This window comes from Podarcis vaucheri, assembly GCF_965113315.1.
Source record: "Podarcis vaucheri genome assembly, chromosome: 14".
In the NCBI taxonomy this organism is placed as follows: domain Eukaryota; kingdom Metazoa; phylum Chordata; class Lepidosauria; order Squamata; family Lacertidae; genus Podarcis; species Podarcis vaucheri.
In genome coordinates this window covers 30,302,215-30,407,095 of record NC_138752.1, presented here as the reverse complement: position 1 = coordinate 30,407,095, position 104,881 = coordinate 30,302,215, and the positions used below count along the sequence as shown (strand labels likewise).

At 48.5% G+C, this 104,881-nt stretch overlaps 2 protein-coding genes across 2 annotated transcripts; one reads left to right on the top strand and one right to left on the bottom strand.

The window, feature by feature from the left end:
- Nucleotides 1-12,236: 12,236 nt before the first annotated feature.
- SCNN1G (sodium channel epithelial 1 subunit gamma) lies at nucleotides 12,237-30,973 on the bottom strand. Its single transcript, XM_082199356.1, has 13 exons — nucleotides 30,869-30,973; nucleotides 25,749-26,079; nucleotides 24,292-24,595; nucleotides 23,015-23,208; nucleotides 21,527-21,630; nucleotides 19,814-19,977; nucleotides 18,595-18,696; nucleotides 18,183-18,300; nucleotides 16,647-16,725; nucleotides 16,367-16,424; nucleotides 14,122-14,183; nucleotides 13,909-13,984; nucleotides 12,237-13,234 (listed from the first exon to the last, which is right to left on the bottom strand). Exons 1-13 carry the CDS (start codon nucleotides 30,909-30,911, stop codon nucleotides 12,821-12,823), a joined length of 2,049 nt encoding a protein of 682 aa, XP_082055482.1. The 5' UTR covers nucleotides 30,912-30,973; the 3' UTR covers nucleotides 12,237-12,820.
- Nucleotides 30,974-37,148: 6,175 nt separating this feature from the next.
- USP31 (ubiquitin specific peptidase 31) lies at nucleotides 37,149-75,348 on the top strand. Its single transcript, XM_082199327.1, has 16 exons — nucleotides 37,149-38,065; nucleotides 57,261-57,395; nucleotides 57,836-57,924; nucleotides 58,599-58,691; nucleotides 59,425-59,560; nucleotides 59,966-60,110; nucleotides 60,443-60,623; nucleotides 62,938-63,049; nucleotides 63,506-63,600; nucleotides 64,206-64,283; nucleotides 64,907-65,036; nucleotides 65,702-65,821; nucleotides 66,163-66,388; nucleotides 66,783-66,941; nucleotides 67,411-67,563; nucleotides 68,680-75,348. Exons 1-16 carry the CDS (start codon nucleotides 37,262-37,264, stop codon nucleotides 70,245-70,247), a joined length of 4,224 nt encoding a protein of 1,407 aa, XP_082055453.1. The 5' UTR covers nucleotides 37,149-37,261; the 3' UTR covers nucleotides 70,248-75,348.
- Nucleotides 75,349-104,881: the final 29,533 nt, after the last annotated feature.

Genomic DNA, 104,881 nt, shown 5'->3' with positions numbered 1-104,881 from the left:
TTTAAGGCCATTCAAGTTGGTGGCCCTCACTGCCTCCTGGGGAAGTGAGTTCCACAGTTTAACTCTGCACTGTTTTGAGGAAGTCCTTTAATTTGTCCCAAACCCTCCAACGTTCAACTACATTGGATGTCCATGAGTTCTGGTATTAGGAAAGAGGGAGGAAAAAACGTTATTCGCTTTCTCCACACCTTAATTTTATACCCCTCTATCACATCATCTCTTACTTGCCTTTCTTTCTAAGCTAAAAAGTCCCAAATGTTGAAAACAACCTTTCTTCAGAGGCGTGTTGCTGCATCATCCCCTTGATGACCCAGGTTGTCCCTTTTCTGGCCCTTTTGCAATCCTGCCCCATGGAAGGACAGCAAAGCAGAGAGAGGAGGACAGTTCCACTCTTAGGAAACGATGAGGGAGGCTGACGTCAGGGAGAGTCATGTGCTTCCCTGACTGAGACATTCTAGGGAAATGACTAGAGGGAACATAGACTGAGTCCATCACTCAAGCTCAGTATTGTCGGCACTGACTGGCAGCAATGGCTCTCCGGGGTTTTTCAGAGAGGAGACCTTCCCCTGGAGATGCTGCTGAGGATTGAACCTTGCGAGCTTCTACGTACAAAGCAGATTCTCTGTTGTGAAGGTGCATGGCCCTTTCTTTTGGGGTTTTGTTTCCTTCAGATGAGAGAGCCCCCCTCCCCCCCGCTGTTTCTCATATAACAAGCAGAGCCCAAGCAGAAGCAAAGAGGAAAACATAGAAAATACTCCAGGGAACAATTTTTGGGCAGCCTCTCCAGCTCACCCCCTCCCAGTTTCTCTCTGCCATTCCAACTTGAACCATTCCTTCTCTCTCTTGCCTGTATTATCTTTGCAAATTTGAGAGCAGCTTTCAACTGAAGGGTATACAAAAGCTCTCCATAAAGCATAAAATCTAAATACCGGTATTCACCCACCAGGCTTTTGCCTCATGCCCATGAAAGTAAACTACCTGCCCAGAGCTATGAAAAAATTTGAGTCTTTGGTGACTTCCAAACCATTTAACATGCATTTAAAGCATATGGCTTTTTACTAAAGAACCTTGGGAACTGCAGTTTGTCAAGGGTGCTGGGAATTGTAGCTTTTGGATAGATACAGTTTCCAGGACTGGAGGAAAGCATGGTTTTTAAAGTGGTATAAACACGCTTTAAATGTATGGTGTGGATGTGACTTTCATTTATCATCTCTCATACTCCAGTCACACTTCACATGAGGAAAGCATCAGAGAGAAGGCTCCTCACGCTTGGACCCCCAGCCTTGGGGTGAGCCCAGATTCTTCCCAACTGAGGAGGCAATGTGGTGTAGTGGTTAGAGTAGGACCAGGGAGACCAGGTTCAAACTCAGCCCTGAAGTTTGCTGAGTGACTTCAGTCTCTCTGTCTCTCTCAGTCTTGCCAAACACACAGTGATTTTGTGAAGATAGAAGGGAGGCGGAGAGGACCACACACATCACCCCGAGCTCCTTGGATGAAGGTTTGCAATAACAAATGAGCAAATTGAAATGACAGGCATACAAAGCAGTGATGTGAAGACACTGTCAATCCTGCCACCATGATTCAGGCACGTTGTCTGTCTTAAAGAAAAACCAGGTATATGAACAATCAAGTGTTTATTGTTTCATTCTTCGCTTCTGAAATACGGTTCATCCTTGAGGAGGGAAAAGATGGAACATTTCCTAGTGCCACAGCCAGTGTCTGTCTTCCTGCATTTCAGGGGTTTGGAGTAGATGATCCTTGGGATCCCTTCCAACCTGACAATCCTATGATTCCCCCTTGGTCTGTTATCCCAGGAGTGACCTGCTGGGTTTGTTCCAGCTGCAGAAAATCACAGAAATGGAGCAAAGTCAGAAGCTGAAGTTTGGCTACAAAACTGGCCCTCTGAAAGATTACTTGCAGAAGCACTGTAAAATTAAGGAATGTTGAATTGACGTTTGAATGAAAATAAGTGGTACTGGTAAAGAGATGCTTAAGAAAATGTAAATAGGGACTGACAATTGAAAATGGATATTTATAATAATAGGTTAACATATGGAGTAAGGATGAAAGTTAGAGGGTAAGGATTTGCTGAATTAAATATCTGAACTGGAATACAAAATGGGAGGTGTGAGGAGGTCTCAAGAAAATATGAGATTTGAAAATATTAATCTATTTTTCAGTTTTGATTTTTGGCTTTTCTCTTTGTTCTCATTCTTTATTTTTTCTTTTTTTTCTTTTCTATCAACTGTTTTTCTACTGGGTATCTTTGTTTTGTTTTGCTTTTTGTAGTTTGAATGTTGGAATTTGTTGGAATTTGTTTCTATTGTTTTGTTTATGAAATAATGATAAATATCATTTAAAAAACAAAAAAACAAAACTGGCCCTCTGTTTCAGAGAAGAAGCCAGCAAATCCTGGTTGGTGAGCCTCACATCCTCAGAGTGTCTTACAGAGGGGTGGGGGTTCCCTGTGGCCCCTGCGTTCCAGGCACTGGTGGGGTGCAGCTCCACGTCCCTGTCAAGCTGGGTGCTCCCAGGTCTGAACGGATGAGCAACTTCAGGGAGCGACTCTCCTGAGTCACCTGTTTGTCCTCTTCCAGCCTGCATTCCCAGTTCCTCCGAGCTGCTCCGTTTCTGCAGCAGCCACCTCAGCAGCCCTGGATGCATCATGGCAAAACTGCATCCCTTCTGCAGGTGTCTCCACCTGGGCCTTCCCTGAAATGCAACTCCTCCCTTTCTGAGATCTCCTGGTGCCTCAGGATCAGCAAGTTTTGACCTGCAGAGGGAAAGGCTGCCCAAGATGGTGCTTTTGCTTTTCAAGCAATTATTGCTGTTGCGGCGTCTCTTCCTAAACCGCATGGTTCTTCTTCCTTTGTTCCGGGTGTCAGCTCCAAACACCCTTCCTTGGGCCATGCTTCCTGCCCCATTACCCACCCCCGACCAGACTGGTGTTTTATCGTGGGTGAATTCTGCAACATGTTACTGACACAATATCAAGGCATGAGTGGTGGATTTGTCCTGCTTTATTATGGAATCATAGAATTGGAAGGGACCCTCAAGGGTCATCTAGTCCAACCCCCCTACAGAACAGGAAGCACAACTAAAGAATCCCTGGCAGGTGACCACCCAACCTCTCTTTAAAAGTTTCCGATGAAGGAAAGTCCACCACTTTTGGAGGAAGTCTCAGTGATGCTTTATGGCTGTCCAGAGGGGCCATAGTGCAACCAATTGGGGGTTCTGAACACTTGTGGTATGAACAGGTATGGGATTTCATCAAGTCGTTTTGGGATATGGACAAGGAAGGGAAGATCTCCCAGGGTGGGAGATCTTCGAGAAGAAAGGAAAGCTCCCAGGTGAGAGCTGGGAGGGTCCACTGCAGTGCGGGAGTTACGTATAAGCTAAGCTAGCTATAGCTTAAGGCCTCACTCTCTTGGCTCCCCCAAAAACAATTAAAGGAAAAAAACCCTGGATGTACATTTCCAAAATATAAGATAAAAAATAATAAAACAAAACCTACATACAGCAACAGTGTTTTGTGTTATGTGCAAATGGCTTTAGATACCTATTGTTGTTGTTGTTCAGTCGTTTAGTCGTGTCCGACTCTTCGTGACCCCATGGACCAGAGCACGCCAGGCACTTCTGTCTTCCACTGTCAGATACCTATTAGGTCCATAAAATACCATATAGTATATATTCAACACAAAAAACAGCAACAATTTGTTGGTGACAAAGGACAGCTGGACATATAAAGCGCCCCATTACCTTCAGTAGCTTAGGGCCTCCTCAAACCTAAATCTGACCCCTTTCTGTGTGAGACAAGGATTAAGATCTCCCTTTGACAGAGGACTCTGCATTTTCTTTTCTCTTTCTTTTTCTGTTTTCGTTGTTATCTAGATGAGTTTCTTTTATCTTATTGTAATACGAAAAAGCTTTAATAAAATCTTATGCGGGGTGGGGAGGAAGTTATGGGCTCTGTAGCAACTGCAAATGAAGCAGTATGACCACCTCAAAACTTTTGTAGCTGCAAGTAATATTGAAAGTGTCTGACCACCCTGAGTACAAATCACAGCAAATATGCAATGAAGAGGATGCCTTTTCTTTCTGCCCAGACCCACAGATTATTTGCTTGCATCAACATTGCACTGCTATTGGGGGTTCCAGTGTGAGACAATAGTAGCCCCAGTTTGTTTGTTTGAATTTTAAAAAAACCTGTTGTGATAATGAAGGATCAGCTAATTTTTCTCAGTTTTGTTCTAAACCTGTAACTCCCACGAAAAGCACCAAATTCAGTTATTTCCCTGTCACTTTTAACAGTCATAGCTTCCTTTTCCCAAGGAATCCTGGGGGGTGAGGTGGAAGTGCTGAGAGGCTTGCTGGTCCTGCCCCACAGACTGCAGCTCTTTGAAATGAACACCATGCATTTCAGCCTTTTGCCCCAGGATGGGAGAGTGATCTCCTTATCAGCAAACCAATTCACTGAATTCTTCAATGCCTGTGAAACCAAAGTAAAATGGGTATAAGTTCGTGCTATAAAGGTACTTGCTGGCTCTCAGTAAAGCATTTTCTGGCTCCAGGGTCTTTGTGTTTTTCCATTGCTGCATTGACCAAGAGCCCACAGATAGAGCAGGACTTTCAAGGGATGCAACTGGGAAGTAGGGAGGAGGAAGAAATTCAATTTCATTTGCATTTAAAGGCAAACTTGCAAAATGTGCATCTCCTAAAGCAATATGCGAATCAAAACACAGTTATCCGCTGGAGAAAAACTCAGCTGGTGAAAGGCCTTTTAAAAACCGCTATCAGTCAATTTGATAAACAAATGCTTTCTTGAAGACAAAGAACGATAAGGGGATGTTTCCATAACACAAGTTTAAGGGCTTCAATGAACACAATTGTTTGGGGACAAACAACCCGCTCCACAGCTGTGTTTGCAGTCCAAGCAGGGCATCATAGAATTATAGAATTGCAGAGTTGCAAGGGATTCCTGAGGCTCATCTAGTCTAACCCGTGGGCGTAGCCAGGGTTTTTGTTGCGGGGAAGAGAGGCTTTTGTTAGAGGGGGCAGAACCTCAAATTTGTATTGATTTTTAATTATTTATATTGATTGGAGGGGTATCACATCTTCCCCCCTGCCCTCCCTTGGCTACGCCCATGGTCCAACCCCTTACAGAGCAAGAATAAGAGCTGAAGCATCCCTGACAGATGACTGTCAGAATTTACTTGTCTCAAGAGACAATGGAGTACACCTCCAGGGGTGAAGTCAAAGTACTGTGTTGGCAGCACTGAAATGACCTCCCTGGGGTGCAAGCCTGGGCAGCGTGTAGGGAGGGCTGCCCAGAGGACAAGACACACACACACACACACACACACACACACACACACACCCCAGCCTCACTGATGTGGTCCAAAGGAAGCAGAGCAATACGCTTGGCACCAGCTTGGCTGCAGGAGTTGCTAGAGGGAAGTGTACAGTAGACCATCCTTCATCCTTTGAAAGTGGAGAGTCTTCTATGCTGGGTGAGAAGGAATTTCCTGCACAGGGTGGTGAAGAAGAAGAAGAAGGGAGAGAGAGAGAGAGAGTTTGTGTGTAGATGTGGCATCCCTCCAGCAAGGGATGAGGGCTCCTCAGCACGTGTGATGCCCTCTCCTGCCTCAGGTGAGAGGACGCCACCTGTGTCCCTGGAGGATTGATAGGGCTTCTTGCTTCTGACAGGAGAAGAACTGCTCGGTCCTGGCTCCAGGCATGTTTTGTCTTTCCCTGCGTGGAGATCAGAAGCAGGTCAGGCTCAGGTATTTTGTACTATTCCGCCCTCTGCAATTACTAAAGGAACAGAACACTGAACAAGCCCAGAACATCGGCTGGGGGCGTGTCTCCCCCCCACCCTCCAGTTCACAACCTTCCAGCAGGATCATTGACACACACACACACACACACACACACACCACCCCAGCAAAGGAAGGTCAAGATGGTCTCCTGCAGTAGAGGAAGGAGGCAGCAACTGTCCTGGCTTCTGGGATCCCCTTCTGCTCTTCAGCCAGTGTGGTGTCATGGCTAGTGTGTTGAGCTATAATCTGGGAGACCAAGGTTCGAATCTCCACCCAGTCATGAAGCTCCCGGGTTAACTTGAGCTGCTCCCTGGTGGGTTGGTGTGATAAAGGGGGAGGAGAACCATCTACACTGCCTTGAGCTCCTTGGAGGAAAAGGTGGGAGATGAATGCAGTGAATGAAAGAAGTTCTGGTTTTCTGAAGCAGGATTTGCTGGCTTCAGTCTTGTGTGGTGATTAGTCTTAAAATGGCTATTGGACCCCATCTGATGGACCACTGATGAGTTTTATATTTACAAAGCAAGAGCACCCAGACAAAAAGTGCCCCTTTGCTATGCCACATTTCCCACTGGTGAAGTGGCACTGCCATCTGCGTCAATTTGGGGGCAAGATTGTGCCTCTTTGGGGTGAGATCTCACCCAAAATAGACATGATCCTGTCCCAAATTGGCGCTGATGGTGGCAGCAGTTCTCTGCCAATGGCAGAAGTGGTGGGGAAGGTGTGGCACCTGCCAACGTGCCGCCTGAGGGACTTCTGACACCTGACGCAGCGTCCTTACTTTGCCTAATGGCCAGACTGGCTCTGCTGAACCCCTTACATCTGATGGGACAAATGTCTTGTCCCATCTCTCACCCAGGACGCTTACTAGCTGACTATTACTCCCTTGTGAACAGAGTTTCTTCTGTTATAAAACAATTATTTAATCAGATTGCACAACCTTCTTGAGGGTGTGGAAGAGTTTCTGTCCTCGCGTGACCCTTTGCAGTCTCATACAGAAGCTGCACGCCCCTCATCCTTTCTACATCCCAGCAAAATTAGTGGTGTTTGTAGGGGTTGATTGACTGCGGATCCTGAACTGTTATTACAGACCCCAGAAGGAGGTGGGTGCATTCAGGAGAACTAAGTCACCCTGTGAGGTTCTGCTCTGAGATCAGCCCTGCCTTTCACAAGTGTCATAGGATCATAGAGCTGGAAGGAAACTCAGAGGTCATCAGGTGCACCCCCCCCCTGCTGACGCAGGAAATCCATGGCTACAACATTCCCATTAGGCGGGCCACCCAGCCTCTGTATCAAAACTTCCAAGGAAGGGAGATTCCACCACCTCCCGAAGAAGACTCAAGCAACTCACGCTGTCAGGAAGTCCTTCCTAATGTTTATGCAATACCTCTTCTTGTACATTGAACCCATTGGTTTGGACCCTTCTGTCTGGTGCAAGAGAGAATAAATTTGGCCTGTCATCTGTGTGACAAGAACAATGGCAAGAGAAATTGATGAACTATGCAGAAATGGCTAAACTGACATACGAACTGAGAGATAAGGACAACTGTGACTTTAAGGAAGAATGAGAACTTTTCACACATTACTTAAAAAGACAACAAAATGGACTCCTTGGCAGGTTTTGAATAAACACACACAAATCTATTGATTGTTAATGTAGTAGGTAGATAATATAAGGATTCATACAATTTTACAGTATGCAGAGAACAATATGAGTTGTTATCTCACATCTTAATCACCTCTTCTCCAGACTAAACGTACCTAATGCCTTCAGTCTTCCTTTGTAGGGCTTGTGGCTCATCCAGAAGACCTCACTTATCCAGCATTCCACCTGACCTTTATCCCAGTCCTTATCTGTGTATTGGATATGAAACCGTAGCGTGGATTTTTGGTGATTGCACTGGAAAGAGGGGGTTCACCCTTCAATCACCAGCTGAAATGTTCCCCCCAATGCTGTCCCCCTCAGTGCAGCGATTAGTTGGGGGCACCCAAGCCCTGCTGCAGGATGATAATGAAGAAAGGAAAGGATGATTCTGAGAGCCTTGAGTTCCAAGAATTTTTGAAATACAGACTTCTATTACAAGGTGCTAGTACAGCTCAGAGAGGACTGTCATCATTTTCATGGAGTCATTGCATGCATCTGTTATGAACACCTGTTTGCCCATAACCTTATCCCCAATTAATAAGCTCACATAAGAACATAAGAGCCTGCTGGATCAGGCCAGTGACCCATCTAGTCCAGCATCCTGTTCTCACAGTGGTCAACCAGACGGGAAACCCACAAGCAGGATCTGAGGACAAGTCTCCCTTCCTGTGGCTTCCAGCAACTGGTATTTAGAAACACTGCTTCATCTGACTGTGGAGGCAGAGCATAGCTATGTTGGCTACTAGCCCCCATTAGCCCTCTCCTCCATGAATCTGTCCAATCCTCTTTCAAAGCCATCTAAGTTGGTGGCCATCGCTGCCTCCTGCAGCAGGGAGTTTCATAGTTTAATGCCGTGCTGTGTGAAGAAGGACTTCCTTGCCTCTGTCCTGAATCGTCCAGCTTTCTGCTTCCTTGGTTGCCCCCAGTTCTAGTGTTAGGAGAGAGAGAGGAAAACTCTTCTCTAGCCACTTTCTCACACACCAAAGGAATGAAGAAAGGTTGGTTTAGTACATGAAATGAAAAGAGACAGGGTGTATAGAGGCTTCTTCACGTAGCAAGGTTACACACACATGAAGGCAAGAAATCATACAGTACATCAGCTCTATACAGTGGTACCTCGGGTTACAGACGCTTCAGGTTACAGACGCTTCAGGTTACAGATGCTTCAGGTTACACTCTGCTAACCCAGAAATAGTACCTCGGGTTAAGAACTTTGCTTCAGGATGAGAACAGAAATAGTGCTCTGGCGGCGCGACAGCAGCAGGAGGCCCCATTAGCTAAAGTGGTGCTTCAGGTTAAGAACGGACCTCCAGAACAAATTAAGTTCTTAACCCAAGGTACCACTGTAATTCTATGAATCTCTTATTTCTGGTCTTATTACAGCTCCTTCCTTGGCTTCACTGAAAGCATGCCCCCTTTTCTCTATCGGTTTTTTTGACTCACCCAGCATCACTTCCCTTTTCCCAGTTGCTTTTGATGGCTCCTGGTCAAACAGGGCAGGTGTACTTAGAGCCCTACCTTGCATCAAACTGGGGGAAGTCCCACATCCCATTTCAATTACACACACACACAGAGAGAGAGAGAGAGAGAGAGAGAGAAAGAGAGAGAGAGAGAGAGAGAGAGAGAGAGAGAAACTTGTGACTTCTGCCCCCAGTTGATGCCTCCAAGATGGCCCAACTTCAAAGATGAACCACTTGACATCATCTCCCTGGCCCTCAGTGTCATCAGGAAGGTGATGACGCAGTGAGGATGATGATCCCTGTCAGCCCTGGGAAGACACACCCATCACCATCAGCAGGAGGCCAAGTGGCGGTGGTGGTTTGACCCAGTTAATGCAATTGGCAGGGCGGAGGAGAGCACCAAGTTATCAGGAAATCATCCTTGACAGCAGCAGCTGGTAGAACTTGCTCAGCACCTTCTCTAGCCTCCCTCACCAGGAAGAAAACAGAGTGGCTTCCTCTGGGTCTGGCTCTGACGGCCACTAGAAACCTCTGTATCGAATGTGCTATCAGGGCAGGGCTTTGGGTCAGAGGTCCAGGGGCCCCACTTAGCAGTGCAGCAGCAGGGCTGGCTTATTCCTGTGAAGAATCACAGGACTGTAGACTTGGGTACCCCAACATACATCTAGTCCAACCCTCTGTAAGGCAGGTATCACAGCTAAAGAATCCTCGAGAGACGACCACCTAACCTCTATTAAAAACATTCAATGAAGGAGAGCCCACCACTTTCCAGGTTTGTCCACTCCACTGTCCAATGGCTCTTACCTCCAGATGTTTAGTCAAAATCTCCTTTCTTGTCATTTGAATTCATTGGTTTGGGTCCTACCCTCTAGAGCAGCAAAAATAAGCTTGCTCCATCTTCTATATGACAGCCCTTAAGATATTTGAAGATGACTCTCATATCACCTCTCAGTCTTCCCTTCTCCAGGCTAAACATTCCCAGCTCCCTCAACCCTTCTACTAAAGAGAAGTCCGGAGTCTAGAAGACTCAGCCCTCTCCTCCAGCACTCAGGATGGGTGGGAGAGCGAGGCCCAGCTCTTTGAGAAGCTGAGCACGCTGGACCTCTGTGGGTCTGGAAGATGCCAATATAGAGGCTCATCCAGAGGGGTAAAGGGGTGGGGTGGGTATTAGGAGAGACTCTTATCTGTTTGTATCTGTGTATCTAGAAAAGTGGTATATAAATGCAATTAATAACAAGCAAACTCTAGTTGACGTTAAACAAAATTCAAATTTTTCATTGTATAATATGTGAATCCCACATATTATTACAGGAGCAACAACAACTTGCATTTTAAGAGTTTATGAATATTGTGACTACTAGTAAAAAATAAGATTGCCCTGCAAATTAAATATGTTATTTGATTGTTTAGTTTATCCAAATAGTCATGGCACCAATGTTCAGGAAGTTTTAGTGTAGTTGCCTCTGCTTTAGGGCCTGATTGACCATAGACCCGGAAATGGCTGGTGTTTGGAAGCTCACAGAAGCTGAGCTGGATGAGCACACTTTGCCTTGGATGTTGTTACACTGAGGTTCTGAGTTTTGGAAAAGAAGAGGGGTATAGTTATTGGGGGATATACTGTACATATGTGATAGGAAAGATCCTAGCTGTAACTAAGAGGAAATGCAATGAGTCCTGCTTGGTCTTTCAGTTGAGCAGGAGAGATGCAAAAGCTCTCTCCTCCCCCAGGGTAAAGACAAAGAAGGAAGAAGAAACGATGAGCTGAACAACCCTGCAAGCTTCAGCCCAGCACTGAAGGAAGACCAAGCAGTCAGTGGAAAAAGGACATTCTAGGAAAGTTGGAGATTTCTCCTGATGTTGTCAGCCTGTGTTGCAAGCTGAGTTCCATCCCAACACCTTCTGGCAGAGATGTCCCTACTGAAGCGAGTCAAAGAGTTCCAGGATGGACTTTGGACTAGTGACGGGACCTGTGGGAGGCTCCTGGGGCAGCCCTGCCTTTCAAGTCAGGAGAACAGGTACCAGTTCAGAAGAAAGGCATTTCTATGGCTTCTGACAGAGCCCCAGTTGTGCAAAATGCCCAGGGAGGGACCAGGTTGGGGCTAAGACCTTTTCTTACATCCATGACCCTGTATGAACTCCCTGAAACAAACTCCCAGAAGCAGCAGCTGTCCAGGGTGCCATGTCTCTGCCACGTCACCTTTCCCTGTAGTGCATCAGTATAGCCCCTGGCAGTTAAATGGGCAGATATTTTTTGGAGGGAGGGCAGAGAAAGTGCCTTGAGGAACAAAACAAGGCGACCCTGTTTGCCCCCTGCTTTCCAACAGCCATGGCGGGGGCGGGGGGAAGAGATGGGACTCTTTCTTTACCCCACCCTTGAGTGACACTAATATTCGTAATACCCTCAGCTGCAACTGGGCATGCCACCCTCCACCATGGCTGATGTGATGTGTACACAGGTAAGACCACCCCCTCCTCCATCGCTGCCTCTTTGGAAATGGTAAGTCTCCCTGCCCTTGATTTATGATGCTGCCTGCCAAGGCAATAGCATCCAGAGGTGCCCCCCCAAGTTTGGGATGGTGCCAGGGGGCAAACAATAGCTCCTGCCTGAGCTGAGAATCCCACACCCACCAGCCCTGCTGCCTCGTTTGCCATCAATCAACCTCACCATGTGTTTGAAAGCAGGAATGAGCCAAGGCCGAGCGTCAGAGAGTGGCTCATGACTGGGGCAAAGCAGAAAGTAGGGTGTCCGGGACCTTTGTGGAGGCAGATGCTTGCACCCCTTCATTGGCTCTGGCTGGTGGAAGGACCCTGGCAGGAGTCCCTTTCAGCTTCCAGGGAGGCCCCAAGATCCTTAGCTCCAACCCTACCCAATTTCCCGGGGAAAAGGTCACACATGCACAGACACAGGCTGTTCCTAACAAATATTTATTAAAGGCATTTCTCCCCTTCCACAGTTCCCAGGGGTTTGTCTCGGTTGTTAAATTATTAAGCTTAAAAACACCATCACCATATATTGCACATGAACCAAGTCTTTTTTTCCCACTCCTTCCTGCTTGCCACCTCTGCCATGGCCCCTGCATCCAAAGGGCCCTGGATCAGGTGAAAGGGGGCCTGTCAGGAGTCCAGCCCCCTTTTCTCACAGCAGCCAGGCAGATGCCTCTATGGGGAGCCCGCAAGCAGGACCTGAACACAACAATAGCAGCAGCCTTCTCCCCACATGTGATTCCCAGCTGCTTGCACTGAGAGGTGTCCTGCCCCCCAGTATTACCAGCTTCTCCAGTGGATGGACCTTGCAAGGGAGGAGGTGGCAGCATGGGGATGCAGGTCTTTTCAGAAGCAGGATTAAAAGGCACCCCTTGAGAGCCAAGGCTGCTCCTTCTGCGAGGTGTGCTCTCAGAACCAACCTTTACAGCTTTGGGACAAAGGCAAAATCTTGAAGGCAGCACTTAGCTCCCTTCCAGGCCAGCTGAAACCAGGGAGCTGCTTTCAGCTACAGCAAAAGGGAACCTGGATCTTACTGAACCTACAACCATCTTCCGTGCCTGAGGGTCAAGGTGCAGCTGGATTTGTCCTTTCCCTAAGAAGTCACAGCTCTCTGCCACAGAGTGAGCAGCTGTTGTCTGGGGGGTCCAGGGTCATGGACTAAGCTCCCACCTCCAGACAGGAACTGCCCTCGGACACCCGAGCATCGCGACAGCAGCTGCCCCGGCAAAAAGCCTGGCTCACCCCCAGCGAGGGGCAGAGGGGGAATTAATACAGAAACGGCATCAAGTGTCTGGCTAGCAGAATGGCAGAGCACAGAGCAGGTGCAGTTCTGTTTCGGGCAAGCGGCTTCTGTCCCCCATCCCGCCAGAGGGTAAGTCCAGCCGCCGAGTCCTTTCCTGCTGGGGTCAAGGGCATCACTGGGTTGTTCGGACCTCCAGGGTGTCATCCAGCTGTTCTGGAAAGGTGCTGGCCAGCCTCAGGGTGCTGTAGTTGGGCGGGGGGGTCCTGGGGGGTGGGTGCTCCAGTGAGAGGGGCAGGCGCATGGCTGTGTTGAAGGTGGGCAGGTCGTCGTCGTCTGCAGTGCAGGCTGGGTTGTCGTGGCCCTGCAGGCCATTTTGGGGGGTTGTTTCTGCCTCTGCCTCTTCCTCCTCCTCCTCTTGCTCCCTGTTCTTACCCCGCCACCACTTCTTGGCCTTCTGCCAGTGGCGGCGCAGGATGATGCAAATGGTGTCGAGGAAGAAGACCTCCACAATCTCGATGACACAGACCATGGAGCAGCTCATCCAGAGGCCCAGCTGGCCCCCAATGTTGGAGACAAGAATGACGGGCTGGAAAGGGACAGAGGGAGCACTTTGTCACCAGTTTTCCCCTGGGAGGTTTCCTGGCAGGGTTTAATTTCTACACGGAGAAGGGTTTCCCTGTATGGAAACCCCAGCCTCTGATAATCCCAGGATGCTCCATGGACCACTGAAGGCTCCCCACTCCCCTGGCCACTGAAAGGACACCCTCTCTATTCCACTGTCTCCTTGCCCCATCCAACCCTACCAGAAAACACTTGGGACTGAACATGGGACCTTCTTTGTGCAAAGCAAATGGCCCCTGAATGATGGCCATTGTTGGATGCTGCCTTCTACTAAGCCAGATAAGTGGCTTGTCTAGCTCAGCACTGACTGGCAGTGGCTCTCCAGGGCTTCAGGGTGTGTCTTCCTACCTGGAAACACTGCGAGGGATTGAACCTGGAGCCTTCTGCTTCCAAAGCAGATGCTCTACGACCATGGAGCTGTGGCTCTTCTCTCCACCACACTAGGGCAAAATCTGCAGGTGTGGTGGAAATGGATCCCTCTTCCTGCCTCCCTCCACCAACACAGCCAGGCTGGAGCCCATGGGGAGATGATTCCCCTTAACAGTGCCAGGATTAGCTCCTTCTTGAGCCTGGGTGGAGGAGCCCGCAAGTGTCCTCCTAGAAGGGGCTACTCAGAAGTTGGCCAAAGGCAACACTCACATCATTTGCTGGATTCTCCTTGATTTCCCTCTCGTTCAAGTCTTTGTAGAACACCACGAGGTTTGCCAGGTCTTCCCTGAGAAAATAAATTGTGGGGAGGGGGGAGAGAAGGAGAAGTGGAGCTGGATGAGGCAGGGCTGGTTGGGAAGCAACAGTGTCCCATCTAGGACAGGCAGCCCTGGCTTCTTATGGGATGTGTGTGGGGGGACTTACTTTTTAAAGGTCTCACCGCGGTTGTTCCATTTATCCCATGACAGAAGTTTCAGCATCCATTCCTTTAAAAGAAGAGAGTCAGAATTAATTGAACACGCTCAAACATCAGAAAAGCCGTGCCGTTGGGTCACAAAATCATCGAGTTAGAAGGTACTCAAAGGTCCATCTAGTTCAACCCTCTGCAGTGTAGGAATCACAGCTGAAGAATCTCTGGCAGATAATCCATCCACAGATAACCCTCTCCAATGAAAGAGAGTCCACCATCTTCCAAGGGAATCAGTTCCACGGTCAAACAGCTCTGACCCTCAGAAACTTCTTCCTGAAGTTCAGTCCAGCTTCCTGTTCTCTCAGTGGCTTGCTCGATGCCCCAAAGGGAAGAAACACACAAGCAGGACAATTGTGTGGTCTCCTCTGTGAGCTTGTCCTTCCCATTTGCCACCCCCCTCTCCTCAGGGCTTTGGGGGCCCTTCGAAATTGTGCTGACAAGGACCAGCCCCTGTGCCTAGGGTAGGGCCCAGACTTGCATGTGGAAGCCACCACCGCTGCCCCTTTGATGGAAGTAACCATCCCCTGGACTCCTATTCAAAAGTGCCAGGTACTAAAAATCATGGGCGGGTGGGGCGGGGAAGGGGCAGGGAGGGGACCTTCGAAGCCCCACAGGCTGGGGCTCAGCTTAGCTGACAGCTGGCCCTGGGTCTGACTCTTGCCCTCCACTGCTTCACTCACAGCTCTTTCCTTTCCTGTCCCCATTTTTTTTCTTGTCAGCCTTTCAAACCAACTCCCTGCCTCCGTCCCTTAGCCTGGATCTCCCATGGAGTTTAGGAGCTCCCTGGGTAGGGCAGGATTTACACATAAGAGAGGGCTTTGCATCTGATCTTGTGCCTGTGCAGGTGAACATATGGAAGGGGCACATTATTTTTTAAAAAATTAAATGAAACAATCTTTAGAATACTGCGAAGAGGTGGAACAAGTCTTAATACCAGGGGACCATCTAATAGTTAATTGGGTCTTGGGGTGTTCACATTCCAGAAAAAGGAGACTGATTCGTCACAGTTTATATAAATATTATTATTATTATTATTATTATTATTATTATTATTATTATTATTTTATTTAACACCCACCCATCAGAGGTCATGGAAATAAACAACTATTTGACTTTTAGAAGACATCTGAAAGCAACTTTATATAGGGAAGTTTTTAATCTTAGAATTTTTTAATATTATATTGGGAGGGATCCAAATTAGCTTGGGCCACCCGGTCTGATAGGATAATAATAATAATTAGTAATAATAATAATTTAGAGACAAGACACCACCCCAAAATAATTTATAGTCTTAATTCCCTCCAGAAGTAGAACTTCTGGATCTTTTTTTAAAAAAGTATTTTTTATTGAATAGAACTTCACAAGACAAACACATGTGTAAAAACCAAACCAAACCCAGGAGGCCATGGGATGCTACATTCACATGAAGAAATTATAAAGCTCATTATCTGAATACTTGCAATGAGATGCAGAAAGGTAAGTGAAAAGTCCTGTCATAAGAAACGAGAGAACAAGGGGTGGGGCACACCTGACTTGCAAGATATACAGAAACACAAACCTATGACTGAAACCTATGTCTGAAACAAGGAGTACCTAGGATAAAAGGCTGTGTATTGCATCAAGAATTTTTTAAAAAAACGAATTAGATGTTACTTATTCCAGTTTTCTTTACATACTTGTGGAAGGGCAACTCTTTGTATCTTGAAGCATGATGGCAACGTCATCAGCAATTAAGCTGACGAGGTGTTACCTACTGCAAACCCCTGGATCTATCTATTGTTATAAAACTTTATAGCATTCCTTACAATATAAACCGGCCAAAAACCAAGACACGATCTTCCAAGGCTGCACTCCCACACAAATCACTTGACCTGCATTGTTCATGCCCCCCCAAAGTGTTTTTTTGTTTTTGTTTTTGAAACAGTGACCAAAAGTATTTGCTTTCGAGCACCATGCCTGAAAAAGTGCAGCCCGAAATCATGTGAGATCGCGGCGGCCATTTTGGTCACTGTCTTTTTGTGAGAGAAAAAACGGGGTGTTTTTCCGGGACAGTCGACAGGTATGTTATAGCCAAGTTTTCAAGGGATAAAATGAACAGGAAGGAGGAAAGGGGGCAGCCCTCTTTTGTGCAGAAAGGGCACCACATCCTAGGCAAAGGGAGATCAAGGCAAACAGGACTTGTGGGAGGGAGACACTCACCTGGGAGGCTGAAGAAGGCCACTGGGCAAGGCTGGTGGTGAGGGTCCATTCTTTCAAGCTGGGGAGGCAAGGCAGGCACTGAGCAAGCATAGAGGAAAGGATTCAGCACCCTGATGGCTTCTCCGGGGACCCCAGTGGCAGAAGACCCGACCCTTTCTCCCTTTGGAAAACCACTCAAATCAAGGATGCAGGAAGTTGCCATTGGTGTAATTGGAGCCTGGAGCCTTCTAGTTGTGGGGTGGTGGTAGAGGGATGGTGGGGGGGGACGACGATGACTTACCTGCAGGCCTCTGTGCAGCTCCCCTGGCAATCCAGCTGCTCCTTCACAAACTTTTCATGCTGTTTGTAGTAGCAATACACTAGAGAAGAGGGAGAGAGAAGGGAGGCTGTTAGGAGCAGCCCAGCGGGCTCCACCAATCCTGCAAAAATCCCAGCGTGGCTGGGGAAAAAGGTCTTGGGACAACCGCAGGAGAGAGGCAAGCTCCCACTTTGTTGAGGAAGCATCTTGGGCAAGGAAGAGGAAGAAGAAGAAGAGGAGGAGGAGGAGGAGGAGGAGTATGGATTTGATATCCCACCTTATCATTACCCGAAGGAGTCTCAAAGCGGCTAACATTCTCCTTTCCCTTCCTCCCCCACAACAAACACTCTGTGAGGTGAGTGGGGCTGAGAGACTTCAAAGAAGTGTGACTAGCCCAAGCAGCTGCATGTGGAGGAGCGGGGAATCAAACCCGGTTCACCAGATTACAAGTTCACTGCTCTTAACCACTACACCATGCTGGAGAAGGCAACAAGCATGGTCTTCATTCCTGCCTTCTGCTGGGAATGAGCAAGGGGCTCCTGCCTTTGGAAACCTCCTGAGAAGCTGCTGCAGGAAGGGGACTGTGAGCAACATCAAGGTGAGGGGGTGTTCCTGGGACCCAAGAGAAATGGGTCCAACCTCCTTGCTATTTTTGGTATGGCTAGAACAGAGTCATCTTGTTAATGCAATCTGGCTTTATTTATAGCTCCGAAATGTGGGTGTGAGTGTTTTTCTTGTATGTTGCTATATTTGCTGTTACGTTGTTGTTTCAGGATGCTATTGTGAAATTGTTCCTGCAATGGTTGATTCCTGAGATGCAATTCCCTCTTGAAGAGCTGCTTTGGGCACGATTCTTTTTATGGAAGGGTGGCATAACAAAGGAGATTCCAACTAAAGAAAGGGATTCCAGCTAAACACCAGGAAGAACCTTCTGGCACTAAGAGCTGTTTGACAGTGGACAGCTCTTAGCGCCTCTGGACAGAAGCGGATTTAGCGGAGCACGACTGGCTCACCTGCACTGGGCGCTGAGCTGAAAGGACACTGCAACAATTGGGGGGGGGGCACTGAATTTTGGCATTGCTACTGAAATTTTAAAGCCCAAAGTTCACCACTGCACCGGAAGGTGGCGGGTTCTCCTTCACTGGAGTTTTGAAAGCAGTGGTTGGATGGGCATTGGGTGGCCCTTGGGGCCCCTTCCAACTCTTTTAATTCTATGATTCTATACTAATAACATGATGATGACGATGGATTATGAAGGGCAGCTTGGCAGCAGGCCATGTACACAGATGTGTGCGGAAGGCGAGAGGGAAGCAGGAGCCTCTTCTTGCCTAAAGTCTGGTTTAGGCCCAGAGCTATGGCTTCCCAAGGAAGGGTGTTTTCTCCTGAAATTATGGATGGCAACAAAGAGCTCACATTGGACTCAAGGCAGAGTGGGATGCATTCCTGGAAAGAGACGTCTCAGAGAAACTTAAGCCCCCTCTGGAGGAGGGGGGCAGGTGGAGTGATGGGAAGACTTACTCCAGTCTGGATATTTCTTGTAGTTGCAGAACTCGGCATTATCGGGCAGGGGCTGGGCGTACTGCGCACAGCCACACTTTTTCACCATCTCATTCTGGAAGCAGGAATGGAGGCAGGTCTGCGAGGGGGAGAAATCAAGCAGGGTGTCTGTCAGTGCCCTCCAGATGTTGTGGACTACAACTCCCATGAGCCCCCAGCCAGCATGGTCATTTTGGACTACAATTTCCATCAGCCCGAACCATTGTGGTTGCTGGTGCAGGCTGCGTGAAACCATGAGGCAGAGAGGTCCTGGGGCTCCAGGCTGCATGGGTGCAATTTACTCTCTCCCCCCCCCCCCGTATTCCTTGGGGGGATGCAAGAGCATGGGCTCACTTCTCATACTCCCACACCCCGGCCACCACACATGCCTCACCTGCAAAGAGTAGGTTTTGTTCTTGTATAGCTTCTTCACATTGACGTCAGACCCGTCCTCTTTGCAGTTGCTGTATGGATAGCCGAGTCTTTTGGACTTTGTCTGTGGGTCAGAAAGGAAGAACTCTGTTGGTGTGAGCCTGCCAAGGTGGGGTGTGTGATGGGAGAGGGGTGTGTGGGGCAGGGAAGAGGCATCCTGGGTTGCGCTTGTGCTTCTTCCTTTAACCCCAGAGGTGTGGGTGCTGGAAAGGCACTTTGCACATGCTCAGGTGCACTCTATTGTGTGCTATCAGGATTTTCTATCCCAAGAGGCCAAAGCCAGGCCTGGCATCCCAAAGGAGGTTTGGCAGGATTTACATCCTGAAAGATCGGTAATAAATAAAAAAAAATACTTGGCAATGCCCAGGATTGAAGCAGATGTTGTACCTCTGAAGTATGGATGAACTCCCTCATAAGACCTGACAATGTCTTATGTATATCTAATATTTCATTGGGTAGACACTTCATAGTTTCACTTTCGGGGGTGGAGTGAACATCTGTGGTCCTCCAGGTATTGCTGGACTCCAGCCCCCATCATTGGCCATGCAAGTTCAGATCTTTTTTTCCTTTTAATGCAGCCCTGACCCTTAATCACAGCCACACAGTACAAAGAACATGGCAAAGAAAGTCACCTCCAAAATGGCCTCCAGCCAGGTCAGAGCTTTCCAAAGTGTGTGTTGCGACACGTTAGTACATTAGCATAGTGTGTAGGTGTGTCACACTACAGTGGTATCTCGGGTTACAGATGCTTCAGGTTACAGACTCCACTAACCCAGAAATAGTACTGGGTTAAGAACTTTGCTTCAGGATGAGAACAGAAATTGCGCCCCCACGGCGCAGCGGCAGCAGGAGGCCCCATTAGCTAAAGTGGTGCCTCAGGTTAAGAATGGTTTCAGGTTAAGAACGAACCTCCAGAACAAATTAAGTTCTTAACCTGAGGTACCACTGTATTACAATTTATGTATGTGTCTGTATCACTTATAAGGGGTTAGTTTAGCCTCCTGGTTTGCTAATAAAACTGTACTACTGTGTCGCGAAATGATGCATGTCTAAAAAGCATGCCACCAACATGAAAAGTTTGGAAAGCTCTGAGCACTGGACAGCCGTATGTTGGGAGGGGGGTTTCCTGGACACCCGAGAGTAGAATCTGCCCAGGGCTCTGCTCCAGCAGCACCACTCACAAAGTGCATCCCGATGGAGGTGGCTGTGGCCGTCTCTATCTCAGTGCCGACGTCTTCGATGAAGGGATATTCATCCTGGCCGTGAATCACTATCTTCGCTCCCGTAGATGTCACCAAGAAAGGGTTGTACTCTGCTTCATTTATATACAGGATCACCTGCAGCCCTGTGTAAAGGAAGGAGCACAGGATTAGGCCAGTCTGGTGGAAGGTACGGGAGCAAGAGAGGCTCTGGAGGAAGAGAAGGAGAAGGCCAAAAAATGTCAGGGCACACGCGATGAGACTTGCCAGCTAAACTATTGCGTCTCCCGTTCTCTCCTTTGCTTCTCTGTGCAGCACCTGAAGCAGCTAACAAAATAAGCTAATGCATCTTTTTTTAAAAAAAAATTGCAGCGTAAAATTTAGCCAAACCAAAATGTAAAAATCCATGCAGGCAGACAGATCAGTCTGCTGAGTTTGGGCAAAGCCAGGCAATTACTTGGCAGTGCAAAACGGTGGTCAGCCGCAAACTTGGGTATATTAGATTTCTACGTTGCTTTCCACTACAAAAGTCCCGAAGCAATTCATAATCGAAATCTTTAAACAATAAAAAAATAAAATCATGCAAATGTTAATAAAAACAGATCTAACAGTTGAATCATATCAGTGTTGCTGCCCCAACTCCTCGCAAAAATAAAGCACATTTGGAACCAATGATAGCAGGTTTGGCCCCAGGCGAGCCTCCCTGAAGGAGCATTCCATAGACAGCGAACTACAGCAGAGAAGGCCCCATTCTCTCATCAACACCCTCCGAAACTCCCTCGGAGGTGGCACGTGTTGATGTCCAGGTCTGGGCAGATTTACCAGGGGGAAATGAGGTCCTTTACAAGCCAGAAGGTCTCAGCTAAAGTGGCAGCGACTGGTACAGGAAATCCCCTAATGTGTATTTGCTTGCAAAATTGTGAAATTAAGCCCCTCAAGAGCAGTGCTTTTTCTGGGGGGGGGCAGGAATGTAGGGGTACACATACAGATTCACACCAGTCCACTAGGGACCAGCTACCCAGACAAGTAATATTTCAAATGTCAAATCTTAATGGTGGAAAAGAGGCTTGGATGCAAGATTCAGGTCAGGTAAGACCATCCATGGAGGGGAGGAAGGGGGCAGGGTGGGAGAAGCAGCAGTTGGATGCAGCTGGGACTTTGTAGGCTTCTCTTAGTTAGCTAGTTAGGTTTCCCCCCCATAAAATTTATCCACTGCTTGGTTGTAAAACTCTCTCTCTCTCTCTCTCTCTCTCTCTCCCCTCAAAGCAGTTTGCAAAGAGGAAAATACAATAAAGTTATCACTAAAAGCATCTCTTGACAACATGTGAAAGAGAAAAACAGCTAAAACAGATTAAAACATACATCCACATTCTACATGTCTGTGTAGGCTTGCCTAAACAAAACTGGTTTTAGCAGGTGCCAACGAGAGTACAGTGAAGGCTGACTGATAGCAATAGGCAGGGAGTTTCCAGAGTGTAGGTGCTGCCACAAGGAAAGGCTGATTTCTTGCTAATGTGGAGTGGGTGTTAGGTGGCATCTGTAACAGGATCAATTCTGCTAGTTGAAGTGATCGAGTGGACATGTTCTCTTAGCACTCTGCATAGAGGCTACAGAGCTCAGGACAAGAATCTAGGTCCACCCACACCTACTCACAACTGAGATCAAGCAGGCAAACTGTCTGGAGGGCTCCCTTACCATATTCACTGCCTCCGGTGGTTGTGTTCAGGATGCTTCCGTTCTGCCCACTGTTGAAGGTATAGCAGTTCCCGTGCATCGGATGGTGGAATGTCGTGAAGTTCCTGGCACCAACCAAAGACATATTTATTTTTCAAAAGCACTTCACCCCACCTACTGTAGATAAACTCAACAAAAGAGCTTAAATTGCCCAATTAACATGAACTGCATTAAAAATAAACTGTTTCTGCAGGGACTTTTGTTCAGCTTCCGAACAGACAAGGACAAAGAGTTTTGAAATTATTTGGGTGATGCCCAACTCTTAAAAAATGTCATGGGGGGTGGGAGGCAGCAAAGAGGGATCTTTCTGGGGGAGGTGTGGAGGGTGTCGACACAAGAACAGCCCCTCTCAGTGATGGCTCTACAGGGAAGAATGCCTGACACCATCAACTTAACCCTGGGGCCAGGCAAAAAACGTTTATATTCTGCTAGACCTTTGGGTTTTCATTATCTGTGCCCTCCTTCAGTGGGTGGGATGTTTCAGTCCTGCCTTTTAAAAATATGAATGAGTTTTAGGTTTCCATTTTATGCTGATTTTAGAATCATATAATCATAGAGCTGGAAGGATCTCCCAAGGGACATCTAGTCCAACCCTCTGCAATGGAGGAATCACAACAAAGGAATCCCTGACATAATGTACTGGTATGTGTTATTTATTTCTGTTGCTGTTCTAAGTCACTTTGAGTTATTCTGTTAAAAAAAGAGAAACTAATAAGTTTAATGAGTAACAACAACAACAACATCTTAAGAGTATATGGTCCCCACTGAGAACATCTGGCCAGCACCAGATTGGGGAAGGATGGGTTAATGCAACAAGTGGCTAAGCAGGACTGGTGGGTTGAGCCGAGTGACGACTAGGCTTCCGCTTGCAATGGCAAGATCTTTGGCATGACTCACCACTACCCAGTTGGGAACCTGAACAGGCCTGTTCTCCTCACAGATTGATGGGGAAACAGATGCTTTGGGGAGGCAGATCCCAGAGGGTGGGCTGTAAGGCTGCCACCTGGAAACCACAAGGCAGACCAGGTGGGTTGCCATGCAGAAACATCTATATCTGCAGTTCTAAGCTAATGGATGAGACCACATTTTGGACACTGCTGCAGAAAGGGCACTGCCCTCGTGGCTTCTGTTCTGTACTGCCTCAGAGGTTCACCAGCAGAAGAACTCAGCGAAAACCTGCTCCAGCCACCAACCTTCACAAACCATGAAGGCTTGAAAGGTGGTCCTTAAAAAGACACACATGAGGCCAGAGAGCTCTGCAGTCAACACCTGTCCAACTGCACAAGGCCAATTTGGTGCGTATCTCACTTCTGTCTGGCCTCGCCAAGGATGCTAGAGAAAAGCCCCTATTAAACTTCCCATATCTAAAGCACTTTTAATTTGCATTAGATATGTTCCACCTCCAGTGCTGGAGCATGCTCTGCCCCCGCTCTGTTCCCAGTGACTGACCTGGCATCGCAGGAACGGCCGTCAAAGAAGCAGCTCAAGATGAGCTCCTCTGCCGAGTAGCTCATGTTCACTTTCTCTTCAGCACTGATTTGGGCCATGATGTTCATGTAATGCAGCTTGTACCACTCCTGGATGGCGTTGACACCCGAACTGAAGGTGTAAAGGGCACAGTCACTCTTGTTGTGGGAGTCACACTGGAAGGAAGAGAAAGCAGGGGCTCAGGCAAGCAGGCAGGCCAAGGGGCTGCCCCACAGATGCATACGCTGCCTTGCAGTGTGGAAATAGGTAGGTGGCCCAGCACAGAATAGCGCGGTGCAGTGGTTAAAGTGTTGGCCTAGGACCCGGGAGACCAGGGTTCAAATCCTGACACTCAAGCCATGAAGCTCACTAGGTGTGACCATGGGCCAGTCACTGCCTCTCGGTCTAATCGGCCTCACAGGTTTGTTCTGGGCATTAAATGAGGAGGGGGAGAACCACGTACACTTTGGACAAAAAGGGTGGGATAGCAATGCAACAAATAAAATGACAATAGTCATTCAGCAAGAGAGAGAAGGCATGAGCACAATCCTCAGATGCCTGGACCCAGAAAGAAAATCTCTCTGGTCCAGCCTTGGAACTGCAGGTGACTCGTAACTCTGCAGGCAAGACATATTCAACTGTGAGAAAGGAGGGATCCCTTGTCGCATTTGTTTGTTGAGCTAATTAATGTGTATACAATATTTATATTTGTTTGCAGTAGGATTTATAACCTGCTTTCTGCCTCAATTGGAGATGCCCAAAGTGGAGAACAACCAAGATTGCCTGGCAGGGGCTTCCGCTGAGCAGGGGCTACAACAGGAAAGCCCCCAACTCACTCCAGGCTGCTGCCAGCCACATTTCAGGAGGCAAGTGGCACCTTTTCCTATGGTGAAGTTCTGGGCACGATCCAAGGTGCAGGTCTGAGCCTGCGAAGGGCACTTGTTGAGCTCACAAGCCTGTCCACTGCCCTCCAGATGGACTACATCTCCCAGCAGCCCTAGCACCACATGGCCGCTTCATGCTGGGACTGATGGGAGATGTAGTCCAAAACCTCTGGAAGGCACTGGGTTGAGGAAGGCTGTGGCCATGGGGATGGAAAATGATTCGGAAAAAGCCCCAAAGGCGCTGCATGGGGCTCCCCATCTCCTAGAGTTCCCTCCTGCCTGTGCCAAGCCCGCCGGCCCCAAATGTAAGGCTGTCACCCAACTCAACAGAGCGGCATCTGGTTCTCCCATAGGCCACAGAGCAAGGCGACTCACCAGCTGGAATCCCACAATATCCTGGGGGTTCTTGACGCTGACGATGCTGGAGCCCCCCGAAATGATGTTGGCCTCCATGCGCCGTTTGGAACCAGTGGAGGGATTTGGAAAAGGCTGCTGGTGTGTGAGGTTGTCTAAATTCGTCAAGGGAAAGTATCTGTGGAATTTCCTGTCCTCACTTGGCTCAGGATCACCAGCATCACGACGCTCCCTGATATTACTTCCAGAAAAGTCATACAAGGACTTCAGCGCGTTCTCTGTCTCTTTGTCCAGCTCGGCCAGGTGTTTCTTGATGGCACTGTACCTACCGGGAGACAGACAGGGGATCTTGTTGCTACAGGGGGCAAGATCTTTTGCTACAAGGAGAACGGGGAGGGGGGGGCCTGTTAAAATCAGATAGCCAGGATCTGGGTGCATCCACTCAGCCCAGCACTGGGCTCAAGGACCAAGACTGACACACAATTATTTTAAAGCAGACTTGTGCTTCAAAGTGGGAAGGATAAACAGCTGCCACTCATCACTCAACAGTCCAAAGATCTTCCTGCGCTTTTGACACTAGGAAATATGTCTTATAATCACCCACCTTGCTTGGATATCTATTTGGGCATAAGATCTGCTTATATCAATAGGTATGTTTAAATTGGAGTGATGGATTGTACTTACTGTGACAACCCAACAAACAAGAACATAAAATGCCACTTTTTGATGAATGTAAAATCACCCCACCCACTCCCATAGTCCAGCAGCAAGATGACACAAGCCCCATAGGGATCAGGTTCACAAGCCGGACATTTAACAGTAGCCTACTTTGCAGGGTTATTGTCAATATTTCTGGGGCGATTAACATTCGTTACTATTTAATTGTACAAGTCCCTCAGGGCATGATCCTATGCAATGCAAATTGCAATGGAAATGTTATTATTATTCAAAACTCTCAGAGCGTCTTACAAACCACAAGACACAAAATACATGACATTCCACCATGGCAATTCTCAAACAAGTCCAAAGAGATTGTTAACCAAAATACAACTGCAACCGCCACACTCATGTCACAGGTTTGCAGGGCAACATTTCCTACTTTGGGCATTTTCAAGAGAAGGAAGAATCCCTCCTAAAAGATGATTTTACTTGTTTCCCCAAAGGGGCCGGAGAGGCCTCCCTATGCAGGGAGTTCCACAGGTGAGGGCTGCACACTCAGCAGGGCTGCTTTAGGGGATCTTAAAGACCAGGGCAGGGAACTGTGAACTGGAGCTCTCTGAGCGCTCCAAATAATAATTAAATGCTGCTGTTATAAGTTGCCATTATTTATTCCACCCAAGGCGTCACCTCCCTGACTCCACATTCCAAGTTCTTGAGCAGGACTGTGCTGAAAGCAGCCTGGCCTGATCCTGACCCTTCGCTGTCCCTGTCCACTGGCAGGCTTGGGGGAGCTTTCCTGGATGCTGAGCCTCACTTACTTGTAGGGGTTGATGTTACAGATGGTGACGGCTGGGAAGGGGAGTGCGTGGAACTGGACCGTGACAGAGACAGAGGCTTTGTAGTAGTTGAGGACCAGCTGGGTGCAGTACCACAGGATCAGTCCCACGGCGGTCAGCGTGAGCAGGATCCACAGGAAGCGGCGCAGGCGCCCCCGCGAGACCACGATGCGTCGACAGCCGTGGGTGTTGGTGTTCATGCAGTACCAGTGCATCAGCTCCCGTAAGGTAGGCGCCTGGGGGCCGGTCACGGGCAATGTCTTCTTGAGCTTGGCCTTGATCTTCTTGGCAGGCGCCATGCTGATGGCCGACACTTTGGGGGGGGGGACACAAAGCAAAAGGCAAGGATATTGCAGGCATTGGATATTGTAGAGCAGTGTTAGAAACTCAGATATATAAGCTAGGCACCCAGTGGCTCCTTAAACCAAGGTTGGAGTCGCCAAAACGGAACGTCTAGTTGCCATTTGAGGGCAAGATGGCTCTAAAGTCTTCTTTTTCAGATGATGGACTGACTGTGATCCTCAGTTAAACATATTTCAAGTTTAGATGGCAACCTTGAGCTAGGTTAAGAGCTTTGAGAACTTAAAAGAAGAAAAGTGACTTGAAACCGGGAAAGCCCACATATATATTGGCCTATTTCAACCTCTTTTTCTTTAATGGTGTCTGTTCTGGCTCAGGCTGCACAGAAGAAGCATTTTGGTTCCAGAAACGCATTCCAATTGTGCAGATAAAATATAACGGATAGAATTCTACAGGATCGGGTATTGGTGTGTGAAAACAACCCAGATCCAATGATCTCCAGATGATGGAGATGTCAGGTGCTATCCTGGCACTCAGGCATCTTCACTTGGTTGCAAGTGGTTGAAAGCCAGGTGCAAAAACACTGTTGTAGAGCAGGGATGTCCAACAGGTCAATCGCAATCTACTGGTAGATCCCCAGGAGGTTTTGGTAGATTGCGGCTGATCTCTGGTTCCCTTTCCTTAGGGTCACTAAAACTGACTCCTGCCCTGCCCTCCATTTTTATTTGACCTCTAGAAGGGAAGACGGAGCTTTCTCTGTGCTGCTGTTTTCAACCATAGCAATCTTTTTGTGAGTGACTTTACCCCTTTGTCCCTTGTCTTTAATCCACCCCCATGGAAGTTCCCCTCCCAAAAAAGCTATTTTTAACTCCTAAAAACGCTCAACAACTTTGAGCTGAATCCCCACCAAAACAGGGGTAGATCACTGCCAGTTTTTAATTCTGAAAGTAGATTGCAGTCTCTTGAGAGTTGGCCACCCCTGTTGTAGAGGATATTGTACAGTTGGAAAAGGTTCAGAAGAGGGCATGCAGAATGATCAAGGGGATGGAGCAACTCTTCCTATGATGGAAGATTGCAGCGTTAGGGACTTTTTCATTCAGAGAAAAGGTGAGTCAGAGGTGAATTACAGAATTGCAGAGTTGTAAGGATCATCTAGCCCAGGAATATGTAGTTGCCCCATACAAGGATTGAACCTGCAACCTTGGCATTATCAGCCCCATGCTCTAACCAACTGAGCTATCCAGACCAGAGGTTTATAAAATTCCACATAGCATTGAGACAGTCATCACACTAGAACTTGTGCACACCCAGTGAAGATGAACATTGGAAGACTCAGAACAGAACAGACAAAAGGAAGTCATTCTTCCAGCAGCACATAGCTAAGCTGTGGAACTCACTTCCACAGGAGGCAGTGATGGCCACCAACCTAGGCAGCTTTAAAAGAGGATTAGGCAAATTTGTGAAGGAGAGGGCTGTCAGTGCTACTGGCCATGATGCCAATATCCTGCCCCCATGTTGGAAGGCTGTAAAACTTCTGAATACCAGTTGCTGGAAACCACAGGAGGGGAGAGGGCTCTTATGCTCAGGTCCTGCTTGAACCTTTCCTGTAACGAGCTTCTGGTTGACTGCAGGAAGAAGAGGATGCTGCACCAGAAGGCCCCCTTTGGCCTGACCCAGCAGGCTCTTTTGACATTCTCATGGCAGGCTTAATCAGAAAACCTGTGCTGCACATCTAAAACCAGCCACAAATCTGTTTAAACTGTCAGAGGCCCCAGCTGAGCCACAGATACCCGTTGAGCCTTTAATAATACAAACACAGTGTCAGCAGGGACCTCAGAGGACATCTAGGCTAACCCTTTGCCAATGCTGGCACTCCACTGCTGTAGCCTCCCTGAAAGGGGTCTCCCCCCCTGCCCCTTCTGACATTTGCTGGGCCCTCCTTCCTACTCCTGGAGCTGTTTTGTTCTTAAAACCACAGCCTTGCATTTGTGCTGTGTGTTCAGTACACCAAGACCAACCTCTGAGATGGGGAGGGGACCAAATAAAGACAAATATTCCTTTTTCCCATGGTAAGACTCAGGCCTGGCCCGACTTTTATATTGCTGTATACCACCCTGATAATTTTAGCAGAGGGAGGTCTATAAAAATACTCTTGGTAAATAAATAAAGTAAGAGTCAGGCCACTCCCCCTGTTAAAAGCCATAGGGAACAATCATCACAATGACTGGCTACTTGAGAACATTTCCTAGAACTGCGTAGGTCAGTTGGCATTGAATTAAAAAAAAATTCCAAGAGTTGGCTGAAAGTGAAAGGGGAGGAGGACCTCTGCTGAATCTCCCCGGAGCGTTTGTTTGCACAGGATGGGGCTGGTGGCACATTGAATGCCCAATGTCTGGCTGAGACCAACCAGGCCTCTCTCTCTCTCTCTCTCTCTCTCTCTCTCTCTCGTGTGAGTCTGTGCTTTATCCTCACAACAACCCTGTGAGGTGGGCTAGATGGAGAGGCAGTGACTGGCCCAAGCTCACCCAGTGAGATTCATGACGGAGTGAGGATTTGAACCCTGGTCTCCCAGGTCCCCAGTCCAACACACTAACCATTGCACCACACTGCACCTGTTTACTCTGCATCCCACATACACCTACTGCGGGTTTGGAAAGTGGTTTACACACAACACTAGTCATATGCCATACCAATCCTGCCGTTTCTTATAAAATACTGCAACCTGACGCATTTCCCCTGAAACCAACTTCCATCTGAACAGAGGAAAAATCCCTGCATAACTGTGTTTTAAGCTAACAATTTATGCTAAAACAATTTATGTTTTCAGTGAGTTGAGGATTGTGTATGCCACAAGACAAGGAGATCCTCCAGTTGCCGTCTTGGTCCCAAAATACAGGTGGCCAAGAGTATTTATATGTTTATTTCATAAAATTTACATGCCGCTCAGAAATCCTCAAAGCAGCTTACAAAGAGTATATAAAAGGGTATGTGGCAGGCCTAGATAGAGGAGTTGCTACAGTTTGAAGAATTTTGTGAAACTCTGAGGCTTCATTCTCCCTATAGCTATGGGTTCAGCCCGAGGATATCTGTTTTGTTTTGATTCCTGAAATGGGTTCTCTCAGTAGCAAACACCTGCTTCCCATCAACACCTTTTATAGACTGGGTGCACGCACCTCTGGGAATTCCAGTGGTTCCAGGGGACCTTTTCCCACCCAGGGATTACCTTAGAGGCCAGAGGCTTCTCTGCTGATGGTACACAGTTCAGGGCAGCCCCTGCCAGCCACCCCCCCCCCATACGCAAAGGGACCTGCCCTCCAGCTGGGAATCTCACTTTAGCCCTAGAGAGAGCCAGCATGGCACAGTGGTTAGTGCTGGGCTAGGACTTGTGAGAGATCTTCACTGGGGGCCAGTCACTGCCTCTCAGCCTAACCTACTTCACAGGGTTGTTGCGGGGATTAAATGAGGAGGGGGGTGCTGCATTGAGCTCCTGGGAGAAAAAGGTGGCATATAAATGAAACAGATACATAAGAATAAAAGGTGGAACAACCTTCCTTCCTCTCTCCTCCCTGATTTCCAATCCCCAGGGAAAAAAGGGAAGAAGGAAATTTCATGGGGAATCAAAGAGCATTGCTGTTATATCCCTGATACAACCCCATCTTCCTGTGACACCATCAGGAAGAAATGGTGCCACCTGGGATGTAAGGAAGTCTTCTGAGCGATGGAGGAGGAAGGCAGGAAGCCCCCTTCGACTGAGTCATTGGAGCTCAGCACTGTCAACACTGACTGGCAGGAGCTCTCCAGGATTTCAGGCAAGAGTCTAGTCTGTGCTTGGAGATGTCAGGGGGCCTGGAGGCAAGACAAGCAGCTCCAACTGTGGCAGATGAAACACTGGGGAGACCCCCTCTTCTCCCTGGGGAGGGCTAGTTAAAATGGTCGGCTCTGGATTTCTGTCCCCCATCCCCCGACTCTCCATCCACCCCTTGGAGAGGGCAGACGTCTGCCCTGAGAGAGCCCCACTGCAGAGGGGTAAGAACGCCAGAAGAGCCCTGCAGTGCTGGATGAGGCCAAAGGGGGCCCATCTGGTCCAGCCTCCTGGTCTCTTCTGTGCCTCTTCTGTGAAACCCTCAAGCAGGACCTGAGCGTAAGAGCAGCACTGCACCCCTCCTGTGGTGTTAAGCAACCGGTATTCGGAATAAATATATAAGCAAATTATAGAATCATAGAGTTGGAAGGGACCCCAAGGGTCATCTAGTCCAACCCCCTGCAATGCAGGAAACTCAGCTATGGCATCTATGAGAGATGGCCATCCAACCTCTGCTTAAAAACCTCCAAGGAAGGAGAGTCCACAACCTCCCGAGGGAGACTGTTTCACTGTCGAACAGTTCTTACTGTCAAAAGTTTTTTCCGTATGTTTCGTCGGAATCTCCTTTATTGTAACTTGGAGCCATGGGTCGAGACCGACCCTCCAGAGCAGGAGAAAAGAAGCTTTCGCTTGTAAAAGAGGGCTCGATAGAAGCCATCGATAGCCTTCCCCTCCATATATTAGCTCAATCTTCTTTTAATGCCACGCCACCCAAAACAGGGGCACTCGCTGCCTCCTGCGGCAGCGAGTTCCATAGTTTGTCCTTACTTCTGCCTGTCCTAAATCTCCCCACAACCCTCCGGTCGAAGCTGGCTCCCCGCCCCCGGTTTGGACCCTCGAAGGTGGGCGCGCCTCCAGTCTCCCCCCCAACCCAGGCAGCTGCACTTCCCAGCTTCCAGAAGCGCCCCAGAGAGCAGACCTCATCTCCGCCGCGTCTCACCTGCGGGGCCGCGGTTGACGTTGAGAGCCGGCTGGGGCTGCATGGCGAGGCTGGCGAGGGCGCAGCTCCTACTGCGGGATGCCGCGGCTGGCTCTGCTCTGCCCCGGCCGCCCCAGCCCGCCCCCGGCCGGCCGCCACGCCTTCGCCAGGCTCGGGTTGCAATACGCGCCCGCCGCCCCGCGAGCTCGAGGCGCCCCCTGCAGGTTATTCGCCGCCCTGCCGTGCCACTCGCCCGCCGCTCCCTGCCCTGCAGCGGCCCCTGCCGGCAGCAAGCGTAGGAGCAGGCGGGCGTAACCCTGGTCCAGCAGTGGAACAGAAAGAAAGGATTATGGTGTTTGTTTGTTTGTTTGTTTGAAAGAAGGAAAGAAAGAAAGTCTTGATCCATATCGTCAAAGTGGAGCAGCAGCTTTATATTATGCTGCACTGATTTGCTTCATGGTTATGTAGTTATTTAAAATACTTTTAGCCCTTTCTTAAGGGTGGAACCCCACCCCAGGGGATGTTACATAGTTTGAAACTATATAATACAACTGCAGATTCGTATATATCAGTAAGAAAAGCCAAAAGAATGCAAGGAAACATCCACCCTCCTTGAAAAAGACAATCCAGTACATAACTACAGCCAAAGCCAATCAACAACTCCTATCAGCCCCTTGAAGCAACATGGTCCTCTGTCTCCCTCCTGCCTAACCTATATGCTCTCAGAGATGGGCAAGTGAGGCAAGGTAGAGGTGAGATGGACCTTTGAATAATTTGGTCCAAACCATTTAAGGTTTCAAAGGTCAAAAGCATCACTTCAGAGTAGACGAAGAAAATTGTCAGAAGAAGAAACAAACATTTTTCATCCCATAAATATTCTGGGTTTGGGGTTTATTCCTGTCCCTTGCTTTTGTTGCAGGGTAGTGCAGAAGTTGGCAATAATGGCAATAATATGGTAACATTGGGGAAAGCAAATTATAAAGCAGAATGGAGGGTCTAGTATAAACCACCAGTAATGTGCTTACATTGATTATATCAATGATGTGTCACAAAATACTCCCCTGCCCCCACAAAAGAGTCTGGAGCAGGCGTAGGCAACCTAAGGCCCAGGGGCTGGATGCGGCCCAATCGCCTTCTCAATCTGGCCCGCAGATGGTCCGGGAATCAGCGTGTTTTTATATGAGTAGAATGTGTCCTTTTATTTAAAATGCATCTCTGGGTTATTTGTGGGGCATAGGAATTTGTTCATCTCCCCCCCCAAAAAAAAATAGTCTGGCCCACCACATGGTCTGAGGGACGGTGGACCGGCCCATGGCTGAAAAAGGTTGCTGACCCCTGGTCTGGAGAGACCCATAGAAAACTGACTTGGGGTTTGTAAGCAAACTGTATTTGGGTGGGCTGGCTGTTTCTCTGCATCAATCCAATGTGGGAGCAGAGGACCTTAGGCACTTCAAAACTCCAGCTATGCTCAACTTGTAGACAAATTCAAATATTACAAAACATCACACATCTCTTGTGACCTGCTTCTAAAGGCAACCAAGCACAGGAAACCACTGATTCCATGGAACATGCCAACAAACAAGCAGGAGTGAGCATAGCCATTGAACATTTATAATGGAAAGATAGTCAGCTATGATTAAATGGGCACAAGATGTTGGACATAACATAATGATGGCTGACTGACTGAACAGTTATGGACCACAGGTATGAAATTTACGGCATGTAATGCCCTAAGAGAAAATTTATTGAAAATGATTTACAGGTGGTATGTGACACCAGTTAAGCTTGAAAAAATTTACCATTTGCCCGATAATAAATGTTGGAAATGTAATGAGACTGAAGGTACATTCTTTCACCTTTGGTGGACGTGCCCAAGGATTAAGACATTCTGGGAGATGATTTATAATGAAATGAAAAAGGTATTTAAATATGCCTTCCTTAAGAAACCAGAGGCCTTTCTCCTGGGCATGGTCGGCCAATTGGTGCTAAAGAAGGATAGAACTTTTTTTATGTATGCAACAACAGCAGCAAGAATACTCATCGTGAAGTATTGGAAGACACAAGATTTACCCACCAGGGAAGAATGGCAGATGAAGTTAATGGACTACATGGAATTGGCGGAAATGACTGGCAGAATCCGAGACCAGGGAGAAGAGTCGGTGGAAGAAGACTGGAAAAAGTTTAAAGACTATTTACAGAAATATTGTAAAATTAAGGAATGCTAGAAGAATGTTGGAACAAAGTGATATAGCTTTAGTAGAAAGGTTATAAGGAATTAAGTACAAATAGATTAATAGAGTATTAAAGGAAAAATAAGATTGAAATGTGTTAAGATAATTATAGGATAGGAAACAGGGGAAGATGGAAAGGAATTGCTGAAATAATTAATAGAAGTGGAATACAAAAAGGGAGGTGTGAGGAGGTCGTGGAAATATGTGAAAGAAAGATAAGATTGAATTTCCCCCCCTTTTCTTTGTTGATGTGTTTTTTAAATTGTTTTTGTTTTGTCTTGTTAGTTTAATGTTTTAGTGTAAGGTAGTGTCTTTGTATCGTAATGTATTGTTTTCTGGTTTTTTTGTAGTGTTTAAATTGTTGTAAAAGTAATAAATATTATTAAGGAAAAAAATAGAATGGAAAGATAGATGAGGAGAGCGTGGGAATTTCCCATCCAAATGAGTCCATAAGTAGTCCATAAAAAAGGGGAATATGGGATTTCTTTACCTATGTGAATACTCTGCAGGGATTGTTCTCAATCCTACAGTTTTGGAACTACAGTATATAATTAGAGATATATTTGATGGTGAGGCGTTTCTACAATGAGGCATGGAAGAAAAACAAGGGCCCCCTTTTTTGGCTGAAGAAGGTGGTAAAAATGTTCCAAATAAATGATTCAGTGCAGTGTGTCATTAATATTTTCTCTCAGCCTACAATAACTGTGGTTGTATGAGGTATGGTGAATGCTGACATTCACATGAAGGTTAACAGCCCTCAGGCAAATGCTGGGAATGTCTGCAAACTCTGAAATGCTGGCGATTGTTTGAAAAACATAGGATTGAATAATGAATTTTGTGTGTGTGTGTGTGTGTGTGTGAGAGAGAGAGAGAGAGAGAGAGAGTGCCATTCACAAAACCTATCTTGGACTGTTAGTTTTTAAGTGCTACAAGACTCTTTATTGTTTTTGTTGCAACAGACTAGCACAGCTGCTCTTCTGAAATGTGAATTTAACATTTGCTATGTTTGAGGCTTTCAGTTTAACATATGCAGATACCACTGGAGGGTGGTTCATTAGGGTGAGCCTTGGTCTGCCCTGCCCAGCCCTACCTTCCTGCCTTCTTACAACCAGTCCAGAGGGTAGCAATGCCTATCAAGTTCCTCCTCTGTAGCCCCAGTTCTGCCCTTGTAGAACTCAGCAGTTCTACACTGAACTCACTCATTGGCTCTGGCTCCCCCTACTGTTGACCTCCTTTCTTAAACTCTACCAGACTCTGTGAACAACAGCCACCCACTGACTGATACATAAATATATGTGATAACTTCAGCAGTGCCACCCAGCCACATAACACACTGTAAAGCAGTGGGAGTCTGATCACTCCCAAATCATCTGCTTCTTGTTTTTAATAGATCCCATGTGGTTCATCGATGCCTTTACAGTTGCAAAGCAGGAGGAGGGCACATTCAAGATCTGTAAAGACTGAAGTCATAACTGAGGCCGGGTGAAGCTGCAGCTTGTCTTCATACCCTTGCAGCAGCCTCTGCTGAAGATGCCAAAGCTTATCTCCAAAACAGCAGCGCATCACAGGAACACATCAGACAACCTTCAAGCAGTAAAGCAGAGCTTTCCAAACTTCTCATGTTGGTGATACGCTTTTTAGACGTGCATCATTTTGCAACACAGCCATTCAGTTTTACTAGCAAACCGAAGGTTAAATGAACCTCTTTCCAGCCCCGGGAGGAGCGCGGGGAGCATTCGCACAACACACCTACACACTGCAGCCGACACACTAACGTGTAGCGACACACAAAGCTCTGCAGTAAAGGAAGTGTTGCTCCATAGGGAAGAACTAGGAGCACTGATGTTGCTGGAGTAAGCGATGCTGCAAATGTGTGTGCGTGTGCGGGGGGATTGCTGTGTTCACTGGTAGAGGCTGGTCCAAGACATTTTGTTGCCGGAGGCAAAGGGCAAGATGGCACCTCCCTCCCAAGTTCAGAAGGTAACTGGATTGAGAAGGGACTTGAACTCAACACTGGCAACAGGATAGCAGCATACCTGAAGGCTGCTGGCTAGTTTAGGGGGGTGCATGACAGGCCCTGTAGCACACCTGCTTTTGCCCTCCAACAAAAGCAGTGGTCGCACCCGCCTTTCTCAGGGAAAGCTCCCTGGGCAAGGGCGGGTGTAGCAATCTAGTATGACAGCAACAATGACAGAGAACAATGGCTCTTAAAGTGAACCACTCAGTGGGATCAGGTGTTAAACAGGGTGGTGTTATTGCCCCAACTCTATTCATTATTTTCATTCCATGATCCTACGCTTTGCCGAAGGGAAACTCCCCACCGCAGTAGAAATCATATATTGAACAGATGGAAAGCTCTTCAGTCTGAGCAGGGTGAAAGCAAAGAGTAAGGTTACTGTAACTTCCGTCATAGAGCTTCAGTATGCTGATGACAACGAAGTGTGTGCACGCTCAGAGGATGACCTCCAAACCATCCTAAATATCTTTGCAGAAGCTTACAAAAAGCTTCGCCTATCACTCAACATCCAAAAAACCAAAGTGCTGCACCAACAAGTACAAAATAACCCCTCTGCAGCGCCCCAAATATAACTTGATGGTGTAACGTTGGAAAATGTCAATCACTTCTCCTACCTACTTTAGGGAAGCTTTTAATGTTTGATGTATCATAGTATTTTAATATTCTTTTGGAAGCCGCCCAGAGTGGCTGGAGAAGCCCAGCCAGATGGGCGGGGTATAAATAATAAATTATTATTATTATTATTATTATTATTATTATTATTATTATTATTATTATTATATCATTATTATTATTATATTATTATTACCTAGGCAGTTATCTTTCCACAAGGGCCAACATTGATGCCGAAATCCACCATCGCCTGAGCTCTGTGAGTGCAACTTTCTCCCGATTGAAGTGCAGAGTGTTTGAGGACTGGGACATTCACAAAGCTTTGTTTACAAAGCCAACCTTATTATATGCTTGTGAAACATGGACCACTTATAAGCGCCATCTCCAATTCCTCGAAAGATTCCATCAACGGTGTCTCCGAAAAATTTTACACGTCACTTGGGAAGACAGGCAAAGTAATATCAGCGTACTAGAAGAAGCAAAGTGCTGAAGCAATGATTCTTCAACATCAACTTCATTGGACTGGTCATGTTGTTTGGAAGCCTGATGATCGTCTTCCAAAGCAACTACTCTATTCCGAACTTAAAAATGGAAAGTGCAATGCTGGTGGTCAACAAAAGAGGTTTAAAGACTGTCTCAAGGCAAATCTTAAAAAATGTAGTATAAACACTACAACTGGGAAACACTGGCCTGCGAGCACTCTAATTGGAGAACAGCCTTTACCAAAGGTGTCATGGGCTTTGAAGACTCAAACTCAGGACGCAAGGGAGAAACGTGCTAAGAGGAAGGTACGCTAGGCAAATCCTCACATTGTTCAACTCCCGACTGGAAACCAATGTCCCCACTGTCGAAAGACGTGTGGAACCAGAATTGGCCTCCACAGTCACTTACGGACTCATTGTTAAAACCGTGTTTATGGAAGACAATCTTATTCGGCTACGAGTGATCACCAAAGAGAAGAGAGATAGAATGTTTGCATGTTAGCTACTTTATTTATTTACGGCCACGATAATTCCGTCTCTGTGGAGAAAAGGCAACTCCTGGCTTCCCTGTGAGCCCCCAGAGGTGACGGAGGTTTTGGCGGGAAGTCCCGAGGAGCCGAGCAAGAGGAAGCAGGCTCGGGCCTGGGCCTTCGCGAGCCAGCGCCGAGGGGAACTGGGCCGCACTGAAAGCTGCCCGGCTGGCAAGAGTGGCCGAAGAAGCTGCCGCCGCCCCTTTACGCTATTTGCCTCTCTTCTTCACTGAGGGAGACAGAGGAGGGGGAAAAGAGGCCTTTGCCAGGAGCAAAGATGGCGGCAGCCGCGAGAAGGGTAGGCTGGCTGGTCCCGCGGTTGCCCGCAACCAGCATGGCGGCGCCGGCTTCCTGCGTGCCCGTCTCGCCGCGCGGGCTCCGCCCCGCCCGCCGCCGCCTCAGCCTGAGCAGCAGCAGCAGCAAGAGGAGGAGCAGCAGCTCCGGCTCCTGCACGGCTGTGCCGCCGGTGAAGCTCCCAGGCGCGGAGGCTGGGCTGCGGCGGCGGGGATGAGGCGGTGGTAGGCCCGGGGGGAGAGGGCGCCATGTCGGGCCGGGCGAGTGGCGCTGCGGCGGTGGCGGCCCCGGTGCTGCCCGCCGCCGCTTCGCCGGTGGTGGTGGCGGCGGCGGCCAAGGAGAAGCGCTCCTTCAGCAAGCGGCTGCTCTTCCGGGGCCGGGTGGGCGGCGGCGGCGGGTCCGGCACTGGGGGCTCGGGCTCCTCCTCCTCCAGGTCGCTGGGCGGATTCATGAGCCGCGTGCTGAAGACGCTCTCGACGCTCTCCCACCTGGGCACCGAGCACGGGCCCGCCGCCACCACCGCCCGCCACGGACACCCCCCCGGCGGCAGCAGCCTGGGCCGCTGCTTCCAGCCCAGCCCGGAACCCGAGCCGCCGCCTCCCCCGTCGCCGCCGCCGCCTCCGCAGCCTCCCGCCACCCAGGAGTTGATTTCGCCACCGCCGCCGCCGCCGGGCTCCTCGGCGGGGTCGCTGCTGCTGCCGGCCGTGCCCGGCGTGGCGGGGCTGCGCAACCACGGCAACACGTGCTTCATGAACGCCATCCTGCAGTGCCTCAGCAACACCGAGCTCTTCGCCGAGTACCTCGCCCTCGAGCAGTACCGCGCCGCCAACGCCGCAGAAGCCGGGGACGGAGGAAGAGGCGCCGGCGGAGAGGAGGAGGAGGAGGAAGAGGAGGGCGGCGGCGGCGAGAGGGACGTGCCAGCCGTGGCCCCCGCCCGCCCGCCGGAGCCCGCCCCGGACAACTGCAAGGGCGAGGTGACGGAGCAGCTGTCGCACCTAGTGCGGGCCCTCTGGACGCTCGAGTATACGCCGCAGCACAGCCGGGAGTTCAAGGTGAGGGGCTCTCCCTCTCCTCTGCCGGCTCCTAGCAGCCACTCCGCAGGGGAAGCATCTAATCTGGCCAGGGTCCCCTGTTCAGAGGCACCAAGAGCAGCAGCAGGGCGGGTGCATCAAGACCTGCAGCACCTAAAAATAATCATCAGATGCCCTGCTTGCTTGGAAGGCTGTGACCTGGGCTGTGACTCTTGGCAAAGGTGTCATTCCCTTGGGTTAGACCTGACATTTAGACTGTAAGCTCTTTGGGGCAGGGAGGTGCATTGGTTGTTCTTAGGAAGCTCCCTCACTGGCATCATGGCAGTGTGTTAATGATTTGTGGTGGCTTCCAGAGGTGGTGTATTCCAACTTCACAGGTACAGGTGCTGAGATCTGGCGGTGGAAAAGTGATACCTTTGTTTAATTCCTAGTTCAAGTCATCGCCTTGTGCAACTAAAGATGCCTCTATCAGTACTTGGCATAGACGATTTTTTTTCTTTCTACGTATAGGCTGGCTGAAAGGAAACCTCTGAGCAGATGCAGAGTGCCATTTGTGATAACTGTAGATTCCCTTCTGTTCCAGGGGTGAGCTCTGAGGAGTCTTGTCTCATATTAAGATCGGCAGTGAATGAAGAATGGCAGAAAATACCTGCTTAGAATCTCCTTCAGGTGTTCTCTGCAATTCTTATTGAGTGAGATGAGAGAAACAGTTCCGTTTACATCATTTACCGTAAATATGTTACTTGTTGGATCAACTTCCATAGGAGGGTATAAAGTTTGGAGTTGCACAGAGAATTCTGTCAGACCGAACAGAGGAGGGGCTATTTCCTAGGATCATAAGAGTTGGACTCCCACCTGGTTTAGTTCAGGAATCTTCACCATTCCTGGCATATGGGTGGCCATCCACTGCTTAAATGCCTCAAGTGCGGGGAAACCAACCAGCACTACCTGTGCTGCTCCCCAACAGCCTTTTGTATTGTAATATTTCTTTTAATGCTCAGTCAAAATTTGCTTCCTTGCAGTTTCTACCCATCATTTCTAATCCCGCTCTATAGAGCAAGAAAGAATGAGCTTGCTCCATCTTCTTCATGGCAGAATGTTAGCACTGGTATGTGTTAAACACACATGTTTCTGGTAGTTCATAGATAGTAGCCCTGATTCCCTGTCTGCATAGGAACGTTGGAAGCAGCCCAATGCTGAATTAGGTTATTGGTTCATCTCAGTATTGTCTACACTGACTGGCAGTGGCTCTTCTGGGTCTAAGGCAGGAGATGTTCTCAGCCCTACCTGGAGATGCTGGGGGTTGAACTGAAGAGGCCCTTCTGCATGCTAACCAGATGCTCCCCAGTGGCACAGCATCCTCTGCAGGCTTTGGTCTTGCTGTGTAGAGAGATGTGACTAGTGAGTTAGTTTATGCCCAAGATCCCCAAAAACTTGTGTGGAAAGATAAGTGTGGTGTGTGTATCAGAGAGAAAGAGACATACATGCTAGTCAGTACTCCTGGCTTATGAATAACACCTGAGCAATGATGCTTCACAGTTGACTCTGATCATATCAAGACCCTGCCTATGACTGTGATGCCTACTCTGCCTCATTTTAATATTGGGTGATGGAAAAACTGCAACTTCACACAGTTCTGTTGTCAATTGGTTTTTTGTTTTTTTTTAGGCAAAGCTGGTGGCTGCCTTGTTAACTCAAATTGGAGACAAGTAATTGTATAGGAACAATTGATCTAGTCTTGTTTCCTATTTACCCTTTTGGTAGATGACAAGCAGTCCTAAGCATGCCTACTCAGAAGTAAACCCTATTTAATTCAATGTGGCATACTCTTAGTCAAGTGGGGTTAGGAGTTCAGCCTTAGTTAGCAAAGTTCTGGGTTGGAAAATGGTTGGGCTTGGTCAACAGATTAGTCATTTATTTTCTCTTGATTTTTTTTTCCAGGGTGGGGGGCTGCTCTTCCACTTTGTACCCTCTGGTCATGGATGAGGCTTCCTGGCTGCTCAACAAGGGCTGCTTAGAATGGACCTTGCTTCCAGGGTACTGTTTGTTTATGATTTGGTGCTTGGGACAATGAGGAGATTGTTCATTGCTTGTTTTTAATGATTGGATCAGGAGAATATGGAACACTTTTCAGCAGAGCTGCTTCTCTTTTAATCTCATGATGTTGGAAAACAAGTGGGGTGCCAGGTTTCAGGAGGCCACTCGCTGTTTACAAGAGCCAAGAGTCTACTGTTGTGTGCAAGAAAAGAGGGAGTCCGGGTTTGTCCCTAGCAAACTATGAGGTCAAATTGCCATAAACAGTGGATCTAGTGCAGCTATACTGGTTCAAGCTGAACAAGACCTGTTAATGTTCTCAGTGGATTGCTGAGATTTTGAAAAGGGCATAACTGTTTGTGTGATATTTGCCATTTCTTGGAGTGAATTGATTCAGTCTTGTTTCAGCAATTTTGATCACCGGTGGAAGAGACTTATTTAAATTATTATTCTAACATTTGTTCTAATTGTTTCAAAAACAACTTTGATCATATTGTATTTCAGATTTTTCCTTAGAAAGTATGTTTATTTGTTGTTGCCAGCATTAAAAGTCACAGAAGCAGAGTTTTTGCACTTTCTAGGCACTAGTAGTCGAAATACTTGCACAGATCCCATATGGGGGAGGAGAACAACTGTGAAATTAATAAAAGAGGAGGAAACAATGCTGGTTCATTGTGGGCAATGCCATTATTAAGACCAGCCAAAATGTCATAAAATAGTGATCATGCTATTAAGGGATTAATTACTCTCTACTTCTCGGTACACATGCAAGAGTACTTGTCAATACCTTTTTGCTTGAAGATTTATTTGAATAGGTTTGAATATTGAATATTTCCTCCACTTAGTGTGTGCCCTACCTGCCTACCAGGGATGGGACATAATGTGTTTCTTTGGCAGTTCATGGGTGCAGCCGTTGCAGCATGGATATTGTAACATGGCTCACTCTGCCTACAGAATGGCTGCAGGTATCAGCCAATGACCACTGGGATTATTTATGGTTCTTGCAAGGATGCTCTGGGACCTACTGTGTTATTGGGCAGGCTGTTAAATAAACTGTGTTAAGGGCTCAAGCTGACCAGTTCCTCCCCTCTTCCACCCTTTCCCTTTTAGCTGACACCATTGACATTCTGTGGCTCAGCTGCCCTCAGCTTTCCGAAGGTCCTGGAAGCTCATTGCGCCCTGTTGCTTTATTCTTATAAAACTAATACGCTGCAGTTATCCTCCTGAGTATGAAGGAACCATTACCTTGTTTTTCTTCCAAACTGGTGGGCATGGAAATAACCATCCCGGTCAGATTTAAACAAAACCCACAGATTTCTATCCAAACTGTTCCTTCCTGAAGCTTTAGAATGGCGCCAAATTTGACTTGGTGTTTTGAGCAGGAATGGTGACTGTTGTTGCCTGGGGAAGAGATAGTTGCTGCTTAGAGCCTGGTGACAACTTAAAGGCTAACATGTTTATTGTAGCCTAAGCTGGTGAAGTGGACTTTCTGCTTGGTTTCTAAGGAGCCACAAGAGTTTGGGATGTTGGCTGCAGCAGACCAGCATGGCTGCTACTCTGGAAACAGCTGTTCAGAGGCTTCACCTTCATGTGATGCTTTACTTTCTTAGGATCTTCCTGCTGAAGACGGGGAGCAATTTATTCTTGGAAACTGAACTGAAAGGCAGTTTCTAACCATAAAGGATGGATGAGTGGATGAATGAATAAATAGAGAGGAAAAAAGAGGAAACTGATCTTACTTTATCTCGGGGGAAATAATCTGTCTGGTTTTTCTCCAAAGAGCTGAAACATGGCAGTCATGCTACTAGTCAGGGTGGATAAAAATAATTTCAAAAAAAGTGATAAGATTTTTTCCTTGATAAGCATTTCCCTTTTAAGAATACCCTAATGTAGAATCAAATGTAAATGTAATGTAGACTCAGCTTGTGACACTTAAGAAACTTCATCAAATCTGCTTGTAAAGAAAGAACTGGGAGGTGATAGATACCCTTGTTGGTCATTGTGCAGCACAATTGTTCATGCACTTATTAAGGCTTGATTAAAGCTCAGCAGGAAAGCCAGACTCAGCCTGTGGGCTACTGCTAGCTGTCTTGGCACTGAAGTGAATCTTTTGTGATTTTCTGTAATTCTGGGTTTCCAGTTTTTGGAGGGGGACAGCAAAGGGACTATTTCATTTGGAGCAGTTTTGTTACCATATATTCTATGGTGTCTGCTTTATGTTTATTGTAGCAACTTTGAATATTTAGTGGAGCTTTTAAACTATTAAATACTGTTCACCAGGTCAGAAACTCAACTGGGCATGTTTCCTGCTTGGCAGGGGGTTGGACTCGATGGCCCTTGTGGTCTCTTCCAACTCTATGATTCTATGATTTGCTGTATCAACGGTGATAGGTCTTATGCAGGGTCCCCACTGGTTTGCTGAAGCTGCATCACAGAAATAGTTACTTCGCTTGAACCAAATGCACGAGGAGAAGATGGATGAGAAGAGGTTCATGGCACTGTGAACTTTAAAACTCTTTAAGGTCTTTGTGGCTACAGAGTATTGGCACATTGAGGTCCATTATGTGCTCCAGTCAGTGGCTGGATGCTTGACCACTGCTTTCTTCTCTTTTTGAGGAAGCTGGTTGCCTGTAGTGGTGGAATTTTGCCACTTCCACCTTGAGCAGTTGGTTGTGGGGTGCTTTCCTTCCCAGGAGACAGCGGCTGTAGCTGTGGTTGGGAGGCACATTCTTTCCACACTTCCTTGCCTGCCGGCCTCCTCACTCAGGCTGCTGCCCCCTCCTGCTACTGTTCCCCACCAGGAGGAGAAGGAGATGGCGGCAGTGATTACATGGTGAGCCTGGCGGGCTTTACCACATACCAACATTATATTTCTTCACATGTTACACAACTGCAAGTACATCAGGAAACAGAGCTAGAAGCATGGTTTTAGTACTGGGCCTTGTTACCATAGACCTGTGTGTCTCCTACATGTCCTTTTCATTTTGTGCTGTTCCCCTTGAGAGAAGGAGGGAGGAGAGGATGTGCTGTCCTCCTTGCAAAGGAGTGGAAGCCCCTTTTAAACTGTTCAGGAGAATGCTGCCAAAGAATGGCTTCTCTTTCCATTTCCAGGGTGCCTCTACCCAGTATGGAAAAGCTGGATAGTTTATTCTGTTAGGAGGGTAGCTTCTGTATGTCGTATGCTGGAGCAAAATGAGAGTCTTGTAGTAATGTAAAGTCTATCTAATTTATTATGTCATGGACTAGAAAGCCTCTGCCATATTAAATTTGTTAGTCTTTCAGGTGCTATTAAGGCTCTCTTGTTGAGCTGGTTTCCTTCTCAGTGTGGCAGGAGCTGGGAAGGAGCGAAGTGCCTGCGGTTGAATAACCATGCACCAGCAACCGCTTGTTCACACTAATCCATAGCTTGTTTTAAATATGGTTTAATGTGATGTGCTAACTAGAACCCTGTGTAGAAAGCAGACTTGGAAATACGGCTTTAATTATTTAATTGAATGTTATCATTTTGTAATGAATGGAGTCCCTGAATGAACAATGCAAAACTTAAGTACATGGTCCTGGAAAATGCTTACGGTAATTGTTATTACTGTTACTTCCTTTTCCCATCTAAATGGAGATCAGGTGTGTGGAATGTCAGGCCCTCCAGATATTGCTGAACTACAGCTCCCATCATTGCATGCCATTGTCCATGCTTGTTGGAGCTGATGGCAGTTGCTGTTCAGCAACACCTGGAGGGCCAAAGGTTCCCCACCCTTGATGTAGAATTGTTACTCTGGTTCTGCTCCTCTGGCTTTGTCGAAGTTGGCCAAGCCAAGAGGATGCACTTGGTTTTTTTCTGTAGCCAGGTAGCTTTGCAAGGTTGTCGGGAGTAAAATGGGCTTCCCTCTCGTAAGTGAGTAGGGCTGTTGAATGAATAAGAATTTTGTTTCCTGTATTGTCATTGTCAAAGTCTGTTTCAAAAGGCTCCTTTTTGCAAGACAAGATTGCTTTAACCTCCCTGTCTTTGTCAGCTATTTCAGTCAGCTGTATTCTGCCTACCTAAACATTTTCTTGGTCTTTTCAGTTGGATACAAAGAAGACTCCAATTCCTGCCCTGAATTTGTCGGTAGCAGCTAAATATGTGCCTCTTTGTATGCCAGAATGAGGGAGATTCCTGTAGCTCTTTGTAATAAGCACATTGGTTTCCTCTTGAATGGTCTTCCTCCATAGGCTGCAGGTGGCTTATGTTTTAAAAGTTCTACATACAGATTTCCCTCCCCCCACCCCCAGTACAAATTCTATCATTCTATCTGTGAAATGGAATCAAATAAAGAAATAAACCCCATCATCTGTTTTTAGACCCTTTGAAGTTGAACCCCTTTCTAAAAATGCCCTTCATGATCTTGTTTAATAGAGAGTTCAGAGATGTTTGATCCCTGCGTTTAGCTGCATGGGGATCTGTGGATTGGAGCAAACAGATACCAAAGACCCTAACAGCCACTGCAAGTGTCAGCTTGTGCTTGACAAGAAGTGGCCCTCCTGGGTAACAGAGTGCAGGATGAGGTCCTTGTGGATTTTAAACCACACATCCAATGGAGAGGCAAATATGAAACTTAAAGTGCTCATTATCATAAATAAACCCCGATCATCAATTTTTGTCTCCTCGCATGCTGAGAGAGGAGGCGAGTCTGATTCTGATTTGGGTCATGCTTTGTTTTTTTTGATTGCTTTCGTAGGATTAACTGTATACATTGTTTGTCCAGGCATGTTACTGTGCTTAACAGTTGGCAAATTCTGTGACTGATGGGGTTGTATTTGCTTACCAATAGGTTAGCAAACTATTGTTTAGATGTTTCAGTAAACATACTGGTTAATGCAGAGATTGGGAACTGCAGGCGAAGCAAGTAATTTATCATTTTAAAGTACCTTTAAAAAAAAATAGAAAGCAACTTTCTCTAATAGTTTCCTGTCTTGAACGGTCTGTAAACAATGCACAGGGTAAGAGTGGAAAACTACAGTTCCACCCCAGGGCTCAGGGGTTCTCAGTAAACTCCTGCAAATATTCTATGGTAGGATGTAAAGTTTATCTTGTAATCTTTAGGCAGGTAGCAGTGGAAGTGTGTAGCTTGTTAGGGTTCACCCCAAAAATTCTGTTTCCCAAGGGGAACTGGCCATGCCTGCACCCCACCTGAGAGCATCAGGCCTGCACCTACCAGCCTACTCTGCCTAATGGTAGGGCTGGTCTTGGGGCTTGTAGCAGAATGATAGGAGACTGACAGTGCCATCCTGTGCTTCATGTGGGATCCTGCAGTGGTTTAACAGTTTGAGGCTCTCCTTGTTGTTCCCTGTCATTCTTTCCTTTGCTGTTTGGGCACCTTTGTCGTGCCGCCATCAGTGTACCTCATCCTGCTTTCCCAGGCTAAAACAGGGAGGCAGAGGGGTTCCCTGTTTTGCCATCAAGGAGCTTGGGTATCTTGGCCAAGCGTCAGCCGAGGATGCCCCCTCTAGGGCAGTGGTGTGCTGCTGGTTTTACATGGCATGTTCTCCAGGTATTCTGAGAACACAGCAGCCTTCCCGCACTCTGCCTCAGAGTTGGAGAGGGAAAGGGACTGTCACAGAGTTGTCAGGGCTGTTGCTTCCCACCTCTGCAACTCTTGTGTTCTTATGTATTTTAATTACAGTGGTACCTCAGGTTACATACGCTTCAGGTTACAGACTCTGCTAACCCAGAAATAGTGCTTCAGATTAAGAACTTTGCTTCAGGATGAGAACAGAAATCGTGCTCCGGTGGTGCAGCAGCAGCACGAGGCCCCATTAGCTAAAGTGGTGCTTCAGGTTAAGAACAGTTTCAGGTTAAGAACGGACCTCCGGAACGAATTAAGTACTTAACCTGAGGTACCACTGTACTGTTTTTAACTGGATTTTTTTTTATTGCTTCTGTTTTGTAACATTGTTTTTAAACATTGCAAGTGGCCTTGAATCCCAAAGTGGGAGAAAATGTGGGATATAAATAATAATGCAGTAACATCAAAGCTGAGAAGGAGCCTCAGCTTGTGACAGCAGCTCCCTTGCCTGAGTGAATGTGGTAGACAGAGGTGTAGGTGCTTGAGATCCTGACAGTCTCTTTGAAGAGGCACAAGCGTTTGGGACTTTATGCCAGATTAGCTTGGAAATGGGCAGGATCCGAGGGTCGTCATGGGGAGGGTCAGGACCTAGTCAGGATTCTAAGCTGCCTCAGACCCTGTCTCTGCCCTGCCAGTGAGTGAATATGAGGCTGGCAAAAGAGGTGGAATAAGCTGAAGTATTTCCTCTGTGGAGAGACAGAAAATGCTGACTCCTGACCACCCACACCTCATTTCTGCTCCGCTAACTGCTGCTCTGACTTAGATGGGGCTGGTTTAGTTAAGTTGTGCCTGTAGATCTTTCCCTCCTTCTTGGGCTCTAGGGTTGGATATGTTGAGAGTTAAAATGCTTTTTATGCTTTCACACATGGTACACGGTATTTATGGTTTTTAAGGCAGTGCAAAAACAAAGAGGAATTGGTGCTATTTTAATAGATACGGCAAATGTACAACTTCAGGGATGTGGTAGTGGTGGATTCCAGATTCATGTTTGCTTAGACTCCCTAAAAACTTGATATTGATATCTAGGGTATTTCACTATTTCCTGCTTTCCATGCAATTTATACAAAATCTCTTGGATTGCTTTAGTTAACGCTAGTGGTTATTCTTTCTGCTTAAAGCTAAATAAAAAACACAAACCCATAACTATCTGAGATACATTGTGTGGAGCAAGAGTTATGTGCAGAATGCAAGCTAACTTCATCCGGCGACCTTGCTGACAAAGCAGAAAGGGGGAGGAGTGTACAAGGGTCTGAAGGGGACTTGATCATGTTACATGGTTAGGAATGGGGCCTAGTCCTGCTCTCCTTTGCTCATTCCCACTTTTTGGCAGACACTGCTTGGCAAGGCCTGTGCTTATTCCTGAGTTCCAATTAGTTGCCAAGGAGCCAGTGTGATTTCCATCAACATTTGCATCTCTTGACTAGACAGCCTTTCCTGCTTGTTGGGGTAGACAGAGGCAGTTTTTCTGTTGGGTTCTTAAGGTTAAACTGCCTGTGTGAATGCACCCCGTTGTGATTTCCTTCTTCTCCTTTGAGTGTTACCAGATCTGTTCCTTGCAGCCGGCCTCTTCTGACTGCTCAGCATTTTTCTGCATGAGCAGTGCTACCTTCCCCCTCTTGTTTGTGGCTGTGTGGCAGCACAAGGCTTTTTTTCTGCCCATCAGTCCTCTTTCCTCACTGAGAAATGTGGGATGGTGACAAGCACTTACTGTGTATTCAGGAGGGGAGGCTCTGTGGTGCCTTTTGCCGTCTCCTTCCAGCTTGAGTTGCTGCCTGCCCCTGTGGCTAAGCAGCGGGTGCCACAATTGGGCCGGGTGGGATTTTTCAGAGCTGCCTGAGGATTTTCCAGCAAAATAACAAGAAGGGGGATATCTAGGTTGCCTGGTGGTTCTGAAAATCCCTCTGCACCCGCCGCCTTAAATCTCCTCGGCTGACCTACATTATGGCTTGCTATTCTACCTGCTTGAGTGAGCCCATGGCTATACTATTATGCCTGATTTCATGCTTACAAAAGCCATCTGTCTGTCCTTCAGCAGAGGTCCCTAGGGTGGGAGCTGTTTTCACCCGGGGTGTGGTGGTGCTTTACATGGGAGATGGCTTCTTTTTAATAATCTTTTATATTTATATCATAGTGGTTCCTCTTGTTTTGCAGTTGTAAGCCTCCTGGGGTGTTGAGCCAGACTAAAATTCAGGATGGATTCTTGCCAGGGAAGCCATAAACTCAATCAATACAGTGACAAAATCTTCAAATTCCATTTTGTCTGTGTACTTAAGTAATGCCGGTCACTGTGTCCGTGCTCCAGGATGGGGGTGGTGCAGGGAGGAGTCTCCCTGTATCAATTCCTTGTGAGTGTGGCGTTGGGGAATTGAAGCAGGGTTCAAAGCTGATTGCCCTGAGTTAGTTACTCCCATGGAAAGATAGCTCAGCTGGTTGGGGTGTGGTGCTGATAACACCAAGGTTGCGAGTTCGATCTCCTCTCCTCATTGTCATCTGAGCACAAGAGTGTCTGGATTATCATTTCGCTGAATGCATACCGTGCTGAATGTTTAGTGGTTGGCAAAACAGCATCCACTACAGCCTTCTTTTGCAGCCTAACTTGTTGTAGCTGAAACAAGATTTGGTGTAGGCCTTCCACATTTTACTTTGATTTTGAACCAGCAGGGGGGTAGTACACGCAAACAATGTATTCCACTATCAGTCTTAAGTTGTTGGAGGCTTTGCCTTTAGTGGCTTACTGGACCAGTTTCAAGAAGGACCAGATCCATGGGAAGTTTTCCTGTCCTTATGGTCTTTGTGATCCAATACTTGAACGCTTGATCAGTAGACAGATCCATTATGACATTGTCAGTCAGTGAAGAGGCTCTCCAGTTGTGACTTTGGTTAATGAAGAATCAATGTCAAGTTCTGTAGCAGTGTCTTAACATCTTGTCAATGTTACCTGACCACTTGCTGTTAGACAAGGTCTTTCCATTGAGTGCTGGATTAACTGTCATGGGGTAACTTGTTGGTGTGGAGGGCACAAACCAACCTGATCAGCTTACAACCAAGCTTGACCTCTACCCAATGCATGGTACTACCCTCCGAGCTAGTGTTAAGATTTGTAGAATCCCCTTCAGTGGCCTTCAGACTCTTAATCAATGCTGCTCTTCTTAATGAAATCAACAAAATTATTAGCAAAAACTCCAGACTTTTTCCAGTGTGAAGTGGCAGAGATACCTTCCACCTGGCTCACTGCTCACATATTAATTCTGTTCTGAGATGATGCTTGGCAACCGCTGATCTGAATTGTCTGCTTTGAGCGTAACTTTAGTTGTATCTTCCTGGCTGTCAAAGAAGATGCTGTCAATTTCATCCTTCTGACAAAAGTAATCAGATTCCTGATCCAGTGATTTCATAACTTTTTCTTGGCCCTCTTGACTTTACTGTGATCAAGTCTCTCTTCTTCAGTGATCAAGCCAGCATCCAGAAAGGTGGCAGTGGTGAGGGCAGCAGCTGTGGCACAAAGGCCAACACCCTATCCGATGTTCTACATAGCAACATTATGTATTTCTAATGTGTTGTACTCTGTCTTTTTATTTGAAGTGCAAGTCATACTTGTTTTTCTTAATGTCAATTCATAATTTATATCACCATTTCCATCTTGGGCACCTTCATTTTCACTAGCAGAGAAAATTATTTCATTTCATGGTATTCAGGCATCCTACTTACTTCACTGCTTATATTCAGCAAGTCTTCTTCTCTCATCTTCTTGACGCTTCTGCTTTGTGACTTGTCTGTTATGTTCAGGCAGATCTGGCAAGACAGTCTAATGTGGCCCAATCAAATCAGTATTCTCTCTCTGACCTTTAATGAAAGCAAGTTCCTTCCCAGGGATCTTCATCTCCATAGGGCATGTACAGTTAACGTGAGCTTCTTTTTTGCAACCAGCATCTGTAGGGCAGTCAAATTCAGAGCAAAGAAAAATCTTACACTTGCAATTGAGGATATCAAAAAGCTTGTCAAGTTTTGACGTTTCAATTTTTATGCAATTTCACATATATATTTTTCACACTTATAAGATCAAGTCTAAAATTATTGGAAAATTTATTAAAAAGGTCAATATTTTATGTACTGTAGTTGTTTACTACGCAAAACTAAATTATATTAATTTAACCAAAATAGCTTTTGAATTCCCAGGTGATGTTATAACTTTTTAGCACCCCTCATTTTTGGAATGTGAAAGCTGAAAAAATAAACATGCGCTACTAGTCTAGTATCCCCTTCTCACAGTGGCAGACCAGATGCCTCAATGGTAAACTCTCAAACAGGATCTGAACACAAGAGACCTCTCCCCTCTTGTTTCCAGAAACTGGTACCTTGGTTGTCAAACATAATCCGTTCCAGGAGTCTGTTTGACTCCTCGAACCATTCAGAAACCAAGGCGTGGCTTCTGATTTGCTGCAGGAGCTTCCTGCACTCAGTCGTCAGCTGCGGAAGTTGCATTGGATGTTTGGCTTCCGAAAAATGTTTGCAAACCGGAACACTCAATTTGGGTTTGTGGCATTCGGGAGCCAAAATGTACAAGTATAAAGGCATTCGAGAACCAAGGCACAACTGTATTTGAAAGCATGGCCTCCAGCTCTGGGGGGAGCCATTGTGGCTAGTAGCCCTTGGTAGCTTTATCCTCCTCCATGAATTTGTCTCACCCTCTTTTAAAGTAATCCAATTTGGTCACCATCACTGCCTCTTGTGGGAGTGACTTCCATAGTTTAACTATGTGTTGCATGAAGAAATTGTTTATTTTGTAGCCAAGGTTCCTCACACCTGCTTTAGGGGAAGTGTTTCCCCATCTGGAACTGCCTAAACACAGTCTTCCTGAGCAGACAAAGCACCCACCAGTAGTGCCTCCATCTTGTCCAGATTGAATTTCAGCTTATTGGCCTTTGCCCAGCTTCTCACTGATGTCAGACACCAGTTCAGCGTTTCCACTGCTTTACCTGACTTAGATGAAAATGAGAAGTAGAGTTTGGTGTCATCTGTGTATTGATGAAACCCTTCTTTGCAATCCCTGGATGACCCCACAGTTTCACATAAACATGGAAGAAGATTGGGCTGGGGTGTGTGTGTAGAAGCAACACAGAGCCCTCTTAGTGCAAATGTCATGGGGCTCAAGAACAGTCACCAGGCATCTGATTCTGATGTGGAGACCCACCCAGAAGAGTACAATGGTCAAAACCTTATGAGAGATCCAGAAGGACTAACAGGGTTACTCAACCTCTGTCCTCTTCCATCAGTGTGACAGGCAGTTTGAGAACCAAAAGCGAGCCTGAAACTGGATTTAAATGAGTCTAGGTTGGGCCCTTAATCTCTGCAGGGATAGAGGAACAATTTGTGTGGTTGCCAAAAGAGGCTGATCAAACTGCTTGGTTTTCATAGGGCTCCTGGGCTTTCCTAGGCAGGTGATCCTCTTGACGTCCTAAGTTGACCTCTGGAATGGGGGGTGGGGGATGACCCAGACAGTTGACACAGTTGTCCCTGAGCATCCTTCCCTGCTTTTTACAGCCAAATAAGCTTAATTGTCCTAATAAAAGAAGGAAACAGGAGAGACAACTGCTGGAGCAATGTTGGAGGAAGACTTCTACATGAGCCCAGGAGCACCTCTCCCCTCCTGTGGTTGCCAGCAGCTGGTATTCAGAGGTACATTACCTCTGACAGTGGAGGTAGAAAGTAGCCATTGTGGCTAGTAGCCAATGAACTACAGCCTGGGTACTCTTTGTGCTTTGCCTTTCCTCTGCAAAGAAGTCACTCCTGGGATCAAGTCATGGCTGCTTCTTGAGGCCAGGCAGCTGCTTTTAGATCTGGTCTTCTTTGGGGATAAACTTACGTTTTCAGCATAGTGGGTTAGGCAGCACAGCTCCAGGAACTTGTTATAAGTGTTGGGAAGCAACGTTGTGTTGGTATTAGCAAACTTTGCTGTGAGATACACTGGTATCTCCAAAAGCAAATGGAACGACTCAGAGATTGCCAAAGAATAGGAGGCCAACAGAAATCGATGTGTTTCAGCAACTGTGGCTGGATGTTGCTGTGCCAAACTGGCCTAAAAGCTTTTGCTAATGAGAGCTGTGATCTCTGAGGGGATCTCTGAGCTATAGCTGATGTCACCTATCTTGGCCACATGGTAGTTTGGCAGCCAAAGCATAGCAGTTAGTCTCCCAGTTGTACACAGTTGATACTGGACTAAAATCTGGTCACTGGCTTGTTTCTGGGACTGGAATAGATAACAGCACAAAAAACGTGGAACAACCCTTTTAAAAACACACAAATTGAATTGTCTGTTCTCAGCAAAGTTGCAAGCAAAGTCTAAATTTAGCCTTGAACAGCCATCCTCTGCTTTTTCGTAATTCACACCTGCAGATGACTTTTCATTACGTTGGTGCTTAGTGCTAGAGAGGCAACGGCAAATTCTTTCCCCCTTTGGAGCTGACTGTCACACTTGGGAGGTGCCTGGTTTGTGGTTGAGTGGCAGGAGGCATTGGGAGATCAGTGATCCCAGTGGCCAAGCCCCTCTTGTTTCCCTGGCCTCCAACTACATTCTCCTTTCCCCTGTCGCCTGGTAACTTTCTTTCTTTCTCTCTTTAGATAGGCAGGCTTGAGCAGCCACCTTGCTATGAGCACCTGGGATGTCAGCGGTATCATCCCATTAGATGCTGTGTGCTACAGCATGAGCAAAGCAGAGAAATTGCCTGCTGAATATCGGCTTCCTTTTTTTGATAGCAAGCTTCTAGGGCTCATGGTGACAGAAGAAAGCTTAGAAAGTACAACTTAGTTGTATCTGACTTATTGCTTACAGGACAGATAAAGACCCCTGAAAAAAAAGTTATGTTTTGAGGCTGATGCTCCTTACTGCTGTGTAAACGGTCAATCTTTGGGTGACTCCAGATGGTTAGTATTTTTTTTTGGGGGGGGGCAATGTTAGGAAATTTAGGTTTGTGCAACTGAAGTGGTTTTAAGCACAGCAAATTAACTTTTTTTTAAAAAAGATTACAATGGTGGACTTTTTGTGGGAAAATGCACTGTAAAGTGCAGGAGGAATGAAGAAAGATGTATATGCATCCCACAAGGAAAAGGAGGATAAATTCAGGATGAGTGCTCATTGTGGACTAACTGCAAACAAGAAGGAATGAATGCTCAGATTAGATATAATCTATTCTCCATGCAAATCTTCTGCAAGCAAATCAGGATGAATGTCCAATAAATAGGTTATCTGTAGGTGTCCCTTTTCTCTTCCCCTGTGCTCTGCTTTGGAAGGCTTCAAAACCCCCCCACTCCATTCCTTCTACCCTTTGCCAACTTCCAGATCCTTCTTGCAATGTTATCCAGGAGGGGGCATTCCTATGACTTTGCGTGGCGAGTTCCCGCCCCCACCATGATAAATAAAGACACGAGACACCATAATTTAAGGTTAAATGGGCGAATTAGGCCACAACTTTATTGAATTCAGGAATGAGAGGCATAGGCTTAGGCATTGGTCCTATCGACTATCCGGCTCCAGCCCATTTGCTGGAGACATGGGGAAGGGTTAACACTATATCGGGGGAGTCTCCTGCTGAGGTACGTCGACTAGGAGCTCCCCCGGGTCTCCCCCGGGTCACCGCTCGGGGGCGTGCCTTTGGCCCACACCTCCATAGGCTTCGGACAGGGCCAAGCCCCCCGTAGTCCTTTAACGGACCACCCTTCGCTCACTGGGGGGAGGTGATGGCGTTCCTCCCCCCCCATCCTCTTAACCCCTTCTTACCAATGCCTACCGCCAATGCCGAAGAGTTGTGACGAGTTGCTACGAGGTAGGCGAAAAACCAAAAGGCTGCAAATTGCCAATTCGAAACGAGGGCGAGCCCCCTCTGCGCCAGCCCTAAATAGGGCAGGCCACGCCCCCCCCAGCCAGCCGATTGGCTGGCTGGGGGGGCAGGTGCGGCCGGGATTCCCCTGTTCTCGCGGGGGCTGAAACCAGCCCCCGCTCATGTGGGGGTGGGCGTGAAGCCCGCAACCCCACTTCCTGGGCAGGCCGGAAGTGGCTTTGCTAGGCCATGTGCAAGGCATGCAGCCTACAATAAACTGGGACATGCACACCGCCCCTTCTCTTTAGCTGTTTTGGGAAGCCTTAGAGTGATGTTGAGAATAATGGCTACCAGGGGGCTCATATATGGTGAAAAATGTCCATTAAAGAGGATATTATCTGTCTTGGGGCTAAGCCCTCAACTGATTGGGGGGAGTGGGGCAGCAGGCAGCTTCTATTACAGATGTTCTGCTTGCATGACCAGATTGTAGTGTCTGATTTGCAGTGGCTGTGATGTAGGAAGATTAATTTTAATAATGTGATACAAAAGCATTCTCAACCTATGTGGGGGTTGTAGTTGTGAGTTGTGGGCAGGGAGGCTTGTTTTTTTTTTTAAGGATTACAGGTCCCACCACCCATTGAGTTTAGTCCACTGGAAGGAATTATCTTGAGCTGGATGATCCAGGACTGTAATACTTTTCCTTTGTCTCCTGTCTTGTTTTCCAGCAGCTGATTGGGTGTGCCTCGGTGTTTGTATTGCATTCAGTCTTGTGAACAGGATCGTATCTCTGCTTAAGTGTGAATTCCAGAGCAGCCAATGAAATGCCTTTGTGTTACTGTGTTGTGTTGGACTCTGCTCTCTGTGTGGTGGGTTCGAGGTCGGGTAACTCCCCATATTATGCCTATCTGGTAGCTGAGGGAGACTGAATTAGCATGAATATCCATTTACCTGAAGTGGCCTTCATTGGGCTGGTTTTGTGTTAAAAGAGCCTGAAAGGTCCACATTTCAGGAAACATACTTGAGTCCAGAAGCACTTCTAGGTTTGGAAATTGATTGCGTGGGTTGAAGTTGAAACAGGAACCCTGTTAGTCACCTGCATTTCCTGCAGTAAGCAGGTCAGCAAAACAGTGTGTGCCTGTATTTGGGGACCCCGACCCCATTTCCATAAGCAGCAACATGTGTGTCTGTGTCAGAGAGAGAGAGGCCCCCCCACCATACATATTTGTTACCTAAAACCCTGGACTACATACATCAAACATACATTTGCCACATAATTTGTGAAGCTGCCCATAGCTAACTTTCTACTTCACATACTCTTTAAAATGCTGTTTTCCAGAGGGTCAGTGGATAGTAGGAAGAATGGATGTCTCTTGCAACTTGCTGGGATGTTGCTGTGGTGTCACTACATAGGCAGCCTAGTCTGGAGCTTTGGATTTCAGTTGTGTTTATGAATGGCCAGGCCATTCTGTGGGGGCTGGCTCTTGCGTTTGTGGTACTTGAATACGGAACCCCCACATGAGAAATTAACTGCTGGCCAAGTATGAAAGGGGAGCATGTGCCTACATTAATGGAGGCCAGGGCTGAATGAGAGGCTGCTGAGAAATGCAGAGTGAGAATCAGCTTTGGGAGGAGAGGGAAGTGGCCGCTTTTCCAGACTTGGTGGGAATCAGGTCTGCCTAACAAAGAGTTGCTAATCTCTTGGGATCTGTGTTAACCATCTTAAGCCCATGTATTTTAGAGTACAGGAGGAGGATGGAGAACGATGGATTACCTCAAACTTATGTGAAGTATTCCATCTCCTGATAGCATGGCTGGAAAGTAGATTAGCACATTGAGTTATGGTGTAGCTTTTAATCTTGGCAGCTGTCGATGTTTATCTCCAGGGGTCTCTAAACATAGGTGCCAGAGGTGACCAAGGAATTTGATTCTGGCAACTGGTAGCAAAAGCCTCCAGTAATAAGTCGCATGAATAACAAATCTCTCTTTTAAAAAATAAATAAATAAGAAGCCACTGTTAATGCAGGAAAGCAGAGTTTGCTTTTTCTTAGGTGGCACCGGGCTAAGATGTAGCATCTCTGCCAGGGGTTGGAGGGAAGGGTTGCCCCACTTGCTGCCCCTGTTGTGCTCCCCCCCCCCAATGCAAACCTCTGGTCTCCCATCCAAGTACTAACCAGGCCTGACCCTGCTTAGCTTCCAAGATCAGATGAGATAAGGCGCGTTCAGGATAGTATGGCTGTAGACACGCAAACCTCTGGTAATAAGATTGTAGCCTTGCCTGTTGACTGTTTCCTCTCTTGTTCCACAGAGGCTATGTAGCTGACTACTAATCCAGCTAGGATTTATGGGTCCAGTTTCACTTGGGGCAAGCAAAGAGAACAATGCATACAATTATTGGGGGGGGGATACTTAAATTGCTTTAGGTCTATTTTGAATAAAGGGAGCATTTTCCTCCAGAAGAGCTGTCATAGTTATTTGTGTACAATGTACAGGTATTCTGCTGCCTTGCAAAAAGGGAAAGAGCCTTTCCTCAGGTAATCCATTAATGAGAGCAAGACCAGTAGGTGTCAGGTCAACTGTCTGTCGGCTCTTCAGAAGCTCTTTCAAAGTGCTGCTTTGCCAGACCCCTGTGGACCAAAAAAGCCACCTGATGCCAGCCAGTTGACAAGTGCAAAGCCCCCACCTGTCTCATCTGACCCCCTTGCTAGATCCAGTCCCCCACCCCACACTGGGCTTCTCTTATCTGCTTTGATCAAAGGGATGCATGTATTTATCTTTCCCTGTGAGCAGCATCTGTGTTCCCTTGGAGAGGGTGGAACTCTGGCCCTTCCACAGGAAACAAACACTATTTGGGTTCTCAGTTTCTCTTGTCTTGGATGGAAGACAACTGGGGATTTACAGTGGTGCCTCGCAAGATGAAATTAATTCGTTCCGCGAGTCTTTTCGTCTTGCGATGTTTTTCGTCTTGCGAAGCACGGTCCGTCGCAACTGCGCCTCTTCAAGCGGCTTTAAGAAAAAAGCGAACAAACTCGCAAGACGTTTTCGTCTTGCGAAGCAAGACCATAGGAAAATTCGTCTAGCGAAGCAACGCAAAAACCGAAAAACCCTTTCGTCTAGCAAGTTTTTTGTTTTGCGAGGCATTTGTCTTGCGGGGCACCACAGGGATGCCTCACCTCACTCTGGAAGAACTTACTGACCCAGAGAGCAACATCTTTCCCTGCTAGCTGGTCTTAGAGAAGAACAAAAATTCACCCAACTGCAGTTTTCCTTGAGCTGAAACACAACAGTGTCATCTGGTGGTGACATATACCGTATTTTTTGCACCATAACACTCACTTTTTTCCTCCTAGAAAGTAAGGGGAAATGTCTGTGCGTGTTATGGAGCGAATGCCTGCGGGTGGCGGGGGGATCTGCTGCAATCATGAGCAGATGATCCATGGTTCCCCTTCCTTCCCTCCTCTGTGGTTACAAAGCATGGATCCACATGGATCCTCAAGATATTTGCATTGGGCTACTCCAAACTCACTGTCTGATCACATGTCTGTGGCCACAGCATGAACCACAAAAATCATATATCCACTATTTCGTTTAGAATATTTTTTTTCTTGTTTTCCTCCTCTAAAAACTATGTGCGTGTTATGGCCTGGTGCGTGTTATAGAGCGAAAAATACGGTATATTCATTTTTGCTCCATTACGGAGAGCTGTGAGGGTGGGTGTTTCCTTGGTGTTTGGTGCAGCTGCTGAGCTGCTCTGCTGCTTCTCCACAGAGCATCGTTTCCAAGAATGCCATGCAGTATCGAGGGAGCTCACAGCACGACGCTCAGGAGTTCCTCCTCTGGCTCCTGGACCGAGTTCACGAGGACCTTAACAACATAGTGAAGAACAATGGCCGACCTCTGAAGGTGAGGCGCGTCTTCAGGACATGCTGGCGGTGGCCCAGGGAGTCCTCAGCTGACACTTTGCATGCCTGTGTATCTACTGTTCCAGAGGAGTCAGATGTCGAAGGAGTTATGGGCCCAGAAATACTTGGATAAGTCCCATCTTGCCACTGAAGTCCCAGGGCTGTGCTAGGTGCATTCTGAGTGGAAAGTATTCTGCAGCTCTTTCCAGATGTGCATAGGTTTCTTACTTGGGGGCAGAATTTCTGCATGTGTGCATGCTCACAGAATTCTGGCTGTGGAGGTGTGCAAACACAAACCAGATAGTTGCCACCCTGAGCATTTTGCAGAAGCAGATAGTTTGTTTCCTCCTGGGCTTAGCTCTGTCCTCTGCCCACCATAGCGTGTGATTCCCCCAGCACATGCCTGAACACCTCTCTTACAAAATGCTTTTTTTCTTCCAGCCGCCTTTGGAAGATGAAGTGCTGATTGAAGGACCTGCATTTCCAATCAATAGCACTTTTGTCCAGGAACTCTTTCAGGCCCAATACAGGTATGGCACCACTTGCCTGGCTGTCAGCATCACTTTGCTCTGTGTCTGGTTTGCTAGGGGCAGAGACACTCGCAGGGCTCCTGGGACAAGGAGGAAGCCACTTTGTTCTCCACGGAGCATAACCACCTTCAGGGATGAAGATCTGTTTCATTCCCTGATTCACTCTGCCTGCCCTGGGGTTTGTGAGTTGGGTGCTTTTCCTTGAGGCTGAGAAACAAGGTCTTGGGGCAGCAGGTGTGGGGCTCAGCTTTCCAGTGTGGCCTCTTGGGCCCAGTTCTCAACAGCTGAGGAGGTGAATCTGTTTCTCAGCTGCCATGTGATTTAATGCTTCTTCAATGAAAAGTGAATAAATCTCTGCACCCGGAAGAATAGCTTGTTGGAGAGAAGGCATGACTACAAACCTGCCTGACATCTTTCTTTCTTTTTTAATATTGTGTGGAAGAGCATATTCACCTTATGGGAGCCAGATCTTAATCTTGCTCATTGCAAGAGGTGGAGGTGGAGGAATGGAAAACCAGTGATACTGTCACATTTTGCTTGAATGCTGTGTTTTTTCCAGGCTCTAATTGCAAGGGAATTTGGGAGTTGGGTGGCCTCTGATTATCCCTTCTGCGGAGAGGGGGGCTGCTGTACTGTGTCCTGAATGAGGCTTCTGTTCCCTTGTTACCTGGCAGGTCATCCTTGACGTGTCCTCATTGCCAGAAGCAGAGTAATACCTTCGACCCGTTCCTGTGCATCTCTCTGCCAATCCCCCTGCCTCACACACGGTATGTGTCCCTTGCCATGGGAAAAGGAGCGGGGAGGAAGAGTGTGCCTTGCTCACTCATTGGTGCTTTCCTGCACACCAGGGATGTGGAACCTCTGGCTCAGGTGGCCAAATTATTTCTTGTATAGCTCACAGATTCTTTAAGAGTCTTGAGGATCCACAGTTAAATTTGGGGGTGATGGTGGGGAAGGAATCCTCACTGTTTAAATGTGGAGAGAGCTCAGGCTATAGCAATATGCTGCAAATCTGCTGCTTGGTCCTGAGCAAGCAAGGGAGGGGTGTTTCCAGTTCCCCTACAGTTCCCTGGGAGGGTGAAACTCTTGATTTTTGCCATTGGATGCTGGATGTTGTTTACATAACCTTGTTATATTTATAATAATGAAAAGTGTTTTTCTTTTTTGTATGTAATTAAATTTGCTATTGTGGTGTTTTGCTTTGTTGTTATGAAATTGTTTTGCACTCTTTGGTTTTGAAGTGCTTTCCTGTTTTCTTTGTTGGAAGCCGCTTTGAGTATTGTTTTTGGTGTGTGTGGAAAAGCGGCATATGAATGAATGAATGAGCTAAAGTTCTTGCAGCCTGTGGAGAGTGAGCTGCAGCTGGGCCCAGAATGTCCATGTGTGCATAAGTCCTGTTCCACCCCACCCACCTTGCTGAACCTCAGCAGATTTGCCTCCTCATCCAACTCCCAAATGTCTGCCCTCCAAAAAGATGTGCCCTTGTTGTCCTCTCTGCAGGCCGTTGTACATCACAGTGGTGTACCGAGGGAAGTGCTCCCACTGCATGCGCATCGGGGTGGCTGTGCCTCTGTCTGGAACAGTGGCGCGACTGAGAGAAGCTGTGTCCAGGGAAACCAAAATCCCCACCAAACAGGTGAATGTTGGTCCTGCCAGACATCAGGGTTGAGGACATTGGGGCTGATTCTTGCAGCTGTACCACACTCACTGTTCAGCATCCAATGACCTAAAAATGTACCAAATACCTCTTCCTGTGCAGTGTTTATGATGTGTGGCTGAGGGTGGTGGTGTCTCAGTGATCCCTTTTATTTCGGCATGACTGTAGAAACCCTCAAAGTGACTGGATCCAGTTTCCCACCCCTGAGTGGAAGGATTTTGGGAAGCTGGGAAAAGCTTCTGCCTGAGCCCTAGCTAGACGGGTCTCTGGGCACCTTGTATTATTTTGATCTATCCAGGGGGTGTATGTAGCATTTAGGAGTCTTGCTATTTGGCCTCGGCAATGCTGCAACACAGGTACTTATTACATTCTGGCCTCCTGCAGATCGTGCTCACTGAGATGTACTATGATGGGTTCCACCGCTCCTTCTCTGACTTGGATGACCTCGACACAGTGCAGGAAAGCGACTGCATCTTTGCCTTTGAGACCCCAGAGATCTACCGGTCTGAGGGGATCCTAAGCCAGAGAGGTACATTGGGCTGCTAGGCCATCTGTCTGGCATGTGTCTGATTCCTGCAAGAGTTTTCCTTTTGCCTCCCAACGTTTCCCTAGATGTTTAATATGACTGCTCTTGGAAGGGAGAAAAAACTTTGTTAAGTTGTGCTTTCTCAATTCCCCCGTGTTACTTCTGTTCCTTTTCTGTTCCACATAGGTTGAGAAAAGGCCATCTAAGAGCATGAAACATTTACCAGTGACCTCCATGTTATCTGGACTTGACCATCAGATGGCTTCACCAGATGTGCCCCTGTATCTCTCTCTGCGGCGTGTTGACCATTAAGTCTCTTCTTCACTCTCTTTCAGGAATCCACGTGAACAGCAATCTGAATCACTTGAAATATGGCCTTGACCATCCTCGGGCAGCTCCGTATACCCAAGGGAGGCTGGAGAATACCAGGGTGGCGGCAGCAGCAGCGGCAGCAGCAAGCGATAAGCTGGTGGTGTTGGTTTGCAACCGGGCTTGTACTGGACAGCAGGGGAAGAGGTAACCGTTGCCTCGCAGGCAAGAGGCCCCCTCTAGTTCTGGTTTTGAGAGGTGTGCAGTGAACTCTGCAATTTTTCTTTTTGGCTTTTGCTTATTTAACCTGGCTTTTTAAATACTATTTTCTACAGTATCAATTTCTAAACAGTACCATAATAATTAAAAAGTTGAATCTTTTGCTTTTGATGTTGTAATTCACTTTGGGCTATCAGATTAAAGTGATCTCTGTCAGATCAACAGCCAAATTATGAGTCTGTCTAGAAACATTTTCCTTGTTCCCATGGCGAGCCAAGAAGGGTAAAGGGTGTCACTTGCACCCTGCTGGTGGTCTGATTGTGCGCCAACATAGACTTTTTAGACCACATTGCAGTGATCTCTCATCAATTGTATTTGAAGTCTTGTTTCTTTCTGGGCTCAGTTCGAGGTGCCTCCCTGTAAAGCCCTAAATTGTCTGGTGTTTTTTGTTTTTGCGTTTGTGTGTAAAGTTTACTTATCTATTTATTTCATTTTATAATGTATATAAAACAAAGAGAACAATTAAACAGATGAGAATTAAAAGATGAAAAACAAAACTGCACATGGGTTAAAACATGGGTAGGCAAACTAAGGCCGGGGGCTGGATTCGGCCCAATCTTCTAAATCCGGCCCGCGGACGGTCTGGGAATCACCGTGTTTTTACATGAGTAGAATGCGTGCTTTTATTTAAACTGCATCTCTGGGTTATTTGTGGGGCATAGGAATTCGTTCATCCCCCCCCCCAAAAATATAGTCTGGCCCCCCACAAGTTCTGAGGGACAGTGGACCAGCCCCCTGCTGAAAACATTTGCTGACCCCTGCGTTAAAATGACAAAAACCAAATAAAGACTACCAGTATTATCAGATTATCAAGTACAGTTCTAGATTTGCCAGGCTTGTGACGAGGGCTGTCTTGAAAATAATGGTTCCACTGCATATGTTGTAAAGGAATGCCAAAACATTTAAAAAGGCCTTGTTAAAATCTCAAATTATGTGTAATTTTTTCCATTATAGCTATATTCCAAAATGAATAGTACCAAGTGTCCAGTGTAAGATTTTGGACTGTTTTCCATTGAGTTGCAATTATTTATCTATATTGAAATCATCAAAATACTCCGTAAAATTAATCTGAGGCAACAGACAAGAGTATCTTCAGTAATATTTACCATTTCCATCCAAATTAAATTCCAAAAATCTTTTGCAAGCTGACATTCCCACCATAAATGATAATACATAGCCAAGTTTATTGCAACCTCTTCAACAATTAGGCGATATAGAAGAAAATGTTTTGACATTTACAGAGGAGTGGAATACTATCTGTGTAATAATTTTAAGGAGTTTTCCCAAAGAAAACTAGAAACAGATTTTTAAGGATAGTGATTCCAAATTTTATTCCAGTTCTTGGGAAGAATGTGTGTGCCAATATCTAGTTCCCATATTTTAAAAAGATGTTCCATAGGTACATAAGTTATATTAAGCAATACAGAGTACAATTTAGAAACTAATCCATTTTCCCCTCTACCCATTGTGTTTAATAAATTTCCAAATTCTGTTAAGGGCTTTGGAGCTTATGTTTTTACATGTACTTCTATAATAAAGCTATAAATTAGATTAAAATAAAGCCAGTTTGTGTTAAGGTTTGACAAAGTTAATTTTATTTGGTTAATAGATATGTTGTTTACAAGAATTGTATACCAATAATGTGTGTAAACTCAAGCCCTAAACTGTTTTAAGACCGAGATAGTGGAAAGATTTACCTCCTCCTGTATGAAGCTGCCTACAGGTAGAATTCATCTTTTGAGACTCTGTTTCATCAAAGGAGGCTTAATTGGTGGGAACAAAAGACGGAGCCTTTTCTGTGTGTCCTCTGAGTAGGCCTAATGTTGGCTGTAACCCCAGTATTTCCCCCCTCAGTGTGTTAACAGCCCTTCAGGGATTTGAAGAGAGCTTCAGAAACCTGGATGAGCCTTTTCTCTGGGCTAAATGTACATAGTTCCTTTGGCCATATGCTTACAAATAAATATAAAGGCAATAGCCTCCCTCCCAACTGAAATTAGACAGGCAGCCTCTTTGCTGAACAAATACTTTCTTATTCCAGCAGGCATATTAAGGTTTCTGTTTGGCTTCATACAAATCTTCGGTGAACTTCTATTGCTTTATTCTCTGTTGTTTATTTTTTATGTGCTCTGCTTAGAAATGCTAACGATTAAGCGACATAGAAATGCCTTAAGTAAATAAAATTTAAAATGGTGGGAGTGAGAAAGAGCTGCTGGTCCCTTCATGGCCTTGCTCTTATCTGCAGATTTGGCCAGCCCTTTGTGCTCCATCTGGAGAAGACGATTCCTTGGGACCTACTGCAGAAGGAGATCCTGGAGAAGATGCAGTATTACCTGCGGCCCTCAGCCTGTGTCCAGGTAAGGCTGCCTGGAACTGGGCCCTCTTTACACCTTGCTTTGCCTTTCAACATATGTGTGTGCATTTGAGAGCTGCTGCTGTAAAAAGCCAGTCTAATTGTGGTGCTAAGTAAATAGCAATATTGCTGCTTACATTGCTGGCTGCTCAATAAACTCATTGTCAAGAGTGCAGTTGGTTGTGCCTTGTGAAGTTCCTGCTCCTCTTGCTTTCCATCTGCTGGAGAGCGAAGAGAGGAAGAGAAAGCTTCCCGCTCAGGGTGGATGAGCCAGGCTGATGATAATGTGTCTTCTGGCCCATGTTGCACCGGAGGAGCATGTGCCAAAGGGCAGGTAGGCACACCTGTTGGGGACAAGTGCATGCCAGCTGTGTGCCCACCTAGGAGTCTCTTTCTCCACCTGTCCTCTCCTCACCATCTGCCCCTCACAACTGCTCTTCTCATTTCCCCTGCCATGTAGGTTTGTCCGTTCAGCTTGCGAGTGGTCAGCGCTGTGGGCATAACTTACCTGTTACCTCAGGAAGAGCGGCCTCTGTGCCACCTAATGGTGGAGCGGTGAGTGTGGTTTCCTTGTTTGTGGAGGGTGTGGGGCCTCAGGGCATGGGGATTTGCTTATTTTACTCTGGTGGGGAAGGGGACGGCATCTCACCTGGCGAGAGCCGCTTCAGTCTGGCAGGCACCAATGGAGGTTCTGGGCTCTCCTGCAGGCCTTGCTTCTCCTAGGAGCTGGCTGCTCTCAAGCTGTTTCTGCCTAGATTGCTGCTTGTCCTGGAGAGAGAACCATAGAATTGTAGAGTTGGAAGGGACCATGAGGGTCATCTAGTCCAAGGGATATTTTGCCCAACGTGGGGCTCAAACCCGCAACCCCGTGATTCATAGTCTCATGCTCTACCAAGAAGGAGCAGAATAAACTAGAGGAAACCTTCCCTTTGATGTCATCTCTTGAACTGTTCCTATGGAGTGGCTATTGCTTCTTTAGTAGGCTGGTAAAGGTGGCATCCTTTGGTCTGAAGGAGAAGCCCCTGAACTCAGCTGGTTCCTGTTGTGGGGGATCTTAATGGATTTGGCAGGTTCTTTATGGGGTTGAGAGTGAGAGAGAAAGAAAGAAAGGTGCTAGTGACTAGCTTACGCTTTGAGTGATTGTGGTGTGTTTTCTGCAGGGCCCTGAAGTCGTGTGGGCAAGGTGGAACTCCTCACGTGAAGCTGGTTGTGGAGTGGGACAAGGAGACAAAAGACTAGTAAGCATCATGTTCCATTTGGGACTTTGGGGTAGGCTCCTGGCAGGCTGTGGTTTGAAACTCCCTTTCCCACATGACTGCTGCTCTAGGGACTTCCTGCTGCTCTAGGCTTGCCTAAGCAGGTTCTCGCGTGTGTGCTTAGTTGCTTCCCAGAACAGGGCTGGGCATTCCTCAAAGCTTGTGGGATCCACTTTTACCATAACCCTGAGATTCTCCAACATGAGCTGAGTGCAGAAGGCATCTTCTGCAAAAGATAGAACTCTGAGGCGAGGAATTTTTTATTGTTTGTATGTTTTTACAACAGAACAGAATTCACAGTCTCTCTACATGCAAATCCACTCATGGTTCCTCCAAGCTCTCGTATTAATAGGGGTTAAGGAGTCGTTTTGCTGCTGCTATTGTTAAACAGTGGAGTCGGAAACCTTTTCTGATCTAATTGCCTGGGGATTTCACAGTAGATTCTGATCTATCTTCTGCACTCAGTAGATTAATTTACAGCCTTCCAGTCACCTGCCCAAGAGTGCTTCCCAAGAAGGTTGGCAGGCAGCCTCACCCCACTTGTGTGTTTTGCTAGTCAGCCTGCAAGCACAGGAATTGTTAAATGCTGCATTTCCTTGTTGCAGTTTGTTCGTCAACACAGAGGATGAATATATCCCGGATGCTGAGAGTGTCCGCCAGCAGAGGGAGCTCCACCACCAGCCTCAGTCCTGCACCTTATCACAGTGTTTCCAGCTCTACACCAAAGAGGAACAGGTGAGAGATTCAGTGACCTGTCAGTAGCAGCACAGGAAGCAGTCTTATACCGAGTTGGACCCATTCAGCTCATCATTGTCTATGCTGGTTAGCAGCAGCTATCCAGGGTTTCAGGCAAGGGTCTCTCCCAGCCTTCTTTGGAGATGCTATTACTGGAGATTGAACCTGGGATATCTGTGTACAAAGCAGGTGCTCTACTGTTATGGCTCTTCCCCAAATATCCCTTCCTGGATATGGCCAGGAGGTCCCTCGCTGCGTCATGAGTGGTCAGGGAGACCCTCGTAGTTCTGTGTGTCTTCAAAGGCTGCCTCTTCCATGTGTGATTGGTCTGCTTTGGCTTTCTGTCTCCTAAAAGTGTGGCAGGCTGGGAGCTGGTCATGGCACAGCTGCTTTGCCTGCTGTTGTTCGTTGTATAAAACATACAGTTGTCTCATAGGAATACTTGTGATAACAACTAGAATGGAGTATATTGAGGCGATAACTAAACATGTTGCTGTGGGGTCTTTTGATGCAGGGCAAAAAGCATTTCTTGTGTTTATCTTACTCCTTTCTTTATAAAGAGTGGATGTTCATGGCATATGCCAGGAGTGTGTGTGTGTGTGTGTGCGCGCGCATGTGTGCGTGCGCCTGTCTATCTAATAGCATCCTCCTCTCTTTGCTGCTAGCTGGCCCCGGACGATGCATGGCGTTGCCCCCACTGTAAGCAGCTGCAGCAAGGAAGCATCACGCTGAGCCTTTGGACTTTGCCTGACGTCCTCATCATTCACCTGAAGCGCTTTCGACAGGTGAAAGGAGGCTTGCTTGCTGGGCTGGAGGGAACTCAGGAGCCAGGGCTCTGCTTGGATTACTACAGTGGCCCAGTGATTCCTTAGTCATGTGGGCTGTTTTCATGCAGGGGCATTGTGGCTTCCTCCGCTGTGAGGAGAGTCCTGTCTGATCAACTAAGAGGGCCAGCGTTGCAGGTGCTGAACTCCTCCTCTTTGGCATGGTTTCATTCTTGCCTTTGCCCAAGCAGCCTCTGCGGCTGGAGAGGAGTTGTGTGTCCTCTTCTCTGAGGTGCTGATGTGGTGCCTCCAGCACCACACTTCTCTGTGTTGGTTGCAACCTGCATTTCCCCTTTCAACAGGAAGGAGACAGAAGGATGAAGCTTCAGAACATGGTCAGGTTCCCTCTGATTGGTCTGGACATGACGCCACATGTGGTCAAGCGAAGCCAGAGCAGCTGGAGCCTGCCGTCTCACTGGTCCCCCTGGAGGCGCCCCTACGGCCTGGGGAGAGACCCAGAAGACTTCATCTACGACTTGTATGCTGTGTGCAATCACCATGGCACCATGCAGGGCGGGCACTACACAGGTGACTGGGCTGCGCTGCGCTGCTGGTTTGGGCTCTGCTCACTGCCATGCTGCTTCTGCCTTGCACCCTCCATGACTTGCTCTGCTGACAAGGATGTTAACAAGTGGGCAGATGGCCAATGGCTCAGAATGTCTTTGCCTGCTCAGCTGAGCCTCTCCAGCAGCCCCCCTCTCATAGTGGTGGTGCACTTCCTTAAGGGTCTTTTTACATGGTGGCCTTAGGGGGCAAAACATGCTGCCCCCTCCAGCCCTCAGCACAGTCTGGCAGTTTAATTCTTTCCTATCTTTTGGGGTGGTAGGGTCTTAGGAGACCCCGGCATGCTCTGGCTGCTGGCCCAGTAGGGCTCCCTCGTGCTCACCTTCCCCCTAACTAACTCTGTCACCTTCTCTCGCAGCCTATTGCAAGAACTCGATCGATGGCCTGTGGTACTGCTTCGACGACAGTGAGGTTCAGCAGCTGGCTGAGAACGAGGTGTGCAAGCAGACGGCTTACATCCTCTTCTACCAGAGGCGGACAGCCATTCCCTCCTGGTCAGCCAACAGCTCTGTGGCAGGTAATGGCCTGGAGCAGCTGCTGGTTTTGTAGCTTCCACAGAAACACCAGAAGAGCCTGGCTGCAACTGGGCCAGGCCCAAGAGGGCCCACCTGTATCCCACCGTGGCCAACCAGGTGCCTTCCCTGAGAAGGGTCCACAGGCAAGAGGACACCAGGGAAAGATGTCCTCTCCTGCTGCTGGAAACTGGGGTTCTGGTTCTGAAGGGACTAGTAGCCATATTGGTAGCCTCATTCTCCTCCATGAATGTGTCCAATCCCCACTTTAAAGGCATCCAAGTTAGTGGCCATCTTTTTTTCCAGTGGTAGAAAATTCCATAATTTAGTTATGTGCCGTGTGAAGAAAAAGTTGTTTCTCTTGTTTGTACTGAATCTCCCAACGTTCATCTTGACTAAAGGACCCCCTTGGGTTCTAGTGTTATGATGAGAGGAAAGCTTCTTGCTACCCACTTCTTCCTCCTGCTTCCACAGGCTCCACCAGCTCCTCTTTGTGTGAGCACTGGGTGAGTCGACTCCCAGGCAGCAAGCAGCCCAGCATTGCCTCTGCGGCCTCCTCCCGGCGCACTTCCCTAGCCTCCCTCTCGGAGTCAGTGGAGCTGATGGGAGAAAGGAGTGAAGATGACGGTGAGTGTGAGGGCTGCGTGCAGTTGGTGAGTGGCTCTGCCACACCTCACTTTGAATGTTGATGGCAGGGGAGCTCTTGCAGAGCACTGGGTTCCTCCTCTGCAGCTCAGCCACCCTGAGGGTCACCAGCTTTGCCCGAGGGACTGTGAAGAGGGGTGCTGAGGCAGAAAAACCAGCAGCAACAGGGGATTCCCTCCTCCAGAAAATGAGCAGAAACCAGGGAGAAAGGGATGTTGCTGGTATTTTCAGGCCTTTGTCTTCACTGCCTTCTTTCTCTCCACATCTCAGTGCCGGCATGCACTAGGTAATGTCTGTCCTCCGATGTCTGATGGGAGCAGGTATCCTCTTCTGAGGAGTTTCCCCTTCTCTAGCTTCTCCTCCGGGTCATCCTTGGCCTTGCAGTGTTCTGCTCAAAGCTGGGAGAGCAGTGAGAATGTCTCCTGCAGAATGAACAGCTTCCCAGCACCGTTCCTCAGAGGCTAGTGGGGAAGTTCCCTGTGACCTTTGTGCTAGCACATCAGTCTCCTGCCAGGAAATGAAAGAGGTGTGGACAGAATTCTTGCTTTTCTGAATTATGGATGCTGCATTGGGCCCTTGGTATTCAGTACACAGACGGGAGGAACTTACTCTAGATTGATGTTTTGCCTTCTGAGAATTGCTTTGGCTGCTGCTGCCACCCTCAGTTGTCCCCTGGCAGCAGGGTGTCCTTCAGGGGAGGGTCTCCTGATTTCTCAGCCCATGAAAGAGCTTTGATAGGGTGGCAAGGAAGTTACCATGTTGGCACAATTTCCAGAGCGGTAGGAGTGTGTGTGTGTGTGTTTCATTTGTTTTAAAATGTGCACTCTGCTATTCACTGCATCTGGGTTGCAAAGCAGCTTGTGACAAAACACAGTGTGCAAATTAAAACATTGGAGAATGAAATGTGCCCCCGAAACAAATGCATTGTAGCTTCTTGTATGAAATAGACAGAGCCACACACATTCAACGTATGAAAGCAATTATAAAAGCACGCCTTGAGGGAATCAGTGAAATGCGTTTTAGGATGGCTTCCTTGCTTCTGCATGTGTCCATGCTCTGTTTGTGTATTTGGGTATCATGTTCCTCTGTGCTCCACAGGTGGCTTTTCCACCCGCCCCTTTGTGAGGAGTGTCCAGCGCCAGAGCCTGTCTTCCAGGTCCTCCGTGACCAGCCCCTTGGCCGTGAGTGAGAACGGGATCCGCCCCTCGTGGTCGCTGTCGGCGAAGCTGCAGATGCGCTCCAGCTCACCTTCCCGCTTCTCTGGGGACTCTCCGGTTCACAGCTCGGCTTCTACCCTTGAGAGGATTGGGGAGTCTGCGGACGACAAAGTCTCCACCTCATGCTTTAGCAGCCTGAGGAGTCTCTCTGGAAGCCACATTGAGTCCAGCGAGAGCAGCGGCTGGCAGGAGCACCCCACGGCAGGCAGAGCTCCCCTGGCAGTCATGGAGGGCGTCTTCAGAGATGAAGCGCCCGGGCGAAAGCCAGGCTCGAGTGCGGACTCCTACAGCAAGACTCTGTCGCAGGCAGACAGGAACTGCCCCGCCCTGGATCCTTTCGATAACAACAACCAGATCGCTTTTGTTGACCAGAGTGATTCTGTTGAGAGCTCTCCAGTCAAGGAGGGGAGAAGCTTCAGTGGAATGTCCAAGGCAGACAGCAGCCCCCAAAAGGCAGCCCACCCCAAAGACACATTGGAGTCAGACAGAAGCTCCAGGAAAGGCAGGACAGATTCCCCAGTGTCCTGCCAACCGGCAGCCCCGCTCCTCCCCTCCAAGAGTTTGCCAAAGGGGTCCCGGACCAGGAGCAAGCTGAACTCTGGCCGGGCTAGTGGGCGGCACGGCTCTCCTGCCCCCTCTGGGCAGGGCAGGAAGGAGGCTGGATCAAAGGGCCAGGAGGCTGCCAGTAACACCTCTGCTGAGCATCAGAAGCAAAAACCTGCTTCCTCCTCTTCCTCCACCGCAACAAGAAGAAACTCCTCGGGATCGTCTGTGCGGGGGCACAACACCCCCACAAGCAAAAACAGGACTTCGGAGCACAGCCTCAGCAGGGAGGGCTCCAAGCTCAGCCTCAGCTCAGACAAGGCTGGTGTTACCACCGGTTCGCGGACGAGCTCCCCGCGGATCAGCCAGTCACGGAGCGACGGCAGGAGGCCGGACGGCAAGCACGTGCGCAGCTCCTCCATGGCTAGTCTCCGTTCGCCCACCACAGGTGCCCCCCGTGCAAGCCTGAGGAGGGACAGCAAGTCGGAAGAAAAGGGGCTTTCTTTCTTCAAGTCTGCCCTGCGCCAGAAGGAAAGCCGGAGGTCGGCCGACCTAGGCAAGACCACCATGCTGTCGAAAAAGATGGCGAGCAGCTCCTCCAAAGCTGCCAGCAAGAACTTGCATGAGGAGAAGCTGGAGAAGAGTGGTGGTGGCGGCAGCGGCAGCCCCTCCCAGCCTCCGAATGCCCTCCCCTCGAACGCCACCCCGGCTTCTGCAAAAGACAACCCCTCTCCTGCCAAACACTCGCTGCTCACGAACCGCAAATCCAAGTCTTCCCAGCTGGAGGCCAACCCCCCACAGTCGCCCAGCAGTGGCAAGCAGGCAGCCGACAAAGCCTTGCGCAAACTTCCTCCCAGCATGCCCTCCTCTGCACGGCCGCCGCCAGCCTCTTCGAAATCTCAGTGATTGGCTGCTGCTGCTGCTGCTACTGCTGCTGCTGCTGCTCCTCCTCCTCCCCTCAATCCAATTGGGTTGGTTTCCTCCTTTGCTTCTTTTTGTTCATGTGCCTAACGTGTTTGAAGAAAACTTGACTACTGTTCAAGCGCCTTTCGACTCCGCCATCGTACCAAATAACTACAGGCTGCCGCTGGTATTTTGTAGTGGGCTTGTGGGGAGGAGGGGGGGTGCGCGCCAAAGGACATTGTCATCATCTTCTCTCTTCTCTCTTCCCTCTGCCTCAACCCCACAGCAGAACTGCAGTCTGCACAGAAGCCTTCTTGGGGAGCCTTACCACTTTTCTCTCTGAAGAGGGACTCTGGATTATGTCAATGGCCAGCTGTGTCCATGTTGCAAAGCTACCGCTTCTGTCCCTTGCAGTGTGTGTGTGTGTCACTGAGCAGGCTGTAGCCTTGCTCTGTGAGCTGCAAAGGGAAACCGTGAAAAGCAAGACGATCATCCTGTTCTGCTGTGTGTCACTCCTCCCCAGGCCATGTCTCCTCCCCCGCCTTCTCCCCCCCCCCCCGGCACCCCATTTCCAAGCTTCTTAAAGGGCAATATTTCAACGCTAATGTTATTTCTCAGGTAAGCGCTCAGCCAGTACTGGAGGGAACAGAAGATTCTGGAGGGAAAGGTGCATTCTCTCTCATAGAGGGGTGTATGTGTGTATGTCAGAGAAGTCTGCTTTTAAGTGTGTCTGTCTGTTTCTGATTTTTTTTTTCCATTCCAGCAGATTTCTGTATGTTTGGAATTTTCGTTTTTTAAAAAAGTCTGTCCTGCTTGACTCTCTTATCTGTTCAGAGGTGTCTTCTCGAAAGAGGGAGGGACCAGTTGGCAGCCTGGAAATCAGCAGGTTGGGCCTGGAACTTCTGCAGAGTGGAAGGGGATGCTTCATGGAATTGTAGAATTGTAGAATTGGAATGGACCCAAAGGGTCTTCTAGTCTGACCTCCTGCCCTGCAGCAATCGCCGTATCACAGGTTAGGTGGAAGGAGGTTGTGTGTGTGTGTGTGATGAGCATATTCTGTGGTCCACATGGAAGAATGCTTGACTGCACACACACACATTCTTTTTACGGAGCTGTGGATCAGTTGTTGCTGCAGTCCATGCTGGAGGAAGGAGGCATTTAAGCTTTTGTAAGTCCTAGCTGGAACTAGGCTCCTGCTGCCCTTCCTCAAATCGTTTGGTCCTCACTCTTCTTGCTCCTCATCTGCCATATGGCTTTGGCAATGAATGGCCACTCTGAAGCCTTGGGAGGGGGGCACCCTTGTGCCTCACTGTTAGGCAAGCTGTACAATGACTCCCTCCATGCACTCTTCCCTCCCTCGTCTCATTGCCCTTGTTCCCATGATCTTTCAGTGGATTTTGAACTTACAGTGCCCACCTGCTTGTTGCCATTTCTTTCGGCACAGGTGTGGGGAACCTTTGGCTTTCCAGATTATGCTGAGCTGCAACTCCCTTCAGCCCCTGGCAAGTATGACTGAACAGCTGGGGTAATGGAAGTTGTAGTTCAGCAGTTTCTGAAGGCCCAGAGGTTCCCCACATCTGCTTCAGCCCCTGAGTTGGCAGCCTGCTTGCCTCCTGAAGCCTTCGGCTTGAACAGGGAACTTTGCAGAGGCGTTGCTGACAAGCTGTGCCTTTTGTCTTTTTTAATGCTGGGCGGCAGATGGGTTCCTTCCCTTGGCCATGTCATCTCACTGAGGCATGAAGCCTCTGCCTGTTTGAAAGTTTAGTTAACAAGACTTCAGCCCCTGAATGCAGCAGCTCCTTCCATGGTTTATTATTCCCTTTGCACTGCCTTGGGCCTGTCTTTGTTTGGCTGGAGCTGACACTGCCACGGCCCTAAGTGGTAGATCCCGCTGCACAGCCAGGTTATCATCTCCTCCTCCTCACCTAGGAACAAGGGATCTTGGGTCTTTGGGTCTGCTTCTGAGCGCCACAGGCAGCCTTGAAAGGTGACAGGCGAGGCATTCGTCTTATACCTGGGTTGTGTTTCCAGTTGCCGAGCTGTGAACAGGTAGGCTGCAGCCCCATGGGAACTGACACCTGGCAAAACCCCTCCTCACACTGCCTGCAGTTTGGCTCCTATGGGGCAACAACACATCTCCTTCCCCCACCCCCACCCCTTGTGCCCACCTGTAGGTTAAAACAGGAGCTTTTGTGTGCTCAGCTCTTAGGTTGCCAAGCTCACCCCCTTTGCTTTTAGATGTTCCTCTTTCTCAAGTACTGAGGCACTACAGTTAGAAGAAAAATGCCAGCATGTCCCATGAAACATGATGAGAGATCCATGGGCACAGGATGCCTTAGGCCAGCCTTGGTGAATCTGGCCCTGCTGCTGGGATATGAACCTTGATCCCTTCTCCTGCCCCACTGGCAGTGTGTGTGTTGAGTGGTACGTGTGGGGGTGAGCGATTGCTTTCATTGCCCTTCTTTTGTCAAAGGGACCTTGCTAAGCTTTGTGGAGGTGGGGTTTCCTTTTTGTTCCTTTGGCCTGGGCCACTTCCTTGTGTTGGGCTGGTTGCCAGTTTTTCATTGGCCAGCAGATCTCACCTCATTTAGGAAGAGATGCAACCCTCTGGTCTTCAGTGGACATCTAGGCCCTTAGCGCTGTCTCTTCTTTTTAAAGAAAGGACACAATTTCATCTCCCTTCAGACAAGTTGGTTTAGATCCAGGAGGACCGTGGGATTAAATTTAGGCCTCTCCTGACATGCAGCTCTGCAGTTCTCTTTGGGAGTAGGGGTTGGCGGAGTAACTAATTCAAGGCTCCCCTGAATAGGGAGGAAATTGAGCCCCCCTCCCTGGCTCCCCTGCACACCCAGCTCCATTCAAATGGCCCGAAAGCCTGTTTCTTCCTAATTCCATGAATGACACCTAGTCACCCTTCTAGTTGTGGGAAGGTTGAGTTCTGCATCTCGGAAGGCTTCCCATCCTTTGGGGCTAGATTTTTGGAGAGTGTTTATAATTAGTATGCACATTCTAAGCACATATCCAAGGGATTGTATTATAGAGGCACCTTGGACTTCATGTTGCTTGTACTCGGTGGGCGAGATGGTGCCAACAGCCACTCTTTGTAGCCATGGCAAAGCACCTCACTTTTCGCTTCTGTCTTTTCAGATGTATCTATGGCTCAATGCGACTGAGTCGGACTAATCATTTTAGGTAGAGAGTGAACCTCCATGTTCCAGACACATTTAACCTAGTTTTGTAGGCTCTTCTCTGCTTGGCAGTGCTGAATTTCTTTAGCATGGTTGACCACTTATCTCTCTTGCCCCCACTCCCCAAAAAGCCCACAATGAAGGTAACATGCATGGCCCTTCCCTTTGCCCCCCCCCCGCTCACGCATGACCATGTTAACTATGCAAGCAGCTGAAGCTAAGCTAAACCAGGCTGCCCCTGTCACTGCTGCTGCCCAACTGATGCCCACCTAAGCTTGGACTGGAGCTCTCAGCCCACCCCTGGAGCAGACTGAGGGCCGAAGGGTCCCAGTTTCTGGCACCCACAACCCTCTCCTTCGTACAGCTCTTTTGTTTACTGGTGTTTCTGGGGAGGGGGTACGGAAGTTACTGTGGAGTATTTAAAAGGTCGCAGGTGATTTCTCCCTGTTCTTTCTGAGGGTGCATTGCATTTCTGCTTCCAGATGTGAGCAACCTGCTGCTTTCAAAGGGGCTCCCAGCCATTTGAGGGATGCTGCTAGCAGCTGGCAGCCTCTTTAAGGAGCAGATATCTGTGATGGCAGAAGGGCTCCTTCCCTACCATAACACAGCTTCTCTGGAGCCAGCTTTTTGGAGGGGTGAGCGGTGGCAAAGCAGGACTCTCCAGTCCCCCTTAGTTTCGTGTTGGTGCAAGGAAGAGCTGGCTGCAGAGCTGGGAAGGTCTGAGAGGAACCTCCTCTGGTTTCTGGGAACGAGGCCCCACGGAGCTTTGTTGCAAAGAGAGGCGTTGCTCCTTAAATCAGCACCACCCACAGCTCCCAGGCAGCTCCTGCACGGGAGGAGGAAGGGGAGCAAGGGAAAGAGGAGGAGGTTTTTCCACCATTCTGGAAGCTCTCATCAGCAGTCAAGGAAGCGTTTTTGTTTTGAAATGCCAGTTCAAATCATGTTAAGGGCAATCCTCTTTTTGGCTTTGCTGTCATTTGCCTGTTAATCCGCAGCAACTTGTCAGGGGTCCAACATTATCTGCAGAAGCAACTGAAATTTAGTTCTAATCTGCGGTGAGATGGAAGTACTACATGGCTTTCCTTAATTATGAAAAAAAAAAGTTTAAAAAAACACAACAAATCAAAAATCCATTAGCATGCAGGGGGTTGGATTTGACAGAATGAAGGATGAAATGTAAATTCCAACACCCACTTTTTTCCTTTTTACAAGCATTAAGCCAACCTGATTTGAATGCTGGGTGCTGAAATGGTTTGATTGGGCCCAAAATGAATTCTCTGCAACCCAGCACATGGGGGCTGGTTGCAAGAGGCAATTTGGAAAGTCTTCCCTCTTGCCTTTTCTAACTTCTTCTTCTTCTTATTAAACTAAATGTGGCACTTGCTGCATTTGCATCCTGGGCCCCCAGAACTGGAAGTGGTATCCAGAGAATTCATTTCCTCGGCTGCTGCTCACCAGTCATGCCTCGTCTCACCTTTGGCTAAAACTGAGTCTTCAGTGCCATTCCAAAAACTGTGAGCCTCAAACACTGGACACGCTTTCCTGTCTGACAGCTGGAGTTGCATATTACATCACAGGATGCTTCCTTCCTCCTCTCTCTCTCTCTCACCCCCTTATTCCTATCAAGAATTTCTAAGTTTTTTTTAAAACTGTACAGTACTCTGGGAGGGAGGCTGTGTCTCTTCTTGGGGTGGAACCATTACTATGTACCATAAGAGGGTTTTAACTTATTTGACGGCAAGTGCATGAGACTGTGTCAATGCCTTTTATTTATTTGTATGCACTTTTAATATGCAGAATTTATATTTTTATGTTTTAAAAAATCATTTCCTGTCAGGAAGAAGAGTTTGGATACAAGGTATTGGATGATTTAAAAGTGGGAAAATGTAATAAAGTACAATAAATTTATTACAGGGCATTGCCTGAATGTGTTTTTTTCTCCACCAGATTTTGTAGCACCTTCTCTCTGAGCAGAGCAGGCTCCCACATCAGACCACTGGCCCATCTGGTCTGCACTGATGGTTAAAAGTGCCTCTCCAGGGTTTCAGGCTGGGTATCACTGGAGACACAAGGGACTGAGACTGCTGGGATGTCATGGGTGCAGAGGAGTGGTGGGAGGCACTAGCTGGGGAACCCCCACTGTGTGTGGTATATTTGGGGGGGGTGGCCAAGGTGGGTGGGGAGACATGTTGGTAAACACTTTTAACAATCACACCATTTCTATGGTTCTCTTAAGCCCGAGCCTCTTCCTTGCCGCCAGATGGCGCTCATGCCTTTGTGCCACCACTAGAGATGGAGACATGATTCTCCTAAGTGTTGGCTGGCTAGCTGGCTGTCTACTAGGCCAGGAATTGTACACTGAGTCAGAGCTGGCTGTAGCTGATAGGAATCAAAGTCCAACAACAAATGGAGAGCCACAGTTTAGGACGAGTTGAGGGAATAATGCAAGAAGAAAAGAGGTCTGAGTGGGGCCCACTTGCCTGCCAATAGAAGGAGCTGCCAACTGGTGCATCCACTCATAGAATCATAGAATTGTAGAGCTGAAAGGGTCACCTAATTGAACCCCCTTCAGTTCAGGAATCGCAGCTAACAAATCCCTGACTCGTAGCTTTCCAAGCATCTTCCCAGAAGAGACCTTTCCTGGTGTGCCAAGCTTATGCAGTGTGGGATGGGGCTGGATATTATTTATCTTTTATTTTACATTTATATTGCGCCTTTTTCTTCAAGGAGCCCAAGGTGGCATACATTTTATCCTTGCAGCAACCCTGTGAGGTAGACTGCGAAGTGACTGGCCTTCAAGGTCACCCAGAGAGCTGCATGGCCAAGTGGAGATTCAAACCCTGGTATGCCAGGTCCCGCGTCCAACACCCTTGACTGCTGCACCACACAGGCATGCAGTGGAGTCCAGGCAAACCATTGCGCCCACCCACAGCGGGCAAGAACAAAGCTATGGCCAAACTTGTTATGGGACACACTTCCTTTTCTAAGCCCAGTGAGCTCTGCAATGCTTTTATCCCACAGCTTGAGGGCCTCCATCAAGGCCTCTGGGACACTGCTGCTGTTGCTGCCTCCATGAGTGTTGGGAGGACCGCCCCTTCTCCTGCCAATTCCATCTGGCCTAGGGGGCGGGGCCTGCACTCACCACTACAGTTTAGAGGCCTGAGCAGCTACCTGCAGCAAGTGACAAAATGGTTTTAAATGTTTTAACTGCTTTTAATTTGCTGCACCTTAAATGGTGGTGGTTGTTTTTTATAATGTTTTATAATTTTATAATTTTATTTCTGTTTGCGGTTGGTTAAGTATTTAGTTAGGGTGGGGAATAGTTTAATTTTAGCACTATTGTTTTTTGCTGTGCTTCTATTTTTATTATTCTGTTAAGTTATTATATAGTTTGTATTTTGCCTTTTAAGGGGAAGGGTCAGGGCTGCCTGGGAGTGGGCCTCAGCCAATAGAATGGCTGGGGCAGGTTCCACAGGGGGGAATGTATTGGGACACCCAATCTCAGTAATCACGGGCAGGAGGAGGAGTTACGCTAAGACCAGACCATGTCATTTCCGAGGAGGCAGGTTTAGTCGTTGTTTGAGGACTATCCCTGCCTCCAGGTCTGGTCCTGACCGGAAGGATACTGGAATCAGCAAGGGAAACCCACATGACCTGAAAGTGTTGCTGTGCAATGCCAGGTCAATGATGAATAAAACCACAGCCATCCACGACCTGATTGTGGATGGAGGATTTGACCTGGCATGTGTGACAGAGACCTGGTTGGATGAGGCAGATGGGCCTGTCCTTGCCGCTGCTTGCTCGCCAGGTTTCTCTTACGCACAGCAACCCAGGTCATGTGGGCGGGGAGGGGGGGTTGCAGTGATTTTTAGGAAGTCATTAGTCTGCACCAGGCGTCCTATTGGGAAGACCCAATTTTCTGAGTGCATGTTCTGGAAGTTGGGCAATAGGGGCAGTACAGGATTCCTATTGGTGTACTGACCTCCCCGCTGCACCAAGGATTCCCTGCCCGAGCTGCTTCAGGTCGTGGCGGATATGCTCCTGGAGACACCTAGCTTGGTTGTCCTGGGGGATTTTAACATCCATGCCGACACGACCTTACAAGGGGCTGCTCGGGACTTCGTGGAAAGCATGGCCTCCATGGGGCTGTCCCTGAATAAGTTTGGCCCAACTCATAGCCGCGGACATGCCTTAGACTTGGTGTTTACCTCTACGGATGTTGGTGATCTGACATTAACTAAAAGCGAAACAAAAGAAGTGCCATGGTCAGATCACTTCCTGGTGCAACTGGACTTCTCCGCGACCCTTCCCCTTTGCAGGGAGGTGGGACCGATTCGGATGGTCCGCCCCCGCCACTTAATGGATCCAGTTGGCTTCCAGAGAGTGGTAGGGGATGTTTTATCCCAAGTTGATGGCCTTTCAGCTGATTCCCTGGTGGCCCGCTGGAATGCGGAGTTAACCAGGGCTATTGACTGTCTGGCTCCGAAGCGCCCTCTCCGATTGCATGGAGCCCGGACAGCCCCGTGGTTTTCCCCAGAGCTGAGGGTGATGAAACAATCGTTGAGACGGCTAGAGCACCGGTGGCAGAAAACTCATTCTGAATCAGACCGGACACGGGCTAGAGCTCAACGTCGAGCCTAACAAGTGGCAATGGCGACGGCGAAGAGGGCTTCTTCACCGCCTCCATTGCATCTGCAGAAAACAGCAGCAGGAGACTTTTTCAGGTGGTTCGCAATCTATCGGAACCACCTGCACCACCAGGGCTTGGTAGGGACCCCAAGATCTCCTGCAATGCTTTTGCAAAGTTTTTTGCAGATAAAGTCGCTCAGATTCAGAAGGAGGTAGACTCCACCATGGGAGCAGGGCCAGGGTGGGAGAGTGCTAGAGTTCTGTCTAGTCCTGTTACATGGGATCAATTCCAATCTGTTACCTCCTAGGATGTGGACAGGCTGCTTGGACAAGTGAAACCGACCACCTGTCTCCTTTATCCTTGCCCATCCTGGCTGATAAAAGCGAGCCGGGAAGGGCTGGGCGATGGGCTCTCCGGGGTGGTGAATGCTTCCCTCTGTGAGGGAGCCTTCCCAGACCCGCTGAAAGAGGCGGTCATTAAACCGCTTCTTAAAAAAACATCTTTAGACCCAGCCAATTTGGCCAACTATCGCCCAGTCTCAAATTTACCATTCTTGGGCAAGGTGATTGAGCGGGTTGTTGCCAGACAACTCCAAGCACGCCTGGAGGATGCGGACCATTTGGATCCCTTCCAATCGGGATTCAGGCCTCACCATGGGACTGAAACTGCCTTGGTCGTGCTGGTTGATGATCTCCGGCGGGCTAGGGACAAAGGTGAGAGCTGTTTCCTAGTTCTGCTGGATCTCTCAGCGGCCTTTGACACCATCGACCATAACATCCTTCTGGACCGTCTAGAGGGGCTGGGAGCTGGGGGCACTGTTATACAGTGGTTTCGCTCCTTCCTCCTGGGCCGTGTTCAGAAAGTGGTGGTGGGGATGAGTGTTCAGACCCCTGGGCTCTCATTTGTGGGGTGCCTCAGGGTTCCGTCCTCTCCCCCATGCTTTCTAATATCTATATGATGCCACTGGGAGAGATCATCAGAGATCATTTGGGCTGGGTGTTCCATCAGTATGCAGATGACACCCAGCTCCACCTCTCCTTTAAATCAGAACCAGTGAAGGCGGTGAAGGTCCTGTGTGAGTGCCTGGAGGCTGTTGGAGGATGGATGGCGGCTAACAGATTGAGGTTGAATCCTGACAAGACAGAAGTACTGTTTTTGGGGGACAGGGGGTGGGCGGGTGTGGGGGATTCCCTGGTCCTGAATGGGGTAACTGTGCCCCTGAAGGACCAGGTGCGCAGCCTGGGAGTCATTTTGGACTCACAGCTGTCCATGGAGGCACAGGTTAATTCTGTGTCCAGGGCAGCTGCCTACCAGCTCCACCTGGTGCGCAGGCTAAGACCCTACCTGCCCGCGGACTGTCTTGCCAGAGTGGTGCATGCTCTAGTTATCTCCCGTGTGGACTACTGCAACGTGCTCTACGTGGGGCTACCTTTGAAGGTGACCCGGAAACTGCAATTAATCCAGAATGCGGCAGCTAGACTGGTGACTGGGAATGGCCGCCGGGACCACATAACACCGGTTCTGAGAGATCTGCATTGGCTCCCAGTACGTTTCTGAGCACAATTCAAAGTGTTGGTACTGACCTTTAAAGCCCTAAACGGCCTCGGTCCAGTATACCTGAAGGAGCCCCCATCTCCACCCCCATCGTTCAGCCCGGACACTGAGATCCAGCGTCGAGGGCCTTCTGGCGGTTCCCTCATTGTGAGAAGTAAGGTTACAGGGAACCAGGCAGAGGGCCTTCTCGGTAGTGGCGCCCGCCCTGTGGAACGCCCTCCAAGCAGATGTCAAAGCAATAAACAACTATTTTACTTTTAAAAGTCATCTGAAGGCAGCCCTCTTTAGGGAAGTTTTTAATGTTTGATGCTGTACTGTTTTTAATATTCAGTTGGAAGCCGCCCAGATTGGCTGGGGAAACCCAGCCAGATGGGCGGGGTATAAATAAATTAATAATAATAATAATAATAATAATAATAATAATAATAATAATTAGTAAAGGTAAAGGTACCCCTGCCCGAACGGGCCAGTCTTGACAGACTCTGGGGTTTGTGCACCCATCTCACTCAAGAGGCCGGGGGCCAGCGCTGTCCGGAGACACTTCCGGGTCACGTGGCCAGCGTGACAAAGCTGCATCTGGCGAGCCAGCGCAGCACACGGAACGCCGTTTACCTTCCCGCTGGTAAGCGGTCCCTATTTATCTACTTGCACCTGGGGGTGCTTTCGAACTGCTAGGTTGGCAGGCGCTGGGACCGAGCAGCGGGAGCGCACCCCGCCGCGGGGATTCGAACCGCCGACCTTTCGATCGGCATGCCCTAGGCGCTGAGGCTTTTACCCACAGCGCCACCCGCGTCCCCTAATAATAATAATTATCCCACCCCAAAAATCTACCTCCAGCAGTTTCTTCCTTGTGGCACCCTGTGCAAGCCCAGCATATGGGGTGAATGGGACATGTCCAAAACATCTGGAGGGCACCAGATTGCTGAAGGTCGTCTTGCAGGTTTCATAGGTGGTCCCAAGGGCCCACCATTGTCTGAATCTGTACCCAGCCTTGTGATGGTAATGAATGAACAATTTCTGTGCTGGTTTCTGAGTCAAGCCAGGAGTGAAGGCAAGGCAAGTGAAGGGGTGGCTTTAGGGCAGTGAAGTGGGAGACTGATCTAAGCTGTGAGATGCTGTCTGCTTGGAATGAACAGAAGATGTAGGTGTATTGCTCTGGCCCATCTTCTGATTTCAACCAGAAGGAGCATTCAGGGTGACTGTGCTGCATATTAATTAGGGGAGAAAAAGAGGGTCCCATTCTATTTCTTTACGGCTGTTACCTAGGCCAGGGTACAAATGTTACATTAAGGATGATGTTGATGTGTTCTGGTGCCCAGTGCAGGAAATTAACATGGCATCCTCTTCTCCAGGTATATGATTAATATAGAGGCACAGACTCTGAGCCCCCGCTTCCACTGACCCATTGGCCACCGCAGTGGGTGAGGGTGGGCAGCTTCCTTTTTCCTGAAAAGTACATAGAGCTAAAGAGGGAAGTTAGAAGAGTGACCCTCCTTCCCGTTTCCTCTTTCAACCCCTTTGGCTTTTCAAGGCTCAAATTGGATCTGAACTCTTGGAAAAGCAAAGTGGTCTTAGAAACAGAACTGTAGAGCTAGAAAGGACTCGCCCAACCCCAGCAGTGCAGGAATCACAGCTATGAATCCCTGGCAGATGGCCATCCAACCTCTGTTTAAAAACCTCTTCCCAATGCTTAGCTGGGATCTTCTTTCCTGTCATTTGAATCCATGGGATTGGGTCCATCTGGAGCAGCAGAAAAGAAGCTTTGTTGCCATCCTTCATGCAGCAGCCCTTCAGATATTTGAAGATGGCTCTCATACCACCTCTCATTCTTCTCCAGTCTAAACACCCCAACTCCTTCAACCGTTGCCCATCATGCTTGGTTTCCAGACCCTTGATCATCTTGGTCACCCTCCTCTGCACACCTTGTTCAGTTTGTCAATATCCTTCTTAAACTATGATGCCTAGAACTGGATACAAATCTCTTGGAGTGGGGAGGGGAGACAAGAAGTGACCAGAGGGGGTGACTCCCACGGGACTTAATCAAAAATCCCAAAGAGCCCCCAGAGGTTGGCACCTCCTGCCATGCAGATATACATTTCCAGAGTTGGCATTTGGAGTAAGCTGGTCACCGTCTGCTGCCGCTTGCCCCTTCCCTTCACCTTGGATGCAGCCACAGAGCGGGGCAAACCTCTTCCTGTTTTGATTTCATTTCCAAGCTCATAATTATTTTATGCCACATATGGAAATTGCCGGGACAGATGTCATATTAAAGTGCAAGGCCATCATTTATTTATAAGTGATTGGGTTATAGCTATATTAATACTGCCTGGGGCAATGCCAAATTAGAGCTAATATAGTTTTATTGTTTATTATATTGGCCAATATTTTTCCAATTCTGGTAGGGTCTTTTTTTTTTATAGCTCCTTATTGGATCAGGAGCTGCTGGAAGGAGAGGTGGCGGGGCGGCAGAGGGTGTGGGGAGAGAGTCCCATGTGAGCAATGGAGACCCTGGATCTCTCTTCCTGATTGCATTGTCTCCTGGACTGGCATTGGTTCCCAGAGGAAGGGGGGGAGTGTGTGTTTGTGTGGCAGATGTGGGGTGGGGAGGATCAAATCTAGGTCATTGGAGGAGGTTAAGAGCCTGGAGGCAGCTGGGTGGGCAAGCTACTGCAGGCTCCAGCAGTACGGGGAGCATTGCTGTCAAATAACATGAAGTCTTGGGGGGGGGGGTTGATGTATCCTTAGAGCAGAGGGTTGCTGGCACCAGGAGAGCTTTGGTTCTCTGTGTGCTGTATGAATGCTGCACAGTGGTACCTTGGGTTAAGAACTTAATTCGTTCTTAACCTGAAACTGTTCTTAACCTGAGGTACCACTTTAGCTAATGGGGTCTCCCACTGCCGCCAAGCCACCGCCGCATGATTTCTGTTCTCATCCTGAAGCAAAGTTCTTAACCCGAGGTACTATTTCTGGGTTAGCGGAGTCTGTAACCTGAAGCGTCTGTAACCTGAAGCTTCTGTAACCTGAGGTACCACTGTATAACCCTCCTCTTCCTTTGTCTCTGGGGTGGCTTCCAGGACTTTAGATTAGAACCGTCTTCACCCTCTGGGCGCCCTCCAAATTCCTTTTATCTGTTTATTTATTGCATTTACATCCCACCTTTCCCTCCAAGGAGCTCCAGGTGGTAAACATGGCCCTCCTTTAATTCCCACAACAACCCTGTGAGGTAGGTTTGGCTGAGAGGCAGTGACTGGCCCAAGGCTACCCAGTAAGCTTTGTGGCTGAGTGGGGGATTCGAACCTTGGTCTCTCCCAGGTTCTTGTCGAACACTCCCGTCACCCGCCAGCCCCAGGAGTCCAGGAGGAGGTCTGGAAGGCAGCCTGTTGACGGAGACTGTCTTTAGGAGCAAAATTCTTGAGAGTCTTCTCTCTTCTCCCCCCCCCGGGGGGGGGGGTTGCTGGAGGTCCAAAGTCCATGGCAGCAGCTATATTGAGATTCTGCTGACCCCCCCAGCCCCCCAGGGAGAACTCCTTGCCTCTGGCCCTGCAACGGCCTTTTATAGTGCCCTGTCTCATCCCATAACTGCTGTTTCCTGAGAGATTGATGGAGGCCCCCAGCTATTGCTCCAACTGGCCTTTGGGGGTTCTCTGCACAACAAACCTCTCCAGGAAGCGCATGCACCCTTGGGTGCTGCTTGAGTCGCTCGGTGATGGCCATGCATGTGTGAATAAGCTACCTGAGGACTTCCAGGGGGTGCTGCAACCTGTCCCTGCTTCTGTTCCTGTGAACAGCCTCACCTGTTTACCTGAGTTCACCTTTTCCCAGAGAGAGGGGTGCTTTATGCTCTAGTGTAGGGAGATGCTAGCCCTGTCGTTCGCTTCGGTGGCGCTCTGTGTGCTCTCCTACAACCCCCCTGTGGTGCCTCTGTGTTGTTTGTGTTTGTGATTGAGTACACCCAGCCTGAAGGGCAGAGGCTTCCCATAATTTATCCCCTGTTTAAGTGCTGTCACTTGCACCCCTGGACTCTTAAATCCTGGCCTAATTAGCATCTCTCTCTTCCCCTTTCTCAGCACTTTCTCCCTCTGCTGGGTATCGATCCTTCCTCCACAGGCACAGGACCAACTGTTGACAATTTATGGTAACATAAAACCCGCTCTCTCTCTCAGCAAAAGTGGCACCTCTTAATAGAATGCGCTGCCAGCCTCAGCCACTGCGCTGGCAGCTGAACGTGATTACAGAATAGATTGGACTGCTAGCCCTGCGCTGCGTGGCAGCAAGGAGCGGGCAGCCCATTAAGCCAGCCGGTGAGGAATCTTCCCTCGGCCGCCGAGAGTTTCATAAATATCTAGCCACCTAATTGAAAGCCACAGAGGTCAGCCGAGAACTGGGCAAGAGCCACTGAGCCCTCCTGGCTGCTTGAAGGACCGACTCTGTTTTCAAGCACAGACAGGCCTCCTCAGGAAGTGAAAGGTATCCTGATAAAGGGACTGGCTGCTGCTTTCATTGTGCAGACAAGACCAAGACAAGATCTTGGATTGTTGACATCTGGAGACACCAAAGGACAACATCCATCCTCCCCAGTGCATTTACAGGATGATGGCTGCTCTGACAGTCTGTCTTTTAATTATTATTTATTCACTGAATTTATTTACTACCTTTCTGCCAAGATACCCAAGGTTTTAAAGAACTAATGCGATTGATAACAATTTGTAAAAATGAGGCAGGGGGACAGTCCAGGTGGAGCAGGCCTTGACTCCCTTGCACTTTCCCCCCCACCTCACCCACCAACATTTCTCTGATGAAAATAGGGACATCCTATTCTATTACAGTGGTACTTCGGGTTACATACGCTTCAGGTTACATACGCTTCAGGTTACAGACTCCGCTAACCCAGAAATAGTACCTCGGGTTAAGAACTTTGCTTCAGGATGAGAACAGAAATTGTGCTCCAGTGGTTCAGCAGCAACAGGAGGCCCCATTAGCTAAAGTGGTGCTTCAGGTTAAGAACAGTTTCAGGTTAAGAATGGACCTCCAGAACAAATTAAGTTCTTAACCCGAGGTACCACTGTACTACTACTATTACTATTAGTATTAGTATTTTACTACAGTGGTATCTCTGGTTGCGAATGGGATCCGTTCTGGAGGCCCATTCAGTGGCGTAGCGTGGGGGGTGCCAGGGGGGCAGGCTGCACCAGGCGCAACGTCTGGGGGGGCGCGCTTGCTGCCTCCGGAGTCGCCGAAGAGCCTCCGGCGCAGGCTGTAGCAGAGCCCCATGTCTCGCGGAACCGACGAGCTGTGCGCGCGCCCGGGCTGAAGGTGTCCGGCAGGCAGCGGCTCTCAGCCCCGCGCGTCAGGGCCGCGGAGGACACGCCAGGCAGCCCCTCCTCACAGCCCCGCCTCTGCTGCTGCTGCTGCAGCTGCTGGGCCATGTTGCATTTTCCTCGCCTCTCTGCCCCCCTCCTCCTCCGGGCAAGCGGCGTGGTTTGGGCGGCAGCGCCAGCGGCAACTCGCCTCAGATCGGCAGGTTAGGGGTTAGGGGGGGCGCAAATTACTTGCCTTTCCCCGGGTTAGGGGGCGCAAATTACTTGCCTTGCCCCGGGTGCTGACAACTCACGCTACGCCGCTGGGCCCATTCACAACATGAAAAGAACAAAACCCGCAGCAGTGCGCGGGTTGTGATTCACCGCTTCTGCGCATGCGTGTGATGTCATTTTGCGCATGCGCAAGTGGAGAAACCCAGAAATAACCCTTTCTGGTACTTCCGGGTCGGCGCAGGACGTAACATGAGGTTTGACTGTGTTTACACCCTGCCCATTTGACTGGGTTGCCCCAGCTCCCTGGGTGGATTCCAACATATATAAAAACATAATAAAACATTAAACATTAACAACACTATACAGGGCTGCCTTCAGATGGCCCATACCCACCAACAGTTCTTCAATGAAAATAAGGGCATCCTGCCATACCCTCCAACATTTCTCCGATGAAAATAGGGATGTCCTAAGGAAAAGCAGGACATTCCAGGATCAAATCAGAAACTGGGATGGCGTCTGTAAATCCCTGGAAAATAGGGACACTTGGTGGATCTGCAGGGCTGTTGGTTGAACAAAGCTTTTTGCAGCTGGTCACCTGGAGCTTGAAATGGAGCCAGGCCATTTCTGATAAAGGTCTACTTGCTCATTTTCGTTTTCATTTGAGACTGGTCACTGATTGCCTTGCCTGTCTCTTTCGATGCTCTGCACCTCTCAGCTGATCCATGTTGCCAGCAGGATTGTGAATGGGATTGTCCCAGCATCCAACTGGCAGGATGTAGCTCAGTAGAAGAGCATCTGCTTTGCATGAGGAATGTCTCAGGTTCAGTCTCTGGCATCTCTGGGTAGGGCTGGGACAGGCCTCTGCTGGAGAGCTGCTGCCAGTCAGTGCAGACAATGGTGAGCTAGATGGACCAAGTATAAAGTATAAAGCAGCTTCCCGAAATCCAAAGTCTTACTGTGGTTTCAATGTGGGGGCTTTAGGGGATGCAAAACCCACAGCTCAGTGGCACAGCAGATGCCTTGCCAATCAAGATCCCTTCTCCTTGGCACTTTGGCTTCAACCTGCTCCATCCTGCCCTGCTGGGCATGGCCTTTGGGTGGGGGGTCACCTCACTTTTCTGGGGCATAACCCAGTTGGTTTAAGAACCTTTTAAATCCCTGTGAGATTATTCCTTTAGAAACTATTTGCTGGACGTTTGTAGCAAAGGGGGAATCCCAGTCTCCGGTGGCCTCCCCCTTCCTGGCTCTTCGAAATGCCCTTCCCACAACGTTTGTGGCTGCCTGCTGATGCTCTTGTTGGTGATGGAATGATCCTGAACATATTGAATATTCCTCAAAACTATTTATCACCTTCACGACAAATGCAGCTGTCAAGTGCTGCTGACGCTCGATTTTAAATACCTCTTTCCCCTGTGCAAAGAGAGAGCGGGTGGGTGGGTGGGGGCTGGCTGGCTCCAAAGGCTGGGCCTCATCATTTTTTAATGCACTGCAGTCCTTTGGCTTATAGAATATTGATGGTGCCGTCTCTTATTTATCAAGCAAGCTGAGCGCTGCTGTGCAAGGGGGCAGGGCCACGCAGAAGCCCCCATTCATCTGCAGGGGGTGGGGTGGAAAGAGGCTTCTTACATCGTATCTTTGGCAAGAGAGCAGCACACAAGACTCACCTGTGAGATCGGGTTGATAGTCAAAGGAAAATAATCCCTCTCCATCTCTCACCTGGCAGTGGTTTATAGGATGCCCAGTTCAGTGGCAGCAACAGACCCTCCAAGTGTCCCTTTTTTCAGGGATGTCCCTGATTTAGAGAAGCCATCCCAGTTTCTGATTTGATTCTGGAATGTCCCACTTTTCCTTAGGATGTCCCTATTTTCATTGAAGAAATATTGGAGGGTATGGATTTATCCAACTCCCAAGCCGTCTGAAGGCAATCCAGTACAGTGGTACCTTGGTTTGCAACCGCTTTGGATTACAAGTGCTTTGGATTACAACCACTTCAAACCTGGAAGTGCATGTCCCTTTTTTTGGATTACAACCCATTTTTATTTTATTTTTTTGGATTACAATCAATTTTTTGGGAGAGGTCCCATTGGCGAAAGCACACTTAATATTTCTAAAATCTCTGTGAGCTAGACCATATGCAAACCAAACCAAATCAAACCAAACCAAACCAAACCATGGGTGGTAGCCAATGTTGGTTCTACTCAGAGTAGGTCAGTTAGAATGAATGACCATGACTAACCTAGCTCTATTGATTTCAATGGGTCTACTCTTAGTAAAACACAAGTTAAAATTGATTTTTAAAAAGACTATAAAAAAAGAAAACAAAATTCAGGGGACTGAAACAGATAAAACAGGGTCCAGCCTTGTAGGTCAGGGAAAACTTGGATAAAAAGATAAGCATTTCCAAGATGCCAGCCAAAGCAACTGATGCGGTTGCTGTTTCACATGTGGCAGGGAGGGGATGGACATTCTGAAGAACAGGGGCAATAGCAGGAAATGCCTCTTTTGAGGTCACTGTCCGCAGCTGTGCCAGGAGTAGAATTCCCCCAGATGACTTAAGCGATCTTCCGGGTCTGCACAGGAGCAGGTGGACTTTAAGGCAACCTAATCCCAAGCTGTTCAGATCTTTATGCATTAACAATGAGACCTTAGACATGGCCAAGGTGTCAGGGACCATGCTGAGGAGGGCTGCACTGAGGAGGAATGGTGGGAGCCACCCCCTTCCCCGGCTCCTGCTCCTGAAGCTTCCCAGGAGCAGGAGGACAGTATAGATTTGGAACAGTGGTTTGCAGAGGGACATAGTTCAGAAAGCAGAAGCTGGGAAATACTGGATGGGGGACAGCTAGGAGAAGAAACACTGGAAGAGAGAGGGTTAACAGTCTCTGGACAGCATTCCTCTGATCTCTCCAAAGTCCAAAGAGCTCAGAAAGTCTCAGAACAGAAAGCACAGAGGGTACAAGCTCAGATTACAAAATGTAGGAGTGATTTAGATAAATAGGGACGGAAGGGGGTGTGATCCTTAATTGGGAGCACCGTCATTTCTAGGAGATGTGTTCTTTGTTCTCTCACTGTGATTATTGAAGTTTCTAACTGGTAAGATGTTCCTTTCTTTGATCTTCTAATCTACTGCCAAGGGGGGGGGGGAGCCGATTCCCCGAAGCCTGACACCAGGTAGCTGATGGGCTGCCTGCACAGATCCCTCAGCCCGTGTGTAAGGTCCTCCATCCAAAATCCAGGTACTCCATCCAACAACCTGGCCAGGGCAATCTGCACCAGCTTCAGCATCCCAGCATCCATCCCAGGAGAGCTCCACATAGAGTGCATGACCCACAGGAGGTACCACTGGAACAGGGGAAGGGTTTCCCTTTCTTCTCCTGGACATTGGAAGTCAGGTTCTAAGGTTGCCAAAGCCCTCTTCAGAACTCAGTTGCTCCAGGCTGCAGCTGGGTAGCCCTCCCCTGCCCCTTGCCCAACACATTAGTGCTTGCAAGTGTGTGGTTGACATAAGAAGAGCTTGCTGGATCATCTAGTCCAGCTTCCTGTTCCCACAGTGGCTGGCTCAGGGGTGCCAACTTGAATAAAATATTGGGTGGCCCAGGTTAAGCCTCATCCAACATAATCAACCACAGGCCCAACACATGTACACCATTAAAATGGCAATGCCCACCAGCTTTGGGGGCACCGGCCCCCTCAAACATTTTATTGGGGTGTGTGAGAAGGGATCTCAGCCCCTAGGAGTTGGCTCCTATGGGCTGACCCTAGAGAAACCTGCAAGCAGGATTTGAGGCAATTCTGGGCTGCATCAATAGGAGTATAGCATCTAGATCAAGGGAAGTAATAGTGCCACTGTATTCTGCTCTGGTCAGACCACACCTGGAGTACTGTGTCCAGTTCTGGGCACCACAATTCAAGAAGGACACTGACAAACTGGAACGTGTCCAGAAGAGGGCAACCAAAATGGTCAAAGGCCTGGAAACGATGCCTTATGAGGAACGGCTAAGGGAGCTGGGCATGTTTAGCCTGGAGAAGAGGAGGTTAAGGGGTGATATGATAGCCATGTTCAAATATATAAAAGGATGTCACATAGAGGAGGGAGAAAGGTTGTTTTCTACTGCTCCAGAGAAGCGGACACGGAGCAATGGATCCAAACTACAAGAAAGAAGATTCCACCTAAACATTAGGAAGAACTTCCTGACAGTAAGAGCTGTTCGACAGTGGAATTTGCTGCCAAGGAGTGTGGTGGAGTCTCCTACTTTGGAGGTCTTTAAGCAGAGGCTTGACAACCATATGTCAGGAGTGCTCTGATGGTGTTTCCTGCTTGGCAGGGGGTTGGACTCGATGGCCCTTGTGGTCTCTTCCAACTCTAGGATTCTATGATTCTATGATTCTATGAGGCTCTCTGGTTTCCAGCAATTGAAATTCAGAAGCATTGCTACCTCCCAATCATGGAGGCAGAGCATAGCCATCCTGGCTAGAAGAACAGAAGAGTTTTGGATTTGATATCCTGCTTTATCACTACCCGAAGGAGTCTCAAAGCTGCTAACATTCTCTTTTCCTTTCCTCCCCCACAACAATCACTCTGTGAGGTGAGTGGGGCTGAGAGACTTCAAAAAAATTTGACTAGCCCAAGGTCACCCTACAGCTGTATGTGGAGGAGCAGAGACGCAAACCCGGTTCACCAGATTATGAGTCTACCGCTCTTAACCACTACACCACTGACAGCCCTCTCCTTCATGAAAATGTCTAATCCTCTTTCGAAGCCATTTGGTGGGTTGGTGGCCATCACTGCCTCCTGTGGAAGTGAGTTCCATAGTTTAAGTATGTGCTGCGTGAAGAAGGACTTCCTCTCCTCTGTCCTGAAATTCTAGACAAGTAAATTTTCCAGGGATTGGAGTCATTTTTTAAGCAACTCTAGCGTTTCCAGGCGGGGCAGGGGACTGTCAGCTTTTGCTGGCAATGTTCCTAGTGACAAGACTCTGTTGCTTCCATGGGTTGGAGCCCCAGCTCCTCAATGGCACTGCGCTTGAAGGGAGGGGGAGGCAAATAACCTTCCTCTCTGCAAGAGTTGCCTGCTCTGGGCAGCCGCTCTCAGGGCCTGTATGACAGTCTTGAAGCATTTTAATATTTCCTCCATGATTTATCCTTGGTAATGAGCTGGTGATAGACTCTCCTTCAAGCGTATGGATTATCTATTAATGCCGGCACTGCGTGGAGCAGCTTGTAAGTGACTTATTGCCAGGACGGAGTTTAATGGGGGAAGTTCAGTGGCCTCCAAAAGCAGTTCAAGAGCCAGCTGGCTGGGAGGAATAGCTTGCTATTGACAGAGTCAAGCCCAGGCGGCACATTTAGCTCAGGATTGGCCACTAGCTTGGGAATGAATCCAACAGGGCGTGGGGTTCTCCAGCCAATAGTCACAACTCAGTTTTCCCAAGAGGATGTTTTTCTGTGGTCAGGACTTGCATTTGCATTGCTCAGTCACCAGAGCAATGGTGGCCATAGGGAAACTGGACCCTTGTGGTCCATCTAGCTCAGTATTGTCTGCCCTGGCTGGCAGCCATTGCGTGGTTTCAGACTGGAGACTTTCCCCAGTGCTATCTGGAGATGCCAGAGTCTGAAATTTCCCCTTTCTTTATTAAGGGAAAGAAAGATTCTAGTCCTCAGTATTCTGAATAAAGGGCAAATTCAAATTAGAGCACAGGAAACTACCCCGTTCCGAGTCATACCTTTGGTCCGTCTAGCTAAGTACTGTCTATACCAGGGGTAGTCAACCTTTTTATGCCTACCATCTCTTGATGGTAGGTATAAAAATGCTTTTGAATTATGGTGCTGGAGGAGACTCTTGAGAGTCCCATGGACTGCAAGAAGATCAAACCTATCCATTCTTAAGGAAATCAGCCCTGAGTGCTCACTGGAAGGACAGATCCTGAAGCTGAGGCTCCAATACTTTGGCCACCTCATGAGAAGAGAAGACTCCCTGGAAAAGACCCTGATGTTGGGAAAGATGGAGGGCACAAAGAGAAGGGGACGACAGAGGATGAGATAGTTGGACAGTGTTCTTGAAGCTACTAACATGAGTTTGACCAAACTGCGGGAGGCAGTGGAAGACAGGAGTGCCTGGCGTGCTCTGGTCCATGGGGTCACAAAGAGTCGGTCACCACTAAACGACTAAACAACAAGAACAACAACAACAAGCCAGGATGGCTATGCTCAACCTCCACGGCTGGAGGCAGCAATGCTTCTGAATGCCAGTTCTTGGAAACCACAGGAGGGGAGAGGGCCCTTGGGCTTGAATCCTGCTTTGGGGCTTCCCAGAAGAGACACCTGGTTTGCCTCTGATCGAACAGGATGCTGGGCTAGATGAATTATTGGCCTGATCCAGCAGACTCTTCTTATGCTCTTAACATGCTTGGGTCAATTGAGAAAACTTCCAAGCCATGGAGGGAGACTGCCAGACTTCCCCCAGTGCCAGAGTGGGGCCTGTGCTGCAGATTCCCTTGGCATGGAATTCACAGAGGTGCCGCAGCTCAGTGACAGAACACTTCATTTGTATGCGAAAGGTCCCAGGTCCAGTGGCATCGCCAGGTATGAATCAGGGAGACCACTGCTTGTAATTTTGGGGAGCCTCTGCTACCAGTCACTGTAGACAAGGGGTTGTCAACCTGGTCCCTACCACCCACTAGTGGGCATTTCAGGATTCTAGGTGGGCGGTAGGGGGTTCTATGGCACAAGCTGAATCCTCCTTCCATCGAGCACTGGTGGGCGGTAAGGAAATTTTACCATCAAGAGTTGTTGTTTAGTCGTTTAGTCATGTCTGACTCTTCGTGACCTCAAGGACCAGAGCACCTGGTAGGGTCTTTTCCAGGGAGTCTTCTCTTCTCATGAGGTGGCCAAAGTATTGGAACCTCAGCTTCACGATCTGTCCTTCCAGTGAGCACTCAGGGCTGATTTCCTTAAGAATGGAGAGGTTTGATCTCCTTGCAGTCCACGGGACTCTCAAGAGTATCCTCCAGCACCATAATTCAAAAGCATCAATTCTTCGGCGATCAGCCTTCTTTATGGTTCAGCTCTCACTTCCATACATCACTACTGGGAAAACCATTGCTTTAACTATATCCTGGCTAGTAACCATCAATAGCTCTCTCTTCCATGAATTTGTTGAATCCTCTTTTAAAGCCATCTAGAAGGGTATCCGTTGCTGCCTCCTGTGGGAGGGAGTTCCACAGTTTAACTAAGCGCTGCATGATGGAAGTCCTGAATCTTCCTACACAGCTTCATTGGGTGTCCATGGGTACTAGTGTTAGGCAGAAGAAATGAACCCCCAGGTTGGTGGCTTATTCTGGAGATCCAAAGCTTGCTTCACATTTTGGGTCCCCCTGGAAGGTTGATCTACTGCCAAAGGATCACTGCCCTCGTTGCAATCTGGGGCTTCAGCTTTTCCTGCAGCGGTCATGCTGGGCATAAGTGAGCTCAACCTGTTGGACTTGTCACTGTGATGCAACTGTTAAAGATGCTCTCGTCTGCCAGTAAAAAGGAGAGACACACCTAACATCCCGCCTCCCCATGTTTCTCAGTGCTGGGGGCAGCTGTACCGGGTGACCCACGGAGAGCTCTCTAAGCACCCCCATCTCCGATCCTGCCCACAGCTACCAACTGTTGCTTTTCACCCCAGTCAGTGTTGCAGAGAAAGGGGAGAAACAATTTTGGGGGCCGCGCAGGTGAAACCGCATTGATCTAACAAGCTTCCAAATGAAAACCAGCATTTGGACTTATTGCTTTCCGGCTGGAAATTTGATTACATTTTTCTGGGGCTGTAAATCTGCCTCTCTCTTTCTGCAATGTTATTATTAAAGCCACTGTTGAATTTGTGTGGCGGTGGCAGCGGCGGCGGAGTTGTGGGGTTGGCGGCGGCGGGAGGGGGGTGTGGGTTGGAGGGGGAGGAGGAGTGATACGTAAAATTTCAATCCTGGCTCTGACATTCCAGGAACTTAAAAAGCAATTACAGTGTGTGCTTTGCCTCGGGACAGAATGAATCATTGAACGCAGCCGCTCTACCAGAAGAAATTAAAGGCTGAAGCAACAGCATGCCGGTGGTGGAATCGGGGGGGGGGGAGGCGGCATTGCACTGAGAATCAAAGGTCAATTAAAGTAGAATTGAATCTATTTTATTTTATTTTATTTTTTGAATATTTTTGCTCACGTCCTCCTCTCTTCCCAAGTGTGCAAAATAAACCTGCAACTGGTATTTATTTGCTGAGTAATAATGCTACCCTCCACTTTGTTTTGGAAACATGGCCGTGATAAAAAAACCAACCAAAAACCACCCCCACCCCTATGCCTTGATAACTTGCATTAATCTCTCCATCATGAAGTCTGAAAGAGGTTGCAGCCGAGGAGGGGCATTCATTCTTTCTCCGCAGCCCCAGGTAAGAGGCTTCAGGTGTTCCCTCCTGCCTGCCAGACTCCGTGGGGGGAAACGGTGCGTCCGATCCTAACCCTCTCTTTGGCTGGGAATCTGGTGGTAGTGGGCATTGGCACTCAGGAGGCGGCGGTGGGTGTCCTCCATCCTCCACCAGATGGCAGCAGTAGCCCCCATGGGCTTTATATTTTAGTATACATTTTATTTCAAAAAAGGAAGGGTGTTTCTAGTCTGTGGTGAGGGAGGCTCCAGGTTCAAAGAATTGTTGGGGGTGTTGGAGCAGTTGCGGGTGGAGAAGCCTTCAAGAGCTGTGTGCAGCAGAGCTTGTGTGTGTGTGTGTGTGTGTGTGTCAGTCAATCAATCAATCAATCAATCAATCAATCAATCAATCAATCATTTTGCTCCTTGGTTCTCCCTGGCAGAAGCAGCCATGACTGAGCTGCATCCTCCTGGGATGTGACTTTGCCCCTATGGAATGTCCTCAGTCTCAGCGGTTTTCAAGATGTGTTCGCACCGAAGAATGTTTTTTTGAGAGAGAGCTGCAACTGGAGTGGTAGGCAGGGGTGCCAGCTTGAATAAAATATTGTGTAAGCCCCACCCAGCATAATCAATCACATGATGCAGTGCGCACACACTATTGAATGGGAATGCCCATCAACTTTGTGGGGGCCCAGCCCCCTCAAATATTTTATTGTGGGGGGCCAAAGTCCCCATGACCCCTAGGAGTTAGCTCCTATGGTAGCAGGTAATGTTTCAGATGTAGGCCCACTAAGTTGCAGTGGGGTTCAGTATGGGCTGCAGAGTGTTTTGGGGCATGTGTGTGGGCATGGGCTTAGACAAGGTGTCGTGAGGGCCCCCCCTTCTCTGGGTGGGCCCGTCCGCTGTTGCTGCAATCCCTTCATAGGACCAATCCGTGGAACTGGCCAAAGCATAAGGCAAGGGGAAAATGAAGAACAGGGCAGAGACAAGGGACGTGTGAATTAGATTGCAGGTGGGTCAGGGGAAGGCAGCTGTAGCATGTGAAAGGAGAGCAGGGCCTTCTCAGCCATGGCTCCCTGATTGTGGCATGATCTGCCTGGCACCTCCACTGACATTTTTTGGGTGCTCCCCTCCCCAGGTCTTTGATGGTCTGAGCTGATCCTGTTTCATTGTTAGTGTGCTGCCAAAGCTTTCTATGGCTCTCATGGTGTGTGTGTGTGTGTGTGTGTGTGTGTGTGTTGAATGTTGTCTTATATCATAGCATGGTAGAGTTGGGAGGGACCATAAGGGTAATCTAGTCCAGCCCCCTGCAATGCAGGAATCTTTTGCCCAATGCGGGGCTCGAACCCATGTGATTAAGAGTCTCATGCTGTACTGACTGAGCTATGACCAAATACAGGCAACTCCCTACTAACACACACTCTTAATATGTGCCTGACCATGCCGAACCCAAAAGTGACCCAAAAATGCCACAAAAAGGGGAGGAATGGGGAGGGACGGAACAGAACGGGGTCTTTGCAGGCTTTTCCAATGGTGTTTCATATATATGTGATTTCACTTAAACACACGGTAACCCCTGCGTAAATTGGGAGTTACCTGTATGAAAATAGGTTAATGTTTTCATATGAAATTTTCTTCCCCTGCCCTGCATGGTACAATGTATTTAGGTTTATACTTTTAAGTGTAAGTTGTGTTGAGACTTTTTTTTTTAGGCAAGAAGCTACTAATAAGTTTTAATAATAATAAAATTGCTAGAGGGGGTCACCACAGGTGAGCGAGCCTTGGCAACTCCCCAACTTTGCCTATTTGTTACTCTGGCCCTACAGGGGCTTCCCTTGCGCTACCTTAAAGCACCTCCCAACAGGGCCTGCTCTCCGCTGTTGGGATGCATGGGGGCAGGACTGATCCTGGCACTGATGGGGGCAGCCCCCTGCCACCCAGCCCCCCTCCTTGCAACAGCTGTGCTTATCCTGCCCTCCTGGCCTCCTCCTGCTGTGTCCAGCCTGGCTGGAGCAGAGGCCGTTCTGGATGAGTGAGGTGGCACTGGGTTCAGTCCAGCATCATTAAGCATGCCACACACATGCCCATCGTCTGTTAGACTAATGGCTGGCTTGAGGTCATTCAGTAATAAGGAAGGGAGAGGAGGGTTATTAGTTGTTAACAGACATTAATTCACTATTATTGATTCTTTCCTCAACATGCAGAGGGGTTAGGGGAGGGGGAGGGGATGTGCCCCACTAATTAGTGCCCTCCCCCCACCAGCTGGGCTGAGGCTGGGGAGGGGCTTGGAGGAAGAAGAGGAGGAGGATTGGGGTGCCGGAGTGAGGATAACAGCTGCACTTGTCTGAAGAAGATGCCCTCCAGCCATGGTCTTCTCCTGAGCCTTCCTCAACGTGGCACTTCCTGAGGTTGTTGGGGTACCTCTCCCATCATCTCCATCCACCGTGGCTTGTGGAAGCTGGGGATGATGGGAATTGTAGTCCAAGATATCTGGTGGGCACCAGCTGGTGGTGGGGAGGCTGCTGGAAACTCAGAAGAGAGTGTGGTGTGTCTGTGTAGGTACAGAGGGGTTACCCGCTGCCTCTCAGTTTTGGACACTAGAGCAGAAGAAAATGCTGAACTGGCTGCCACCTTCAAAGAAACAAGGGCCACATGGGCATGATGTGGCAGCCCTTGGCGCACCTTCTGACACCTGGGCAGGGTAGGCCGTTCCAGGAGCTGAGTGAAGGTAGAGCAACAAGGAGCTTGCAATCCCCTGAGTGGCTCACCTGAGCAAGGCACCAGGGAGAGGACAGGAGCTGTCTAAGGGTCTGGAAACCAAGTTTAATGAGGAAAGGTTGAGAGGATTGGGGCTTTTTATCCTGGAGAAGAGAAGAGTAAGAGGTGATATGAGAACCATCCTTAGATATCTGAAGGTCTGCCACATGGAAGGTGGAGCAAGCTTGTTTTCTGCTGTTCCAGAGGGTAGGATCAAACCAATGGATTCAAATGATGGAAAAGAAGATTCTGACTAAACCTTAGGAAGAACTTTCAGATGGTAGGAGCTGTTTGACAGTGGAACAGACTCCCTTAGAAGCTGGTGGACTCTCTATCACTGGAAGATTTTAAACAGAGGTTGGATGGCCATCTGTCATGGATTCTTTAGCTGTGATCTCTGCATTACAGGGCGTTGGACTTAATGAGCCTTTGGACTCCCTTCCAGCTCTGCAAAGATTTTCTGAATGCAAGGGAGGATATCAGGCTGAGTCGGGAGTTCAGCTTCTTTGATATACCTGTGCCCAGCACAAAGCGCAGCCCCTCTTTCCCTCTGACTACTGACCAAGAGGAGACATGTGTCCATCCTCTCTGAGCACCTTCCAGCATTCAGAACAGGTTAACCACCTTGAGTGATTCTGTCAGACAGGTGAAGTCAGGCCTGCAGCTGATGGAAGGAGATTCTTTGCCCTGGGGCTGCAGTCAAGAAGGCCCTGCTCTTAGAACTAGGGCAAATGAGAGATGGCCTTGCATCTTGAGTTCTTTGCCTGCTTACTTACAGGGAAGGAGGAGAGTTTTCACATCTGATGGCCATGGCTTCCCAGATGGTCTGTATGCTTCCCCCCCAACTTAGAAGAACAATCCTTGAGGCCTCCCACTTCCCTACTGACAGCTCACAAAGGAATGATAATGCACTGAGGGCAGCATCACTGAACAAGAGCAACTCACTACAGAGCTTTGTGCTCGGACTGTCTCCATCTGAACCAGGGCTTCGTGCTTTTCCTAGCAAAGTGTTGGAAACATCCTCCCTGTCTGTCCCCTTTCCTGCCCCATCAGGGCACCTGGGCTGGGGGCTCTTCATGCTGCCCACCCAAGTGTGGGGACCAGGAAGCACCTGAGGTGGAGAGGCAAACAGGCAGTGCTTTGAATTAACAGGAATGCACAAGGAGGTGCTTTTCCTGGCTGGTTGCAAACTCATTTGCAACTTGACTTTCTCCGGAAATTAAGCTCCCCCAGTAGCGCAGGAGGAAGTGTTAAACCTGCCGCTGCAGCTCTATCCTGTGAAACTCTCTCTCTCTCCCCCTCCCTCATTTCATCCAAGGTCTCTGCACAAGAGGTATGGCGGCCAGGCTGAATGCAGGACCACCACTTCAGGAGCTGTTTTCATCCCAGTAGGTTGGTCAGGCTGGGCCAAGGCTATTTGCTGTCAGGACAAACAACGGATGCTCCCCACCTTTGACAAACTAAAACCTGCCTTCAAACTGCCCTAGCACTTCAATGAGAAACATGATGAGCTTACTGCCACCAATGGCCCACCCAGTCCAGCCTTCTCTGCTCACAGTGGGCAACCAGATGGCCCAGTGGGAAACCCACAAGCAGGACCTGAGCACAAGAGCACTCTCTCTCTCCTCCTGCTGTTTCCAGCAACTGGTATTCAGAATAATTCCTGCCTCCAACTTTGGGGAAGAGCATAGCCATTGTGGCTAGTAGCCATTGATAGCCCTCTCCTCCTCCATGGTTTTGTCTTATCCTCTTTTAAAGCTGGTGGTCATCACTGCCTCCTGTGGCAGTGAGTTCCATAGCTTAACTATGGGAGTTCCATAGCTTAACTATGGGAGGCCATCTTCACAATGCCAAGTCCATCTCCAGGGGTGGGCCAGGGCTCTTAACACAGAATCACTGAAGCTGCCAGCCAGCCAGCTAGCCCCCACCTCCTTGCAGATGACCGGCTGCCCTTCCAGACAAGCCAATGGCCTGCCCAGCACTGCTCCGTTTGACAGCTTAAGTCTGATGCTGTTTTTTATTTTTTATTTTTTGGCCATGCAGCTGCCTGGCATGATTCTGTTGAGTGTTCCAGGAAGCGGCAGGGCTGCAGCCTCCACCTGAGCTGCTGCAATGAGCCTGAGCACAAATGCTCCATGAAATCCGCTCTCTTTTTGAACGGAGGCACTTGGGCACACCCTCCACCACCACTTGCAGTGGCAATTCCTGCTCGCTGCCCGGGGAAGGGAGGGTCAAGATGTGCTGCTCCAGCCCCATCAGGTGGCTGCGTGGGAAGCCTGCTCACATACCCCACTGCTTGGCACTATCCTGCCCCAACAGGCAATTGTGTCACTCCCCAGCGGTGTCTGCTGGGGCCTTTTGAAGCTGACAAAAGGCTCTTTGAGCAAATGGCACCAGCAGGGCTCTGAACGCTGGGAGCAGCTTGTCTGCTGAGCATGGCAGGGAAGGCGCCACCCATTTCGCAAGTGCCACAAAAGGGGAAAAGGTCACGGCTGCCTTGTCAGGCAGCGGGGAGGCAGCGGCAGCAACCTGCCCTTTCCAGTTCCCATGCAAAGCTCCGGCTTGCAGCTCCTCCTCACAGGCAGCTGCCTTATGCTAAGCCAGACCGTTGTTGGGCTCTTGCAGCTCAGTGTCGTTTACACTGACTGGCAGCAGCATTCCGGGGTTTCAGGAAGGAGTCTTTCCAAGCCCCAACTTGGAGGTGCCATTCACGACTGGTACTGGGAACTTCTCCCTGCAAATGCAGATGCTTTGCCCCCTCCTTGGGGGGCTTCTGGGGGTGATGCTGGCAAAGCAGCTCAGCCACGATGAGGTTTATGGCCCCAGGACAGGGCGAGGAGGAGGCTGCAATGGAGGCGAGACACAGTCCAGTGATGGGCAAAGGGTTTCCCCCATCTCTTCCCTCCCTTTCCAAGGAGCTAATAGCAGTTGGTGGAGGGAGAGGCACTTTGGTCAAGGCGACAGTGTTTGGAGGGGAAAGGGTTAAAGAGCCCCTCACCAGCCCAGATTATTCAGCCACCTTGGCAGCCCCTGTCCCATCCCATGGCTGGCTTGCCCTTTGGGGAAACAAACCCAAGCATGGGAATCAGAGCTGCAGCCAAAAAGTCTCCCAGAGTGACTTAGGTAAAGGCAAAGTACCCCTGACCATTAGGTCCAGTCACGGACGACTCTGGGGTTGTGCTCTCATCTTGCTCTATAGGCCGAGGGAGCCAGCGTTTGTCCGCAGACAGCTTCCAGGTCATGTGGCCAGCATGACTAAGCTGCTTCTGGTGAACCAGAGCAGTGCATGGAAACGCTGTTTACCTTCCCACTGGAGTGGTACCTATTTATCTACTTGCATTTGATGTGCTTTTGAACTGCTAGGTGGGCAGAAGCTGGGACTGAACAATGGGAGCTCACCCCATCATGGGGATTTGAACCACCAACATGACACATAAGGGGAAAGGGACAGGGAGTGAAGAGGAAAATCAAAACTCAGGTGCCAGTTTCCAAGCAGTTGTTACTGTTCGGGGCAGGAGGTGGAGGATGGAGCTGGGCGTTCAGCAAATCTAATACAATGGACCCTGCTCCTTCCTGTCTGTCCCACTGAGGCAGCCTAATGGAATGGCTGCCCTCAGGTGGCAGTTCAGGGAGAGGAGGCCTGATGGGGCTGGCCTGTGAAAACAGAGCCATTGGAGGGAACCCTGCTTCCCAGCTCTCCCACTGCTGCAATGGCTGCTACTGCATACTAGAAACAACTTCTTTTTAAATGAAAGCTGGGAATCTAGGGTTTATGGTCCACCAACAATGACTGACAGTGCACTTGAACTAAAGGAACGTGGCCTTTGCACAGGGTCCAAGGCAAAGGATACAGATGGGGCAGGAAAAACCCCTGGGGTGGCCTCTTGGAGCATCAAAAGGGCCTGGGGCAGTGTGAGCTGTCATCCAACAACATTTAGAGGGCTACAAATCCTTGCCCCCCCCACCTGATCATTCCTCCTTTCTCTTCCCTGAACTTGTCTCCCAGCTTTAAAATATCCTTCTCCCACAGAGACCTGAGCTGCCTTCTGAGAGGGGCTACATCACAGGCTGGCACACTTTGCCCAATTCTGGTTGAGGCATGTCAAAAAGGACCTTTCTTCTCTTTTCTTTTCCTGCTCTGTCAAGTGACAAGTACTGTACACTGATCACCCCTGTATAAATTAACAGCAGCACTGGGAATTTGGAGAGCTGGCTGGGAGCCGATTAACTTTGCAGATCAGTTTGGAATGCGGGGCTGAGGCTTGCAACACCCCTGAGAGCAGTTGGGGACAGGGCAGAACCCTATAGACCCCTCCGTGGGATATCAACAGGCTGAAGGAAACTATTCTTGGCAACCTCTGAAATGAACTGGAACAGTTTTAATAATCTTGTAACTGTTTTAGAATGCATTTTAAAATAATAATAATAATAAAAATAACTAAATTATGGGTGTGCTTGCTGGCCTGGGAGAAAGGGTGGAATGTTAATTCGATAGACAGATAGATGGATAGATGTGCTTCAGCATCAGAATATAGGAAGCTGCCTTTTATCAAGTAGTCCACCTAGCCCAGTATTGTGTATTGACACTGGCTTGCAGCAGCCCTGCAGGATTTTCAGTCTGGAGTCTCTTCCAGCCCTGCTTTCAGAGATTGAACCCCGGGTCATTCTGCATGCAAAGCAGATGTCCTACCACTGAGCTATGGGCCTTTCCCATAGTAGGAACCAGGGTTTCCCAAATTTGGGTCTCTAGCTGTTTTGGGACTACTGTCCCCATCATCCCTGACCACTGGTCCTGCTAGTTAAGGACGATGGGAGTTGTAATCCAGCAACAACTGAAGACCCAAGTTTGGGAAACTCTGGTAGGAACATTGGAAGATGCCTTATACTGAGACAAGCTTTTGGTCCATCTACAGTAGCTTAGTATCGTCCACACTGACTGGCAGCAAAATAGCTCTCTGGGGTTTCAGGTGCAAGTATTTGCCAGCCCTTCCTGGAGATATCTGTTGTGGGTTGAAGCTGGGACCTTTCTCAGGCAGAGCCAGTGCTATGCCACAGAGTTATGATGGCCTCTTTCAGATCCTGCTAGCCTTGAAGCTCAGTCCTTTGTTTACACAGCCCTGTTTGTCTCCAGGGGCATTTCTGGGTGCTTCCATGCATGCATTGCAGGGGGTTGGACTAGATGACCCTTGGGGTCCCTTCTATAATTCTACGACCTGAAAGCATTTTCTGTAGGGTGGATCTGCCACCAGCCTTGCTGCACATGCTATTTTCATTACAATGACGTTTCTCCGTGAAAGCAAAGAGATCTTTCTGGCTGTGATTCCTGCCACTGGATGATGCTCAGAGAGCCACGTGGGTAGAGGAGCCCTCCATCCAAGGGCCATCAGGGTGTTCCAAGACTGAAGTCCTAATTTTCAGAGGGAAGGGGAGAGGTGAGGGCATGGCAGGGAAGAGAAGAAGAGAGAAGCAGAGTAGGAACTGGGAGGCTCCCCTTGATCAAGAAGTGACCTGGATTCCTGGCCTTGCAACAGGTTTCGGAGGCCTCTTCCACACTCTCCAACATTTCTTCGATGAAAATAGGGACATCCCATTCAATAATGATAATTTTACTATTTATACCCCACACATCTTACTGGGTTGCCCCAGCCACTCCGGCAGCTTCCAACAAATATAAAAACATTAAGCATTTTTTTAAAAAAACTTCCCTATACAGTGGTACCTTGGTTTACAACCACAATCCATTCCGGAGGTTCAGTTGTAAACCAAAATAGGTTGTAACACAAGGCGCGCTTTTGCCAATGGGGCCTCCTCCTAAAATTGGTTGTATTCCAAAAATATATGTATATAAAAACAAACATTAAAAACTTCCCTGTACGGGATTGCTTTCAGATGGCTTGGGGGTTGGATAGCTCCATACCCTCCAACATTTCTCCAGTGAAAATAGGGACATCCTAAGGAAAAGTGGGACATTCCAGGATCAAATCAGAAACCAGGATGGCTTCTCTAAATCAGGAAAATAGCGACACTTGGAGGGTTTGCTCTCCTGCCTGCCCCACAAGCTGAGGGTTTTTGGTCACAGTACGTGTAAGGCACAAACAGACGCATCACAATGACATAATCCCCTTTGGGCAGCTGCTGAGTCCCTTGCCATGCTCTTGTTGCTCACTGTGAATTCCAAGGTTCCCTTTCTTGCCCTCATTAAAGCTCCCTTTGCAAACCTCTGGAAGCCCTTTGGCCTTGCCTGCTAATTGGTCAGGTGCCTTCAAGTCAGGGTGACAGTCACTTGCAGTGTCTGTGGCTCAAGCTCATGTTCCTGTGCCAGGCCAGCAGCCTGGAAGGTTGTTTCCTGCTTAACTAGCTGGGGGGAACTGTGTGTGTGTGTGTGTGTGTGTGTGTGTGTGTGTGTGCATGCACACAAAGAATCCTAGAATTTTAGAGTTGGAAGGCACTTGAGCACAAGAGCAACTGATACCCCGAAGCATTGCTGCTTCCCAACACTGGAGACAGGGCACAAGGGGTATCATTGTCAGGGATAAGGCCAGGCTGCAACATTTCTTCCTTGCACAGAATAGGAAGCAAGAGAAAGTTCCTTGGCCAAACCAGGATTTGAGCGGATTCCATCGCTGTGCCCACAAATTCATGGAGAGTCAAATTGGCTTCCTGGACCAAAATTCCATTTTGAATGCAGCTTCCTTTCCTCTTCCTTTTTGCTCTTAATCCTAATTGCAGTCAGATTTTGTCAGCTCAAGGTGACATGATATTCTAATCGCCTCTGTAGGGCTGAAGCAGAAGCTGTTTGTGTGAGTTGCTTCCTTTGGAGCCCAGAGTCAAACGGGAGGGTGAGAGCTGTGGCAGAAAGGCGGGCAGGTGGGGAAGGGGCTTGTTGCTAAGAGCAACACTCTTTTTTGAGTAGTGATTGGCTTTTTTTCTCTTTAATGTGGCGTATGCATGAGGAATTATAACACCCTTGTTGATGGCCCGGAGGCTCTTTCCCACAGGAGTTGATGGAAGAGGGCTGACGCTTAATAGGTGCTATCGCGGGCTCCGTGGATCATTTTCTTGTTTTACAGCCGTGGGGGCTCTGCTTCCTATTGATTTCAAAACCCACTAATGGGCATTTTTTGTGTGTGCTATAAGAAGCTTTTTGTGGTCACGGCTAAATCCAGCCCAATGGCAGAGAAAATTTGTGCAGCTTCCTGGGCAGGCCTCCCGGACATATGTGGCTTTGCAGGAGGAATTTTATCCAATCTTCTTATTGCTCTGATATTTTTATGGCACAGACAAATCTCATTAAATGAGCCTCTGTACTATAAAAGAAAAGAAAAGGTGTGGGTGTTGGGAGGGGGGCAGTTGGTTCATCACACCAAACTTCTCAAAGGAGAGAGGGGTGGGGGTTCAGCTTGTCTTGAAGGGCACACCTGGAATCTTTTCACCTGGAGATGTGAGGAATGGTTGCGGCAACCCCTTTGAGAAAAAAGGTCTCAGTGGTTAGAGCAGGCACCCCCATACTCAGCCCTCCAGATGTTTTGGGACTACAACTCCCATCATTCCTGACCACTGGTCCTGTTTGCTAGGGATGATGGGAGTTGTAGTCCCAAAACATCTGGAGGGCTGAGTATGGGGATGGCTGGGTTAGAGCACTTGTCTTGCAGGTTCAGTCCTCAAAAGCATCTCCACGGATAGCTTGGAGAGACTCTCCATGTGAAACCCTGGAAACCTGCTGTCATGGGATAAGGCAGCTTCTAATGCACCTGATGGTACTGTGCACATGCACAAAGCACCCTATGATTCATGGGATGAGCTCTACTGCTGAAAATGGGTTCCAGGACTGATTTTTTCAATGCAAAATTTCATTCTCTTCTCAGAGGCCAACATGCATAGAGATCCCACCTGCATTCCATGTTGGGCCACCTGGGAGGAAAGAAAGGTGAACCCCCCCATTTGATTTTCAGGGATCCTTGCAAGCTGCCAACTTTCTCCTGCCTCCATTTTGGTCCAATCACAGAAGAGGGCTCCTTGTTTTGCATAGCTCCACCCCCAAAGCAAGTAATTGGTCCCAGCTGTGTAGATAAATATTTTCAAGAGAGGCTGCAGGTCCTTTGGCTGAGCATGCCACTTGATTTCTTTGTTCTGGTGAAACTGTAGCATACTTGGGACAAAGCATGCTAAAAAAAAAAAAAATTCCAAATGAAATTGAATTTGGAAGTTTCATGGTAAATTCTCCTCCTTCACAAATTCATTCAAGCTCTTCTTGAAATCTGGCGCGGCTGAATGTGAAGCACCTCAAGCTGAAGAACTTCCTAAAGAAGAGTCAATGAATTTAGGCCAAATTTACATTTCAACCAGGCAAAAGATTCCTTAGTTTGCAGGGGGTTGGACTAGATGACCCTCATGGTCCCTTCTGACTCTGCAATTCTATTATTCTTCATGCAAGATGAATGGGGGAGGGCACTCTCTGGAAGAGTCAGGCAAGTGTTGCAGGAGAGAGATGGTGTCTCTTTGATGTTGGACAGGTTTCATTCATCTGTTTTGCAGTTTGAAATAGTCACCCCCCCAGGGGGAGGGGGGAATCCAAAGTAGGGCCT

Excerpts from the sequence above, each read along its gene's own strand:
- SCNN1G (XM_082199356.1), bottom strand. The coding sequence starts at position 30,911 with ATGCAGCCCCAGCCGGCTCTCAACGTCAACCGCGGCCCCGCAG. Across the intron at positions 23,209-24,291 it reads ATATTGTGGGATTCCAGCTG|TGTGACTCCCACAACAAGAG; the intron begins GTGAGTCGCCTT and ends TCTTCCTTCCAG. Across the intron at positions 13,985-14,121 it reads CGCGGTGAGACCTTTAAAAA|GGAAGACCTGGCAAACCTCG; the intron begins GTAAGTCCCCCC and ends TTATTTTCTCAG.
- USP31 (XM_082199327.1), top strand. The coding sequence starts at position 37,262 with ATGTCGGGCCGGGCGAGTGGCGCTGCGGCGGTGGCGGCCCCGGTGCTG. Across the intron at positions 64,284-64,906 it reads GACAAGGAGACAAAAGACTA|TTTGTTCGTCAACACAGAGG; the intron begins GTAAGCATCATG and ends TCCTTGTTGCAG. Across the intron at positions 67,564-68,679 it reads AGAAAGGAGTGAAGATGACG|GTGGCTTTTCCACCCGCCCC; the intron begins GTGAGTGTGAGG and ends TGTGCTCCACAG.